Source organism: Hyperolius riggenbachi, chromosome 8 (genome assembly GCF_040937935.1).
Source record: "Hyperolius riggenbachi isolate aHypRig1 chromosome 8, aHypRig1.pri, whole genome shotgun sequence".
NCBI lineage: Eukaryota > Metazoa > Chordata > Amphibia > Anura > Hyperoliidae > Hyperolius > Hyperolius riggenbachi.
In genome coordinates this window covers 47,370,235-47,514,413 of record NC_090653.1, presented here as the reverse complement: position 1 = coordinate 47,514,413, position 144,179 = coordinate 47,370,235, and the positions used below count along the sequence as shown (strand labels likewise).

Below are 144,179 nucleotides of genomic sequence, written 5' to 3'. Positions count from 1 at the left end.
ATGTATAATAGGATTTGAGACGTTCCAAATCTGGTTTACAGAGCCATCAAATTTGGCCCACAAGTGGTATCCCCACTTTGCATTATGTTCCACTCTAAACCATCAGCGAAGCTATTTTGAAGGTAAAACTTAGATCATCAGAGTAGCCATATGGGGGAAGGAAGGAGAAAGCACTAGACACCAGGGAAATGTATAAGGGAGCGAGGGGACACGAGACACCAAATAAATATAAGGGAGGGAGGGGGCCTCTAGACACCATGGAACTGTAAAGGAAGGGGGACTACTAAACACAAGTGAACTGTATCACTAGACACCAGGGAACAGTATAGGGGAAGGAGGGGAGCCACTAGACAACAGCGAACTGTATAGGGGAGGGAGGTGGCCATTAGACATTGAGGTTGGCCTGTGACTTTATCCCAGTGTTCAATTTCAGCCCACATTGTATTTGAGTTTGAGAACGCTGTGCTATGTAAATAAACTCTGCGCTGTTCTGAGAGCTTTGTGATTGATTAGCGTTTTTTAGAAATCGCTCCCATTCACTTTCATTAAAATTGCAGTAAAAATTGCAACAATTTTGTGATCACGTACGCGAAAGTGAATCGGAGCGAGTTTTAAAAAGCGCTAATCAATCACAAAGCCCTCAGAAAAGCGCTTCTAGTGTGAATGGGCCCTTAGTGTCTACTCTATGTTGAGGTGTATCACTTTTAAAGAACTTGATCAGGAGCCGGGCACTGACAACTTCCTGAACCACAGAGTGATAGTGTGTCTGCAGCCTTCACAGAGAGATTCAGTCTGTGCCTTCTCACTTTGCAGTCTGAACAACAGGATGATACAATTTGAGCAGAAGCAGCAGCTCCACCCACACAGACTGAAAGTCATAATCTTTAGTTGCAGAAGCTATATTGCACATAAAGCGGTAACACTGATTACTAATGCATTTTCATTCTGCCTTTTTTCAGTTCAAATACCCAATCAGGTTCAAGAGGAAAAACAGAGGGTTACAAACTTATACCACATAATAGAATACAGTTCCTGTGCAGCAGCGTGAGATTAGCAACGCAGATGGCGTGTGATCGTACGTGTTCCTTTCCGATCGCACAGCCATCTCATCATGTGGACGAGCAATGGTACCTGATCCGGGGGCTGATCGGATCAGGTAGCCACAATCCCTGCTGCTCCCGTGGCCCGCTAGGGCTCACTTTCGTGGTCACGACACTGGAAGAGCTGCTCTGTGTGTCACACACAGAGCAGCATGCGGGGGAGCAGCTGTGGAGAGGCAGAGCTGCCCAATGGCAGCTGGGGAAGGCCTGCAGGAATGGCCTCAGTGGGCGTTTAAGCCGGCAATACTTCTCCCTTCCCCTTGAGTTTGACGGTAATCGCGTGTGGCCAATTATGGGGGGTGATAGTGCGGTGCAGGGGGGGGGGGGGGGGGGCACAGGCACGTCCTGCAGCAGGGAACATGCCTCTCTGTCCCATCTGCCCCCTCGCCGCACTGCCTCGGGTACACTTAAAGCGGACCCAAACCAAACATTTTTTTAATTCAAAATATTTAGTTGCACCACTCTGACACATACAAATATAAATAAACACTCCTTCAAGCCTATGAGCATTTCAGTGAGTGCCTTTCACCCTTCTCTTTTCATAACTAGGGTTATACAGGTGGCAGCCATTAGCAATTCCTCCTTTGCTGGACACCATCTACTCCACCAGTTTCCCGGATTCTGTCCCGGCAATATGAAAGGAAGGGAGGGGTTCCTCCAATAAATGTCAAATATTTTATATTTGTCATCATGCAGCTGAAAAAAGACTGCCATTTATTATTATAATTTAGAAAATAGATTTTATTTCTAAAATCTTGTATTTTTAATTTGGGTCCACTTTAAACCGGGAGTATCCATACCCCTTGAGGAGCAGGATAATGCATTGCTAAATAATAAGTGTTCCATTATGGTCCTTTTACACTTCTTGTGTTGAGTCTTGTGTTGCATAACAACGGACAATATCACTTATATACCTATGGGGCATTCCACACTGAGTGCAGTACCGCAGGTTCCAACACAGTAACGCATGGCATGCCGTGTGTTAACTGATAAACGCGTGTATTTACTTGGCAGTGAGGCATACTTTCACTGTACTGTATGCTTCACTGTATCGTTGCATCCAGGGCTGTGGAGTCGAGGGTACCTGGATTTGGTGGTTTCATAAACTGAGGAGTTGGATTTGGATGATTTTTGTGCCAACGCCACATCCCTGGTAAGTATTAGACTAACGTGTCAAGGAGTCGAAGTCTGAGTCATTTTGGGTACCTAGAGTCGGAGGTTTCATATACTGAGGAGTTGGATGATTTTTGTACCGATTCCACAGCCCTGGTTGCATCGCAGCGATAACATGCGGTGCGTCTTTTCAGCTACGTTGCATTGCGATAAGATCACAATGCAAGAGACTAGAAGTGGAAGGGGCCTTAGGGCCCATTCACACTTAAAAGCGCAAAACTTGCGTGAGTGATTTTTTTTTTTTTTTTTTTTTTTTTTTTTTTTTTCAGCGGAAAAATCACTGAACACTCTTTCCGCAATCGCATTTAGTGCTTCTATAGCACTGAAACGTGATTGCCGGGAAATCGCCTGAAAATGGTGCAGGCTACGTGTTTGCGTTTCGCGATTTGCGGCGATTAGCGCAAATCGCCCAAGTAAGGACAGGCCCATAGGGTTTTATTACACTAACGCTTTCAAAAGCGCTAGTGTTTGGGCGTTTTGCTGAAATCGCCGGCAAACCGCTCAAGTGTGAATGGGCCCTAAGGGTCCTTTCACACTGCATGAGTTGCAATTAAAATCTATACATACAATTCTATGGGTCTGTTTACATCTCTGCTTTGTAACAAATCGCGTTATTCTAACTCGCTGCATGCAGGCTCTGCATTAATGTCCAGTCTCCACTGCAGTTCACACACACTAGAACATGTGCTGTGCAAAGCACACAGTGTGAATCCTGTTTCAGAATCTGTCTTTGTGCTTTGATCTGATTTCTGCTGCTTGGTGGCCATACCACCTCCAAATCTATTGAGAATGGATATAGTTAATACGATTATTTAAGTGACACTGTAGAGTATCCATCTATATCAATAGACTGTTATACCCTGAAAAATAAGTGTTTAAAGTACAACTGAAGCAAGCGGTATATGGAGGCTGCCATGTTTATTTCCTTTTAAGCAATACCAGTTGCCTGGCAGCCCTGCTCACCCTCTGCCTCTAATACTTTCAGCCATAGACCCTGAACAAGCATGCAGCAGATCAGGAGTTTTGGACATTGTCAGATCTGACAGATTAGCTGCATGCTTGTTTCTGGTGTTATTCAGACGCTTCTGCAGCCAAACAGACCAGCAGGGCTGCCAGGCATGGCTTAAAAGGAAAGAAATATGGCAGCCTCCATATTCCTCTCACTACAGTTGTCCTTTAATAGAGGCACTGATACAGTTCCTTGCCCTAAAAAAAGTTTTTTTTCTGTGTTATTTAGCCACATGAAAAGATTCTGCAGATCACTCATGCCTGCTATATTCCTTCAGATGACTCATCCTGTTGTCTCTCCCAAATTTGGACTCCTGCCTGCATATACTGACTTCCATGTGATCACTCCCTTCAGATGACTCATCTTGTCCTCTCCCAAGATCGGACTCCTGCCTGCGGATACTGACTTCCATGTGATCACTCCCTTCAGACTCATCCTGTCTTCTCTCCTAAGTTCAGAAACCTGCCTGCATATACTGACTTCCAAGTGATCACTCCCTTCAGATGACTCATCCTGTCTTCTATCCCAAGTTCGGAAACCTGGCAGGAGTGATTAGAAGGTAGGTGTGAGGAAAGATGGATCACACAGGAGTCAGCAAGCTGAGCTACAGATTTGACTACTAAAAGTGATTCACATGCATGGATCCACTATAGACTCCTTTTAAAGAAAGTCTGAAGCGGAAATAAAAATTAAGAGCAGATACTTACCTAAGGAGAGGGAAGGCTCTGGGTCCTATAGAGCCTTCCTGTTCTCCTCACTGTGTCCTCGTTTCCAAGTGCAGCAAGAAGCGCTGTGATCCAGAGCATGATCAGCATCAGGTAGTATGTTTTTTTATTTGTTTGGGGTTTTTCGAAAGATCACTTCGGATTTGCTTTAATGCCTGGACCACGCCATGCAATTTTCCTGTTAGTCAGAACATTTTGGTGTGTACGATCTGTTTCCGATCAAGAAAAGGATCAATTTTGGGATCAGTACTGCACAAAATCGATCTGTTTCTTGATCGGATGCAGATCAGACATACCAGATCTTATCGAATGACTTTAAACTTCCCTCGATCTGACAGGAGAATGGCATGGTTATGTACTGTACCAGGCCAAAAGAACACCTTAAAGAGGGACTGTGTTGCTGTCACTTACAGTAAGTAGTAGAAATCTGACATTACCGACAGGTTTTCGGTTAGTCCAATACTTCATGGGGGATTCTCAGCATGGCCTTTATTCTTTATAAAGACATTCCCAGAAAATGATTTATACAGAGAAGCTGGCCAGCGTCGCTGCTCACTGCTACACGGACGGAGCAACTGCCATTCACTAAGTGCTTTCAAAAATAAAGAAAATTCTAAACCCCCCCATATGAGAAGATGGACTAGTCCAAAACCTGTCGGTAATGTCAGATTTCTACTAACTGTAAGTGACAGCAACATAGGAGAAAAGTAATTTATGGCTCATTTTACTCTGGAAGAAATGTACTTCTTATTTGTATGGGTTTTAAATTTTAAGATTTTCGCGACAATTCCTCTTTAAGTGATAGTGATATAAAGGCTGCCAAATTATTTTCCTTTTTTAACAATGCCGTTTGCCTGGCATACTGCTAATCTCTCATGCATCGGTACTGTCTAAATCGCACTCCTGTAACAAGCATGAGGCAAATCCAGTCAAACTTCAAACATTTGATCTGCAATTTTGTGTGTGTTTTTTGTTTGTTTGTTTGTTTGTTTTTTCTTTCTTTCTTTAGCGCCACCGGTGCTTACCTGCGGGTTGCATTCTTTTTTATAAAGCGCTTTTGCACAGCAATTCTGTTTTTTCACTTCCTGATGTCAGTCGGGAAGTGAACTCTTTTACCTGGAAATGAATAAATACAATCCATTACCTACCATTAAGGCAAATTGCCCCGAATATGGTACAGGCAGCGCTTTAGTGTGCGAATCGTAATGGAAACGCTTATATGTGAACGCTCTCATAGGAAATCATTGCACAAGCGATTTTCAAAATTGATTAACACATTTGCAATTGTTTTCACAGCACTTCAATGGCTGAGTGTGGGCACTTCAATTACTAAATGAATGAATCAGTGTGGGTGTTTATTGTCATTTATTTATATTATATAAGGAGGGGCACTAGTCTGCTTTATGGGACCCAGCAGGAGATCTCATAGGGAACTATGAGATCTAACTGCAAGGTTTCCAGTATGTTGTAGTAAACTACGCCGGCACTATTTGGCCAGTCACAACGCTTTGTGCTGTAAGGTGATTGGAGAACTGTCCCCTATGATATTTCCTGCTGGAACCCCTAAAGAAAACTAGCACCAAATGGGGGACTGATCTAGGGCTGTTATGGGAACATTATTAACCACTTCCCTACCCTAGGGGTTTCCCCCTTAACCTCCTGAGCGTTACACTGCTCAGGTGGTTTTGCAGATTGAGTCCCCCACAAAGATTCTAAAAGATTTATTGTCCCCACAAGCTTTAGCTAGCACTAGGCTAGCTAGCATAAGTAGCCGGCACCCTCCGATCGCTGCCGATCCCCCACAATTATACTTTACCCAGCCTGGATCCAGCGATCAGTGCAGCCTCCCCGCACAGCTCCGGTCTCTCCATGGGGAGGATCGTACATGACGTCACCGACGTCATGATATCATGCGTAGACCCGATCCTCCCCATAGAGAGACCGGAGCTGTGCAGGGAGGCTGCACCGATCGCTGGATCCAGGTGGGGTAATGTATCAAGTGACTGGATCGGGGTATTGGTGGCAATCGGAGGGTGCCAGCTACTTATACTAGCTAGCCTAGTGCTAGCTAAAGCTTGTGGGGACATTAAATCTTTTAGAATCTTTGTGAGGGACTTGTAATTCTAGGGAGCGGTATGCCCGACACAGTGTCGGGCGTACCGCTCAGGAGGTTAAAAACCAGAGCAGTTTTCAACATTTCACACTCCTCTCATTCATTAGCCAATAACTTTATCGCTACTTATCACATATAAATGATCTATACCTTGGTTTTTTTTCGCCACCAATCAGGCTTTATTTGGGTGGTACTTTTTGCTAAGAATTCTTTTATTTTGTCTAGATTTTAAAGGTAATAAGGGGAAGAAATGGAAAAAAAGGAATTATTTCTCAGCTTTCAGCCATTATAGTTTGAAAATAAGTGCTACTGTAGAATATACCCACACATTTGATTTGCCCGTTTGTCCTGGCTATTACAGTGTTTAAAGTATGATCTTAGTACAATGTATGGAGACAATATATTATTTGGAAATAAAGGTGCATTTTTTCCATTATGTCTTTAGTTTTTCCCTTAGTTAATGTGGCACTTTTTAATCCTCCCCCGCCCCCTTGTTAGCCAGATGTGCCCCTTTATATTCCATAGTTGGCCAGATTTGACTCTGTACCCCTCCCCAGACCCTGATGTGCCTCTGTACCCCCCCCCCCCCCCCGAGTTAGCCAGACCTGCCTGATTCTCTCCCCCCCCCCCCCCCCGAGTTAGCCAGACCTGCCTGATTCTCTCCCCCCCCCCCCCCCCCGAGTTAGCCAGACCTGCCTGATTCTCTCCCCCCCCCCCCCCCATAGTTAGCCAGATGTTTGTTTGTTTTATTACCCCCCCTTCCCCCATGAATAGCAGAGTGTGTGCCCCTTTATCCCTCCTCCATTGATAGCCATTTGTGTGCCCCTTAATTCAAATGCCCCCCCCCCCCCCCATGGATAGCCAGTTGTTGGTCCCTTTAAGACACCCTTCTCACCCAAAAATCCCAGGTGTGTCACTAACCACTGGCGATCGCGATCTCCTCCCTGCACTACCGCTGTCATCCTCACTATGCTGAACGGATCGGGTCCCGGCTTGATGAGCCACTTGCAATGACGTGAATAATACTGTATGCAGAATGTGAAGTGGTTAAAAGCTACATTGATTGCACATTCCTTTTTTTGGTACTTTTTAAACTGCAGTATATAGAATCTGTGTGTTTCCATGTGTTCTCCACAGATACATTCAGATGGGCAACTGACAGGCAATGATTTCACCACCTGTCAGCTGCTCTCATGCATCTGCCGGGAGCTGGTTAGTGTTCGATACCTGCGCATATTCGAGTGCGGCAGGGATCAGACTCCACATGATGTATTCCCACGCCATCCTGTGACATCGTTGTGTGTCAGGGCTTGACACGCGTGGTGTTACCACCGCTACAATTCAGCTGCATTTAAATTACAACTGAAATTGCACCTCCTGCCTGAAAGAGGCCTAAATCGCTAAATACTGAGCATCTGCCACATTTTTAAATCCATACATACCTGGAGCTTCCTTCAGCCCTCTTCGGCCTGATCACTCCTTTGGTGCCGTCCTCTGCCTCCTGGATTCTTCGCTATAGCTCCTGGTAACTTTGGGAGTCGGGGCTTACTGCGCATGCGTGGCCGCCAGTTGCCAGGAGCGTTCTGCGTTTGTGCAGTACTACTGCGCAGGCGCAGAACACTCCCGGTTGTGGGAACTCAATAAGGGAGCGCGTTCGGCAAACCTGCGCTGATTGGCCAAAGTTACTGGGAGGATTGTGGAGATTCCGGTAGGTGGAGGATGGCGCAAATAGAGCGATCAGGCCGAAGGGGGCTGGAGGAAGCCCTAAATTTTTACTTTCAATTCATTTCAGGTGCATTTTTAACAGGTGATACAAAGTGAACTAAGGACACCAGAACTCTTAGATACACTGATATGTAAATGTAATTTTACAGCATCAGCACCATTGACCAGTGAGTGGCGAGAACTAGGGATGGTCAATAATCCGATTCCTAACATTTGTATTGTGCTTTTCCCCTGTTGGTCTTAAGAGCTGCAGCCACTGGGACGCGCTCAAGAGGCCACCCTTCAGTGTTAGGGAGTATTGCCTTCAACTCTTTACTGAATAGGTACTGACCCTAGCCAGGATTTGAACCCTGGTCTCCCATGTCAAAGGTGGTGCCCTTAACCAGTACACTGTCCAGCCACTGCAATGCAAATAATTCTGACTTGATGCAGGATTATGCAAATTATGTATGCAAATATATATGTGGCTTGAAAATGGGCCAATCAAGTTAAGTCTTGATGGTCCATTTTCAAGCTGCATAAATGTGCATGTAAAATTTACATAATTCTGGATCAAGTTGGAATTATTTGCACCTTATTGACCATCCCTACTGAGTACATTAAATAGCGCCTAATTTAAAGAGACTCTGAACTCACCAAAAAATGAGGTTTTTACTTTAAAAACTTCTTTAACATAATTGTCCCACCTGAAACGCTGCATACCCAAGGCTGAAAACTCGATTAATCATCCCAAACTCTCTGGGGCTGATTTCAGGGCTCCTTCCACGTAGAGGCAGAGCTTTGGGCTGTAGCTCTGCCTCTAATTTTGTCCATCTGCGTGAATCTCCACCTCTCCCCGCCCCCTCAGTCTTCTTTCACTGAGAGGGGCGCGCAGAGGCGGAGATCAGCGTGGATTGACGCGCATGGAGCCAGAGCTAACAGCCCAAAACTCTGCCTCCCCTGGGCAGCAAAATCCACGACCAGGAAAGTCGTGGATTTTTGCCCCTGGAGTTAGGGGTGATTAATTTTTTCATCCGCGAGGATGTGCGTTTTAGGTGGGGCAATTACGTTAAAGAGGTTTTTAAAGTAAAAACCTCATTTTTTGGAGGCTTCAGAGTCTCTTTAAACATCATGTATATCCATATCTCCAAACCCAGACAAGCAGCCTGTTGCTCCTACCTAGGAAATGGCCCAGGAGTAGGTCTGACCAAGTGCAAATGTACAGCAGTGAGCCTGCCTCTGTCATTACACAGTGAAGAAAGGATGGAATTAAGCAGGCATGAACCCTGCAGCAAGATTTAGATCACAACCACTTTTGTTACTGCATGTTTTATACTCATTCGTATTCCCTTTGTGTCGCTGTACTCTCCTTCGACGCTCCCACTCTGAAGCTATTCGAAGTGGACATTAAGGTGGCCACACACGATACAATAAAATGATCCGATTTTACAGCAATTCAATGAAAACGATCGTATCTCTCGAAAAAATCGAAAGCTTTTTTTTCATTTGACTGAAAAGTCCGATCGGAATTCCCGCTTTTTTTTCGATTTAAATCGATCTGGAATGCCAGATATTTCTGTTCAATTTCTCTAAAGATTGTATGGTGTGTGTTGGATTGTAAGTTTATTAATATACACACCCTAGCAATTTTCTCAGAGTTTCCAATCATTTTTATCATAATTGGGGAAAAATTGAACATAGGTGTGTGGTATATTGGTCATATTTTTTAATTTGTTACAATCAGTCAGAAAAATTGATTGCAATTCTTAAATTGAACAGATATTTAAAAAATTGCATGGTGTGTGGCCACCTTTAGTCTCTAGACTGGCCACACTACCCACAGTATGACTATACTGATTGTTGTGGTGCACATGCGCCAATCATTCAAAAATCAGTGACAAACTTCCTGTCCAGCAGGGAGCGCGTCACTGAGTGGGGACCAAAGCTATGCAAATCGCTTTGTCGGTGGACTCTGCTGCAGGGTGATTTACAGTAAATACTAAATGGTGCAGTGCGATTGTCCTGCGGCGGGCTCCTCTGCCACTGAACAGTCGCACCGCATCATGTGTGAAACCAGCCTAAAGCTCACCACCAGACAGAGATCTGAAAATACAATAATGTCTTAGTAATCAGTGTTACATGTTTATGTGCAATAAAGCTTCTGCAACTAGGACGCTGGTACACAGAAACAAGCTGCAACCGAGAGCCTACAGAAGACAAGGAGAACACTGGTGCCTGAAGAAGGTCTTGAAAGCACAGCTAAACCAATGAATCTACTAAATCAAGTCTAACCTGTTAAGTAATTCTCTATATTGTTGAATAAAATACTTTTATTACAGTATCTGGTAGCGAAATCTTATTTGAAGCAGAGATCTGCTGCAGTGACAACTCCCTCTGCCTGACTAGGTCACATTCTGGCTCCTATTCTCTTTATGTTAAAGCATGCCCAAAGGGAGTGGAATATAGAGGCTGACCTATTTATTTCCTTTTAAACAATGCAAATTGCCTGGCTGTCCTGCTGATCCTCTGCTACCAATGCTTTTAGCCACAGACCGTGAACAAGCATGCAGATCAGATGTTTCTGACTGAAGTCCGACTCAATTTGCCACATGCTTGTTTCAGGTATGTGATTGAGACTGATGCCTGAAAGATCTGCAGGATGTCAGGCTAGTGGTATTGTTTAAAAGGAAATAAATATGGCAGCTACAATGTGCTTTCACTTCAGGTGTACTTTAAAGGATACACTGGGTGATGATGATGTTATCCGACTCTTGACGATTCTATGGGTTAGCTCTCTCCATGCAGTCCAATCTTGTACCATTTCTGCCAGTTGCCTTAAAGGAATACTGTAGGGGGTCGGGGGAAAATGAGTTGAACTTACCCGGGGCTTCTAGTGGTCCCCAGCAGATGTCCTGTGCCTGCGCAGCCACTCGCCTATGCTCCGGCCCACTTCTGGAATTTCAGACTTTAAAGTCTGAAAACCACTGCACCTGCACGCCCGTGTCCTCGCTCCCACTGAAGTCACCAGGAGCGTACTGCGCAGGCACAGACCATACTGGGCCTGCGCAGTACGCTCCTGGTGACTACAGCGAGAGTGAGGACACGGCAACGCAGGCGCAGTGGTTTTCAGACTTTAAAGTCTGAAATTCCAGAAGTTAACCGGAGGCGGGGCCGGAGCATCGGTGAATGGCTGCGCGGGCACAGGACATCTGCGGGGTACCATTAGAAGCCCTGGGTAAGTTCAACTCATTTAGCCTGACCCCCCCCCCCCCCCCCCCCCCCTACAGTATTCCTTTAAGCTCAATCCTGTGTCAGCTTTGATGTCGTCTATCCAACGCGTGACCAACACTGGGTTAAAGGGGAAAAAAAAGTAAATAACTGTAAGGCTGTAGCCACACTGAGTGCTTTCTGGGTGCTTTTTTGACTATCAGAGCTTTCGGACAGCTTTTAAAAATATGCTCCCATTCACTTGCAGTAACATTTTTACGAAAACCGCTCGAAAAGCTCTCACAGTGTGGCTACAGCCTAAAGCTGCATAATGCTTCTAGTATTGCGGTCTGCGTCCTCCTTTTTCTCCACATTGCATCCAGATGCTTTGCAAAGTTCCTGGACCAGGCCCCGATCCTCCCATGGGTTGGCATCCTCAACCTAGAAAGAGAATTCTGCCATAGCCACCCGCACAGTTTGCATTGCTGCTCAGGCATTCAGGATGTCATGGAGGCCGCCCGGAGCAAGGACTCAGCAGCAGAGAGCTTCCGACCTGCGCAAGCAACAATGTGAACTGCGCAGGTGGCTATGGCAGAATTCTCTTTCATGGGAGGGTCAGGGCCCAGTCCGGGCACTTTGCAAAGCATTTGGATGCGATGAGGGGGGAAGGGGATGCAGGCCTCATCCTAGAAGGATTATGCAGCCTTACAGGTATTTACTGTTTTTTTTATTTTAACCCTGGTCACCTCGTATATACTAAGATGTATGCGCATTTTCATTCTGCCTTTTTTCACTTAAAGGGAATGTCCAAGGAAAATTAAAAAAGAGTTTCACTTACCTGGGGCTTCTACCAGCCCCATGCAGCCATCCTGTGCTCTCGTAGTCACTCACTGCTGCTCCAGTCCCCTGCTGGCAGCTTGCCGACCTCGGAGGTCGGCGGGACACATTGCGTACATTTGTACGCATTCCCGCTAGTGCAGGAACATTACCGCATACATTTTTACGCATTGCTGGTTCAATGCGTAAAAATTTACGCATTGAACCTGTAACGCGTAAAAATGTTTGTGTTAGTGTTCCAGCACTAGCGGGAATGGGTAAAAATGTACGCAATGCGTCCCGCCGACCTCCGAGGTCGGTAAGCTGCCAGCAGGGGACTGGAGCAGCAGTGAGTGACTACGACAGCACAGGATGGCTGCATGGGGCTGGTAGAAGCCCCAGGTAAGTGAAACTCATTTTTTTATTTTGCTTGAACCTTCCCTTTAAACCCAATCAGGTTCAAGAGAAAAAACAAGAGTTATAAACCTTTACCACAAAAGAATATACGCTTCCTAATAAAGCTAGGACCGATGTGCTCTTGGTCTCAGTGAACTGGGCCCCTGTGTGCCATGGCGACCGCAGTTCTTGTCACCAATTGCTGTGAACAGAGAGGCATGTGTTGGTTACTACTGCCATAAATTGAATTCTACCTGTGCAGCTTACTGTTAACATTTTAATGAAGCAAGCACATCATTATACAGTACTTGCAGATAATAATTTGTATACACAGGACATGCAAAGTGTGGATCAGATGTTTTATTGCAAGAGAGAAACTCTTTAACCTCCCTGGCAGTATGATTCTTTCTGGAATTTTAGGGTCTAAAAGTGGTACAACTTTATTAGCTTTTAGAGCCTAAAATTCATATTGAAGAGAGATCTGCAGCAGCCCCTGCATCTTCCCAGGATCTAGTGCTGCAATTCTTCCTCCTGTCCACCAGGTGGCACTCTACTTCTATGGTGAGTTTGTAGTCTGTTGTCATGTGACAAACGGTGACCTCATCTAAGAGATCAAGAGCCTCAGGACCGGAAGAGTTATAACCTCGCAGCATATGCATGCATATACCTCCCATGGTTACCCCGAGCTAGGCTCTGGATTACCGCTTACTGCAACCTTTTTTCACCCCGAGGGATATAGAGGCTGCCATATTGATTTCCTTTTTAAAGAATACCAGAGGTCTGGTATCCTACTGACCTTTAATGCATCATAAGTGTCTGAGTCACCCACCTGAAACAAGCAGGCAGCAAATTCAGGCTGACCTCGGTCAAACATCCAATCTTCATGCTTGTTCAGGGTATATGGCTAAGGCCATGTTTCCACAAGGATTATACATTTTGCATGCGTTTTTCTCTAGGACAATTTTTGAGTCCTTTTATGCAAATTGTTGCATGCATCAAGCGTAATTGACAAGCATTACACAGGAGACTGCAGAGTGGTGTGAAAATCTGCAGCAAGCCATTTTTGTTTTCAGATTGGAACAGACAAGACAAATAACATTTATATTGCTCTTTTCTCCTGGCAAGCTCAAAGCGCCAGAGCTGCAGCCACGAGGGCGCGCTCAGTAGGCAGTAGCAGTGTTAGGGAGTCTTGCCCAAGGTCTACTAAATAGGCTTACTGAACAGGAAGAGCCGAGATTAAAAATTGGTCTCCTGCGTCAGAGGCAGAGCCCTGAACCAGTACACTATCCAGCGAGAAAAACCGCATTCAGTGGAAACTATTCCATTAAAATTGCATTCCTTTTGGTACTCATTTTTGTATTTTCGCTATGCAAAATTCGCACTCTGGGCCCTTGGTGTACTAAAGGCAGCCATGCAATTTCCATTGTTTTAAGCTTCTTTCACATTATCTAAATTGCATTGTAATGCCATGCAATCGGGAACGTGGCTGAAAAATCACATCACGCGATACTATTGCAGTCGGACCACACAGTGGGGCATACAGTACAGTGAAAATGCACTGAATGCTCTGCGTTATTCCAACAGTACCCTACACACAGCAATCAATGCGAGAGCCCCATAGGAATATGATTGTTGTCCATTGCGACACAACAGAGACGGGGCCTAATCCAATTTACTTTTTCTCCCGTGTGCGGAGTGACCACATGGAAGTAAGCAAGTTCAGTGACTCGACTACTCAACAGTGTTTGAATTGCATGATTTTCACAGGCCTGGATAAGACCGAGGAAGAAAGTGTACCGGAAGTGAAAAGTCAAATACCGTACTTACCTAAAAAGAGGGAATCGTATGGAGGAGGCTTCCCACACTGTCCTCTGGTCCACCATTGTTGGATTCCAAGCTTGTAGCTGCTTCCCCCTTCTAGCATGAGCATGGCCGTAGTGCGCCTGCACAAGCGGCTCTATGCCAGGCACAGCCGGAGGGCAGCATAGGAAGCCTCTGGAGGATCTAGGAGCTTTCTTCTCCTTAGGTATTTGTTGACTGGAGTTTCTCCTCGGGTTCACTTTATAAACACTTCATTTCTGAATGTATGGAATAGGGTAAGCAGAACCTGGACTTCAGTTCTTGTGTAAAGATGGTCAATAACCATGATGCAAATACTTCTGGCAAATTTGAATGCCACTCTATGCAGAATGGAACTGGGCCAATTAAATTCACTTCATTTTGGTTTTGTCTGACCCGATTTCAAGCTGCATACAGTCTGCATGCAAGCCAGCGTTATTTGCATGTCCTTGACCATATCTATTTAGCCGCCATCTTAAAGGACAACTGAAGGGAGAGTTATATGGAGGCTCACATATTTATTTCCTTATAAGCAATACCAGTTGCCTGGCATTCCTGCTGATCCTCTGCTTCTAATACTTTCAGCCATAGACCCTGAACAAGCATGCAGCAGCTCAGGTGTTTCTGACAGTGTCAGATCTGACTGCATTAGCTCCATGCTCGTTTCTGGTGTGATTCAAACACTACTGCAGCCAAATACAGCAGCAGGGCTGGCAGGCAACTGGTATTGCTTAAAAGGATATAAATATGGCAGCCTCCATGCTCTTCTCACTTCAGTTGTGCTTTAACATTAGATCCAGTGCAGTTTGAAGTCAGTTTGTCACAGGTGTTCACAAACCTGAACTGAAATGAAATTTATGAGATAATCATTTGAAGTATTGATTTCGGCCTGGTGCACACCAAAAAATGCTAGCAGATTTTGAAACTCTTTTTCTTCTATTTCTGTATCGTTTCAGCTAGCATTTTGCGGTTTTGTGAAGCGTTTTTGGTGTAGTAGATTTCATGTATTGTTACAGTAAGCTGTTAGTGAACAGCTACTGTAACAAAAAACGCCTGGCAAACCGATCTGAAGTGCCGTTTTTCAGAGCGGTTTGCCTTTTTCCTATACTTAACATTGAGGCAGAAACGCATCCGCAATCCAAAATCTGCAGCAGCCCGGGAGTATGCGTTTCTGCAAAACGCCTCCCGCTCTGGTGTGCACCGGCCCATTGAAATACATTACCCTAGCGGATCCGCACCCGCAAGTGGATCGCAAACTGCAGCAGAACCGCTCTGGTGTGCACTAGGCCTTAAAGTGGAACTAAATTCATAACTTCCTCTCTGCTCTAAAAGATCAGCTATAGCATGATAACCATTAGGGAAAAATGTCTTCATTACAATTTGTGGAAATCCTACAAAAAAAACCCTGATGTGTTCACTTCTTGCACATTCCTGTGAGCACAGAAAGGGTTAAAGGGGCATACACACATCAGACTATAGTCTTTGGAAAATGAAAGATCACAGACCAATCTTACCACCCTTCATGTAGTATGGGAGCCATACCTTCAGGCTAGTGACACACCAGGGCGTTGCGTTTAGGGGACGTTATAGGGCACATAACGTGCCCCTTACGCAACGCCTGGTGCTCTCTGGTGTGGACGTCGGAGTGAGCCGCGTTGTGCAGCTCACTCTGGCGTCCGTGATGCGTACTCTTGGACGCATGCGGCATCACGTGGTCCTGCTCGGCCAATCGCCGCACAGAGTGGCCGCTCCAGTTAGTAAACACTGCACGTCACGGAGTGCAGTGAATATTAATTAGCCATGTGCCCGTTCGCTCTCCCCTCCTCCCCAACATGACTGAGCATGTGCAAACAGTCTAACTCGGCTTAGCCGCCTAGAACGCACAGCATGCAGCACTTTGCTGCGTTACAATGTAATGCAACGTGGGCGGTGTGAACAGCCCACTTGTGTTACATTGCTGTGCATTGTGGGAGCGTTACAGGCTGCACAAACGTGTGCCTGTAACGTCCCTGTGTGCAAGAAGCCTTACAGTCTTTTCTATGGAGCTGAACTCCCCATCAGAAAAAATATTTGCAAGATGCTGCACACAAACATGCTGTACAGATACAAAAGATCAGTATCTGCAAAAGATCCGTTCCTGCAAATTGCATTCATAGTCTATGAGATCTGCAGATCATCATACACACCTCGTTTAACTGACATTCATCTGCAGATCAGATCCACCAGGATGGATTGTCAGATCTTCAGATGATTGTCTGATCTGCAGATGAATGTCAGTTAAACAAGGTGTGTATGATGATCTGCAGATCTCAGACTATGAATGCATTTTGCAGGAACAGATCTTTTGCAGATACTGATCTTTTGTGTCTGTACAGCATCTTTGTGTCCAGCATCTTGCAAAAAAAAAAATTTCTGATGGGGAGTTCAGCTCCATAGAATAGACTGTGTAGAAATGCTCTCATACTACATTAAGGGTGGTAAGATTGGTCTGTGATCTTTCATTTTCCAAAGACTATAGTCTGATGTGTGTATGCATCTTAAGCTTCAGTGTTTCGTTATTGTCACAGAGCTATGGCACAGCTCACAGCCCTGATTCACATTTGCCGATAATTGCCCCCACACACACATTTCTTGGCAATTATATGTGTTTTCATTGTGTGCTGTACATGAGTTCAGGTCTGCTTTAAGATTAAAAAATAAATTCTAAACAGCAGCCATGACGGGCTGATCTAAAATCTGCTTCAATTTTTTGCAAAACAAACAGAAGAACCATTTGAACGTTCAATACTAAAACTTTACTGGCCAGATAAAGTGCTTTGCCTTCTATTTACTTTTCAGGGCATCAAGCTAAAATTGGCTCTCTGACTGCCTCATTTGCATAGATAACAGCTCTTGGAACAGGAAAAAAGGGTGCTGCCATAAGCACCCATTATAAAAGCCACGATTTGTGGCAAAGAAGGGAAATTGTGTGCACACAGGTGCCTGATTTTAAAAAACGTGTACGCTGAGGCTTTCTGATATGCAAATTGCGGCATTACACATTACGTGCTCACATTTCCTTTCTGTGCTGCAAATTGAGTCTTTGTAGTGGAGGGGGGGGGGTTAATTGTTAAGCACCACCTGGGAGGGTTAAGGGTAAGGGCTCGTTTCCACTGCAATGCAGAGCCACGCGGCTCTGAGTTGTGCATCACTTCCGGGGGCGGAGCTTGCAATCCCATTCATTATACTGAATGGGATAGCAGGTGCAATTGCCCGGAAATGCAGACAACTATGCCCTCCGATTCAAAAGTAAAGCGTGAGTGCAGTCTATGCGATCGCATTTTCATAAGCACGCATGAAAGCGTGCTATATAGAAACGAGCACTTAGGCACAGGTAGAGGAAGGGTTAAAGTGGCCACACACCATACAATTTTTGAAGCATCTTTTCAATTCAAGAATTGCAATCAATTTTTCTGACTGATTGGAACAATAAAAAAATCTGAATTATGTACCACATGTTAGGTTATGTTTTTCCCTAATTATGATAAAAATGATTGAAAACTTTAAAAAATTTGTATTCTGTACATCAAGAAATCGTCAATCTTCCACGCACCGTACAATTTTCATATCAATTGATCAGAAAAATCCAACACTACTGATCTTTTTTTATTGAATAAAAATGGAAAATTGGTTCAGATTTTGCAATTAAATGAAAAAACATTTCGATTTTTTTAGTACAACTAATTGTATTTATCAAATTGGTGTAAAATTGGATCTTTTAATTGTATGGTGTGTGTGGCCACCTTTAGGCATATAGGAAGGTCAAGAGAACCCGAGGTGGATCTTTTGGGGGCAGATGGGACACAGAGGCATGTCCTCTGCCTAATGACATGGCTCTGTGTCCCCCACCGGCTCAGCTATAGCCCCCCGAGTTTAGTGATAAGATTTGTTGCTAAATCGGAGGTAAACACAGGGAGAGGAATTCCCTGTTCAAAATACCTGCAAGGGCCATTGGGCAGCTCTCTCTCCCTGGCCGCGCCTCCTGCCGGTCACCCGTCTCCCTGCACATTATGAGACACACAATCTCTCAGTGCAGCATCATGACCCAGAGGTCACGAAAGTGAAAGTGGGCCATGGCAGCCCACGGGAGCAGGAGGCATCAGTAAAGTTGTGTGAGAGTAGGGTTAGGTTAAAGGGAACCTGAACTGAGTAAAATGATTTAAAATAAACACATGATGTAGCTGCAAATTAATATTACATACTTACCTCACCGTCAGTTCCTCTCTGAAGCTCACCAGTGATCCCTTCCAGTTCTGACAATATTTTGTCAAAAACGGAAATATACCAGCTGCTGTCAGTTACAAGATAATATCCATGTTTCCTATAGCTCAAGTGGGCCATATTACAGTTTAACAGTGTGCTGACCAGGAAGCTGTTATGGGATAATGGCCATTTTCAAGATGGAGGACAAAATTCCATTGACCACAGTGGGCAAACAGGACTCAGGAGAGGAGAAAACCACTGATGATTAGACTACACAGGAGGCAAATATGACGTGTGCATGTTTATTTTGACTTTTAATTTTCAGTTCAGGTTCTCTTTAAGGCATAGAAAAATACTGGTAAAGGTTACTGATATTTTATTAGAACTGAGTATTTGAATATCTGTAATTTGACCTATATTCTACTAGCAGCAATCCCACGCACCCTTTTTCCAGGTGCCTTTTTTACATGAATGCAACAGCTCTCAGAACTACTGCGCATGCGCAGTAGAGCACGGAGGACGTCCGATGACGTCAGAGCGCCGGCGTGGGACGCAGAAGTTCCGGGCCTTGGAGCGCAGAAGAGCCCGACCTGGCAGCCGGCCTGGCCAGGTCGGGCGCGCCACCGGAGACCACCGGGAGCCTGCGGAGCGGCGGCGAGGGCACCTCCTGCCTGCCACGGGCTGGAGGAAGCCCCAGGTAAGTGGAATTTGATTTTTATTTTTTACCCACCCTCCCTGAACCTTCCCTTTAAGAAACCAGTTATCTATGCAGGGGCGTAACTAGGCCCCACCAGGCCCCCCTGCAGAATTTCTGAGCGCCCCCCCCCCCCCCATTTTGTGGGGGTTGGAGGGGATGCAGCATGAGGGGAAAGCCATGCAGCAATTCGGCAGGGACCTCCCTCACCTCGGGGCTCTCCTCTCTGCACTCCCCACCACTTTAAATCTAAAGTCTGTGCAGCGGCGGGCAAGCATGGGCATAAATTCATCTTCGGGTGATCCGGATAGTAGTTATCCGGATGACACCCAGTACTGCTGTGAGACGGGCTGGGCAGGGGATCAAGCTTACCCTTCTGACGTCTTCTCCAGCCGTCCCTCGGCGCCTCCCACGATGCGTTCCACTCTGCGCTCACGTGACTTCAAACACTTCCTCCTTCCGGGTTGAAGTAAGAAGTGTTTGAAGTCACGTGAGCGCCGAGTGGAACGCATCATTTTTTTTTTTTTTTTTTTTTTTTTTTTTGCCTTGGTGTCACTTTAACATTTGCTGTACAGGAAAACGGATAAACACTTCTAACAATTTCTTAGTAGGACTAGTACTATATGTACTTCTGTCATCTTATTATGTCATATGTCACTTCAGGTGTCCTTTAAGTTTGAGTAAAGGTTGAAGACAGTGACATATGACTCCATGCACAATAGCCCTAACCCTGGATCCAATACAGGGTTGCTTCAATAATATACCATATGGGGAAGTGGTAATGGTAATATTTACGTACATCATTATAGTCAAAATATATAGTATCAACTAACAGGTTTTTTTTGGGCTACTTACAATATAGTGGAATTCAAAAATGTACAAAAGTAAAAAAAAAGATAGGCACTTAACAACAGAAGAATTATCCCAGCATATACAGTTTGTAAGAATTCATTACTCATTAGAGGTAAAATGTAAAAGAGTACAATTTCATTGAGAAGAAACAAGAAAGAGGATCAGTGAAAAAAGACAGGAGATTCTGTAACAACGGATTTAAGTCTTGTCAGACAATTATTGCTTGGAAAAAGAATCCGATATGTTCATTAGAGTTGGGCCGAACGGTTCGCCTGCGAACGCTTCCATGCGAACTTCAGTGGTTCGCGTTCGCGTCCCGCAGGCGAACCTTTGCGGAAGTTCGGTTCGCCCCATAATGCACATGGAGGGTCAACTTTGACCCTCTACATCACAGTCAGCAGGCCCAGTGTAGCCAATTAGGCTACACTAGCTCCTGGAGCCCCACCCCACCTTATATAAGGCAGGCAGCGGCAGCCATTACGGTCACTCGTGTGCTGCCTGCGTTAGTGAGAGTAGGGCGAGCTGCTGCAGACTGTCTCTCAGGGAAAGATTAGTTAGGCTTAACTTGTTCCTGTCTGGCTGCATACCTGTTCTGTGAACCCACCACTGCATACCTGTGCTGTGAACCCACCACTGCATACCTGTGCTGTGAACCCACCACTGCATACCTGTGCTGTGAACCCACCACTGCATACCTGTGCTGTGAACCCACCACTGCATACCTGTTCAGTGAACCCACCACTGCATACCTGTGCTGTGAACCCACCACTGCATACCTGTTCAGTGAACCTGCCACTGCATACCTGTTCTGTTCAGTGGACCCGCCACTGTATACCTGTTCATTGAACCCACCACTGCATACCTGTGCTGTGAACCCACCACTGCATACCTGTGCTGTGAACCCACCACTGCATACCTGTTCTGTGAACCCACCACTGCATACCTGTTCAGTGAACCTGCCACTGCATACCTGTTCTGTTCAGTGGACCCGCCACTGTATACCTGTTCATTGAACCCACCACTGCATACCTGTGCTGTGAACCCACCACTGCATACCTGTTCTGTGAACCCACCACTGCATACCTGTTGTGTTCAGTGAACCTGCCACTGCATACCTGTTCTGTGAACCCGCCACTGTATACCTGTTCTGTTTAGTGAACCCGCCACTGTATACCTGTTCTGTTTAGTGAACCCGCCACTGCATACCTGTTCTGTTCAGTGGACCCGCCACTGTATACCTGTTCAGTGAACCCGCCACTGCATACCTGTTCTGTTCAGTGGACCCGCCACTGTATACCTGTTCAGTGAACCCGCCACTGCATACCTGTTGTGTTCAGTGAACCTGCCACTGCATACCTGTTCTGTGAACCCGCCACTGTATACCTGTTCTGTTTAGTGAACCCGCCACTGTATACCTGTTCTGTTTAGTGAACCCGCCACTGCATACCTGTTCTGTTCAGTGGACCCGCCACTGTATACCTGTTCAGTGAACCCGCCACTGCATACCTGTTCTGTTCAGTGGACCCGCCACTGTATACCTGTTCAGTGAACCCGCCACTGCATACCTGTTGTGTTCAGTGAACCTGCCACTGCATACCTGTTCTGTGAACCCACCACTGTATACCTGTTCTGTTTAGTGAACCCGCCACTGTATACCTGTTCTGTTTAGTGAACCCGCCACTGCATACCTGTTCTGTTCAGTGGATCCGCCACTGTATACCTGTTCAGTGAACCCGCCACTGCATACCTGTTGTGTTCAGTGATCCTGCCACTGCATACCTGTTCTGTGAACCCGCCACTGTATACCTGTTCTGTTTAGTGAACCCGCCACTGTATACCTGTTCTGTTTAGTGAACCCGCCACTGTATACCTGTTCTGTTTAGTGAACCCGCCACTGCATACCTGTTCTGTTCAGTGGACCCGCCACTGTATACCTGTTCAGTGAACCCGCCACTGCATACCTGTTCTGTTCAGTGGACCCGCCACTGTATACCTGTTCAGTGAACCCGCCACTGCATACCTGTTGTGTTCAGTGAACCTGCCACTGCATACCTGTTCTGTGAACCCGCCACTGTATACCTGTTCTGTTTAGTGAACCCGCCACTGTATACCTGTTCTGTTTAGTGAACCCGCCACTGTATACCTGTTCAGTGAACCCGCCACTGCATACCTGTTGTGTTCAGTGAACCTGCCACTGCATACCTGTTGTGTTCAGTGAACCTGCCACTGCATACCTGTTCTGTGAACCCGCCACTGTATACCTGTTCTGTTTAGTGAACCCACCACTGCATACCTGTTCTGTTCAGTGAACCCGCCACTGTATACCTGTTCAGTGAACCCGCCACTGCATACCTGTTCTGTTCAGTGGACCCGCCACTGTATACCTGTTCAGTGAACCCGCCACTGCATACCTGTTGTGTTCAGTGAACCTGCCACTGCATACCTGTTCTGTGAACCCGCCACTGTATACCTGTTCTGTTTGGTGAACCCGCCACTGTATACCTGTTCTGTTTAGTGAACCCGCCACTGTATACCTGTTCAGTGAACCCGCCACTGCATACCTGTTGTGTTCAGTGAACCTGCCACTGCATACCTGTTGTGTTCAGTGAACCTGCCACTGCATACCTGTTGTGTTCAGTGAACCTGCCACTGCATACCTGTTCTGTGAACCTGCCACTGTATACCTGTTCTGTTTAGTGAACCCGCCACTGTATACCTGTTCTGTTTAGTGAACCCGCCACTGCATACCTGTTCTGTTCAGTGAACCCGCCACTGTATACCTGTTCAGTGAACCCGCCACTGCATACCTGTTGTGTTCAGTGAACCTGCCACTGCATACCTGTTGTGTTCAGTGAACCTGCCACTGCATACCTGTTCTGTGAACCCGCCACTGTATACCTGTTCTGTTCAGTGAACCCACCGCATCAGTGCGCATACCTGTGCAGTTAAGTGAACCCACCTACCTACGTGAGTGCACGCAGTGTGATATACCACTCCGTGCATACCCGATATGGACAAAACAGGTAGAGGAAGAGGTAGTGCCAGAGCCAGAGGAAGGCCACCCGGCAGGTCTGCGCGAGGTCGTGTAAATGTAATTTCGTGTGGACCTGGCCCACAGTACAGTGCTCGGAAGAAGGCACGTCCCATCACCTCCCAAGATTGTCAGGACGTGGTTGAGTATTTAGCGACACAGAACACCTCATCTTGCTCAGCCACCAGCGCTACTACTAGCACCACTTCCGCTGCATTTGATACTTCGCAAGAATTATTTAGTGTTGAAATCACTGATGCACAGCCATTGTTGTTACAGCCAGATGAATTTTCACCAGCTCATATATTTGAGTTACCCGGCAACACTATGGATGTAACATGTAAGGAGGATGAAGGACCTACTGATGGTGCATGTTTGGATTTGTCTGAGGCAAGCGAAGCTGGGCAGGATGATTACGATGATGACGATAATAGGGATCCTCTGTATGTTCCCAATAGAGGAGATGAAGAGGGGGACAGTTCAGAGGGGGAGTCAGAGAGTAGTAGGAGGAGAGAAGTTGCTGAAAGAAGCTGGGGCAGCTCTTCGTCAGAAACAGCTGGTGGCAGAGTCCGGCACCATGTATCGCCACCTATGTACAGCCAGCCAACTTGCCCTTCAGCATCAGCTGCTGAGGTCCCCATAGTGCCCACATCCCAGGGTGGCTCAGCGGTGTGGAAATTTTTTAATGTGTGTGCCTCAGATCGGACCAAAGCCATCTGTTCGCTCTGCCAACAAAAATTGAGCCGTGGTAAGGCCAACACTCACGTAGGGACAAGTGCCTTACGAAGGCACCTGGAGAAAAGGCACAAACAGCAATGGGATGGCCACCTGAGCAAAAGCAGCAGCAGCACACAAAAGCAAAGCCACCCTCCTTCTCCTCTTCCTCCTCCATCAGGTGCATTATCTGCTTCTGCCGCTTTCTCCCTTCCACCTTCACAGGCACCCTCCTCCACTCCGCCTCTGCCCTTGAGCGGTTCCTGCTCCTCTGCCCACAGCAGCAGTCAGGTGTCCGTGAAGGAAATGTTTGAGCGGAAGAAGCCAATTTCGGCCAGTCACCCCCTTGCCCGGCGTCTGACAGCTGGCGTGGCGGAACTGTTAGCTCGGCAGCTGTTACCATACCGGCTGGTGGACTCTGAGGCCTTCCGTAAATTTGTGGCCATCGGAACACCGCAGTGGAAGATGCCAGGCCGCACTTATTTTTCGAGAAAGGCCATACCCCAACTGCACCGTGAAGTTGAGAGGCAAGTGGTGTCATCTCTTGCGAAGAGCATTGGGTCAAGGGTACACCTGACCACGGATGCCTGGTCTGCCAAGCACGGGCAGGGCCACTACATTACCTACACAGCCCATTGGGTGAACCTGGTGGTGAACGATGGCAAGCAGGGCGCAGCGGACCAAATTGTGACACCTCCACGGCTTGCAGGCAGGCCTCCTGCCACCTCCTCTCCTCCTGCTACATGCTCTTCGCTGTCCTCCTCCTCCTTGGCTGAGTGGCAGTTCTCCTCTCCAGCTACACAGCCCCAGCTCCGCAGGGCCTATGCTGCATGCCAGGTAAGACGGTGTCACGCCATCTTAGACATGTCTTGTCTCAAAGCGGAGAGTCACACTGGAGCAGCTCTCCTGGCTGCTCTTAAGAAACAGGTGGATGAGTGGCTGACCCCGCACCACCTGGAGATAGGCAACGTGGTGTGCGACAACGGCAGCAATCTGCTTGCCGCTTTGCATATGGGGAAGCTGACACACATACCCTGCATGGCACATGTCATGAATCTAGTGGTTCAAAGATTTGTGGCAAAGTACCCTGGCTTAGCGAATGTCCTGAAGCAGGACAGGAAGTTCTGTGGGCATTTGAGGCGGTCTTACACAGCCATGGCACGCTTTGCGGAAATTCAGCGCAAAAACAACATGCCGGTGAGACGCCTCATTTGCGATAGCCCGACTCGCTGGAACTCGACCCTGCTCATGTTCTCCCGCCTGCTAGAACAGAAGAAAGCCGTGACCCACTACCTCTACAACTACAGTAGAATGAAACAGTCTGGGAAGATGGGGATGTTCTGGCCCGACAACTGGACACTGATGGAAAATGCATGCAGGCTCATGCGGCCGTTTGAGGAGGTGACCAACCTGGTGAGCCGCAGTGAGGGCACCATCAGCGACTTAATTCCCTACGCTTACTTCTTGGAGCGTGCTGTGCGTAGAGTGGCGGATGAAGCTGTGAATGAGCGTGACCAGGAACCGTTACGGCAGGAACAAGCATGGGACCAATTTTCATCAGACCCAGCTGTTTCCTCAACACCTGCGGCAGCACAGAGGGGGGAGGAGGAGGAAGAAGAGAAGTCGTGTGCAGAAGACGAGTCAGACTCAGAGGATGATGAGCAAGGTGTTTCTTTGGGGGAGGAGGAGGAGGAGGAGGGGACAGCGGCAGGAGAACAACCTCAGCAGGCATCGCAAGGGGCTTGTGCTGCTCAACCTTCCCGTGGTATTGTTCGCGGCTGGGGGGAGGAGGTTGACTTACCTGACGTCACTGAGGAAGAGCAAGAGGAGATGGAGGGTACTGGATCCGACTTTGTGCAGATGTCGTCTTTTATGCTGTCCTGCCTGTTGAGGGACCCCCGTATAAAAAACCTCAAGGGGAATGACCTGTACTGGGTGGCCACACTACTAGACCCTCGGTACAGGCACAAAGTGGCGGACCTGTTACCAACTCACCGGAAGGTGGAAAGGATGCAGCACATGCAGAACCAGCTGTCAACTATGCTTTACAATGCCTTTAAGGGTGATGTGACGGCACAACGCCAGCAAGGTACCACTGCCACTAATCCTCCTCCCGTGTCCACGCAGTCAAAGACAGGACGCTCCAGCGATCTCATGGTGATGTCGGACATGCGGACGTTCTTTAGTCCAACGCCTCGCCGTAGCCCTTCCGGATCCACCTTCCACCAACGCCTGGAACGGCAGGTAGCCGACTACCTGGCCTTAAGTGTGGATGTAGACACTGCTGTGAACAGCGATGAGGAACCCTTGAACTACTGGGTGCTCAGGCTTGACCTGTGGCCAGAGCTGTCCCAATTTGCCATCCAACTTCTCTCCTGCCCTGCCGCAAGCGTCCTGTCAGAAAGGACCTTCAGCGCAGCTGGAGGCATTGTCACAGAGAAGAGAAGTCGCCTAAGTCACAAAAGTGTTAAGTACCTCACCTTTATCAAAATGAATGAGGCATGGATCCCGGAGGGCTGCTGCCCGCCCCAAGACTAAGTCAGTCCCCGCACACACAGCATATTTGCCTGCACGCCGTGTGACTGGCTGCCTGGCCTGCCCCAAGAAGACTAAGTCGCTCCCAGTCCCTCCACACAGCATGTCTGCCTGCAGGCCGCTTGACTACCTTCTCCGCCACCACCAACAGGGTCCGGAACTCCAGGCGGATTGCTGAACTTTTTAGGCCGCTGCTAGCAGCGGCCGCTGTAATAATTTTTCTGGTGCGTGTACATGACTGCCTAATATTTCTGGCTGCACTGCGGGCAGCTGCAACAACAAAAGAAAAGGCATGTACATGCGCCCATTCCCCTTCGTGATCATTACCTTGCCGTGGTGAAGGGGCTTGCGTATCACAATGAAGCAATGACCGGCGCCTAGATGAGTGTCTCGGGGGGCACACCCACGATAATAAGGTCGTTGCCTCATTGTGGTCAGACCAAATTTGATCAGCTGGACAGTCACTGTTCTGTCATTCAGCTACATCAGCCAGGCGACCATATGGGCTGTAAAGCCACCAAAACCTGCACTCTCGCCATGGTGCGCACCAGTCCAGCACGGCCGTCACTACACAAACAGCTGTTTGCGGTGCGTTACACGGTGAGTTTGGTGTGTCAGTGTGAAGCAGTACCTTAATTACACTACCTGATTGATGTATACACATGCAAGATGTTTGAAAGCACTTTAGGCCTGTCATTTAGCATTCAATGTGATTTCTGCCCTTAAAACGCTGCATTGTGTCAAATCCAGATTTTTCCTCGGGACTTTTGGCATGTATCCCACTCCGCCATGCCCCCCTCCAGGTGTTAGACCCCTTGAAACATCTTTTCCATCACTTTTGTGGCCAGCATAATTATTTTTTTTTTTTTCAAAGTTCGCATCCCCATTGAAGTCTATTGCGGTTCGCGAACTTTAACGCGAACCGAACCTTCCGCGGAAGTTCGCGAACCAGGTTCGCGAACCTAAAATCGGAGGTTCGGCCCAACTCTAGATAGAATGAATTGGTTGTGTAGTACGGATAATTACTAGAACATTGGTAGCAAAAAAAATTCTCATAGTTTTATTTTCAGTTTTACAGCTTTTTTTTTTTATAACATTGCATCATTCTTTAATACTTGCAATTTACACACTACTCAGCATTCTAAATGTTTTTACAGAACAGGCAGTGAACTTTTGACCTGTCCTGAACTGTTCTCAGCAAAAGAAAAAACAATACAGTTGAGATAAAAACCATCAGAAGTCAGAGCTCTCTGCGACTTTGAAAGTCCTAGAGCTCAATGGCTATTTGCATAGATGACAACTGGAGTTTCTTAACTCTTCCTGTACTGGAAACAAATATTAGACTTATGTCTCTGCTCCTAATGATTTATTTCTTAGCTGTACTACACAACCAATTCGTTATATCAATTTTTTTTTCGTTTCAGTGTCTCTTTAAAGCAACTCTGAAGCGAACAAAAATTGCTGTTTTTACTTTCTAGTTCGCTTCAGTAGTCTCATTAGATGTAAACCGCCGCATCCCCGGCACAAAACGAGGGCTTTAGACCCCCCAAATCCCTGGGGAAACATCCACAACCATCTTGGTCGTGGATTGTGCTGCCCTGAGAGGCAGAGCTTTCAGCTGCAGCTCTGCCTCTCCTGATGTCAATCGCCGTGCGGATCTCCGCCTCTCCCCGCTCCTCCCTGTGAAGGAAAAGTGAGAGGGGCTGGGAGAGGCGGCGATCCGCAGCAATTGCCATCAGTAGAGGCAGAGCTGCAGCTGCAGCTGAAAGCTCTGCCTCTTTCAGGAAGCGCCGGCCGAATTCCCCCCTCCCCCCCCCCCCCCCCCCCCGGGATTTGGGGGGTCTAAAGCCCTCGTTTTGCAGCAGGGATGCAGCGGTTTACATCTAATGAGAGTAGTGAAGCGAACTAGAAGGTAAAAATAGTAATTTTTGTTCGCTTCAGTCTCTCTTTAAAGGACAACTGTAGTGAGAAGAATATGGTGGCTGCCATATTGTTTTACCTTTTAAACAATACCAGTTGCCTGGCAGCCCAGCTGATCTACAGTATTTGGGTGAAATAATGTCTGAACAACACCAGAAACAAGCATGCAGCTAATCTTGTCAGATGTAACAATAATGTTAGAAACATCTGACCTGCTGCATGCTTGTTCAGGGTCTATGGCTAAAAGTATTAGTGGCAGAGTTCAGCAAAGCTTGGTGTACAGAGGCGCCAGAGTAGAATAAAAACGTTTAAAAAATGTCTAAAAGAGGGGGATGTTCAGGTGGACTTACTTCCCTCAAAAATATAAAACTCAATTGAGTCACAATATATCAATACAAAAAAATGTTTTATTCAACTCCACTTAGTGCAACGCGTTTCGCGGGTGTGGTCTCGCTTCATCAGGCAAACAGGAGTATAACTCAATGGGTCTAAATGCAGAAGTGAGCGCCTCTCGACGTCTTGCCTCTCGATGTCTTGTCTCTTGATGTCTTGTCTCTCAATGTCTTGTCTTGCGATGTCTTGCCTCTCGATGTCTTGTCTCTCGATGTCTTGCCTCGCGATATCTTGTCTTACCTCGCGATGTCTTGCCTCTCAATGTCTTGCCTCTCGATGTCTTGCCTCACGATGTCTTGCCTCACGATGTCTTGCCTCTCGATGTCTTGCCTCACGATGTCTTGCCTCTCGATCTCTTGTCTTGCCTCTCGATGTCTTGCCTCTCGATGTCTTGTCTTGCCTCGCGATGTCTTGCCTCTCGATGTCTTGCCTCACGATGTCTTGCCTCTCGATCTCTTGTCTTGCCTCTCGATGTATTGCCTCTCGATGTCTTGTCTTGCCTCGCGATGTCTTGCCTCGTGATGTCTTGCCTCTCGATGTCTCGTCTTGCCTCTCGATGTCTAGCCTCTCGATGTCTTGTCTTGCCTCTCGATGTCTTGCCTCTCGATGTCTTCTCTTGCTTCTCGATGTCTTGTCTCGCGATGTCTTGCCTCTCGATGTCTTGTCTTGCCTCTCGATGTCTTGTCTCTCGATGTCTTGTCTCTCGATGTCTTGTCTCTCGATGTCTTGCCTTGCGATATCTTGTCTTACCTCGCGATGTCTTGCCTCTCGATGTCTTGCCTCGCGATGTCTTGCCTCTCGATGTCTTGAACGCGATGTCTTGCCTCGCAATGTCTTCCCTCGCGATGTCTTGCCTCTCGATGTCTTGTCTCACGATGTCTTGCCTCTCGATGTCTTGTCTTGCCTCTCAATGTCTTGCCTCTCGATGTATTGCCTCTCGATGTATTGCCTCTCGATGTCTTGTCTTGCCTCGCGATGTCTTGCCTCGCGATGTCTTGCCTCGCGATGTCTTGCCTTGCCTCTCGATGTCTTGCCTCTCGATGTCTTGTCTTGCCTCTCGATGTCTTGCCTCTCAATGTCTTGTCTTGCTTCTCGATGTCTTGTCTCACGATGTCTTGCCTCTCGATGTCTTGTCTTGCTTCTCGATGTCTTGCCTCTCGATGTCTTGCCTTGCGATGTCTTGCCTCTCTATGTCTTGCCTCTCGACGTCTTGACGTCTTGCCTCTCTATGTCTTGTCTCTCGATGTCTTGTCTTGCGATGTCTTGCCTCTCGAAGTCTTGTCTCTCGATGTCTTGTCTCTCGATGTCTTCTCTTGCGATGTCTTGCCTCTCGATGTCTTGCCTCTCGATGTCTTGTTTCTCGATGTCTTGCCTTTCGACGTCTTGCCTCTCGATGTCTTGCCTCGCGATGTTTTGCCTCTCGAAGTCTTGCCTCTCGATGTCTTGTCTTGCCTCTCGATGTCTTGCCTCTCGATGTCTTGTCTTGCCTCTCGATGTCTTGCCCCTCGATGTCTTGTCTTGCGATGTCTTGCCTTTTGATGTCTTAACTCTCGATGTCTTGTCTCTCGATGTCTTGTCTTGCGATGTCTTGCCTCTCTATGTCTTGTCTTGCGATGTCTTACCTCTCGATGTCTTGCTTCTCGATGTCTTGCCTCTCGATGTCTTGCCTCTCGCTGTCTTGCCTCTCGATGTCTTGTCTCTTGATGTCTTGTCTCTCGATGTCTTGTCTTGCGATGTCTTGCCTCTCGATGTCTTGCCTCTCGATGACTTGTCTTGCGATGTCTTGCCTCTCGATGTCTTGCCTCTCGATGTCTTGCCTCTCGATGTCTTGCCTCTCGATGTCTTGTCTTGCCTCTCGATGTCTTGTCTTGCGATGTGTTGCCTCTCGATGTCTTGCCTCTCGATGTCTTGCCTCGCGATATCTTGTCTTACCTCGCGATGTCTTGCCTCTCGATGTCTTGTTTCTCGATGTCTTGCCTCTCGATGTCTTGCCTCTCGATGTCTTGTCTTGCCTCTCGATGTCTTGTCTTGCGATGTGTTGCCTCTCGATGTCTTGCCTCTCGATGTCTTGCCTCGCGATATCTTGTCTTACCTCTCGAAGTCTTGCCTCGCGATGTCTTGCCTCGTGACGTCTTGCCTCTCGATGTCTCGTCTCTCGATGTCTTGTCTTGCGATGTCTTCCCTCTCGATGTCTTCCCTCTCGATGTCTTGCCTCGCGATGTCTTGCCTCGCGATGTCTTGCCTCGCGATGTCTTGCCTCTCGAAGTCTTGCCTCTCGATGTCTTGCCTCTCGATGTCTTGCCCCTCGATGTCTTGCCTCTCCATGTCTTGCGACGTCTTGCCTCGCGACGTCTTGTCTCGCGACGTCTTGCCGCACGACGTCTCTCCTCGCGACATCTTGCCTCGCGACGTCTTGTCTTGCGATGTCTTGCCTCTCGATGTCTTGCCTCTCGATGTCTTGTCTTGCGATGTTTTGCCTCTCGATGTCTTGCCTCTTGATGTTTTGTCTCTCTATGTCTTGTCTTGCGACGTCTTGCCTCGTGATGTCTTGCCTCGCGATGTCTTGCCTCTCGATGTCTTGCCTCTCGATGTCTTGTCTTGTGATGTCTTGCCTCTCGATGTCTTGTCTCTCGATGTCTTGTCTTGCGATGTCTTGCCTTTCGATGTCTTGCCTCGCGATGTCTTGCCTCACGAAGTCTTGCCTCTCGATGTATTGTCTTGCGATGTTTTGCCTCTCGATGTCTTGTCTTGCGATGTCTTGCCTCTCGATGTCTTGTCTCTCAATGACTTGTCTCTCGATGTCTTGTCTTGCGATGTCTTGACTCTCGATGTCTTGCCTCTCGATGTCTTGTCTCTCTATGTTTTGTCTTGCGATGTCTTGCCTCTCGATGTCTTGTTTCTCGATGTCTTACCTCTCGATGTCTTGCCTCTCGATGTCTGGCCTCTCGATGTCTTGTCTTGCGATGTCTTGCCTCTCGATGTCTTGCCTCTCGATGTCTTGCCTCGCGATATCTTGTCTTACCTCGCGATGTCTTGCCTCTCGATGTCTTGCCTCTCGATGTCTTGTCTCTTGATGTCTTCTCTCTCAATGTCTTGTCTTGCGATGTCTTGCCTTTTGATGTCTTAACTCTCAATGTCTTGTCTCTCGATGTCTTGTCTCTCGGTGTCTTGTCTTGCGATGTCTTGTCTTTCTAAGTCTTGTCTTGCGATGTCTTGCCTCTCGATGTCTTGCCTCTCGCTGTCTTACCTCTCGATGTCTTGTCTCTCAATGCCTTGTCTCTCGATGTCTTGTCTTGCGATGTCTTGCCTCTCGATGTCTTGTCTCTCGATGACTTGTCTTGCGATGTCTTGCCTCTCGATGTCTTGCCTCTCGATGACTTGCCTCTCGATGTCTTGTCTTGCCTCTCGATGTCTTGTCTTGCGATGTGTTGCCTCTCGATGTCTTGCCTCTCGATGTCTTGCCTCGCGATGTCTTGCCTCTCGACGTCTTGCCTCTCGACGTCTTGCCTCGCTATGTCTTGTCTTGCCTCGCGACGTCTTGTCTCGCGACGTCTTGCCTCTCTGCGTCTTGTCTTGCGATGTGTTGCCTCTCGATGTGTTGCCTCTCGATGTCTTGCCTCGCGATATCTTGTCTTACGTCGCGATGTCTTGCCTCTCGATGTCTTGCCTCGCGATGTCTTGCCTCACGATGTCTAGTCTCTCTATATCTTGTCTTGTGATGTCTTGCCTCTCGATGTTTTGCCTCGTGACGTCTTGCCTCGCGATGTCTTGCCTCGCGATGTCTTGCCTCTCGAAGTCTTGCCTCTCGATGTCTTGCGTCTTGTCTTGCCTCTCGATGTCTTGCCTCTCGATGTCTTGTCTTGCCTCTTGATGACTTGTCGCTGACTGTGGAGGCGGGGCTTAGTGCGCGTAGGGGAGGGGCTTTTCGCGGTAGCCTCTGAGCCCTTTTGGAGGGGAACATTATAGTGCCCTAAGAAGCAGTTCAGGGCTAAGATCCCCTTACAAAAGACGCGATTGGTTAATGAATAATTGCTACCAACTGGCATTCACGGCAGGTTTTTTTTTTTTTTTTTTACAGTCTACATCATTTATTAGCCCAGTATAAGCATCAGAACTCTACGACTTCCGAATCTCATAAATCTGTATACATCCCATCTATTTATTTACCGTACGGTGTCATTTCTACTACCGGCCGCTAGGGGGAGCTCTGGGTCTTCACTATCAAGACAGCCGCTCTCTAGCCTGCTTGTTCCTGGAGCTTCTGCCGGTGCATGTCGGGCTAGTATCGGGGATGCAGAGAGAGGTCACACGTCCGTCTCCGCCGCTGCCGCCGCTCGGTCTGCAGAAAGAATGTATGCCAGGATGACGTCATGGCAGCTATTGTGACGCACGCGGGCCTCGTGTACCGCTGAGGATGGTACCAGCAGTGACACGTGACCAATGCCCTCTGCTTTTGCTGAGTCATGCTAGTAGGTAAATTAAGCCCTAGTCCCAGCCTGTCACCACCACTAGACTGCACGGCCTTTATTATTGCTGAAGACACAGCTACCTGGACAATGGAGGTGACCTGTAATTGGTAAATGTTAGGGAGCGTGTGCTGCAATGATGTGATGTGTATGTTGTGTGTGTGCTCCAACATTTCACCATATATTGTAAAAAAAAAAAAAAAAAGAGAAAAGCATACATTGCTGATGTGTTGCTGATGCAGAACAAAAAGTTAAACTTACCTGGGGCTTCTACCAGCCCCCTGCAGTCGCCCTGTACCCTCGCTGGTATGCAAGGATTCTCTGGTTCCCCTCCACGGCTCAGTTTCGACTCTGCCAACAGAGCCATTTGATGGCCACTGCACCTGCGCAGCCCTAGCCACACGCATCCTCGCCGCTCCCGTCACCGGAAGCATTCTATATAGGCGCAGTACGAGAAAATCTCTATTGCGCCTGCGCAGGACGCTCCCGGCAATGAGAGCACGTACAAGGATGAGTGGCTATCCAGCAGGAGGATCGAAACTCAGCCGCGGCAGGGGACCGTTAAATACCGGGGCGGGCACATGGCGACTTCAGGGTGGCGCGGTAGAAGCCCCAGGTAAGTCAATCTCATTTTTTTCTTCATCAGTTTAGGTTTCTGTTAAAGTGAAATCAATAGAATGATTGTCCCCTTGCCAGCTCACTGGGCTGCAGGCTCTGGCATTGCTCAGATTGGATTCAGTTGGGGGGCACTTGTCTAACGCCGGTTCTGAGCACTAACTAGCACCCGGCCGTTGCAGGAGAGCAGCCGACAGGTGGTGAATTCACCGCCTGTCAGCTGCCGGTCTGAAAGAGGCTTGTTGCGCACAGACTGGCTCAGTCTCCACCGCTCCACACTCGATTGGCACCTTCACGATTCTGGTTTGCGGGGATACCAACACTGCCTCGAGTGTGTCACACAGCTCTCAATTCCGCATCCACACTCCACTCTAGTGTGGAAATGAGAGCTGTGTGGCACACTCGAGGCAGTGTTGGTATCCCCGCACACGTCAATTGTAAGTGCGCCAATCAAGGGTGGAGATGGAACCAGCACACGGGGGAGAGCCCGTATAAAAAAGCTTGAAGTGCGGATTCTGCGGGAAACTTGTGAGTGCAATATTATGTTATTGATTTAAATTTAAATAGTTTTACACTGTGCTGCTCTTTCTCAAGGTTTCTTTTCATTCTTTCTCGAGGTTTCATAATGATTGATGGAGTAGAAGTGCTCTGCTATATTGAAGAGGCTATCGCATATGATCTGATCGCCATCTCGGCCAGTGTGGTGGGGGATGGCCATAAGCATCCTCCCAGTGTGCGATTACACCTGCTTTATAGGTCTTCCCATCCGGTGAGTCTGATCACATCGGGTGTGGTGGTGGGTTTATGGAGGAATATTGTGGCCTGAGGATCATTTAAACATGTTTGGAACAGTATTGATACACGATCCACGTGGACTTCATTATGTCTGTTGACAACGTTGGTTTCTTTCTGTATGTTTTGTAGCGCTATCTTTCTAGTGGTACATGTGTGATTTGAAGGAAGCAATAGAACTGAAACCACTACATTGTAAAGGACGTAACTGAGCAGCGCTAGTCTTCTAGCATTTTGTTAACTACACCTTCTATGTTACGCCACCCGTCACACGTACGGAGACGTGACGCTTGAAGCTGGCGGATACACCACCGATTGGGTCACACAAGGTTCTGCTGAGCCCTCCTGTGTAGCTCCACCTTCATATTACAATAATGCCATAGCACATATACAGTGCTAGCGGTGACATAAAGAACACACAGACTCTGGGAAGCGGTCACACTAATTGCAGCGCAAGTTAAATTAGGCGTGGCTATTCCGATAATGCAATTATCCACTATGCCTTCTTTTCATGGCGCAGACTGCATAATATGGGCGCAGGTCACAGATATGCCTGTAATCGGCATGTCATCTGCGGCTATTTGTTATATTTTTCATAGCGTGACTAACAAAGAAAGTATGGTGAGCGACACATCGAGGACATTGATAACGTAGTGTGCGCCCACAGAAGGGATCAGGCATAGCACCTGTGATTAGGCATGGTGTTCTGTATGAGAGGATTTTTAAATATAAAGAAATCTGTATTAAAGACCGATATTGTACGGTCAGGAATAATGGGCGTATTTTTTTTTTTAACAAACGCTTTTTTGAATATACCTACCAATTACAATTCAACATGCTCCCGATGGTATCTTATTTATCGCTTTATGATGCCTCATAGCTGATAGACTGCGCTCACAGTAATTGCACTTATTTTTCAACGATTAACACCTGTGTGTTATGATTTAATGTTGTATTTATATATACAACGTTAAGGCTGGTTTCACAGTGGGACGTCAAAGTCCCACGTTACAGCAGCCAGTAACGCAGTCTAACTCACAGCACTGTAAAATCAATTGTGCTGTTCACAGTACACACGTTGCGTTACATAGTAACGCAGCACGTTTAAACAAAGTGATGCATGCTGTACGTTATACTTGGCTAAGCAGCGTTAGACTGCTTGCACATGCTCAGTAATGTTGGAGGAGGAGGTCTCCCCTCCTCCTCCATTGCCAGCCACATGGCTAATTAATATTCACTGCACTGCAGAGACTCATGGTAGGACTGTAGTGTTGTCCGGATCATGAATGAATCGTTCATTTGATCCGGATCTTTTTTGTGAGTCGAATCATCTGGATCATCACAATGAAAGATTCAGTTCACAGTGGATGTCTGTCTGGAAAAAACAGGAACATACAGAATGTACAATGCAGGGAAAGTGCTGTCCTGCTAGTCATTTCACCCAGTCTGCTTCCTTAGTAAAATGATTCAAATGATTTGGTTCAAAGATCCAGATCTTTTCAATGATCCGATTCAAATGATCCAATTCTTAAAGAGAACCCGAGGTGGGATTTACTTCTCCCCCGCCTCCTCCGTATCGGCGCTACCCGCCTGCGTCCCTTCCCTCCCGCTGATTGCAGGGAAGTGACGCGGGCGGGTAGCGCCGATACGGAGGAGGCGGGGGAGCGGCGCTAACAGACAGGCAAGAGGTAAACATTGTGCTGGCGACACGCTGCGTGTCACCAGCACTGCGGGGGGTATAGCGGCGCACAGGTGGGTCTTGGAGGCACACCATGGGGCAACAGAGGCTGGTGTTAGTGTGCACAACCAGCCTCTGTGCCCCACTAGCATAAGTAAATCCCACCTCGGGTTCTCTTTAAAAAGATCCGGACTTCCTATCACTAACCTGGAGCGGCTGCTTTGAGAGCTGCATAACGCAGCTCAATCTGACGTCCAACTTCAACACCACCATACGTTGCGTTAGGGGCACGTTATGCGACCATAACGTCCCCTAAAACGCAACGTCTTAGTGTGTAAGTAGCCTCAATAATGATAGATTGGTAATATCTGTTGAAAAGTAAGGGCTGTTAATGCGAGCACAGTCTGAGCTAGGAGACAACTTAAACCGGTAAATAACTAGATAACATGGAGCGCATGCAGAATTGTAGTGTTACAATATACAGTAAGCTAATACGTGCGAGTGTATAATGAAGCCGCATGCAATACTGCTCACATTCAAAGCACTTATTTTTCAACGACTAATATCCGTGTGCATCACTAACGTTGTATTTAGATGATAGACTGGTAATATCCGTTGAAAAATAAGGGATATTAATGTGAGCCCAGTCTATAAAACGGTAAAGAAAGCGAGATTACATTGGGCAAATGCCGATTTGTAGAGTTTTACAATTTACCGTAATATCTTTTGAAAAATAAGGGCTTTTACTGTGAGCGCAGTCTATAAAACGGTAAATAACTAGATTACATCAGGCACATGCTGATTTGTAGTGTTACAATTTACCGCAAGTGAATACGGGACAGAGTATCGGTTTAATGAAGCCGCGTGCAATACTGATTTGCTTAGTTTGCTGAAAGCTGCGCCTATTTTAACTTGCGGCTTTATTAAACGTATGCCCGGGAGCCAAGACAAAGTACCATCCCCACTTGGACTTCAGGAAGGATATACCAACCGTTGCTTCAAAAAAGAGGTTCATGCCACAGCCAGGTTGTGGGCTGAGTCCCCTACCGAAGTAGGGTAACTGAGGGAAACAGGATAGACTAGCAGGAGGTGCCCAAAACATGGAAAGTACTGCAAAGCTCAGTGTGGAACTGTGAAGTAATAAATCATAAAAGTGCATAAAAAGGACTAATCCTACCTTAACCACTTCAGGACTCAGCCTTTAACCCCCCTTAAGGACCAGCGCTGATTTCTAAGACCTGTGCTGGGTGGGCTCTACAGCCCCCAGCACAGATCAAATAACAGGCAGAGCGACCAGATCGCCCCCCTTTTTTCCCCACTAGGGGGATGATGTGCTGGGGGGGTCTGATCACTCCTGCATGCGTGTGGGTGGCGGGGGGGGGGGGGGGGGCACCTCAAAGCCCCCTCCACCGCAGGATTCCCCCTCTCCCTCTCTGCCCCGGAGATCGGAGGCTGCACAGGAACGGATCTGTCCTGTGCAGCCTCTAACAGGCTCCTGCCTGTCATGTGACAGCGATCCCCGGCCGCTGATTGGCCTGGGATCGCTGATCTAGTACAACGCTGCTACTGTTAGCAGCGTTGTAAAAATGTAAACAAAGCGGATTATTTCCGCTTGTGTTTACATTTAGCCTGCGAGCCGCGATTGGCAGCCCGCAGGCTATTCACGGAGCCCCCCGCCGTGAACTGACAGGAAGTAGCCGCTCGCGCGAGCGGCTGTTTCCTGATTAATTAGCATGCAGCCGGCGACGCAGATGTGCGTCGCTGGTCCTGCAGCTAACACTTTGCCGACGCGCGTTATGAGTGGGAGGTCGGCAAGTGGTTAAAGGAGTCATCAGGGCGATTATAACGAAAATAAGTGCTACTTACCGGGGGCTTCGTCCAGCCCCAAGCTCCCAGCATGTCCCTCGCTGCAGCTCAGCCATTCACCGCCGCTGCCTCCCGGTCCCCGGCGATGTCAGGCCGACCTAGAGGTCGGTCTGTACTGCGCCTGCGCGAGCGGCGCTGTCCATCACCACCACGTGGTTTGGAGCATACTGTGCAGGCGCAGTAGTTCTGTGCCTGTGCAGTATGCTCCAGTCCATGTGGCGGTGATTGACAGCGCTGCTCGCACAGGCGCAGTACAGGCCGACCTCCAGGTCGCCTGACGTCATTGCCAGGGACCGGGAAGCTTCACAGGCGAACGGCTCACCGCGGAGCTGCAGCGAGGGACATGCTTGGGGCTGGAAGAAGCCCCGGGTAAGTAGCACTTATTGTCATCATATTCCCTGATGACTCCTTTAATAAGGAGGCTCGCAAAACTTTATGACAAAAAGGTACAGACTTTTATTCAGCACATAGGACAACGCATTTCACAGCGTAAGCCTCTTCCTCAGGTCAATTAGCATGCCTCGCAGTACAGCGCCGAGCAGGGGGACACCAAATTCTTTTTTGGGCACCTGCTAGTCTATCTAGTATAGCACATATACAACACCTGCCCGCTGCTTGTTCATGTGCTGTGGGAACCCCAAAGGAGGCTTGAGTCAAACTATACATAAATCCAAGGAAATGAAGAGGCGGCACACCACATGCAACAGAACAAAACACATTTCAAATACCTGAATTCCCCATTAGACGGTTTATTACCTGTTATCATACCCACACTGTATATCTTATGTAGTAAGAAAGTGATCTGCAATATGGGCAGGACCACGAGAGCAGGAAAAAAATGTATTTCCAGTATTGAAATAGGGTGCATGCAACATAGTGTATCAGCCCACTTTATACTTGCGCATGGATCGGATCCTAGGTGCATGAGATTTTGTGGGCTTAAAAAAAAATTAGGTCATGGAGAGGGTCAAATAAACTTAAAAGAACAATTGAAGTGATTGGAATATGGAAGCTGTTATATTTCCTTTTTCAATACCAGTTGCCTGGCAGCTTTGCTTATCTATTTGGCTGCAGTAGTGTCTGAATAACACCAGAAACAAGCGTTATTTATTTAGTGCTGACATATTATGCAGCGTTGTACAGAGTATATAGTCTTGTCACTTACTGTCCCTCAGAGGAGCTCACAGTCTAGTCTCTACCATAGGCATATGACTATGTATGTATTGTGTAGTGCATGTATCATAGTCTAGGGTCAATTTAGGGGGAAGTCAATGAACTTATCGGTATGTTTTTGGGATGTGAGAGGAAATCAGAGTGCATGGAGGAAACCCATGCGGAGGGCTGGCGCACACCAAGAGCAGTTCTGGAGCGTTTTTTAAAACTCTTGCAGGGGGAAAACCGCTTGGCTAATGAAAGTGAATGGGATGGTGCACATCAGAGCGGCTCGTTTTTTCCACAAACGCAAACTCAGGGGCTGCAGCATTTTGTAGATTTCTGAGGCGTTTCTGCCTCAATGTCAAAGTATAGGAAAGTGGAAAACAGCTCTGAAAGACATTAGATCAGAGCGGTTTTCCAGGCGTTTTTGTTACAGAAAAGCTGTTCAGTAACAGCTTTACTGTAACAATATATGAAATCTGCTTTACAAAAAAAGGCTCCAAAAAACACGTTTAGAAAACGTCTCTCTAAACATGCCTAGAATCACTCTGAACATCTGCTTCATAAACCTCTAGCGTTAGCAGATCTGCTAGAGGTTGTTGGTGTGCACTGGCCCAGACACAGGGAGAAAATACAAACTCCTTGCAGAACTGGCAGGGATTAGAAGCGAGGACCCAGCGCTGCAAGGCGAGAGCGCTAACCACTACCCCACCGTGTTGCAGCTAATCTTGTCTAGTATTGGAGGCAGAGGATTAGCAGGACAGCCAGGCAACTGGTATTGCTTAACCACCCTGGCGTTCTATTGATTGCGCCACGGTGGCGGCGCAGCTGTATTTTTTGCATTTATTTTTTTTAACCACTTGCCGACCACGCACTCATAACGCGCGTCGGCAAAGTGGCAGCTGCAGGACCAGCGACGCAGATCTGCGTCGCCGGCTGCAGGCTAATTAATCAGGAAGCAGCCGCTCGCGTGAGTGGCTACTTCCTGTCAATTCACGGCGGGGGGCTCCATGAATAGCCTGCGGGCCGCCGATCGCGGCTCGCAGGCTAAATGTAAACACAAGCGGAAATAATCCACTTTGTTTACATTCGTACAACGCTGCTAACAGTAGCAGCGTTGTACCAGATCAGCGATCCCTGGCCAATCAGCGGCCGGGGATCGCTGTCACATGACAGGCAGGAGCCTGTTAGAGGCTGCACAGGACAGATCCATTCCTGTGCAGCCTCCGATCTCCGGGGAAGGGAGGGAGGAGAGGGAGAGGGGGAATCCTGCGGTGGAGGGGGCTTTGAGGTTCCCCCCCACCAGCCACACGCAGGTAGGAGCGATCAGACCCCCCCAGCACATCATCCCCCTAGTGGGGAAAAAAGGGGGGCGATCTGGTCGCTCTGCCTGGTGTTTGATCTGTGCTGGGGGCTGTAGAGCCCACCCAGCACAGATCTGCGATATCAGCGCTGGTCCTTAAGGGGGGGGGGGGGGTAAAGGCTGGGTCATCAAGTGGTTAAATCATGTAGCTAGCCTAGCGCTAGCTACATGATTCCCCCCTCCCTGCAGCATCCCTTCCACCCCTCCGATCGCCGCCGGTGATCAAGCCCATCCGGAAATCCCGTTCTGAACGGGATTTCCTTCAGGGCTTCCCCCGTCGCCAAGGGCGATGAATGGAATGACGTCATCGTCGTTGTGACGTCACAGGGAGTCCCGATCCACCCCTCAGCGCTGCCTGGCACTGATTGGCCAGGCTGCGCACGGGGTCTCGAGGGGCGCCCTGTTACACGGCGGGTAGCGGTGCATCGGCGGCGATCGTCCCGAACATGCAGCTATCAAAATGCTAGCTGCTTGGTTTAAAAAAAAAAAAATTACAAAAATCGGCCCACCAGGGCCTGAGCGGTGCCCTCCGGCGGTTATGGACGAGCTGAGCTCGTCCATACCACCAAGGAGGTTAAGAGAAAATAAATATGGCAGCCACCATATCCCTCTCACTTCAGTTGTCCTTTAAAGGGTACCTGAGACGATGGAAATTAAGTTTTATACATACCTGGGGCTTCCTCCAGCCCCCTCCGTGCAGATCGCTCCCTCCCCGGCATCCAAAGCCTCCTGAATTCTCCCGTAGTGGCCTCGTTCTCCGTGGCCTGTTGGGTGTATTGTGCATGCCTCCGCGCTCCCGTTGCCATAAGCGGTCTGCGCCTGCGCAGTACTACTGTGCAGGAGCAGAACGCTCCCAACCGCGGGAGCAAGAAGGGAGGGCGTGCTTGGTTGCACTGACTGGCCGAAGATAACGGAGCTGCTACAGGAGAATCCAGGAGGATTTGGATGCCAGGAAGGGGGTGATCTGCACGGAGGGGGCTGGAGGAAGCCCCAGGTATGTATAAAACTTTTACCATCCGTCGTCTCAGGTACACTTTAAAGTGGACCCAAATTAAAAATCTATTTTCTAAATTATAATAATAAATAGCAGCCTTTTTTCAGCTGCATGATGACAAATCTAAAATATTTTACATTTATTGGAGGAACCCCTCCCTTCCTTTCATATTGCCGGGACAGAATACGGCAGAGTGGTGGAGTAGGTGGTATCCAGCAAAGGAGGAATTGCTAATGGCTGCCACCTGTATAACCCTAGTTGTGAAAAGCAGGCACTGAAATGCTCATAGGCTTGAAGGAGTGTTTATTTATCTTTGTATGTGTCAGAGTAGTGCAATTAAATATTTTGAATTACAAAAAATGTTTGGTTTGGGTCATCTAGACATTGACATCAACTGCTTTCTCACCAATTAATTGAGTGTATAAATGGGCAGTTACATGCAGGGTTTATCATATATTGGAAGTCAAAATGTATGTGCAACTTGGCATATCCATAACCTGGATGTAGACATGCCACATGTATGGGATGCACATTCAGGTGAGAGTATGCATAACCTATGACTCACGTAGGAAACAATTAGTATGCACTTTATAGCACACTAAGGGCTGGAACCCACTAGAGCCATTTTTTTTTTTTTTTGAGCGTTTAGGGAGCGTGATAAATCGCTAGCGATTTCCCTAAACGCTCTGCCAATGCAAATGGATGGTGCAAATTCCACAGAAGCGATTGCGATTAGCAAAATCGCAAACGCATGACATGCATCATTTTGTTAGCGTTTGCGCTTCAATGTAATGTATATAATCGCTGGCGTAATCGTTCATCAAAACCAGCACGGAGCGATTTTGCTAGCGTTTTGAAGTTACTGCACACTGTAACTTAATGAATTGAAAGGTCCAATCAGACTTTAAAACGCTAATCGCTACACAACCGCTGGCAAATTGATACACTTTTTAAAATTGCTCCCTACAACGCTCAGGAAATCGCTTACAAACTGCTGATACAAAGTGATTGTGATTAGCGATAGCGTTTTGTAGTGGGTTCCAGGCCTCACACGATTTGTGTAAGCATGTTCCCATGGGGGAGGGGGCATATATGGGCTTTATGGTAAAAATGGCTTTAAGAATCTATATCGTTACTGGTTTGTGACGTATGTCACACTTAGTACATTTTTGGGATTGATTCATGCGTGTAAACCACAGGTGTGGTAATGCCAAGTACCTATAACTTCACAGAACATTTACCAATTTAATGAGGAACTTAAACCAAAGATTGAACTTCATCCCAATCAGTAGCTGATACCATCTTTCCCAAGAGACATCTTTACCTTTTCTCAAATAGATCATCAGGAGGCTTTGTGTAGCTGATATTCTGGTAAAACCCCTCCCACAGCGTGATGTCATGACTACATTCCTGACAATTTGCTGTCTTTGAACCTCGTTGCATTGTGGGAAATTACAGCTTTTTCCAACTGCCAAGCAGGCAATATCTCCCTCTGTGCATAGGACTCTCAGTAATGAACATTCCGCACAGATCACCTGGCAGAACTAAAGATGTCGCCACCTGTGATAAATTTTAGAATGTAAATCGGGGAGAGGAAAGATTTTACAATGGGCAAACACTGAATATAATCATTTATAAATGATTATTGTAAAAATAAGCAATTTTATTCATTATGTTATTTTTGCTACAGTTCGTCTTTAACTTTTGGTTCTCTCTGGTGGTTTTCAACCCTGGAGGAACCCTTAAAATAATTTGTGGATCTCAAGGCTCCTCAACATTAGTGGGGAATAGGGATTTATTTTGTAGGAGGGATAGTCTTTAAAGAGACTCTGTAACAAAAAAAAGTTTCCCTGGGTGGTACTCACCTCGGGAGGGGGAACCCTCAGGTTCCCAATGAGGCTTCCCCCTCCGCCGTAGCTGCAGGCAGTCCAGCGATGGCTCCCCCGAAGTGTCCCGGAATCCTCACTCGACAAGGCTGAGAAGCGCTGATAAGCACTGATTTATTTACCTTTCCTGGCTCCAGCGGGGGCGCTGTTGCAGCAAACCGTACGGAGATAGGCGGAACTATCCGATCTCTGTCGGGTCCGCTCTACTGCGCAGGCGCAGGAGACTTGTTCCTGCGCAGTAGAGTGGCCGACAGCGATCGGGTATTTCCGCTTATCTCCGAGCGGAGAATAGATACTGCGCCTACGCTGGAGCCGGGGAGGTAAATATTTACATGCCCGCTGTTCGGAGGGGCACAGCAAGACCGCCGTGGGACACAGGATGACGGGGGAAGTCTCGGTCAGATCTGGAGGCTTCCCCCTACCGAGGTGAGTATCCCCCAGGGGAGGTTTTTGTAGTTACAGGTTTTCTTTTGAAGAGACTTTGTAACAAAATTTTCAGCCTTATTCTATCCTATAAGTTCCTATACCTGTTCTAATGTGGTCTGTTTTTACTGCAGCCTTTCCTAGTTGCACAGTGGCTGTATTATCTCTGTTATATAATCTAATCTTCTCCTTTGTCAGCTTGGTCGGCTCAGGCAAGAATGTGCTGCTCTGCTGTGATAGGATAGAAGCTATACACACCCTCTTCACGCCCCCTCCAGACTCTGTATGAGTCACAAACTGAGATTCTCTCAGCCTATCACATGCTGGTTAGCAGCCATGTTTTTTGTTTGTAAACACTGCCTAAAACTGGCAATTACAAGCCGGGATTGCAGCAGAGAGTGGCAGAAACAGCACAGAGGGGCTCAGGAGAACATAATGAATAGAATGGTATGCTTTTTATTGTAAGAATTTTAGAGTACAGATTCTCTTTAGGAATGGCCCCCATTCCAGGTTTCTTTCTTACAGTGCTCCTTATCATAGTAGTGCACGTTAGTGTTTCTTATAGCTCGCAAAATTATAGTGCTCCCCTATAGCTGTACTATTATACTATCAACTATTATAGTGTCCCTCATTATACTGTTTTCCTATTCTAGTGTATCAATGTGCTCATTATTCTGACCCAAAATACTCCCTAATATAGTGTGATCTATTATACTCCTACCCCACCCTCTCCACCACCAGATGTGGATGATAACTGGAGTAATCATGCTATTTTATGTATAATAGGATTTGAGACGTTCCAAATCTGGTTTACAGAGCCATCAAATTTGGCCATCAAGTGGTATCCCCACTTTGCATTATGTTCCACTCTAAACCATCAGCGAAGCTATTTTGAAGGTAAAACTTAGATCATCAGAGTAGCCATATGGGGGAAGGAAGGAGAAAGCACTAGACACCAGGGAAATGTATAAGGGAGCGAGGGGACACTAGACACCAAATAAATATAAGGGAGGGAGGGGGCCTCTAGACACCATGGAACTGTAAAGGAAGGGGGACTACTAAACACAAGTGAACTGTATCACTAGACACCAGGGAACAGTATAGGGGAAGGAGGGGAGCCACTAGACAACAGCGAACTGTATAGGGGAGGGAGGTGGCCATTAGACATTGAGGTTGGCCTGTGACTTTATCCCAGTGTTCAATTTCAGCCCACATTGTATTTGAGTTTGAGAACGCTGTGCTATGTAAATAAACTCTGCGCTGTTCTGAGAGCTTTGTGATTGATTAGCGTTTTTTAGAAATCGCTCCCATTCACTTTCATTAAAATTGCAGTAAAAATTGCAACAATTTTGTGATCACGTACGCGAAAGTGAATCGGAGCGAGTTTTAAAAAGCGCTAATCAATCACAAAGCCCTCAGAAAAGCGCTTCTAGTGTGAATGGGCCCTTAGTGTCTACTCTATGTTGAGGTGTATCACTTTTAAAGAACTTGATCAGGAGCCGGGCACTGACAACTTCCTGAACCACAGAGTGATAGTGTGTCTGCAGCCTTCACAGAGAGATTCAGTCTGTGCCTTCTCACTTTGCAGTCTGAACAACAGGATGATACAATTTGAGCAGAAGCAGCAGCTCCACCCACACAGACTGAAAGTCATAATCTTTAGTTGCAGAAGCTATATTGCACATAAAGCGGTAACACTGATTACTAATGCATTTTCATTCTGCCTTTTTTCAGTTCAAATACCCAATCAGGTTCAAGAGGAAAAACAGAGGGTTACAAACTTATACCACATAATAGAATACAGTTCCTGTGCAGCAGCGTGAGATTAGCAACGCAGATGGCGTGTGATCGTACGTGTTCCTTTCCGATCGCACGGCCATCTCATCATGTGGACGAGCAATGGTACCTGATCCGGGGGCTGATCGGATCAGGTAGCCACAATCCCTGCTGCTCCCGTGGCCCGCTAGGGCTCACTTTCGTGGTTACGACACTGGAAGAGCTGCTCTGTGTGTCACACACAGAGCAGCATGCGGGGGAGCAGCTGTGGAGAGGCAGAGCTGCCCAATGGCAGCTGGGGAAGGCCTGCAGGAATGGCCTCAGTGGGCGTTTAAGCCGGCAATACTTCTCCCTTCCCCTTGAGTTTGACGGTAATCGCGTGTGGCCAATTATGGGGGGTGATAGTGCGGTGCAGGGGGGGGGGGGGGGGCACAGGCACGTCCTGCAGCAGGGAACATGCCTCTCTGTCCCATCTGCCCCCTCGCCGCACTGCCTCGGGTACACTTAAAGCGGACCCAAACCAAACATTTTTTTAATTCAAAATATTTAGTTGCACCACTCTGACACATACAAATATAAATAAACACTCCTTCAAGCCTATGAGCATTTCAGTGAGTGCCTTTCACCCTTCTCTTTTCATAACTAGGGTTATACAGGTGGCAGCCATTAGCAATTCCTCCTTTGCTGGACACCATCTACTCCACCAGTTTCCCGGATTCTGTCCCGGCAATATGAAAGGAAGGGAGGAGTTCCTCCAATAAATGTCAAATATTTTATATTTGTCATCATGCAGCTGAAAAAAGGCTGCCATTTATTATTATAATTTAGAAAATAGATTTTATTTCTGAAATCTTGTATTTTTAATTTGGGTCCACTTTAAACCGGGAGTATCCATACCCCTTGAGGAGCAGGATAATGCATTGCTAAATAATAAGTGTTCCATTATGGTCCTTTTACACTTCTTGTGTTGAGTCTTGTGTTGCATAACAACGGACAATATCACTTATATACCTATGGGGCATTCCACACTGAGTGCAGTACCGCAGGTTCCAACACAGTAACGCATGGCATGCCGTGTGTTAACTGATAAACGCGTGTATTTACTTGGCAGTGAGGCATACTTTCACTGTACTGTATGCTTCACTGTATCGTTGCATCCAGGGCTGTGGAGTCGAGGGTACCTGGATTTGGATTTGGTGGTTTCATAAACTGAGGAGTTGGATTTGGATGATTTTTGTACCAACGCCACATCCCTGGTAAGTATTAGACTAACGTGTCAAGGAGTCGAAGTCTGAGTCATTTTGGGTACCTAGAGTCGGAGGTTTCATATACTGAGGAGTTGGATGATTTTTGTACCGATTCCACAGCCCTGGTTGCATCGCAGCGATAACATGCGGTGCGTCTTTTCAGCTACGTTGCATTGCGATAAGATCACAATGCAAGAGACTAGAAGTGGAAGGGGCCTTAGGGCCCATTCACACTTAAAAGCGCAAAACTTGCGTGAGTGATTTTCTTTTTTTTTTTTTCAGCGGAAAAATCACTGAACACTCTTTCCGCAATCGCATTTAGTGCTTCTATAGCACTGAAACGTGATTGCCGGGAAATCGCCTGAAAATGGTGCAGGCTACGTGTTTGCGTTTCGCGATTTGCGGCGATTAGCGCAAATCGCCCAAGTAAGGACGGGCCCATAGGGTTTTATTACACTAACGCTTTCAAAAGCGCTAGTGTTTGGGCGTTTTGCTGAAATCGCCGGCAAACCGCTCAAGTGTGAATGGGCCCTAAGGGTCCTTTCACACTGCATGAGTTGCAATTAAAATCTATACATACAATTCTATGGGTCTGTTTACCTCTTTGCTTTGTAACAAATCGCGTTATTCTAACTCGCTGCATGCAGGCTCTGCATTAATGTCCAGTCTCCACTGCAGTTCACACACACTAGAACATGTGCTGTGCAAAGCACACAGTGTGAATCCTGTTTCAGAATCTGTCTTTGTGCTTTGATCTGATTTCTGCTGCTTGGTGGCCATACCACCTCCAAATCTATTGAGAATGGATATAGTTAATACGATTATTTAAGTGACACTGTAGAGTATCCATCTATATCAATAGACTGTTATACCCTGAAAAATAAGTGTTTAAAGTACAACTGAAGCAAGCGGTATATGGAGGCTGCCATGTTTATTTCCTTTTAAGCAATACCAGTTGCCTGGCAGCCCTGCTCACCCTCTGCCTCTAATACTTTCAGCCATAGACCCTGAACAAGCATGCAGCAGATCAGGAGTTTTGGACATTGTCAGATCTGACAGATTAGCTGCATGCTTGTTTCTGGTGTTATTCAGACGCTTCTGCAGCCAAACAGACCAGCAGGGCTGCCAGGCATGGCTTAAAAGGAAAGAAATATGGCAGCCTCCATATTCCTCTCACTACAGTTGTCCTTTAATAGAAGCACTGATACAGTTCCTTGCCCTAAAAAAAGTTTTTTTTCTGTGTTATTTAGCCACATGAAAAGATTCTGCAGATCACTCATGCCTGCTATATTCCTTCAGATGACTCATCCTGTTGTCTCTCCCAAATTTGGACTCCTGCCTGCATATACTGACTTCCATGTGATCACTCCCTTCAGATGACTCATCTTGTCCTCTCCCAAGATCGGACTCCTGCCTGCGGATACTGACTTCCATGTGATCACTCCCTTCAGACTCATCCTGTCTTCTCTCCTAAGTTCAGAAACCTGCCTGCATATACTGACTTCCAAGTGATCACTCCCTTCAGATGACTCATCCTGTCTTCTATCCCAAGTTCGGAAACCTGGCAGGAGTGATTAGAAGGTAGGTGTGAGGAAAGATGGATCACACAGGAGTCAGCAAGCTGAGCTACAGATTTGACTACTAAAAGCGATTCACATGCATGGATCCACTATAGACTCCTTTTAAAGAAAGTCTGAAGCGGAAATAAAAATTAAGAGCAGATACTTACCTAAGGAGAGGGAAGGCTCTGGGTCCTATAGAGCCTTCCTGTTCTCCTCACTGTGTCCTCGTTTCCAAGTGCAGCAAGAAGCGCTGTGATCCAGAGCATGATCAGCATCAGGTAGTATGTTTTTTATTTGTTTGGGGTTTTTCGAAAGATCACTTCGGATTTGCTTTAATGCCTGGACCACGCCATGCAATTTTCCTGTTAGTCAGAACATTTTGGTGTGTCCGATCTGTTTCCGATCAAGAAAAGGATCAATTTTGGGATCAGTACTGCACAAAATCGATCTGTTTCTTGATCGGATGCAGATCAGACATACCAGATATTATCGAATGACTTTAAACTTCCCTCGATCTGACAGGAGAATGGCATGGTTATGTACTGTACCAGGCCAAAAGAACACCTTAAAGATTGACTGTGTTGCTGTCACTTACAGTAAGTAGTAGAAATCTGACATTACCGACAGGTTTTCGGTTAGTCCAATACTTCATGGGGGATTCTCAGCATGGCCTTTATTCTTTATAAAGACATTCCCAGAAAATGATTTATACAGAGAAGCTGGCCAGCGTCGCTGCTCACTGCTACACGGACGGAGCAACTGCCATTCACTAAGTGCTTTCAAAAATAAAGAAAATTCTAAACCCCCCCATATGAGAAGATGGACTAGTCCAAAACCTGTCGGTAATGTCAGATTTCTACTAACTGTAAGTGACAGCAACATAGGAGAAAAGTAATTTATGGCTCATTTTACTCTGGAAGAAATGTACTTCTTATTTGTATGGGTTTTAAATTTTAAGATTTTCGCGACAATTCCTCTTTAAGTGATAGTGATATAAAGGCTGCCAAATTATTTTCCTTTTTTAACAATGCCGTTTGCCTGGCATACTGCTAATCTCTCATGCATCGGTACTGTCTAAATCGCACTCCTGTAACAAGCATGAGGCAAATCCAGTCAAACTTCAAACATTTGATCTGCAATTTTGTGTGTGTTTTTTGTTTGTTTGTTTGTTTGTTTTTTCTTTCTTTCTTTAGCGCCACCGGTGCTTACCTGCGGGTTGCATTCTTTTTTATAAAGCGCTTTTGCACAGCAATTCTGTTTTTTCACTTCCTGATGTCAGTCGGGAAGTGAACTCTTTTACCTGGAAATGAATAAATACAATCCATTACCTACCATTAAGGCAAATTGCCCGAATATGGTACAGGCAGCGCTTTAGTGTGCGAATCGTAATCGAAACGCTTATATGTGAACGCTCTCATAGGAAATCATTGCACAAGCGATTTTCAAAATTAACACATTTGCAATTGTTTTCAAAGCACTTCAATGGCTGAGTGTGGGCACTTCAATTACTAAATGAATGAATCAGTGTGGGTGTTTATTGTCATTTATTTATATTATATAAGGAGGGGCACTAGTCTGCTTTATGGGACCCAGCAGGAGATCTCATAGGGAACTATGAGATCTAACTGCAAGGTTTCCAGTATGTTGTAGTAAACTACGCCGGCACTATTTGGCCAGTCACAACGCTTTGTGCTGTAAGGTGATTGGAGAACTGTCCCCTATGATATTTCCTGCTGGAACCCCTAAAGAAAACTAGCACCAAATGGGGGACTGATCTAGGGCTGTTATGGGAACATTATTAACCACTTCCCTACCCTAGGGGTTTCCCCCTTAACCTCCTGAGCGTTACACTGCTCAGGTGGTTTTGCAGATTGAGTCCCCCACAAAGATTCTAAAAGATTTATTGTCCCCACAAGCTTTAGCTAGCACTAGGCTAGCTAGCATAAGTAGCCGGCACCCTCCGATCGCTGCCGATCCCCCACAATTATACTTTACCCAGCCTGGATCCAGCGATCAGTGCAGCCTCCCCGCACAGCTCCGGTCTCTCCATGGGGAGGATCGTACATGACGTCACCGACGTCATGATATCATGCGTAGACCCGATCCTCCCCATAGAGAGACCGGAGCTGTGCAGGGAGGCTGCACCGATCGCTGGATCCAGGTGGGGTAATGTATCAAGTGACTGGATCGGGGTATTGGTGGCAATCGGAGGGTGCCAGCTACTTATACTAGCTAGCCTAGTGCTAGCTAAAGCTTGTGGGGACATTAAATCTTTTAGAATCTTTGTGAGGGACTTGTAATTCTAGGGAGCGGTATGCCCGACACAGTGTCGGGCGTACCGCTCAGGAGGTTAAAAACCAGAGCAGTTTTCAACATTTCACACTCCTCTCATTCATTAGCCAATAACTTTATCGCTACTTATCACATATAAATGATCTATACCTTGGTTTTTTTTCGCCACCAATCAGGCTTTATTTGGGTGGTACTTTTTGCTAAGAATTCTTTTATTTTGTCTAGATTTTAAAGGTAATAAGGGGAAGAAATGGAAAAAAAGGAATTGTTTCTCAGCTTTCAGCCATTATAGTTTGAAAATAAGTGCTACTGTAGAATATACCCACACATTTGATTTGCCCGTTTGTCCTGGCTATTACAGTGTTTAAAGTATGATCTTAGTACAATGTATGGAGACAATATATTATTTGGAAATAAAGGTGCATTTTTTCCATTATGTCTTTAGTTTTTCCCTTAGTTAATGTGGCACTTTTTAATCCTCCCCCGACCCCTTGTTAGCCAGATGTGCCCCTTTATATTCCATAGTTGGCCAGATTTGACTCTGTACCCCTCCCCAGACCCTGATGTGCCTCTGTAACCCCCCCGAGTTAGCCAGACCTGCCTGATTCTCCCCCCCCCCCCCATAGTTAGCCAGATGTTTGTTTGTTTTATTACCCCCCCTTCCCCCATGAATAGCAGAGTGTGTGCCCCTTTATCCCTCCTCCATTGATAGCCATTTGTGTGCCCCTTAATTCAAATGCCCCCCCCCCCCCCCCATGGATAGCCAGTTGTTGGTCCCTTTAAGACACCCTTCTCACCCCCAAATCCCAGGTGTGTCACTAACCACTGGCGATCGCGATCTCCTCCCTGCACTACCGCTGTCATCCTCACTATGCTGAACGGATCGGGTCCCGGCTTGATGAGCCACTTGCAATGACGTGAATAATACTGTATGCAGAATGTGAAGTGGTTAAAAGCTACATTGATTGCACATTCCTTTTTTTGGTACTTTTAAACTGCAGTATATAGAATCTGTGTGTTTCCATGTGTTCTCCACAGATACATTCAGATGGGCAACTGACAGGCAATGATTTCACCACCTGTCAGCTGCTCTCATGCATCTGCCGGGAGCTGGTTAGTGTTCGATACCTGCGCATATTCGAGTGCGGCAGGGATCAGACTCCACATGATGTATTCCCACGCCATCCTGTGACATCGTTGTGTGTCAGGGCTTGACACGCGTGGTGTTACCACCGCTACAATTCAGCTGCATTTAAATTACAACTGAAATTGCACCTCCTGCCTGAAAGAGGCCTAAATCGCTAAATACTGAGCATCTGCCACATTTTTAAATCCATACATACCTGGAGCTTCCTCCAGCCCTCTTCGGCCTGATCACTCCTTTGGTGCCGTCCTCTGCCTCCTGGATTCTTCGCTATAGGGAGTCGGGGCTTACTGCGCATGCGTGGCCGCCAGTTGCCAGGAGCGTTCTGCGTTTGTGCAGTACTACTGCGCAGGCGCAGAACACTCCCGGTTGTGGGAACTCAATAAGGGAGCGCGTTCGGCAACCCTGCGCTGATTGGCCAAAGTTACTGGGAGGATTGTGGAGATTCCGGTAGGTGGAGGATGGCGCAAATGGAGCGATCAGGCCGAAGGGGGCTGGAGGAAGCCCTAAATTTTTACTTTCAATTCATTTCAGGTGCATTTTTAACAGGTGATACAAAGTGAACTAAGGACACCAGAACTCTTAGATACACTGATATGTAAATGTAATTTTACAGCATCAGCACCATTGACCAGTGAGTGGCGAGAACTAGGGAAGGTCAATAATCCGATTCCTAACATTTGTATTGTGCTTTTCCCCTGTTGGTCTTAAGAGCTGCAGCCACTGGGACGCGCTCAAGAGGCCACCCTTCAGTGTTAGGGAGTATTGCCTTCAACTCTTTACTGAATAGGTACTGACCCTAGCCAGGATTTGAACCCTGGTCTCCCATGTCAAAGGCGGTGCCCTTAACCAGTACACTGTCCAGCCACTGCAATGCAAATAATTCTGACTTGATGCAGGATTATGCAAATTATGTATGCAAATATATATGTGGCTTGAAAATGGGCCAATCAAGTTAAGTCTTGATGGTCCATTTTCAAGCTGCATAAATGTGCATGTAAAATTTACATAATTCTGGATCAAGTTGGAATTATTTGCACCTTATTGACCATCCCTACTGAGTACATTAAATAGCGCCTAATTTAAAGAGACTCTGAACTCACCAAAAAATGAGGTTTTTACTTTAAAAACTTCTTTAACATAATTGTCCCACCTGAAACGCTGCATACCCAAGGCTGAAAACTCGATTAATCATCCCAAACTCTCTGGGGCTGATTTCAGGGCTCCTTCCACGTAGAGGCAGAGCTTTGGGCTGTAGCTCTGCCTCTAATTTTGTCCATCTGCGTGAATCTCCACCTCTCCCCGCCCCCTCAGTCTTCTTTCACTGAGAGGGGCGCGGAGAGGCGGAGATCAGCGTGGATTGACGCGCATGGAGCCAGAGCTAACAGCCCAAAACTCTGCCTCCCCTGGGCAGCAAAATCCACGACCAGGAAAGTCGTGGATTTTTGCCCCTGGAGTTAGGGGTGATTAATTTTTTCATCTGCGAGGATGTGCGTTTTAGGTGGGGCAATTATGTTAAAGAGGTTTTTAAAGTAAAAACCTCATTTTTTGGAGGCTTCAGAGTCTCTTTAAACATCATGTATATCCATATCTCCAAACCCAGACAAGCAGCCTGTTGCTCCTACCTAGGAAATGGCCCAGGAGTAGGTCTGACCAAGTGCAAATGTACAGCAGTGAGCCTGCCTCTGTCATTACACAGTGAAGAAAGGATGGAATTAAGCAGGCATGAACCCTGCAGCAAGATTTAGATCACAACCACTTTTGTTACTGCATGTTTTATACTCATTCGTATTCCCTTTGTGTCGCTGTACTCTCCTTCGACGCTCCCACTCTGAAGCTATTCGAAGTGGACATTAGTCTCTAGACTGGCCACACTACCCACAGTATGACTATACTGATTGTTGTGGTGCACATGCGCCAATCATTCAAAAATCAGTGACAAACTTCCTTTCCAGCAGGGAGCGCGTCACTGAGTGGGGACCAAAGCTATGCAAATCGCTTTGTCGGTGGACTCTGCTGCAGGGTGATTTACAGTAAATACTAAATGGTGCAGTGCGATTGTCCTGCGGCGGGCTCCTCTGCCACTGAACAGTCGCACCGCATCATGTGTGAAACCAGCCTAAAGCTCACCACCAGACAGAGATCTGAAAATACAATAATGTCTTAGTAATCAGTGTTACATGTTTATGTGCAATAAAGCTTCTGCAACTAGGACGCTGGTACACAGAAACAAGCTGCAACCGAGAGCCTACAGAAGACAAGGAGAACACTGGTGCCTGAAGAAGGTCTTGAAAGCACAGCTAAACCAATGAATCTACTAAATCAAGTCTAACCTGTTAAGTAATTCTCTATATTGTTGAATAAAATACTTTTATTACAGTATCTGGTAGCGAAATCTTATTTGAAGCAGAGATCTGCAGCAGTGACAACTGCCTCCGCCTGACTAGGTCACATTCTGGCTCCTATTCTCTTTATGTTAAAGCATGCCCAAAGGGAGTGGAATATAGAGGCTGACCTATTTATTTCCTTTTAAACAATGCAAATTGCCTGGCTGTCCTGCTGATCCTCTGCTACCAATGCTTTTAGCCACAGACCGTGAACAAGCATGCAGATCAGATGTTTCTGACTGAAGTCCGACTCAATTTGCCACATGCTTGTTTCAGGTATGTGATTGAGACTGATGCCTGAAAGATCCGCAGGATGTCAGGCTAGTGGTATTGTTTAAAAGGAAATAAATATGGCAGCTACAATGTGCTTTCACTTCAGGTGTACTTTAAAGGATACACTGGGTGATGATGATGTTATCCGACTCTTGACGATTCTATGGGTTAGCTCTCTCCATGCAGTCCAATCTTGTACCATTTCTGCCAGTTGCCTTAAAGGAATACTGTAGGGGGTCGGGGGAAAATGAGTTGAACTTACCCGGGGCTTCTAGTGGTCCCCAGCAGATGTCCTGTGCCTGCGCAGCCACTCGCCTATGCTCCGGCCCACTTCTGGAATTTCAGACTTTAAAGTCTGAAAACCACTGCACCTGCACGCCCGTGTCCTCGCTCCCACTGAAGTCACCAGGAGCGTACTGCGCAGGCACAGACCATACTGGGCCTGCGCAGTACGCTCCTGGTGACTACAGCGAGAGTGAGGACACGGCAACGCAGGCGCAGTGGTTTTCAGACTTTAAAGTCTGAAATTCCAGAAGTTAACCGGAGGCGGGGCCGGAGCATCGGTGAATGGCTGCGCAGGCAGAGGACATCTACGGGGTACCATTAGAAACCCTGGGTAAGTTCAACTCATTTACCCTGACACCCCCCCCCCCCCCCCCCCCCCCCCACAGTATTCCTTTAAGCTCAATCCTGTGTCAGCTTTGATGTCGTCTATCCAACGCGTGACCAACACTGGGTTAAAGGGGGAAAAAAAGTAAATAACTGTAAGGCTGTAGCCACACTGAGTGCTTTCTGGGTGCTTTTTTTGACTATCAGAGCTTTCGGACAGCTTTTAAAAATATGCTCCCATTCACTTGCAGGAACATTTTTACGAAAACCGCTCGAAAAGCTCTCACAGTGTGGCTACAGCCTAAAGCTGCATAATGCTTCTAGTATTGCGGTCTGCGTCCTCCTTTTTCTCCACATTGCATCCAGATGCTTTGCAAAGTTCCTGGACCAGGCCCCGATCCTCCCATGGGTTGGCATCCTCAACCTAGAAAGAGAATTCTGCCATAGCCCCCTGCACAGTTTGCATTGCTGCTCAGGCATTCAGGATGTCATGGAGGCCGCCCGGAGCAAGGACTCAGTGGCAGAGAGCTTCCGACCTGCGCAAGCAACAATGTGAACTGCGCAGGTGGCTATGGCAGAATTCTCTTTCATGGGAGGGTCAGGGCCCAGTCCGGGCACTTTGCAAAGCATTTGGATGCGATGAGGGGGGAAGGGGATGCAGGCCTCATCCTAGAAGGATTATGCAGCCTTACAGGTATTTACTGTTTTTTTTATTTTAACCCTGGTCACCTCGTATATACTAAGATGTATGCGCATTTTCATTCTGCCTTTTTTCACTTAAAGGGAATGTCCAAGGAAAATTAAAAAAATGAGTTTCACTTACCTGGGGCTTCTACCAGCCCCATGCAGCCATCCTGTGCTCTCGTAGTCACTCACTGCTGCTCCAGTCCCCTGCTGGCAGCTTGCCGACCTCGGAGGTCGGCGGGACACATTGCGTACATTTGTACGCATTCCCGCTAGTGCAGGAACATTACCGCATACATTTTTACGCATTGCTGGTTCAATGCGTAAAAATTTACGCATTGAACCTGTAACGCGTAAAAATGTTTGTGTTAGTGTTCCAGCACTAGCGGGAATGCGTAAAAATGTACGCAATGCGTCCCGCCGACCTCCGAGTGAGTGACTACGAGAGCACAGGATGGCTGCATGGGGCTGGTAGAAGCCCCAGGTAAGTGAAACTCATTTTTTTATTTTGCTTGAACCTTCCCTTTAAACCCAATCAGGTTCAAGAGAAAAAACAAGAGTTATAAACCTTTACCACAAAAGAATATACGCTTCCTAATAAAGCTAGGACCGATGTGCTCTTGGTCTCAGTGAACTGGGCCCCTGTGTGCCATGGCGACCGCAGTTCTTGTCACCAATTGCTGTGAACAGAGAGGCATGTGTTGGTTACTACTGCCATAAATTGAATTCTAGCTGTGCAGCTTACTGTTAACATTTTAATGATGCAAGCACATCATTATACAGTACTTGCAGATAATAATTTGTATACACAGGACATGCAAAGTGTGGATCAGATGTTTTATTGCAAGAGAGAAACTCTTTAACCTCCCTGGCAGTATGATTCTTTCTGGAATTTTAGGGTCTAAAAGTGGTACAACTTTATTAGCTTTTAGAGCCTAAAATTCATTGTGAAGAGAGATCTGCAGCAGCCCCTGCATCTTCCCAGGATCTAGTGCTGCAATTCTTCCTCCTGTCCACCAGGTGGCACTCTACTTCTATGGTGAGTTTGTAGTCTGTTGTCATGTGACAAACGGTGACCTCATCTAAGAGATCAAGAGCCTCAGGACCGGAAGAGTTATAACCTCGCAGCATATGCATGCATATACCTCCCATGGTTACCCCGAGCTAGGCTCTGGATTACCGCTTACTGCAACCTTTTTTCACCCCGAGGGATATAGAGGCTGCCATATTGATTTCCTTTTTAAAGAATACCAGAGGTCTGGTATCCTACTGACCTTTAATGCATCATAAGTGTCTGAGTCACCCACCTGAAACAAGCAGGCAGCAAATCCAGGCTGACCTCGGTCAAACATCCAATCTTCATGCTTGTTCAGGGTATATGGCTAAGGCCATGTTTCCACAAGGATTATACATTTTGCATGCGTTTTTCTCTAGGACAATTTTTGAGTCCTTTTATGCAAATTGTTGCATGCATCAAGCGTAATTGACAAGCATTACACAGGAGACTGCAGAGTGGTGTGAAAATCTGCAGCAAGCCATTTTTGTTTTCAGATTGGAACAGACAAGACAAATAACATTTATATTGCTCTTTTCTCCTGGCAAGCTCAAAGCGCCAGAGCTGCAGCCACGAGGGCGCGCTCAGTAGGCAGTAGCAGTGTTAGGGAGTCTTGCCCAAGGTCTACTAAATAGGCTTACTGAACAGGAAGAGCCGAGATTAAAAATTGGTCTCCTGCGTCAGAGGCAGAGCCCTGAACCAGTACACTATCCAGCGAGAAAAAACGCATTCAGTGGAAACTATTCCATTAAAATTGCATTCCTTTTGGTACTCATTTTTGTATTTTCGCTATGCAAAATTCGCACTCTGGGCCCTTGGTGTACTAAAGGCAGCCATGCAATTTCCATTGTTTTAAGCTTCTTTCACATTATCTAAATTGCATTGTAATGCCATGCAATCGGGAACGTGGCTGAAAAATCACATCACGCGATACTATTGCAGTCGGACCACACAGTGGGGCATACAGTACAGTGAAAATGCACTGAATGCTCTGCGTTATTCCAACAGTACCCTACACACAGCAATCAATGCGAGAGCCCCATAGGAATATGATTGTTGTCCATTGCGACACAACAGAGACGGGGCCTAATCCAATTTACTTTTTCTCCCGTGTGCGGAGTGACCACATGGAAGTAAGCAAGTTCAGTGACTCGACTACTCAACAGTGTTTGAATTGCATGATTTTCACAGGCCTGGATAAGACCGAGGAAGAAAAAGTGTACCGGAAGTGAAAAGTCAAATACCGTACTTACCTAAAAAGAGGGAATCGTATGGAGGAGGCTTCCCACACTGTCCTCTGGTCCACCATTGTTGGATTCCAAGCTTGTAGCTGCTTCCCCCTTCTAGCATGAGCATGGCCGTAGTGCGCCTGCACAAGCGGCTCTATGCCAGGCACAGCCGGAGGGCAGCATAGGAAGCCTCTGGAGGATCTAGGAGCTTTCTTCTCCTTAGGTATTTGTTGACTGGAGTTTCTCCTCGGATTCACTTTATAAACACCCCTTATTTCTGAATGTATGGAATAGGGTAAGCAGAACCTGGACTTCAGTTCTTGTGTAAAGATGGTCAATAACCATGATGCAAATACTTCTGGCAAATTTGAATGCCACTCTATGCAGAATGGAACTGGGCCAATTAAATTCACTTCATTTTGGTTTTGTCTGACCCGATTTCAAGCTGCATACAGTCTGCATGCAAGCCAGCATTATTTGCATGTCCTTGACCATATCTATTTAGCCGCCATCTTAAAGGACAACTGAAGGGAGAGTTATATGGAGGCTCACATATTTATTTCCTTATAAGCAATACCAGTTGCCTGGCATTCCTGCTGATCCTCTGCTTCTAATACTTTCAGCCATAGACCCTGAACAAGCATGCAGCAGATCAGGTGTTTCTGACAGTGTCAGATCTGACTGCATTAGCTCCATGCTCGTTTCTGGTGTGATTCAAACACTACTGCAGCCAAATACAGCAGCAGGGCTGGCAGGCAACTGGTATTGCTTAAAAGGATATAAATATGGCAGCCTCCATGCTCTTCTCACTTCAGTTGTGCTTTAACATTAGATCCAGTGCAGTTTGAAGTCAGTTTGTCACAGGTGTTCACAAACCTGAACTGAAATGAAATTTATGAGATAATCATTTGAAGTATTGATTTCGGCCTGGTGCACACCAAAAAATGCTAGCAGATTTTGAAACTCTTTTTCTTCTATTTCTGTATCGTTTCAGCTAGCATTTTGCGGTTTTGTGAAGCGTTTTTGGTGTAGTAGATTTCATGTATTGTTACAGTAAGCTGTTAGTGAACAGCTACTGTAACAAAAAACGCCTGGCAAACCGATCTGAAGTGCCGTTTTTCAGAGCGGTTTGCCTTTTTCCTATACTTAACATTGAGGCAGAAACGCATCCGCAATCCAAAATCTGCAGCAGCCCGGGAGTATGCGTTTCTGCAAAACGCCTCCCGCTCTGGTGTGCACCGGCCCATTGAAATACATTACCCTAGCGGATCCGCACCCGCAAGTGGATCACAAACTGCAGCAGAACCGCTCTGGTGTGCACTAGGCCTTAAAGTGGAACTAAATTCATAACTTCCTCGCTGCTCTAAAAGATCAGCTATAGCATGATAACCATTAGGGAAAAATGTCTTCATTACAATTTGTGGAAATCCTACAAAAAAAAACCCTGATGTGTTCACTTCTTGCACATTCCTGTGAGCACAGAAAGGGTTAAAGGTGCATACACACATCAGACTATAGTCTTTGGAAAATGAAAGATCACAGACCAATCTTACCACCCTTCATGTAGTATGAGAGCCATACCTTCAGGCTAGTGACACACCAGGGCGTTGCGTTTAGGGGACGTTATAGGGCACATAACGTGCCCCTAACGCAACGCCTGGTGCTCTCTGGTGTGGACGTCGGAGTGAGCCGCGTTGTGCAGCTCACTCTGGCGTCCGTGATGCGTACTCTTGGACGCATGCGGCATCACGTGGTCCCGCTCGGCCAATCGCCGCACAGAGCGGCCGCTCCAGTTAGTAAACACTGCACGTCACGGAGTGCAGTGAATATTAATTAGCCATGTGCCTGTTCGCTCTCCCCTCCTCCCCAACATGACTGAGCATGTGCAAACAGTCTAACGCGGCTTAGCCGCCTAGAACGCACAGCATGCAGCACTTTGCTGCGTTACAATGTAATGCAACGTGGGCGGTGTGAACAGCCCACTTGTGTTACATTGCTGTGCATTGTGGGAGCGTTACAGGCTGCACAAACGTGCGCCTGTAACGTCCCTGTGTGCAAGAAGCCTTACAGTCTTTTCTATGGAGCTTATGGAGCTAAACTCCCCATCAGAAAAAATATTTGCAAGATGCTGCACACAAACATGCTGTACAGATACAAAAGATCAGTATCTGCAAAAGATCCGTTCCTGCAAATTGCATTCATAGTCTATGAGATCTGCAGATCATCATACACACCTCGTTTAACTGACATTCATCTGCAGATCAGATCCACCAGGATGGATTGTCAGATCTTCAGATGATTGTCTGATCTGCAGATGAATGTCAGTTAAACAAGGTGTGTATGATGATCTGCAGATCTCAGACTATGAATGCATTTTGCAGGAACAGATCTTTTGCAGATACTGATCTTTTGTGTCTGTACAGCATCTTTGTGTCCAGCATCTTGCAAAAAAAAAAATTTCTGATGGGGAGTTCAGCTCCATAGAATAGACTGTGTAGAAATGCTCTCATACTACATGAAGGGTGGTAAGATTGGTCTGTGATCTTTCATTTTCCAAAGACTATAGTCTGATGTGTGTATGCACCTTAAGCTTCAGTGTTTCGTTATTGTCACAGAGCTATGGCACAGCTCACAGCCCTGATTCACATTTGCCGATAATTGCCCCCACACACACATTTCGTGGCAATTATATGTGTTTTCATTGTGTGCTGTACATGAGTTCAGGTCTGCTTTAAGATTAAAAAATAAATTCTAAACAGCAGCCATGACGGGCTGATCTAAAATCTGCTTCAATTTTTTGCAAAACAAACAGAAGAACCATTTGAACGTTCAATACTAAAACTTTACTGGCCAGATAAAGTGCTTTGCCTTCTATTTACTTTTCAGGGCATCAAGCTAAAATTGGCTCTCTGACTGCCTCATTTGCATAGATAACAGCTCTTGGAACAGGAAAAAAGGGTGCTGCCATAAGCACCCATTATAAAAGCCACGATTTGTGGCAAAGAAGGGAAATTGTGTGCACACAGGTGCCTGATTTTAAAAAACGTGTACGCTGAGGCTTTCTGATATGCAAATTGCGGCATTACACATTACGTGCTCACATTTCCTTTCTTTGCTGCAAATTGAGTCTTTGTGGTGGTGGGGGGGGGGGGTTTAATTGTTAAGCACCACCTGGGAGGGTTAAGGGTAAGGGCTCGTTTCCACTGCAATGCAGAGCCACGCGGCTCTGAGTTGTGCATCACTTCCGGGGGCGGAGCTTGCAATCCCATTCATTATACTGAATGGGATAGCAGGTGCAATTGCCCGGAAATGCAGACAACTATGCCCTCCGATTCAAAAGTAAAGCGTGAGTGCAGTCTATGCGATCGCATTTTCATAAGCACGCATGAAAGCGTGCTATATAGAAACGAGCACTTAGGCACAGGTAGAGGAAGGGTTAAAGTGGCCACACACCATACAATTTTTGAAGCATCTTTTCAATTCAAGAATTGCAATCAATTTTTCTGACTGATTGGAACAATAAAAAAATCTGAATTATGTACCACATGTTAGGTTATGTTTTTCCCTAATTATGATAAAAATGATTGAAAACTTTAAAAAATTTGTATTCTGTACATCAAGAAATCGTCAATCTTCCACGCACCATACAATTTTCATATCAATTGATCAGAAAAATCCAACACTACTGATCTTTTTTTATTGAATAAAAATGGAAAATTGGTTCAGATTTTGCAATTAAATGAAAAAACATTTCGATTTTTTTAGTACAACTAATTGTATTTATCAAATTGGTGTAAAATTGGATCTTTTAATTGTATGGTGTGTGTGGCCACCTTTAGGCATATAGGAAGGTCAAGAGAACCCGAGGTGGATCTTTTGGGGGCAGATGGGACACAGAGGCATGTCCTCTGCCTAATGACATGGCTCTGTGTCCCCCACCGGCTCAGCTATAGCCCCCCGAGTTTAGTGATAAGATTTGTTGCTAAATCGGAGGTAAACACAGGGAGAGGAATTCCCTGTTCAAAATACCTGCAAGGGCCATTGGGCAGCTCTCTCTCCCTGGCCGCGCCTCCTGCCGGTCACCCGTCTCCCTGCACATTATGAGACACACAATCTCTCAGTTCAGCATCATGACCCAGAGGTCACGAAAGTGAAAGTGGGCCATAGCAGCCCACGGGAGCAGCGGTTTTGGCGGCTAGCTGATCTGCTCAGCCCCACGGATCAAGTAACCTACTTTTTTTTTTTTTTCATTTTTTGATCCCATCTCGGGCTCTCTTTAAGGATTAGGCATCAGTAAAGTTGTGTGAGAGTAGGGTTAGGTTAAAGGGAACCTGAACTGAGTAACATGATTTAAAATAAACACATGATGTAGCTGCAAATTAATATTACATACTTACCTCACCGTCAGTTCCTCTCTGAAGCTCACCAGTGATCCCTTCCAGTTCTGACAATATTTTGTCAAAAACGGAAATATACCAGCTGCTGTCAGTTACAAGATAATATCCATGTTTCCTATGGCTCAAGTGGGCCATATTACAGTTTAACAGTGTGCTGACCAGGAAGCTGTTATGGGATAATGGCCATTTTCAAGATGGAGGACAAAATTCCATTGACCACAGTGGGCAAACAGGACTCAGGAGAGGAGAAAACCACTGATGATTAGACTACACAGGAGGCAAATATGACGTGTGCATGTTTATTTTGACTTTTAATTTTCAGTTCAGGTTCTCTTTAAGGCATAGAAAAATACTGGTAAAGGTTACTGATATTTTATTAGAACTGAGTATTTGAATATCTGTAATTTGACCTATATTCTACTAGCAGCAATCCCACGCACCCTTTTTCCAGGTGCCTTTTTTACATGAATGCAACAGCTCTCAGAACTACTGCGCATGCGCAGTAGAGCACGGAGGACGTCCGATGACGTCAGAGCGCCGGCGTGGGACGCAGAAGTTTCGGGCCTTGGAGCGCAGAAGAGCCCGACCTGGCAGCCGGCCTGGCCAGGTCGGGCGCGCCACCGGAGACCACCGGGAGCCTGCGGAGCGGCGGCGAGGGCACCTCCTGCCTGCCACGGGCTGGAGGAAGCCCCAGGTAAGTGGAATTTGATTTTTATTTTTTACCCACCCTCCCTGAACCTTCCCTTTAAGAAACCAGTTATCTATGCAGGGGCGTAACTAGGCCCCACCAGGCCCCCCTGCAGAATTTCTGAGCGCCCCCCCCCCCCCATTTTGTGGGGGTTGGAGGGGATGCAACATGAGGGGAAAGCCATGCAGCAATTCGGCAGGGACCTCCCTCACCTCGGGGCTCTCCTCTCTGCACTCCCCTCCACTTTAAATCTAAAGTCTGTGCAGCGGCGGGCAAGCATGGGCATAAATTCATCTTCGGGTGATCCGGATAGTAGTTATCCGGATGACACCCAGTACTGCTGTGAGACGGGCTGGGCAGGGGATCAAGCTTACCCTTCTGACGTCTTCTCCAGCCGTCCCTCGGCGCCTCCACTGATGCGTTCCACTCTGCGCTCACGTGACTTCAAACACTTCCTCCTTCCGGGTTGAAGTAAGAAGTGTTTGAAGTCACGTGAGCGCCGAGTGGAACGCATCATTTTTTTTTTGTTTGGTTTTTTTTTTGCCTTAGTGTCACTTTAACATTTGCTGTACAGGAAAACGGATAAACACTTCTAACAATTTCTTAGTAGGACTAGTACTATATGTACTTCTGTCATCTTATTATGTCATATGTCACTTCAGGTGTCCTTTAAGTTTGAGTAAAGGTTGAAGACAGTGACATATGACTCCATGCACAATAGCCCTAACCCTGGATCCAATACAGGGTTGCTTCAATAATATACCATATGGGGAAGTGGTAATGGTAATATTTACGTACATCATTATAGTCAAAATATATAGTATCAACTAACAGGTTTTTTTTGGGCTACTTACAATATAGTGGAATTCAAAAATGTACAAAAGTAAAAAAAAAGATAGGCACTTAACAACAGAAGAATTATCCCAGCATATACAGTTTGTAAGAATTCATTACTCATTAGAGGTAAAATGTAAAAGAGTACAATTTCATTGAGAAGAAACAAGAAAGAGGATCAGTGAAAAAAGACAGGAGATTCTGTAACAACGGATTTAAGTCTTGTCAGACAATTATTGCTTGGAAAAAGAATCCGATATGTTCATTAGAGTTGGGCCGAACGGTTCGCCTGCGAACGGTTCCATGCGAACTTCAGTGGTTCGCGTTCGCGTCCCGCAGGCGAACCTTTGCGGAAGTTCGGTTCGCCCCATAATGCACATGGAGGGTCAACTTTGACCCTCTACATCACAGTCAGCAGGCCCAGTGTAGCCAATTAGGCTACACTAGCCCCTGGAGCCCCACCCCCCCCTTATATAAGGCAGGCAGCGGCGGCCATTACGGTCACTCGTGTGCTGCCTGCATTAGTGAGAGTAGGGCGAGCTGCTGCAGACTGTCTCTCAGGGAAAGATTAGTTAGGCTTAACTTGTTCCTGTCTGGCTGCATACCTGTGCTGTGAACCCACCACTGCATACCTGTGCTGTGAACCCACCACTGCATACCTGTGCTGTGAACCCACCACTGCATACCTGTGCTGTGAACCCACCACTGCATACCTGTGCTGTGAACCCACCACTGCATACCTGTTCAGTGAACCCACCACTGCATACCTGTGCTGTGAACCCACCACTGCATACCTGTTCAGTGAACCTGCCACTGCATACCTGTTCTGTTCAGTGGACCCGCCACTGTATACCTGTTCACTGAACCCACCACTGCATACCTGTGCTGTGAACCCACCACTGCATACCTGTTCTGTGAACCCACCACTGCATACCTGTTCAGTGAACCTGCCACTGCATACCTGTTCTGTTCAGTGGACCCGCCACTGTATACCTGTTCATTGAACCCACCACTGCATACCTGTGCTGTGAACCCACCACTGCATACCTGTTCTGTGAACCCACCACTGCATACCTGTTGTGTTCAGTGAACCTGCCACTGCATACCTGTTCTGTGAACCCGCCACTGTATACCTGTTCTGTTTAGTGAACCCGCCACTGTATACCTGTTCTGTTTAGTGAACCCGCCACTGCATACCTGTTCTGTTCAGTGGACCCGCCACTGTATACCTGTTCAGTGAACCCGCCACTGCATACCTGTTCTGTTCAGTGGACCCGCCACTGTATACCTGTTCAGTGAACCCGCCACTGCATACTTGTTGTGTTCAGTGAACCTGCCACTGCATACCTGTTCTGTGAACCCGCCACTGTATACCTGTTCTGTTTAGTGAACCCGCCACTGTATACCTGTTCTGTTTAGTGAACACGCCACTGCATACCTGTTCTGTTCAGTGGACCCGCCACTGTATACCTGTTCAGTGAACCCGCCACTGCATACCTGTTCTGTTCAGTGGACCCGCCACTGTATACCTGTTCAGTGAACCCGCCACTGCATACCTGTTGTGTTCAGTGAACCTGCCACTGCATACCTGTTCTGTGAACCCACCACTGTATACCTGTTCTGTTTAGTGAACCCGCCACTGTATACCTGTTCTGTTTAGTGAACCCGCCACTGCATACCTGTTCTGTTCAGTGGATCCGCCACTGTATACCTGTTCAGTGAACCCGCCACTGCATACCTGTTGTGTTCGGTGATCCTGCCACTGCATACCTGTTCTGTGAACCCGCCACTGTATACCTGTTCTGTTTAGTGAACCCGCCACTGTATACCTGTTCTGTTTAGTGAACCCGCCACTGCATACCTGTTCTGTTCAGTGGACCCGCCACTGTATACCTGTTCAGTGAACCCGCCACTGCATACCTGTTCTGTTCAGTGGACCCGCCACTGTATACCTGTTCAGTGAACCCGCCACTGCATACCTGTTGTGTTCAGTGAACCTGCCACTGCATACCTGTTCTGTGAACCCGCCACTGTATACCTGTTCTGTTTAGTGAACCCGCCACTGTATACCTGTTCTGTTTAGTGAACCCGCCACTGTATACCTGTTCAGTGAACCCGCCACTGCATACCTGTTGTGTTCAGTGAACCTGCCACTGCATACCTGTTGTGTTCAGTGAACCTGCCACTGCATACCTGTTCTGTGAACCCGCCACTGTATACCTGTTCTGTTTAGTGAACCCGCCACTGCATACCTGTTCTGTTCAGTGAACCCGCCACTGCATACCTGTTCTGTTCAGTGCACCCGCCACTGTATACCTGTTCAGTGAACCCGCCACTGCATACCTGTTGTGTTCAGTGAACCTGCCACTGCATACCTGTTGTGTTCAGTGAACCTGCCACTGCATACCTGTTCTGTGAACCCGCCACTGTATACCTGTTCTGTTTAGTGAACCCGCCACTGTATACCTGTTCTGTTTAGTGAACCCGCCACTGCATACCTGTTCTGTTCAGTGAACCCGCCACTGTATACCTGTTCAGTGAACCCGCCACTGCATACCTGTTGTGTTCAGTGAACCTGCCACTGCATACCTGTTGTGTTCAGTGAACCTGCCACTGCATACCTGTTCTGTGAACCCGCCACTGTATACCTGTTCTGTTCAGTGAACCCACCGCATCAGTGCGCATACCTGTGCAGTTAAGTGAACCCACCTACCTACGTGAGTGCACGCAGTGTGATATACCACTCCGTGCATACCCGATATGGACAAAACAGGTAGAGGAAGAGGTAGTGCCAGAGCCAGAGGAAGGCCACCCGGCAGGTCTGCGCGAGGTCGTGTAAATGTAATTTCGTGTGGACCTGGCCCACAGTACAGTGCTCGGAAGAAGGCACGTCCCATCACCTCCCAAGATTGTCAGGACGTGGTTGAGTATTTAGCGACACAGAACACCTCATCTTGCTCAGCCACCAGCGCTACTACTAGCACCACTTCCGCTGCATTTGATACTTCGCAAGAATTATTTAGTGTTGAAATCACTGATGCACAGCCATTGTTGTTACAGCCAGATGAATTTTCACCAGCTCATATATTTGAGTTACCCGGCAACACTATGGATGTAACGTGTAAGGAGGATGAAGGACCTACTGATGGTGCATGTTTGGATTTGTCTGAGGCAAGCGAAGCTGGGCAGGATGATTACGATGATGACGATAATAGGGATCCTCTGTATGTTCCCAATAGAGGAGATGAAGAGGGGGACAGTTCAGAGGGGGAGTCAGAGAGTAGTAGGAGGAAAGAAGTTGCTGAAAGAAGCTGGGGCAGCTCTTCGTCAGAAACAGCTGGTGGCAGAGTCCGGCACCATGTATCGCCACCTATGTACAGCCAGCCAACTTGCCCTTCAGCATCAGCTGCTGAGGTCCCCATAGTGCCCACATCCCAGGGTGGCTCAGCGGTGTGGAAATTTTTTAATGTGTGTGCCTCAGATCGGACCAAAGCCATCTGTTCGCTCTGCCAACAAAAATTGAGTCGTGGTAAGGCCAACACTCACGTAGGGACAAGTGCCTTACGAAGGCACCTGGAGAAAAGGCACAAACAGCAATGGGATGGCCACCTGAGCAAAAGCAGCAGCAGCACACAAAAGCAAAGCCACCCTCCTTCTCCTCTTCCTCCTCCATCAGGTGCATTATCTGCTTCTGCCGCTTTCTCCCTTCCACCTTCACAGGCACCCTCCTCCACTCCGCCTCTGCCCTTGAGCGGTTCCTGCTCCTCTGCCCACAGCAGCAGTCAGGTGTCCGTGAAGGAAATGTTTGAGCGGAAGAAGCCAATTTCGGCCAGTCACCCCCTTGCCCGGCGGCTGACAGCTGGCGTGGCGGAACTTTTAGCTCGGCAGCTGTTACCATACCGGCTGGTGGACTCTGAGGCCTTCCGTAAATTTGTGGCCATCGGAACACCGCAGTGGAAGATGCCAGGCCGCACTTATTTTTCGAGAAAGGCCATACCCCAACTGCACCGTGAAGTTGAGAGGCAAGTGGTGTCATCTCTTGCGAAGAGCATTGGGTCAAGGGTACACCTGACCACGGATGCCTGGTCTGCCAAGCACGGGCAGGGCCGCTACATTACCTACACAGCCCATTGGGTGAACCTGGTGGTGAACGATGGCAAGCAGGGCGCAGCGGACCAAATTGTGACACCTCCACGGCTTGCAGGCAGGCCTCCTGCCACCTCCTCTCCTCCTGCTACATGCTCTTCGCTGTCCTCCTCCTCCTTGACTGAGTGGCAGTTCTCCTCTCCAGCTACACAGCCCCAGCTCCGCAGGGCCTATGCTGCATGCCAGGTAAGACGGTGTCACGCCATCTTAGACATGTCTTGTCTCAAAGCGGAGAGTCACACTGGAGCAGCTCTCCTGGCTGCTCTTAAGAAACAGGTGGATGAGTGGCTGACCCCGCACCACCTGGAGATAGGCAACGTGGTGTGCGACAACGGCAGCAATCTGCTTGCCGCTTTGCATATGGGGAAGCTGACACACATACCCTGCATGGCACATGTCATGAATCTAGTGGTTCAAAGATTTGTGGCAAAGTACCCTGGCTTAGCGAATGTCCTGAAGCAGGCCAGGAAGTTCAGTGGGCATTTGAGGCGGTCTTACACAGCCATGGCACGCTTTGCGGAAATTCAGCGCAAAAACAACATGCCGGTGAGACGCCTCATTTGCGATAGCCCGACTCGCTGGAACTCGACCCTGCTCATGTTCTCCCGCCTGCTAGAACAGAAGAAAGCCGTGACCCACTACCTCTTCAACTACAGTAGAATGAAACAGTCTGGGAAGATGGGGATGTTCTGGCCCGACAACTGGACACTGATGGAAAATGCATGCAGGCTCATGCGGCCGTTTGAGGAGGTGACCAACCTGGTGAGCCGCAGTGAGGGCACCATCAGCGACTTAATTCCCTACGCTTACTTCTTGGAGCGTGCTGTGCGTAGATTGGCGGATGAAGCTGTGAATGAGCGTGACCAGGAACCGTTACGGCAGGAACAAGCATGGGACCAATTTTCATCAGACCCAGCTGTTTCCTCAACACCTGCGGCAGCACAGAGGGGGGAGGAGGAGGAAGAAGAGAAGTCGTGTGCAGAAGACGAGTCAGACTCAGAGGATGATGAGCAAGGTGTTTCTTTGGGGGAGGAGGAGGAGGAGGAGGGGACAGCGGCAGGAGAACAACCTCAGCAGGCATCGCAAGGGGCTTGTGCTGCTCAACCTTCCCGTGGTATTGTTCGCGGCTGGGGGGAGGAGGTTGACTTACCTGACGTCACTGAGGAAGAGCAAGAGGAGATGGAGGGTACTGGATCCGACTTAGTGCAGATGTCGTCTTTTATGCTGTCCTGCCTGTTGAGGGACCCCCGTATAAAAAACCTCAAGGGGAATGACCTGTACTGGGTGGCCACACTACTAGACCCTCGGTACAGGCACAAAGTGGCGGACCTGTTACCAACTCACCGGAAGGTGGAAAGGATGCAGCACATGCAGAACCAGCTGTCAACTATGCTTTACAATGCCTTTAAGGGTGATGTGACGGCACAACGCCAGCAAGGTACCACTGCCACTAATCCTCCTCCCGTGTCCACGCAGTCAAAGACAGGACGCTCCAGCGATCTCATGGTGATGTCGGACATGCGGACGTTCTTTAGTCCAACGCCTCGCCGTAGCCCTTCCGGATCCACCCTCCACCAACGCCTGGAACGGCAGGTAGCCGACTACCTGGCCTTAAGTGTGGATGTAGACCCTGCTGTGAACAGCGATGAGGAACCCTTGAACTACTGGGTGCGCAGGCTTGACCTGTGGCCAGAGCTGTCCCAATTTGCCATCCAACTTCTCTCCTGCCCTGCCGCAAGCGTCCTGTCAGAAAGGACCTTCAGCGCAGCTGGAGGCATTGTCACAGAGAAGAGAAGTCGCCTAAGTCACAAAAGTGTTAAGTACCTCACCTTTATCAAAATGAATGAGGCATGGATCCCGGAGGGCTGCTGCCCGCCCCAAGACTAAGTCAGTCCCCGCACACACAGCATCTTTGCCTGCACGCCGTGTGACTGGCTGCCTGGCCTGCCCCAAGAAGACTAAGTCGCTCCCAGTCCCTCCACACAGCATGTCTGCCTGCAGGCCGCTTGACTACCTTCTCCGCCACCACCAACAGGGTCCGGGACTCCAGGCGGATTGCTGAACTTTTTAGGCCGCTGCTAGCAGCGGCCGCTGTAATAATTTTTCTGGTGCGTGTACATGACTGCCTAATTTTTCTGGCTGCACTGCGGGCAGCTGCAACAACAAAAGAAAAGGCATGTACATGCGCCCATTCCCCTTCGTGATCATTACTTTGCCGTGGTGAAGGGGCTTGCGTATCACAATGAAGCAATGACCGGCGCCTAGATGAGTGTCTCGGGGGGCACACCCACGATAATAAGGTCGTTGCCTCATTGTGGTCAGACCAAATTTGATCAGCTGGACAGTCACTGTTCTGTCATTCAGCTACATCAGCCAGGCGACCATATGGGCTGTAAAGCCACCAAAACCTGCACTCTCGCCATGGTGCGCACCAGTCCAGCACGGCCGTCACTACACAAACAGCTGTTTGCTGTGCGTTACACGGTGAGTTTGGTGTGTCAGTGTGAAGCAGTACCTTAATTACACTACCTGATTGATGTATACACATGCAAGATGTTTGAAAGCACTTTAGGCCTGTCATTTAGCATTCAATGTGGTTTCTGCCCTTAAAACGCTGCTTTGCGTCAAATCCAGATTTTTCCCCGGGACTTTTGGCATGTATCCCACTCCGCCATGCCCCCCTCCAGGTGTTAGACCCCTTGAAACATCTTTTCCATCACTTTTGTGGCCAGCATAATTATTTTTTTTTTTTCAAAGTTCGCATCCCCATTGAAGTCTATTGCGGTTCGCGAACTTTAACGCGAACCGAACCTTCCGCGGAAGTTCGCGAACCAGGTTCGCGAACCTAAAATCAGAGGTTCGGCCCAACTCTAGATAGAATGAATTGGTTGTGTAGTACGGATAATTACTAGAACATTGGTAGCAAAAAAAATTCTCATAGTTTTATTTTCAGTTTTACAGCTTTTTTTTTTTATAACATTGCATCATTCTTTAATACTTGCAATTTACACACTACTCAGCATTCTAAATGTTTTTACAGAACAGGCAGTGAACTTTTGACCTGTCCTGAACTGTTCTCTGCAAAAGAAAAAACAATACAGTTGAGATAAAAACCATCAGAAGTCAGAGCTCTCTGCGACTTTGAAAGTCCTAGAGCTCAATGGCTATTTGCATAGATGACAACTGGAGTTTCTTAACTCTTCCTGTACTGGAAACAAATATTAGACTTATGTCTCTGCTCCTAATGATTTATTTCTTAGCTGTACTACACAACCAATTCGTTATATCAATTTTTTTTTCGTTTCAGTGTCTCTTTAAAGCAACTCTGAAGCGAACAAAAATTGCTGTTTTTACTTTCTAGTTCGCTTCAGTAGTCTCATTAGATGTAAACCGCCGCATCCCCGGCACAAAACGAGGGCTTTAGACCCCCCAAATCCCTGGGCAAACATCCACAACCATCTTGGTCGTGGATTGTGCTGCCCTGAGAGGCAGAGCTTTCAGCTGCAGCTCTGCCTCTCCTGATGTCAATCGCCGTGCGGATCTCCGCCTCTCCCTGCTCCTCCCTGTGAAGGAAAAGTGAGAGGGGCGGGGAGAGGCGGCGATCCGCAGCAATTGCCATCAGTAGAGGCAGAGCTGCAGCTGCAGCTGAAAGCTCTGCCTCTTTCAGGAAGCGCCGGCCGAATTCCCCCCTCCCCCCCCCCCCCGGGATTTGGGGGGTCTAAAGCCCTCGTTTTGCAGCAGGGATGCAGCGGTTTACATCTAATGAGAGTAGTGAAGCGAACTAGAAGGTAAAAATAGTAATTTTTGTTCGCTTCAGTCTCTCTTTAAAGGACAACTGTAGTGAGAAGAATATGGTGGCTGCCATATTGTTTTACCTTTTAAACAATACCAGTTGCCTGGCAGCCCAGCTGATCTACAGTATTTGGGTGAAATAGTGTCTGAACAACACCAGAAACAAGCATGCAGCTAATCTTGTCAGATGTAACAATAATGTTAGAAACATCTGACCTGCTGCATGCTTGTTCAGGGTCTATGGCTAAAAGTATTAGTGGCAGAGTTCAGCAAAGCTTGGTGTACAGAGGCGCCAGAGTAGAATAAAAACGTTTAAAAAATGTCTAAAAGAGGGGGATGTTCAGGTGGACTTACTTCCCTCAAAAATATAAAACTCAATTGAGTCACAATATATCAATACAAAAAAAATGTTTTATTCAACTCCACTTAGTGCAACGCGTTTCGCGGGTGTGGTCTCGCTTCATCAGGCAAACAGGAGTATAACTCAATGGGTCTAAATGCAGAAGTGAGCGCCTCTCGACGTCTTGCCTCTCGATGTCTTGTCTCTTGATGTCTTGTCTCTCAATGTCTTGTCTTGCGATGTCTTGCCTCTCGATGTCTTGTCTCTCGATGTCTTGCCTCGCGATATCTTGTCTTACCTCGCGATGTCTTGCCTCTCAATGTCTTGCCTCTCGATGTCTTGCCTCACGATGTCTTGCCTCTCGATGTCTTGCCTCACGATGTCTTGCCTCTCGATCTCTTGTCTTGCCTCTCGATGTCTTGCCTCTCGATGTCTTGTCTTGCCTCGCGATGTCTTGCCTCTCGATGTCTTGCCTCACGATGTCTTGCCTCTCGATCTCTTGTCTTGCCTCTCGATGTATTGCCTCTCGATGTCTTGTCTTGCCTCGCGATGTCTTGCCTCGTGATGTCTTGCCTCTCGATGTCTTGTCTTGCTTCTCGATATCTAGCCTCTCGATGTCTTGTCTTGCCTCTCAATGTCTTGCCTCTCGATGTCTTCTCTTGCTTCTCGATGTCTTGTCTCGCGATGTCTTGCCTCTCGATGTCTTGTCTTGCCTCTCGATGTCTTGTCTCTCGATGTCTTGTCTCTCGATGTCTTGCCTTGCGATATCTTGTCTTACCTCGCGATGTCTTGCCTCTCGATGTCTTGCCTCGCGATGTCTTGCCTCTCGATGTCTTGAACGCGATGTCTTGCCTCGCAATGTCTTCCCTCGCGATGTCTTGCCTCTCGATGTCTTGTCTCACGATGTCTTGCCTCTCGATGTCTTGTCTTGCCTCTCAATGTCTTGCCTCTCTATGTATTGCCTTTCGATGTATTGCCTCTCGATGTCTTGTCTTGCCTCGCGATGTCTTGCCTCGCGATGTCTTGCCTTGCCTCTCGATGTCTTGCCTCTCGATGTCTTGTCTTGCCTCTCGATGTCTTGCCTCTCGATGTCTTGTCTTGCTTCTCGATGTCTTGTCTCACGATGTCTTGCCTCTCGATGTCTTGTCTTGCTTCTCGATGTCTTGCCTCTCGATGTCTTGCCTTGCGATGTCTTGCCTCTCTATGTCTTGCCTCTCGACGTCTTGCCTCTTGACGTCTTGCCTCTCTATGTCTTGTCTCTCGATGTCTTGTCTTGCGATGTCTTGCCTCTCGAAGTCTTGTCTCTCGATGTCTTGTCTCTCGATGTCTTCTCTTGCGATGTCTTGCCTCTCGATGTCTTGCCTCTCGATGTCTTGTTTCTCGATGTCTTGCCTTTCGACGTCTTGCCTCTCGATGTCTTGCCTCGCGATGTTTTGCCTCTCGAAGTCTTGCCTCTCGAAGTCTTGCCTCTCGAAGTCTTGCCTCTCGAAGTCTTGCCTCTCGATGTCTTGCCTCTCTATGTCTTGTCTTGCCTCTCGATGTCTTGCCTCTCGATGTCTTGTCTTGCCTCTCGATGTCTTGCCCCTCGATGTCTTGCCTCTCGATGTCTTGTCTTGCGATGTCTTGCCTTTTGATGTCTTAACTCTCGATGTCTTGTCTCTCGATGTCTTGTCTTGCGATGTCTTGCCTCTCTATGTCTTGTCTCTCTATGTCTTGTCTTGCGATGTCTTACCTCTCGATGTCTTGCCTCTCGATGTCTTGCCTCTCGCTGTCTTACCTCTCGATGTCTTGTCTCTTGATGTCTTGTCTCTCGATGTCTTGTCTTGCGATGTCTTGCCTCTTGATGTATTGCCTCTCGATGACTTGTCTTGCGATGTCTTGCCTCTCGATGTCTTGCCTCTCGATGTATTGCCTCTCGATGTCTTGTCTTGCCTCTCGATGTCTTGTCTTGCGATGTGTTGCCTCTCGATGTCTTGTCTCTCGATGTCTTGCCTCGCGATATCTTGTCTTACCTCGCGATGTCTTGCCTCTCGATGTCTTGTTTCTCGATGTCTTGCCTCTCGATGTCTTGCCTCTCGATGTCTTGTCTTGCCTCTCGATGTCTTGTCTTGCGATGTGTTGCCTCTCGATGTCTTGCCTCTCGATGTCTTGCCTCGCGATATCTTGTCTTACCTCGCGATGTCTTGCCTCTCGATGTCTTGTTTCTCGATGTCTTGCCTCTCGATGTCTTGCCTCTCGATGTCTTGTCTTGCCTCTCGATGTCTTGTCTTGCGATGTGTTGCCTCTCGATGTCTTGCCTCTCGATGTCTTGCCTCGCGATATCTTGTCTTACCTCTCGAAGTCTTGCCTCGCGATGTCTCGTCTCTCGATGTCTTGTCTTGCGATGTCTTCCCTCTCGATGTCTTGCCTCGCGATGTCTTGCCTCGCGATGTCTTGCCTCGCGATGTCTTGCCTCTCGAAGTCTTGCCTCTCGATGTCTTGCCTCTCGATGTCTTGCCCCTCGATGTCTTGCCTCTCCATGTCTTGCGATGTCTTGCCTCGCGACGTCTTGCCGCACGACGTCTCTCCTCGCGACATCTTGCCTCGCGACGTCTTGTCTTGCGATGTCTTGCCTCTCGATGTCTTGCCTCTCGATGTCTTGTCTTGCGATGTTTTGCCTCTCGATGTCTTGCCTCTTGATGTTTTGTCTCTCTATGTCTTGTCTTGCGACGTCTTGCCTCGTGATGTCTTGCCTCGCGATGTCTTGCCTCTCGATGTCTTGCCTCTCGATGTCTTGTCTTGTGATGTCTTGCCTCTCGATGTCTTGTCTCTCGATGTCTTGTCTCTCGATGTCTTGTCTTGCGATGTCTTGCCTTTCGATGTCTTGCCTCGCGATGTCTTGCCTCACGAAGTCTTGCCTCTCGATGTATTGTCTTGCGATGTCTTGCCTCTCGATGTCTTGTCTTGCGATGTCTTGCCTCTCAATGTCTTGTCTCTCGATGACTTGTCTCTCGATGTCTTGTCTTGCGATGTCTTGACTCTCGATGTCTTGCCTCTCGATGTCTTGTCTCTCTATGTTTTGTCTTGCGATGTCTTGCCTCTCGATGTCTTGTTTCTCGATGTCTTACCTCTCGATGTCTTGCCTCTCGATGTCTGGCCTCTCGATGTCTTGTCTTGCGATGTCTTGCCTCTCGATGTCTTGCCTCTCGATGTCTTGCCTCTCGATGTCTTGCCTCGCGATATCTTGTCTTACCTCGCGATGTCTTGCCTCTCGATGTCTTGCCTCTCGATGTCTTGTCTCTTGATGTCTTCTCTCTCAATGTCTTGTCTTGCGATGTCTTGCCTTTTGATGTCTTAACTCTCAATGTCTTGTCTCTCGATGTCTTGTCTCTCGGTGTCTTGTCTTGCGATGTCTTGTCTTTCTAAGTCTTGTCTTGCGATGTCTTGCCTCTCGATGTCTTGCTTCTCGATGTCTTGCCTCTCGCTGTCTTACCTCTCGATGTCTTGTCTCTCAATGCCTTGTCTCTCGATGTCTTGTCTTGCGATGTCTTGCCTCTCGATGTCTTGTCTCTCGATGACTTGTCTTGCGATGTCTTGCCTCTCGATGTCTTGCCTCTCGATGACTTGCCTCTCGATGTCTTGTCTTGCCTCTCGATGTCTTGTCTTGCGATGTTTTGCCTCTCGATGTCTTGCCTCTCGATGTCTTGCCTCGCGATGTCTTGCCTCTCGACGTCTTGCCTCTCGACGTCTTGCCTCGCTATGTCTTGTCTTGCCTCGCGACGTCTTGTCTCGCGACGTCTTGCCTCTCGACGTCTTGTCTTGCGATGTGTTGCCTCTCGATGTCTTGCCTCTCGATGTCTTGCCTCGCGATATCTTGTCTTACGTCGCGATGTCTTGCCTCTCAATGTCTTGCCTCGTGACGTCTTGCCTCGCGATGTCTTGCCTCGCGATGTCTTGCCTCTCGAAGTCTTGCCTCTCGATGTCTTGCGTCTTGTCTTGCCTCTCGATGTCTTGTCTTGCAATGTCTTGCCTCTCGATGTCTTGCCTCTCGATGTCTTGTCTTGCCTCTTGATGACTTGTCGCTGACTGTGGAGGCGGGGCTTAGTGCGCGTAGGGGAGGGGCTTTTCGCGGTAGCCTCTGAGCCCTTTTGGAGGGGAACATTATAGTGCCCTAAGAAGCAGTTCAGGGCTAAGATCCCCTTACAAAAGACGCGATTGGTTAATGAATAATTGCTACCAACTGGCATTCACGGCAGGTTTTTTCTTTTTTTTTTTTTTACAGTCTACATCATTTATTAGCCCAGTATAAGCATCAGAACTCTACGACTTCCGAATCTCATAAATCTGTATACATCCCATCTATTTATTTACCGTACGGTGTCATTTCTACTACCGGCCGCTAGGGGGAGCTCTGGGTCTTCACTATCAAGACAGCCGCTCTCTAGCCTGCTTGTTCCTGGAGCTTCTGCCGGTGCATGTCGGGCTATCGGGGATGCAGAGAGAGGTCACACGTCCGTCTCCGCCGCTGCCGCCGCCGCTCGGTCTGCAGAAAGAATGTATGCCAGGATGACGTCATGGCAGCTATTGTGACGCACGCGGGCCTCGTGTACCGCTGAGGATGGTACCAGCAGTGACACGTGACCAATGCCCTCTGCTTTTGCTGAGTCATGCTAGTAGGTAAATTAAGCCCTAGTCCCAGCCTGTCACCACCACTAGACTGCACGGCCTTTATTATTGCTGAAGACACATCTACCTGGACAATGGAGGTGACCTGTAATTGGTAAATGTTAGGGAGCGTGTGCTGCAATGATGTGATGTGTATGTTGTGTGTGTGCTCCAACATTTCACCATATATTGTAAAAAAAAAAGCATACATTGCTGATGTGTTGCTGATGCAGAACAAAAAGTTAAACTTACCTGGGGCTTCTACCAGCCCCCTGCAGTCGCCCTGTACCCTCGCCGGTATGCAAGGATTCTCTGGTTCCCCTCCACGGCTCAGTTTCGACTCTGCCAACAGAGCCATTTGATGGCCACTGCACCTGCGCAGCCCTAGCCATACGCATCGTCGCCGCTCCCGTCACCGGAAGCATTCTATATAGGCGCAGTACGAGAAAATCTCTATTGCGCCTGCGCAGGACGCTCCTGGCAATGAGAGCACGTACAAGGATGAGTGGCTATCCAGCAGGAGGATGGAAACTCAGCCGCGGCAGGGGACCGTTAAATACCGGGGCGGGCACATGGCGACTTCAGGGTGGCGCGGTAGAAGCCCCAGGTAAGTCAATCTCATTTTTTTCTTCATCAGTTTAGGTTTCTGTTAAAGTGAAATCAATAGAATGATTGTCCCCCTGCCAGCTCGCTGGGCTGCAGGCTCTGGCATTGCTCAGATTGGATTCAGTTGGGGGGCACTTGTCTAACGCCGGTTCTGAGCACTAACTAGCACCCGGCCGTTGCAGGAGAGCAGCCGACAGGTGGTGAATTCACCGCCTGTCAGCTGCCGGTCTGAAAGAGGCTTGTTGCGCACAGACTGGCTCAGTCTCCACCGCTCCACACTCGATTGGCACCTTCACGATTCTGGTTTGCGGGGATACCAACACTGCCTCGAGTGTGTCACACAGCTCTCAATTCCGCATCCACACTCCACTCTAGTGTGGAAATGAGAGCTGTGTGGCACACTCGAGGCAGTGTTGATATCCCCGCACACGTCAATTGTAAGTGCGCCAATCAAGGGTGGAGATGGAACCAGCACACGGGGGAGAGCCCGTATAAAAAAGCTTGAAGTGCGGATTCTGCGGGAAACTTGTGAGTGCAATATTATGTTATTGATTTAAATTTAAATAGTTTTACACTGTGGTGCTCTTTCTCAAGGTTTCTTTTCATTCTTTCTCGAGGTTTCATAATGATTGATGGAGTAGAAGTGCTCTGCTATATTGAAGAGGCTATCGCATATGATCTGATCGACATCTCGGCCAGTGTGGTGGGGGATGGCCATAAGCATCCTCCCAGTGTGCGATTAGACCTGCTTTATAGGTCTTCCCATCCGGTGAGTCTGATCACATCGGGTGTGGTGGTGGGTTTATGGAGGAATATTGTGGCCTGAGGATCATTTAAACATGTTTGGAACAGTATTGATACACGATCCACGTGGACTTCATTATGTCTGTTGACAACGTTGGTTTCTTTCTGTATGTTTTGTAGCGCTATCTTTCTAGTGGTACATGTGTGATTTGAAGGAAGCAATAGAACTGAAACCACTACATTGTAAAGGACGTAACTGAGCAGCGCTAGTCTTCTAGCATTTTGTTAACTACACCTTCTATGTTACGCCACCCGTCACACGTACGGAGACGTGAGGCTTGAAGCTGGCGGATACACCACCGATTGGGTCACACAAGGTTCTGCTGAGCCCTCCTGTGTAGCTCCACCTTCATATTACAATAATGCCATAGCACATATACAGTGCTAGCGGTGACATAAAGAACACACAGACTCTGGGAAGCGGTCACACTAATTGCAGCGCAAGTTAAATTAGGCGTGGCTATTCCGATAATGCAATTATCCACTATGCCTTCTTTTCATGGCGCAGACTGCATAATATGGGCGCAGGTCACAGATATGCCTGTAATCGGCATGTCGTCATCTGCGGCTATTTGTTATATTTTTCATAGCGTGGCTAACAAAGAAAGTATGGTGAGCGACACATCGAGGACATTGATAACGTAGTGTGCGCCCACAGAAGGGATTAGGCATAGCACCTGTGATTAGGCATGGTGTTCTGTATGAGAGGATTTTTAAATATAAAGAAATCTGTATTAAAGACCGATATTGTACGGTCAGGAATAATGGGCGTATTTTTTTTTTAACAAACGCTTTTTTGAATATACCTACCAATTACAATTCAACATGCTCCCGATGGTATCTTATTTATCGCTTTATGATGCCTCATAGCTGATAGACTGCGCTCACAGTAATTGCACTTATTTTTCAACGATTAACACCTGTGTGTTATGATTTAATGTTGTATTTATATATACAACGTTAAGGCTGGTTTCACAGTGGGACGTCAAAGTCCCACGTTACAGCAGCCAGTAACGCAGTCTAACTCACAGCACTGTAAAATCAATTGTGCTGTTCACAGTGCACACGTTGCGTTACATAGTAACGCAGCACGTTTAAACAAAGTGATGCATGCTGTACGTTATACTTGGCTAAGCAGCGTTAGACTGCTTGCACATGCTCAGTAATGTTGGAGGAGGAGGTCTCCCCTCCTCCTCCACCGCCAGCCACATGGCTAATTAATATTCACTGCACTGCAGAGACTCATGGTAGGACTGTAGTGTTGTCCGGATCATGAATGAATCGTTCATTTGATCCGGATCTTTTTTGTGAGTCGAATCATCTGGATCATCACAATGAAAGATTCAGTTCACAGTGGATGTCTGTCTGGAAAAAACAGGAACATACAGAATGTAAAATGCAGGGAAAGTGCTGTCCTGCTAGTCATTTCACCCAGTCTGCTTCCTTAGTAAAATGATTCAAATGATTCGGTTCAAAGATCCAGATCTTTTCAATGATCCGATTCAAATGATCCAATTCTTAAAGAGAACCCGAGGTGGGATTTACTTCTCCCCCCGCCTCCTCCGTATCGGCGCTACCCGCCTGCGTCCCTTCCCTCCCGCTGATTGCAGGGAAGTGACGCGGGCGGGTAGCGCCGATACGGAGGAGGCGGGGGAGCGGCGCTAACAGACAGGCAAGAGGTAAACATTGTGCTGGCGACACGCTGCGTGTCGCCAGCACTGCGGGGGGTATAGCGGCGCGCAGGGGGGTCTTGGAGGCACACCATGGGGCAACAGAGGCTGGTGTTAGTGTGCACAACCAGCCTCTGTGCCCCACTAGCATAAGTAAATCCCACCTCGGGTTCTCTTTAAAAAGATCCGGACTTCCTATCACTAACCTGGAGCGGCTGCTTTGAGAGCTGCATAACGCAGCTCAATCTGACGTCCAACTTCAACACCACCATACGTTGCGTTAGGGGCACGTTATGCGACCATAACGTCCCCTAAAACGCAACGTCTTAGTGTGTAAGTAGCCTCAATAATGATAGATTGGTAATATCTGTTGAAAAGTAAGGGCTGTTAATGCGAGCACAGTCTGAGCTAGGAGACAACTTAAACCGGTAAATAACTAGATAACATGGAGCGCATGCAGAATTGTAGTGTTACAATATACAGTAAGCTAATACGTGCGAGTGTATAATGAAGCCGCATGCAATACTGCTCACATTCAAAGCACTTCTTTTTCAACGACTAATATCCGTGTGCATCACTAACGTTGTATTTAGATGATAGACTGGTAATATCCGTTGAAAAATAAGGGATATTAATGTGAGCCCAGTCTATAAAACGGTAAAGAAAGCGAGATTACATTGGGCAAATGCCGATTTGTAGAGTTTTACAATTTACCGTAATATCTTTTGAAAAATAAGGGCTTTTACTGTGAGCGCAGTCTATAAAACGGTAAATAACTAGATTACATCAGGCACATGCTGATTTGTAGTGTTACAATTTACCGCAAGTGAATACGGGACAGAGTATCGGTTTAATGAAGCCGCGTGCAATACTGATTTGCTTAGTTTGCTGAAAGCTGCGCCTATTTTAACTTGCGGCTTTATTAAACGTATGCCCGGGAGCCAAGACAAAGTACCATCCCCACTTGGCCTTCAGGAAGGATATACCAACCGTTGCTTCAAAAAAGAGGTTCATGCCACAGCCAGGTTGTGGGCTGAGTCCCCTACCGAAGTAGGGTAACTGAGGGAAACAGGATAGACTAGCAGGAGGTGCCCAAAACATGGAAAGTACTGCAAAGCTCAGTGTGGAACTGTGAAGTAATAAATCATAAAAGTGCATAAAAAGGACTAATCCTACCTTAACCACTTCAGGACTCAGCCTTTAACCCCCCTTAAGGACCAGCGCTGATTTCTAAGACCTGTGCTGGGTGGGCTCTACAGCCCCCAGCACAGATCAAATAACAGGCAGAGCGACCAGATCGCCCTCCTTTTTTCCCCACTAGGGGGATGATGTGCTGGGGGGTCTGATCACTCCTGCATGCGTGTGGGTGGCGGGGGGGGGGCACCTCAAAGCCCCCTCCACCGCAGGATTCCCCCTCTCCCTCTCTGCCCCGGAGATCGGAGGCTGCACAGGAACGGATCTATCCTGTGCAGCCTCCAACAGGCTCCTGCCTGTCATGTGACAGCGATCCCCGGCCGCTGATTGGCCTGGGATCGCTGATCTAGTACAACGCTGCTACTGTTAGCAGCGTTGTAAAAATGTAAACAAAGCGGATTATTTCCGCTTGTGTTTACATTTAGCCTGCGAGCCGCGATCGGCAGCCCGCAGGCTATTCACGGAGCCCCCCGCCGTGAATTGACAGGAAGTAGCCGCTCGCGCGAGCGGCTGTTTCCTGATTAATTAGCATGCAGCCGGCGACGCAGATGTGCGTCGCTGGTCCTGCAGCTAACACTTTGCCGACGCGCGTTATGAGTGGGAGGTCGGCAAGTGGTTAAAGGAGTCATCAGGGCGATTATAACGAAAATAAGTGCTACTTACCGGGGGCTTCGTCCAGCCCCAAGCTCCCAGCATGTCCCTCGCTGCTTCTCAGCCATTCACCGCTGCTGCCTCCCGGTCTCCGGCGATGTCAGGCCGACCTAGAGGTCGGTCTGTACTGCGCCTGCGCGAGCGGCGCTGTCCATCACCACCACGTGGTTTGGAGCATACTGTGCAGGCGCAGTAGTTCTGTGCCTGTGCAGTATGCTCCAGTCCATGTGGCGGTGATTGACAGCGCTGCTCGCACAGGCGCAGTACAGGCCGACCTCCAGGTCGCCTGACGTCATTGCCAGGGACCGGGAAGCTTCACAGGCGAACGGCTCACCGCGGAGCTGCAGCGAGGGACATGCTTGGGACTGGAAGAAGCCCCGGGTAAGTAGCACTTATTGTCATCATATTCCCTGATGACTCCTTTAATAAGGAGGCTCGCAAAACTTTATGACAAAAAGGTACAGACTTTTATTCAGCACATAGGACAACGCATTTCACAGCGTAAGCCTCTTCCTCAGGTCAATTAGCATGCCTCGCAGTACAGCGCCGAGCAGGGGGACACCAAATTCTTTTTTGGGCACCTGCTAGTCTATCTAGTATAGCACATATACAACACCTGCCCGCTGCTTGTTCATGTGCTGTGGGAACCCCAAAGGAGGCTTGAGTCAAACTATACATAAATCCAAGGAAATGAAGAGGCGGCACACCACATGCAACAGAACAAAACACATTTCAAATACCTGAATTCCCCATTAGACGGTTTATTACCTGTTATCATACCCACACTGTATATCTTATGTAGTAAGAAAGTGATCTGCAATATGGGCAGGACCACGAGAGCAGGAAAAAAATGTATTTCCAGTATTGAAATAGGGTGCATGCAACATAGTGTATCAGCCCACTTTATACTTGCGCATGGATCGGATCCTAGGTGCATGAGATTTTGTGGGCTTAAAAAAAAATTAGGTCATGGAGAGGGTCAAATAAACTTAAAAGAACAATTGAAGTGATTGGAATATGGAAGCTGTTATATTTCCTTTTTCAATACCAGTTGCCTGGCAGCTTTGCTTATCTATTTGGCTGCAGTAGTGTCTGAATAACACCAGAAACAAGCGTTATTTATTTAGTGCTGACATATTATGCAGCGTTGTACAGAGTATATAGTCTTGTCACTTACTGTCCCTCAGAGGAGCTCACAGTCTAGTCTCTACCATAGGCATATGACTATGTATGTATTGTGTAGTGCATGTATCATAGTCTAGGGTCAATTTAGGGGGAAGTCAATGAACTTATCGGTATGTTTTTGGGATGTGAGAGGAAATCGGAGTGCATGGAGGAAACCCATGCGGAGGGCTGGTGCACACCAAGAGCAGTTCTGGAGCGTTTTTTAAAACTCTTGCAGGGGGAAAACCGCTTGGCTAATGAAAGTGAATGTGATGGTGCACATCAGAGCGGCTCGTTTTTTCCACAAACGCAAACTCAGGGGCTGCAGCATTTTGTAGATTTCTGAGGCGTTTCTGCCTCAATGTCAAAGTATAGGGAAGTGGAAAACAGCTCTGAAAGACATTAGATCAGAGCGGTTTTCCAGGCGTTTTTGTTACAGAAAAGCTGTTCAGTAACAGCTTTACTGTAACAATATATGAAATCTGCTTTACAAAAAAAGGCTCCAAAAAACACGTTTAGAAAACGTCTCTCTAAACATGCCTAGAATCACTCTGAACATCTGCTTCATAAACCTCTAGCGTTAGCAGATCTGCTGGAGGTTGTTGGTGTGCACTGGCCCAGACACAGGGAGAAAATACAAACTCCTTGCAGAACTGGCAGGGATTAGAAGCGAGGACCCAGCGCTGCAAGGCGAGAGCGCTAACCACTACCCCACTGTGTTGCAGCTAATCTTGTCTAGTATTGGAGGCAGAGGATTAGCAGGACAGCCAGGCAACTGGTATTGCTTAACCACCCTGGCGTTCTATTGATTGCGCCACGGTGGCGGCGCAGCTGTATTTTTTGCATTTATTTTTTTTAACCACTTGCCGACCACGCACTCATAACGCGCGTCGGCAAAGTGGCAGCTGCAGGACCAGCGACGCAGATCTGCGTCGCCGGCCGCAGGCTAATTAATCAGGAAGCAGCCGCTCGCGTGAGTGGCTGCTTCCTGTCAATTCACGGCGGGGGGCTCCATGAATAGCCTGCGGGCCGCCGATCGCGGCTCGCAGGCTAAATGTAAACACAAGCGGAAATAATCCACTTTGTTTACATTCGTACAACGCTGCTAACAGTAGCAGCGTTGTACCAGATCAGCGATCCCTGGCCAATCAGCGGCCGGGGATCGCTGTCACATGACAGGCAGGAGCCTGTTAGAGGCTGCACAGGACAGATCCGTTCCTGTGCAGCCTCCGATCTCCGGGGAAGGGAGGGAGGAGAGGGAGAGGGGGAATCCTGCGGTGGAGGGGGCTTTGAGGTTCCCCCCCACCAGCCACACGCAGGTAGGAGCGATCAGACCCCCCCAGCACATCATCCCCCTAGTGGGGAAAAAAGGGGGGCGATCTGGTCGCTCTGCCTGGTGTTTGATCTGTGCTGGGGGCTGTAGAGCCCACCCAGCACAGATCTGCGATATTAGCCAGTGTTCTCCCCAGAAATTTTTTCCAGCCGGGTGGCATGAAAAAGTAGCCGGGTGGGGTGTGACAGGGGAATTCAGGGCCGATGCAACTCTGCTTACCACAAAGGATGAGAAGGAAAAACGATGACAGCCGGTGCTTACCAAAATTAGCTGGGTGAAGCACCCCTGTAAAAGTGCCTGATGAGAACACTGAATATTGGTCACTGTTATAGTTGCATTTCATATTAGGGGTGATCATTGCATTTAATAAGTCACAAATCATACAAGGGTGTTTGTTGCATTTCAAAAGGAGGGGGGGGAATTTTTGCTTTTTATATGGATGTTATTTGCTGCTGGTGTCGAGGGGTATTGCAGATAGTGTACAGGGGTCAGTATTATACTAAATTATCTGCAATACTGCTGGACCACAGCAGTAAATAACATCCATATGAAATTACATGCATGTGAACTCTGCAAGAATCACTCCCCTTTCAAGCCGCCTGCATACACCTTCAACACAGGATCTGTGTTCCATATTTACTTTTTTGCATCAGTGGGCAACTTTTGGGTACCTAGAGTCGGAGGTTTCATATACTGAGGAGTTGGATGATTTTTGTACCGATTCCACAGCCCTGGTTGCATCGCAGCGATAACATGCGGTGCGTCTTTTCAGCTACGTTGCATTGCGATAAGATCACAATGCAAGAGACTAGAAGTGGAAAGGGCCTTAGGGCCCATTCACACTTAAAAGCGCAAAACTTGCGTGAGTGATTTTTTTATTTTTCAGCGGAAAAATCACTGAACACTCTTTCCGCAATCGCATTTAGTGCTTCTATAGCACTGAAACGTGATTGCCGGGAAATCGCCTGAAAATGGTGCAGGCTACGTGTTTGCGTTTCGCGATTTGCGGCGATTAGCGCAAATCGCCCAAGTAAGGACAGGCCCATAGGGTTTTATTACACTAACGCTTTCAAAAGCGCTAGTGTTTGGGCGTTTTGCTGAAATCGCCGGCAAACCGCTCAAGTGTGAATGGGCCCTAAGGGTCCTTTCACACTGCATGAGTTGCAATTAAAATCTATACATACAATTCTATGGGTCTGTTTACCTCTCTGCTTTGTAACAAATCGCGTTATTCTAACTCGCTGCATGCAGGCTCTGCATTAATGTCCAGTCTCCACTGCAGTTCACACACACTAGAACATGTGCTGTGCAAAGCACACAGTGTGAATCCTGTTTCAGAATCTGTCTTTGTGCTTTGATCTGATTTCTGCTGCTTGGTGGCCATACCACCTCCAAATCTATTGAGAATGGATATAGTTAATACGATTATTTAAGTGACACTGTAGAGTATCCATCTATATCAATAGACTGTTATACCCTGAAAAATAAGTGTTTAAAGTACAACTGAAGCAAGCGGTATATGGAGGCTGCCATGTTTATTTCCTTTTAAGCAATACCAGTTGCCTGGCAGCCCTGCTCACCCTCTGCCTCTAATACTTTCAGCCATAGACCCTGAACAAGCATGCAGCAGATCAGGAGTTTTGGACATTGTCAGATCTGACAGATTAGCTGCATGCTTGTTTCTGGTGTTATTCAGACGCTTCTGCAGCCAAACAGACCAGCAGGGCTGCCAGGCATGGCTTAAAAGGAAAGAAATATGGCAGCCTCCATATTCCTCTCACTACAGTTGTCCTTTAATAGAGGCACTGATACAGTTCCTTGCCCTAAAAAAAGTTTTTTTTCTGTGTTATTTAGCCACATGAAAAGATTCTGCAGATCACTCATGCCTGCTATATTCCTTCAGATGACTCATCCTGTTGTCTCTCCCAAATTTGGACTCCTGCCTGCATATACTGACTTCCATGTGATCACTCCCTTCAGATGACTCATCTTGTCCTCTCCCAAGATCGGACTCCTGCCTGCGGATACTGACTTCCATGTGATCACTCCCTTCAGACTCATCCTGTCTTCTCTCCTAAGTTCAGAAACCTGCCTGCATATACTGACTTCCAAGTGATCACTCCCTTCAGATGACTCATCCTGTCTTCTATCCCAAGTTCGGAAACCTGGCAGGAGTGATTAGAAGGTAGGTGTGAGGAAAGATGGATCACACAGGAGTCAGCAAGCTGAGCTACAGATTTGACTACTAAAAGTGATTCACATGCATGGATCCACTATAGACTCCTTTTAAAGAAAGTCTGAAGCGGAAATAAAAATTAAGAGCAGATACTTACCTAAGGAGAGGGAAGGCTCTGGGTCCTATAGAGCCTTCCTGTTCTCCTCACTGTGTCCTCGTTTCCAAGTGCAGCAAGAAGCGCTGTGATCCAGAGCATGATCAGCATCAGGTAGTATGTTTTTTTATTTGTTTGGGGTTTTTCGAAAGATCACTTCGGATTTGCTTTAATGCCTGGACCACGCCATGCAATTTTCCTGTTAGTCAGAACATTTTGGTGTGTCCGATCTGTTTCCGATCAAGAAAAGGATCAATTTTGGGATCAGTACTGCACAAAATCGATCTGTTTCTTGATCGGATGCAGATCAGACATACCAGATCTTATCGAATGACTTTAAACTTCCCTCGATCTGACAGGAGAATGGCATGGTTATGTACTGTACCAGGCCAAAAGAACACCTTAAAGAGGGACTGTGTTGCTGTCACTTACAGTAAGTAGTAGAAATCTGACATTACCGACAGGTTTTCGGTTAGTCCAATACTTCATGGGGGATTCTCAGCATGGCCTTTATTCTTTATAAAGACATTCCCAGAAAATGATTTATACAGAGAAGCTGGCCAGCGTCGCTGCTCACTGCTACACGGACGGAGCAACTGCCATTCACTAAGTGCTTTCAAAAATAAAGAAAATTCTAAACCCCCCCATATGAGAAGATGGACTAGTCCAAAACCTGTCGGTAATGTCAGATTTCTACTAACTGTAAGTGACAGCAACATAGGAGAAAAGTAATTTATGGCTCATTTTACTCTGGAAGAAATGTACTTCTTATTTGTATGGGTTTTAAATTTTAAGATTTTCGCGACAATTCCTCTTTAAGTGATAGTGATATAAAGGCTGCCAAATTATTTTCCTTTTTTAACAATGCCGTTTGCCTGGCATACTGCTAATCTCTCATGCATCGGTACTGTCTAAATCGCACTCCTGTAACAAGCATGAGGCAAATCCAGTCAAACTTCAAACATTTGATCTGCAATTTTGTGTGTGTTTTTTGTTTGTTTGTTTGTTTGTTTTTTCTTTCTTTCTTTAGCGCCACCGGTGCTTACCTGCGGGTTGCATTCTTTTTTATAAAGCGCTTTTGCACAGCAATTCTGTTTTTTCACTTCCTGATGTCAGTCGGGAAGTGAACTCTTTTACCTGGAAATGAATAAATACAATCCATTACCTACCATTAAGGCAAATTGCCCCGAATATGGTACAGGCAGCGCTTTAGTGTGCGAATCGTAATGGAAACGCTTATATGTGAACGCTCTCATAGGAAATCATTGCACAAGCGATTTTCAAAATTGATTAACACATTTGCAATTGTTTTCACAGCACTTCAATGGCTGAGTGTGGGCACTTCAATTACTAAATGAATGAATCAGTGTGGGTGTTTATTGTCATTTATTTATATTATATAAGGAGGGGCACTAGTCTGCTTTATGGGACCCAGCAGGAGATCTCATAGGGAACTATGAGATCTAACTGCAAGGTTTCCAGTATGTTGTAGTAAACTACGCCGGCACTATTTGGCCAGTCACAACGCTTTGTGCTGTAAGGTGATTGGAGAACTGTCCCCTATGATATTTCCTGCTGGAACCCCTAAAGAAAACTAGCACCAAATGGGGGACTGATCTAGGGCTGTTATGGGAACATTATTAACCACTTCCCTACCCTAGGGGTTTCCCCCTTAACCTCCTGAGCGTTACACTGCTCAGGTGGTTTTGCAGATTGAGTCCCCCACAAAGATTCTAAAAGATTTATTGTCCCCACAAGCTTTAGCTAGCACTAGGCTAGCTAGCATAAGTAGCCGGCACCCTCCGATCGCTGCCGATCCCCCACAATTATACTTTACCCAGCCTGGATCCAGCGATCAGTGCAGCCTCCCCGCACAGCTCCGGTCTCTCCATGGGGAGGATCGTACATGACGTCACCGACGTCATGATATCATGCGTAGACCCGATCCTCCCCATAGAGAGACCGGAGCTGTGCAGGGAGGCTGCACCGATCGCTGGATCCAGGTGGGGTAATGTATCAAGTGACTGGATCGGGGTATTGGTGGCAATCGGAGGGTGCCAGCTACTTATACTAGCTAGCCTAGTGCTAGCTAAAGCTTGTGGGGACATTAAATCTTTTAGAATCTTTGTGAGGGACTTGTAATTCTAGGGAGCGGTATGCCCGACACAGTGTCGGGCGTACCGCTCAGGAGATTAAAAACCAGAGCAGTTTTCAACATTTCACACTCCTCTCATTCATTAGCCAATAACTTTATCGCTACTTATCACATATAAATGATCTATACCTTGGTTTTTTTTCGCCACCAATCAGGCTTTATTTGGGTGGTACTTTTTGCTAAGAATTCTTTTATTTTGTCTAGATTTTAAAGGTAATAAGGGGAAGAAATGGAAAAAAAGGAATTATTTCTCAGCTTTCAGCCATTATAGTTTGAAAATAAGTGCTACTGTAGAATATACCCACACATTTGATTTGCCCGTTTGTCCTGGCTATTACAGTGTTTAAAGTATGATCTTAGTACAATGTATGGAGACAATATATTATTTGGAAATAAAGGTGCATTTTTTCCATTATGTCTTTAGTTTTTCCCTTAGTTAATGTGGCACTTTTTAATCCTCCCCCGCCCCCTTGTTAGCCAGATGTGCCCCTTTATATTCCATAGTTGGCCAGATTTGACTCTGTACCCCTCCCCAGACCCTGATGTGCCTCTGTAACCCCCCCCCCCCCCCCCCCGAGTTAGCCAGACCTGCCTGATTCTCTTCCCCCCCCCCCCCCCATAGTTAGCCAGATGTTTGTTTGTTTTATTACCCCCCCTTCCCCCATGAATAGCAGAGTGTGTGCCCCTTTATCCCTCCTCCATTGATAGCCATTTGTGTGCCCCTTAATTCAAATGCCCCCCCCCATGGATAGCCAGTTGTTGGTCCCTTTAAGACACCCTTCTCACCCCCAAATCCCAGGTGTGTCACTAACCACTGGCGATCGCGATCTCCTCCCTGCACTACCGCTGTCATCCTCACTATGCTGAACGGATCGGGTCCCGGCTTGATGAGCCACTTGCAATGACGTGAATAATACTGTATGCAGAATGTGAAGTGGTTAAAAGCTACATTGATTGCACATTCCTTTTTTTGGTACTTTTAAACTGCAGTATATAGAATCTGTGTGTTTCCATGTGTTCTCCACAGATACATTCAGATGGGCAACTGACAGGCAATGATTTCACCACCTGTCAGCTGCTCTCATGCATCTGCCGGGAGCTGGTTAGTGTTCGATACCTGCGCATATTCGAGTGCGGCAGGGATCAGACTCCACATGATGTATTCCCACGCCATCCTGTGACATCGTTGTGTGTCAGGGCTTGACACGCGTGGTGTTACCACCGCTACAATTCAGCTGCATTTAAATTACAACTGAAATTGCACCTCCTGCCTGAAAGAGGCCTAAATCGCTAAATACTGAGCATCTGCCACATTTTTAAATCCATACATACCTGAAGCTTCCTCCAGCCCTCTTCGGCCTGATCACTCCTTTGGTGCCGTCCTCTGCCTCCTGGATTCTTCGCTATAGCTCCTGGTAACTTTGGGAGTCGGGGCTTACTGCGCATGCGTGGCCGCCAGTTGCCAGGAGCGTTCTGCGTTTGTGCAGTACTACTGCGCAGGCGCAGAACACTCCCGGTTGTGGGAACTCAATAAGGGAGCGCGTTCGGCAACCCTGCGCTGATTGGCCAAAGTTACTGGGAGGATTGTGGAGATTCCGGTAGGTGGAGGATGGCGCAAATGGAGCGATCAGGCCGAAGGGGGCTGGAGGAAGCCCTTCATTTTTACTTTCAATTCATTTCAGGTGCATTTTTAACAGGTGATACAAAGTGAACTAAGGACACCAGAACTCTTAGATACACTGATATGTAAATGTAATTTTACAGCATCAGCACCATTGACCAGTGAGTGGCGAGAACTAGGGAAGGTCAATAATCCGATTCCTAACATTTGTATTGTGCTTTTCCCCTGTTGGTCTTAAGAGCTGCAGCCACTGGGACGCGCTCAAGAGGCCACCCTTCAGTGTTAGGGAGTATTGCCTTCAACTCTTTACTGAATAGGTACTGACCCTAGCCAGGATTTGAACCCTGGTCTCCCATGTCAAAGGCGGTGCCCTTAACCAGTACACTGTCCAGCCACTGCAATGCAAATAATTCTGACTTGATGCAGGATTATGCAAATTATGTATGCAAATATATATGTGGCTTGAAAATGGGCCAATCAAGTTAAGTCTTGATGGTCCATTTTCAAGCTGCATAAATGTGCATGTAAAATTTACATAATTCTGGATCAAGTTGGAATTATTTGCACCTTATTGACCATCCCTACTGAGTACATTAAATAGCGCCTAATTTAAAGAGACTCTGAACTCACCAAAAAATGAGGTTTTTACTTTAAAAACTTCTTTAACATAATTGTCCCACCTGAAACGCTGGATACCCAAGGCTGAAAACTCGATTAATCATCCCAAACTCTCTGGGGCTGATTTCAGGGCTCCTTCCACATAGAGGCAGAGCTTTGGGCTGTAGCTCTGCCTCTAATTTTGTCCATCTGCGTGAATCTCCACCTCTCCCCGCCCCCTCAGTCTTCTTTCACTGAGAGGGGCGCGGAGAGGCGGAGATCAGCGTGGATTGACGCGCATGGAGCCAGAGCTAACAGCCCAAAACTCTGCCTCCCCTGGGCAGCAAAATCCACGACCAGGAAAGTCGTGGATTTTTGCCCCTGGAGTTAGGGGTGATTAATTTTTTCATCCGCGAGGATGTGCGTTTTAGGTGGGGCAATTATGTTAAAGAGGTTTTTAAAGTAAAAACCTCATTTTTTGGAGGCTTCAGAGTCTCTATAAACATCATGTATATCCATATCTCCAAACCCAGACAAGCAGCCTGTTGCTCCTACCTAGGAAATGGCCCAGGAGTAGGTCTGACCAAGTGCAAATGTACAGCAGTGAGCCTGCCTCTGTCATTACACAGTGAAGAAAGGATGGAATTAAGCAGGCATGAACCCTGCAGCAAGATTTAGATCACAACCACTTTTGTTACTGCATGTTTTATACTCATTCGTATTCCCTTTGTGTCGCTGTACTCTCCTTCCACGCTCCCACTCTGAAGCTATTCGAAGTGGACATTAAGGTGGCCACACACGATACAATAAAATGATCCGATTTTACAGCAATTCGATGAAAACGATCGTATCTCTCGAAAAAATCGAAAGCTTTTTTTTCATTTGACTGAAAAATCCGATCGGAATTCCCGTTTTTTTCGATTTAAATCGATCCGGAATGCCAGATATTTCTGTTCAATTTCTCTAAAGATTGTATGGTGTGTGTTGGATTGTAAGTTTATTAATATACACATCCTAGCAATTTTCTGAGAGTTTCCAATCATTTTTATCATAATTGGGGAAAAATTGAACATAGGTGTGTGGTATATTGGTCATATTTTTTAATTTGTTACAATCAGTCAGAAAAATTGATTGCAATTCTTAAATTGAACAGATATTTAAAAAATTGCATGGTGTGTGGCCACCTTTAGTCTCTAGACTGGCCACACTACCCACAGTATGACTATACTGATTGTTGTGGTGCACATGCGCCAATCATTCAAAAATCAGTGACAAACTTCCTGTCCAGCAGGGAGCGCGTCACTGAGTGGGGACCAAAGCTATGCAAATCGCTTTGTCGGTGGACTCTGCTGCAGGGTGATTTACAGTAAATACTAAATGGTGCAGTGCGATTGTCCTGCGGCGGGCTCCTCTGCCACTGAACAGTCGCACCGCATCATGTGTGAAACCAGCCTAAAGCTCACCACCAGACAGAGATCTGAAAATACAATAATGTCTTAGTAATCAGTGTTACATGTTTATGTGCAATAAAGCTTCTGCAACTAGGACGCTGGTACACAGAAACAAGCTGCAACCGAGAGCCTACAGAAGACAAGGAGAACACTGGTGCCTGAAGAAGGTCTTGAAAGCACAGCTAAACCAATGAATCTACTAAATCAAGTCTAACCTGTTAAGTAATTCTCTATATTGTTGAATAAAATACTTTTATTACAGTATCTGGTAGCGAAATCTTATTTGAAGCAGAGATCTGCAGCAGTGACAACTGCCTCCGCCTGACTAGGTCACATTCTGGCTCCTATTCTCTTTATGTTAAAGCATGCCCAAAGGGAGTGGAATATAGAGGCTGACCTATTTATTTCCTTTTAAACAATGCAAATTGCCTGGCTGTCCTGCTGATCCTCTGCTACCAATGCTTTTAGCCACAGACCGTGAACAAGCATGCAGATCAGATGTTTCTGACTGAAGTCCGACTCAATTTGCCACATGCTTGTTTCAGGTATGTGATTGAGACTGATGCCTGAAAGATCCGCAGGATGTCAGGCTAGTGGTATTGTTTAAAAGGAAATAAATATGGCAGCTACAATGTGCTTTCACTTCAGGTGTACTTTAAAGGATACACTGGGTGATGATGATGTTATCCGACTCTTGACGATTCTATGGGTTAGCTCTCTCCATGCAGTCCAATCTTGTACCATTTCTGCCAGTTGCCTTAAAGGAATACTGTAGGGGGTCGGGGGAAAATGAGTTGAACTTACCCGGGGCTTCTAGTGGTCCCCAGCAGATGTCCTGTGCCTGCGCAGCCACTCGCCTATGCTCCGGCCCACTTCTGGAATTTCAGACTTTAAAGTCTGAAAACCACTGCACCTGCACGCCCGTGTCCTCGCTCCCACTGAAGTCACCAGGAGCGTACTGCGCAGGCACAGACCATACTGGGCCTGCGCAGTACGCTCCTGGTGACTACAGCGAGAGTGAGGACACGGCAACGCAGGCGCAGTGGTTTTCAGACTTTAAAGTCTGAAATTCCAGAAGTTAACCGGAGGCGGGGCCGGAGCATCGGTGAATGGCTGCGCGGGCACAGGACATCTGCGGGGTACCATTAGAAGCCCTGGGTAAATTCAACTCATTTACCCTGACCCCCCCCCCCCCTCCCCCTACAGTATTCCTTTACGCTCAATCCTGTGTCAGCTTTGATGTCGTCTATCCAACGCGTGACCAACACTGGGTTAAAGGGGGAAAAAAAGTAAATAACTGTAAGGCTGTAGCCACACTGAGTGCTTTCTGGGTGCTTTTTTGACTATCAGAGCTTTCGGACAGCTTTTAAAAATATGCTCCCATTCACTTGCAGTAACATTTTTACGAAAACCGCTCGAAAAGCTCTCACAGTGTGGCTACAGCCTAAAGCTGCATAATGCTTCTAGTATTGCGGTCTGCGTCCTCCTTTTTCTCCACATTGCATCCAGATGCTTTGCAAAGTTCCTGGACCAGGCCCAGATCCTCCCATGGGTTGGCATCCTCAACCTAGAAAGAGAATTCTGCCATAGCCACCCGCACAGTTTGCATTGCTGCTCAGGCATTCAGGATGTCATGGAGGCCGCCCGGAGCAAGGACTCAGCGGCAGAGAGCTTCCGACCTGCGCAAGCAACAATGTGAACTGCGCAGGTGGCTATGGCAGAATTCTCTTTCATGGGAGGGTCAGGGCCCAGTCCGGGCACTTTGCAAAGCATTTGGATGCGATGAGGGGGGAAGGGGATGCAGGCCTCATCCTAGAAGGATTATGCAGCCTTACAGGTATTTACTGTTTTTTTATTTTAACCCTGGTCACCTCGTATATACTAAGATGTATGCGCATTTTCATTCTGCCTTTTTTCACTTAAAGGGAATGTCCAAGGAAAATTAAAAAAATGAGTTTCACTTACCTGGGGCTTCTACCAGCCCCATGCAGCCATCCTGTGCTCTCGTAGTCACTCACTGCTGCTCCAGTCCCCTGCTGGCAGCTTGCCGACCTCGGAGGTCGGCGGGACACATTGCGTACATTTGTACGCATTCCCGCTAGTGCAGGAACATTACCGCATACATTTTTACGCATTGCTGGTTCAATGCGTAAAAATTTACGCATTGAACCTGTAACGCGTAAAAATGTTTGTGTTAGTGTTCCAGCACTAGCGGGAATGCGTAAAAATGTATGCAATGCGTCCCGCCGACCTCCGAGGTCGGTAAGCTGCCAGCAGGGGACTGGAGCAGCAGTGAGTGACTACGAGAGCACAGGATGGCTGCATGGGGCTGGTAGAAGCCCCAGGTAAGTGAAACTCATTTTTTTATTTTGCTTGAACCTTCCCTTTAAACCCAATCAGGTTCAAGAGAAAAAACAAGAGTTATAAACCTTTACCACAAAAGAATATACGCTTCCTAATAAAGCTAGGACCGATGTGCTCTTGGTCTCAGTGAACTGGGCCCCTGTGTGCCATGGCGACCGCAGTTCTTGTCACCAATTGCTGTGAACAGAGAGGCATGTGTTGGTTACTACTGCCATAAATTGAATTCTAGCTGTGCAGCTTACTGTTAACATTTTAATGATGCAAGCACATCATTATACAGTACTTGCAGATAATAATTTGTATACACAGGACATGCAAAGTGTGGATCAGATGTTTTATTGCAAGAGAGAAACTCTTTAACCTCCCTGGCAGTATGATTCTTTCTGGAATTTTAGGGTCTAAAAGTGGTACAACTTTATTAGCTTTTAGAGCCTAAAATTCATATTGAAGAGAGATCTGCAGCAGCCCCTGCATCTTCCCAGGATCTAGTGCTGCAATTCTTCCTCCTGTCCACCAGGTGGCACTCTACTTCTATGGTGAGTTTGTAGTCTGTTGTCATGTGACAAACGGTGACCTCATCTAAGAGATCAAGAGCCTCAGGACCGGAAGAGTTATAACCTCGCAGCATATGCATGCATATACCTCCCATGGTTACCCCGAGCTAGGCTCTGGATTACCGCTTACTGCAACCTTTTTTCACCCCGAGGGATATAGAGGCTGCCATATTGATTTCCTTTTTAAAGAATACCAGAGGTCTGGTATCCTACTGACCTTTAATGCATCATAAGTGTCTGAGTCACCCACCTGAAACAAGCAGGCAGCAAATCCAGGCTGACCTCGGTCAAACATCCAATCTTCATGCTTGTTCAGGGTATATGGCTAAGGCCATGTTTCCACAAGGATTATACATTTTGCATGCGTTTTTCTCTAGGACAATTTTTGAGTCCTTTTATGCAAATTGTTGCATGCATCAAGCGTAATTGACAAGCATTACACAGGAGACTGCAGAGTGGTGTGAAAATCTGCAGCAAGCCATTTTTGTTTTCAGATTGGAACAGACAAGACAAATAACATTTATATTGCTCTTTTCTCCTGGCAAGCTCAAAGCGCCAGAGCTGCAGCCACGAGGGCGCGCTCAGTAGGCAGTAGCAGTGTTAGGGAGTCTTGCCCAAGGTCTACTAAATAGGCTTACTGAACAGGAAGAGCCGAGATTAAAAATTGGTCTCCTGCGTCAGAGGCAGAGCCCTGAACCAGTACACTATCCAGCGAGAAAAAACGCATTCAGTGGAAACGATTCCATTAAAATTGCATTCCTTTTGGTACTCATTTTTGTATTTTCGCTATGCAAAATTTGCACTCTGGGCCCTTGGTGTACTAAAGGCAGCCATGCAATTTCCATTGTTTTAAGCTTCTTTCACATTATCTAAATTGCATTGTAATGCCATGCAATCGGGAACGTGGCTGAAAAATCACATCACGCGATACTATTGCAGTCGGACCACACAGTGGGGCATACAGTACAGTGAAAATGCACTGCATGCTCTGCGTTATTCCAACAGTACCCTACACACAGCAATCAATGCGAGAGCCCCATAGGAATATGATTGTTGTCCATTGCGACACAACAGAGACGGGGCCTAATCCAATTTACTTTTTCTCCCGTGTGCGGAGTGACCACATGGAAGTAAGCAAGTTCAGTGACTCGACTACTCAACAGTGTTTGAATTGCATGATTTTCACAGGCCTGGATAAGACCGAGGAAGAAAAAGTGTACCGGAAGTGAAAAGTCAAATACCGTACTTACCTAAAAAGAGGGAATCGTATGGAGGAGGCTTCCCACACTGTCCTCTGGTCCACCATTGTTGGATTCCAAGCTTGTAGCTGCTTCCCCCTTCTAGCATGAGCATGGCCGTAGTGCGCCTGCACAAGCGGCTCTATGCCAGGCACAGCCGGAGGGCAGCATAGGAAGCCTCTGGAGGATCTAGGAGCTTTCTTCTCCTTAGGTATTTGTTGACTGGAGTTTCTCCTCGGGTTCACTTTATAAACACTTCATTTCTGAATGTATGGAATAGGGGAAGCAGAACCTGGACTTCAGTTCTTGTGTAAAGATGGTCAATAACCATGATGCAAATACTTCTGGCAAATTTGAATGCCACTCTATGCAGAATGGAACTGGGCCAATTCAATTCACTTCATTTTGGTTTTGTCTGACCCGATTTCAAGCTGCATACAGTCTGCATGCAAGCCAGCATTATTTGCATGTCCTTGACCATATCTATTTAGCCGCCATCTTAAAGGACAACTGAAGGGAGAGTTATATGGAGGCTCACATATTTATTTCCTTGTAAGCAATACCAGTTGCCTGGCATTCCTGCTGATCTTCTGCTTCTAATACTTTCAGCCATAGACCCTGAACAAGCATGCAGCAGATCAGGTGTTTCTGACAGTGTCAGATCTGACTGCATTAGCTCCATGCTCGTTTCTGGTGTGATTCAAACACTACTGCAGCCAAATACAGCAGCAGGGCTGGCAGGCAACTGGTATTGCTTAAAAGGATATAAATATGGCAGCCTCCATGCTCTTCTCACTTCAGTTGTGCTTTAACATTAGATCCAGTGCAGTTTGAAGTCAGTTTGTCACAGGTGTTCACAAACCTGAACTGAAATGAAATTTATGAGATAATCATTTGAAGTATTGATTTCGGCCTGGTGCACACCAAAAAATGCTAGCAGATTTTGAAACTCTTTTTCTTCTATTTCTGTATCGTTTCAGCTAGCATTTTGCGGTTTTGTGAAGCGTTTTTGGTGTAGTAGATTTCATGTATTGTTACAGTAAGCTGTTAGTGAACAGCTACTGTAACAAAAAACGCCTGGCAAACCGATCTGAAGTGCCGTTTTTCAGAGCGGTTTGCCTTTTTCCTATACTTAACATTGAGGCAGAAACGCATCCGCAATCCAAAATCTGCAGCAGCCCGGGAGTATGCGTTTCTGCAAAACGCCTCCCGCTCTGGTGTGCACCGGCCCATTGAAATACATTACCCTAGCGGATCCGCACCCGCAAGTGGATCGCAAACTGCAGCAGAACCGCTCTGGTGTGCACTAGGCCTTAAAGTGGAACTAAATTCATAACTTCCTCTCTGCTCTAAAAGATCAGCTATAGCATGATAACCATTAGGGAAAAATGTCTTCATTACAATTTGTGGAAATCCTACAAAAAAAACCCTGATGTGTTCACTTCTTGCACATTCCTGTGAGCACAGAAAGGGTTAAAGGTGCATACACACATCAGACTATAGTCTTTGGAAAATGAAAGATCACAGACCAATCTTACCACTCTTCATGTAGTATGAGAGCCATACCTTCAGGCTAGTGACACACCAGGGCGTTGCGTTTAGGGGACGTTATAGGGCACATAACGTGCCCCTAACGCAACGCCTGCTGCTCTCTGGTGTGGACGTCGGAGTGAGCCGCGTTGTGCAGCTCACTCTGGCGTCCGTGATGCGTACTCTTGGACGCATGCGGCATCACGTGGTCCCGCTCGGCCAATCGCCGCACAGAGCGGCCGCTCCAGTTAGTAAACACTGCACGTCACGGAGTGCAGTGAATATTAATTAGCCATGTGCCCGTTCGCTCTCCCCTCCTCCCCAACATGACTGAGCATGTGCAAACAGTCTAACGCGGCTTAGCCGCCTAGAACGCACAGCATGCAGCACTTTGCTGCGTTACAATGTAATGCAACGTGGGCGGTGTGAACAGCCCACTTGTGTTACATTGCTGTGCATTGTGGGAGCGTTACAGGCTGCACAAACGTGCGCCTGTAACGTCCCTGTGTGCAAGAAGCCTTACAGTCTTTTCTATGGAGCTTATGGAGCTGAACTCCCCATCAGAAAAAATATTTGCAAGATGCTGCACACAAACATGCTGTACAGATACAAAAGATCAGTATCTGCAAAAGATCCGTTCCTGCAAATTGCATTCATAGTCTATGAGATCTGCAGATCATCATACACACCTCGTTTAACTGACATTCATCTGCAGATCAGATCCACCAGGATGGATTGTCAGATCTTCAGATGATTGTCTGATCTGCAGATGAATGTCAGTTAAACAAGGTGTGTATGATGATCTGCAGATCTCAGACTATGAATGCATTTTGCAGGAACAGATCTTTTGCAGATACTGATCTTTTGTGTCTGTACAGCATCTTTGTGTCCAGCATCTTGCAAAAAAAAAATTTCTGATGGGGAGTTCAGCTCCATAGAATAGACTGTGTAGAAATGCTCTCATACTACATGAAGGGTGGTAAGATTGGTCTGTGATCTTTCATTTTCCAAAGACTATAGTCTGATGTGTGTATGCACCTTAAGCTTCAGTGTTTCGTTATTGTCACAGAGCTATGGCACAGCTCACAGCCCTGATTCACATTTGCCGATAATTGCCCCCACACACACATTTCTTGGCAATTATATGTGTTTTCATTGTGTGCTGTACATGAGTTCAGGTCTGCTTTAAGATTAAAAAATAAATTCTAAACAGCAGCCATGACGGGCTGATCTAAAATCTGCTTCAATTTTTTGCAAAACAAACAGAAGAACCATTTGAACGTTCAATACTAAAACTTTACTGGCCAGATAAAGTGCTTTGCCTTCTATTTACTTTTCAGGGCATCAAGCTAAAATTGGCTCTCTGACTGCCTCATTTGCATAGATAACAGCTCTTGGAACAGGAAAAAAGGGTGCTGCCATAAGCACCCATTATAAAAGCCACGATTTGTGGCAAAGAAGGGAAATTGTGTGCACACAGGTGCCTGATTTTAAAAAACGTGTACGCTGAGGCTTTCTGATATGCAAATTGCGGCATTACACATTACGTTCTCACATTTCCTTTCTTTGCTGCAAATTGAGTCTTTGTGGTGGGGGGGGGTTAATTGTTAAGCACCACCTGGGAGGGTTAAGGGTAAGGGCTCGTTTCCACTGCAATGCAGAGCCACGCGGCTCTGAGTTGTGCATCACTTCCGGGGGCGGAGCTTGCAATCCCATTCATTATACTGAATGGGATAGCAGGTGCAATTGCCCGGAAATGCAGACAACTATGCCCTCCGATTCAAAAGTAAAGCGTGAGTGCAGTCTATGCGATCGCATTTTCATAAGCACGCATGAAAGCGTGCTATATAGAAACGAGCACTTAGGCACAGGTAGAGGAAGGGTTAAAGTGGCCACACACCATACAATTTTTGAAGCATCTTTTCAATTCAAGAATTGCAATCAATTTTTCTGACTGGAACAATAAAAAAATCTGAATTATGTACCACATGTTAGGTTATGTTTTTCCCTAAGGAAGCAAAAGACAGGAGGAGCGCTCCGTAGTGTGATACCGTTTAATAAAATGAAAACTGCGCAATAAAAGATACACTTACTAGATGTGTATGAACAGTAGGCATTTAAAATTGGCATATAGCCCAGAATAAAAAGGACATCCCCTCTTGGAAGCGAAACCTGAAGCTGCAGTGGCCAGCGGCAGCAAGGATCCAGATGGTAAATGGATGACAGGTGTCCCTTCGGGGTGACTGTGTGCAGGTTACGTCAAGACGCGTTTCGGCGTGTCCACGCCTTCGTCAGTTAACGTACCTGCATGCACACTATGCTCCTATTTATAACAGGAGTCAAGGGAATGGCTTCCCAGAGCAAATTGAGGTTAACGAGGGTGAGAGGGTAGGGGGCGGGGTTGCAAAGTACTGCAAACAAAAACCCTATATTTTCCAGCCTCCTGACGGAAGCTCAACTCTAAATCACCAGGGCATAAAGCCCTGACGGCAAATAACTGATTGATTCAACCGCAACAGTATGAAGTGTTGCAAAAAAAAAAAAAAAAAAAACGGTGGCCCCAGCATCCCTGTAGAGGCAACGGGGGCGGGTCAACAGCGCTGATGGCAGTGGGTTGCAAAGTGCAGCAAACAAAAACCCTATATTTTCCAGCCTCCTGACGGAAGCTCAACTCTAAATCACCAGGGCATGAAGCCCTGACGGCAAATAACTGATTGATCCAACTGCAACAGTATGAAGTGTTGCAAGAAAAAAAAAAAAAAAAAAAAACCCGGCCCCAGCATCCCTGTAGATGGGAAAAGCTGGAGCTGGAAACCTCGGCTTCCCTGGTGGCATGTTGACTCTCCAGGTGTGCTGGAGGGGAGGAAGGCGAGGGACATGACTGGTGGCCCCCAAGTGCAGGAATATTTACCTCACGGGCAGGGGCGTGGTCAGTAGCGCAAGTGGCAACAGAGGGCGTGGCCAGCGGTGCACACATATGGTAGCCTTGGCCTTCCAATAGAGACAAGGGAGGGGGGTGTGGCCGACAACCCAAATGACAGCGGGGGCGTGGCCAGCGGCGCCTGTATATACAAGTACATGCCTCGGCATCTCTGTTGGCATGGGTATATTCTGTATGGGCTGAAAGGGGAGAGATGCAGAGCCCTGCCCGGGGGGCTGTGGCGCTGGATGTCATAAATGCAATTTTGGGCAGCACTGAGAGTGCTGCACATGAAACCCAGCAGCAAGACTGTATAGAAAACGCTGGCCACCGCAACAACAATGAGTCTTATGTACAATGCAATAAACAGTACATGAAAAACATATATACAAGATATATATATATATATATATATATATATATATATAAGAGCGAAGGACCAATATAAATGAAAGTATAAACAAAAACAATAAACAAAAAAGTGTATGAGCATACAAGAAAGGCATTTGAGAACTAATAAACACAACATTACAATTAACGTTCTGTGGTTCGTTGATCTGAAGACACATGACAGCGTATACAGTGTTTTACATCGGACATGCAGGCATCTGTGTATGTATACACCAGTGTCTGCAATATCTGTGCCTGTGTCCATCTACATAAGGCCATATTTCCCACCAGCTGCAAAGTGCGGAGGGGGGGGGGGGGGAGAGGCAAGATTTGGGATGGCATGAGAATTGGGAACTAGATCAATGGGAACCCGGTTGGAGGTGGACCCAAGTGGTGGTGCATGGCAAGTCGTGCTGCACCTGGAGGGAATCATATAAAGTTGGCTGTTTCTACCTCCTCGTTCAACCCTGCTGGACACAAGGTGTTCAGTCTGAAGATCCAGTATGCTTCTTTTTCGCACAGTTTCCTGTATCTTAGGCCCATGGGTAGTCCAGATGAAATGGCCTCCAGACCCATGATTGTTAGGTGGTCAGTGGACTGGTCATGGTTCTCAAGGAAGTGCCGAGGGACACTATGAGTCTGCAGTCCATCCTCGATTCCTCGTCTGTGTTCCCCAAAACGTTCCCGTAGTGGGCGTGTGGTGCGGCCGATATAGTATTTTGGGCAATCACAAGATAGTAGATACACTACATACGGAGTGCCACAGTTTATAAATTGTTTCACCTGGATAGTGTGCTGGTCTGTCTGTACAAGCTTCTGGCGATGTTGTATGAAGGGGCAACATTTGCACCTGGCTTTTCCACAACGAAAATTTCCAGTTAGCCCAAATGCGTTTGGACGAGAGTCTCTTTGATCTTTGGAGCCGATATTACTTTTTGCTATCTTGTTCTTGAGGGATTTCGCCCTCCGGAAAATGGTGTTTGGTTTTGTGGGTAGATGACGGCTAAGAACAGGGTCACGCAAGAGGAGGGGCCAATTCGTGCGAATGATGTGATTGATATTGCCTGCTCTGTTGTTAAACGTGGTTACAAACTGCGGTCCTTTAGTAGGGGTTCTTTCACCTTCTATTCCTTTCCTTTTGGGGGTTTTCTTGTCTCTGTATTCTGATCTAGCCTTCTCTATATTAGTTGTGTCATAGCCTTTGTCCAGGAATTTTTTTGTTAGGTATGCCCCCTGTTTGTCATAGTCTTCCTTAATCAGCAGTTTCTGCGGAGACGGCAGAACTGGCTCCTTGGGATGTTGTTGATCCACCTTGGATGGTGGCAGCTCTCTTTGTGTAGAAAAGAATTCCCAGCAGTCGGCTTGAAATGTGTTCGCGACGTGATTTGACCATGGTCATTGTGACCCAGTTCCAAATCAAGGAACACAATGTTGCTTTCATCTGATACTGAGGTGAACTGTAGACCAAAGGTATTGTTATTGCAGTATTCAACAAACTTGTTGAATGTGTCCTCCGGTCCTTCCCAGATGATGAGGACGTCATCTATATACCTAAGGTATAGGGCGAGGTTTGCCCCGAACGGGGAGTTGGACCAGATGTAGTGGTCCTCCCAGTAAGCCATATATAGATTTGCGAAACTCGGAGCAAACCCCGCCCCCATCGCCGTCCCACAAGTCTGTAAGTAGAAATCTCCAGCGAATGTGAAATGGTTGTGAGTGAGAGAAAACTCCAAAAGATCCAGAATGAATTGGGCCTGGGTGTGATGTATGCAACCATCAGAGGTGAGGAAATGGCTTACAGCATCTAGACCTTTCTCATGTGGGATGCACGTGTAGAGTGAGCTGACATCCAATGAAGCCCATCTGTAATGTTTACTCCACTGTACATCCCGAAGAATGTCCAGAACATAGCTTGAGTCTCTTGTGTATGCTTTGGTGTTCACCACTATTGGTTGTAAAAAGTGGTCCACATATTCTGATAGGGGGGCTAGAATCCCATCCATACCAGCAACTATTGGTCGGCCCGGAGGGGAATTTTCGTCTTTGTGGATCTTGGGTATATGGTAGAAGTACGGAATTAATGGATGTTCATTGATAAGAAAACGGGATTCATCCTTACATATCGTCCCCATCTGCAGGGCTCGTTGGACTAGAGTTTTGAGTTCTGTCAGATATTCTACTGTAGGATCTTTGCTCAATTTTTGATAAGTTGAAGAGTCTCCCAGCAAACGGAGCCCCTCTTTGAGGTAATCTTCATGATCCACAACCACTATGCCTCCACCCTTGTCCGCCTGACGGATCACGATGTTGTTATTTTGAATGAGTTGTTTTAGGGCCTCTCTCTCTTGTCTATTGAGATTGTTGTATTTGTTCTTATCTCTGTTGCCACACAATGTTTTGAGTTGACACCAAACAGCTTGGTAGAAATTGTTGATGTGGGGGCCTTTGGCAAAGGTGGGGTGGAAGATGGACCTGGGTTTGAACCCACTGTGTTGTATTTCTGGATTGGTCCATAGATTTAACCAGTCCTCTGCTTCACTTGTATCTTCTTGCTCAGCCAATAGGTCCTCTAGGTCCTGTAGTGCTCCAAACTCGTCCCCCATGGTACTGTCTCTGCATGGACCAGGCTCGGTGATGCCTGGTCTCGGGGGTGGTTCCTTGTTGTGTGTTTCCTTCAACCCATAATATCTTTTTAAAGTCAAATTCCTGATGAATTTGTTCAAATCTTTGAATAATTGAAATTCATCTGGCCCCACCGTTGGGGCAAAATTGAGCCCCCTATTCAGTAAGGTGATTTCACTGTCTGTTAGGGAGTGGGACGACAAGTTGAAGATCTTTATTGTGTCAAATTGTCTGTCCCTAAGTTTTCTCCGTTCTTTCCTTTTTTGGACTTGACGCCCACCTCGTGTTCCTTGTCGGACATGTGTCTTTTCTTTCCCCCTAAGGTCGGTGTGGGCGGGGGAATTGGCCCTAAAAAAGGGGCATTGACATTGATATTATCTTGGCGAGGATCTCGCAGGGCGTCAGATGTGGATAATTCTCCTAAAAGCGCCACGGAGCTGTTTAGTAAATACGACTTGTTTGGGGACCTGTTTAGGGACTCGTTTTCCTGAAGTTGAACGGCCAAGGACCAATTGAGTTGGTCCTCATTACCGTTTGTTATGTTTTTCTCGTGAAACTCCTTTCTCATGTCCCAGATTCGTCGAAAGGTGTCTCTCCCCCCTCTGTCGAATCTGTTTGACCCATGGTCTTGGCCATGGGCTCGAGATAGCTTATTGCTGGGAGGTGGTCTCCTAGGCCTTTTGACATAGGTAGACGTGTTTTTGTCAAACTTGTGTGAGAATGGCTCTGATTTGTGTGATCTATTGTTTGGTCTCATATAGATGTTGGAGTTGTTGATATTGGACCTGTTTTGTCCTCTGTACTCTTTTCTCCGATTTTTCCTTCGGACAGTTTGCCATTCCTCATTTTCAGTATTGGTCCCAGTCTGTGTATGGAGGGGAGGGTGATGACCCCCCTGACCCTCAAGTCCCTTGTGGGTAGGCATGGGGCGTGTGTTGTGTGTGTCAGCCCTGTGTGTGTGGATGATGGGTGTCTTGCTCTGGGGCAGTGAACCATTGTTCTTAGGCTTATCAGGTCCCCAATGAAATACATTACCCAGGGCATAGTCTACTTTGTCCCTCTGGAACTTTTTGACCTTTCTGTCTAATAATTCATTTTCAAAGGACTTTAGAAAGTTTTGACTTTTGGTTTCCCATTCATTATACTCTCTTAGGTCTAAAAACTTGGACAGTTCCTGCTCGATGTCAGGAATCACTGTCCTGACACGGGACAGGTTACGCTCTCTTTGCGCGTTGGCAATGGTCATCCATGTGGTGGTGCAGGTCTTAGACGCTACTTCCCACTTGTCAACCAAATCAGGGTCCAAAAAGTCACACTCTTTGGTGTTCCTCATCCCTCTGGGGGCTATGTGGTGTCGGATATATTCAGAGAGGAATGAGGCATCTATCCATTGGGTAAATTCATATTTTCTAGCCTCTTCCAACTCTCTGAACAAGCCGATCATAGAATTGAGTTTTAGTGTATGGTCATCGGTTTGTCTGTTGTTGATCATTGTGGATTGAATACCCTGATTGACCCTGTGTGGGTCAGACATGACATCATCACATATAGCCCCCAACTTAGCTTTGATGTCTTCTGTGAGATCGTCCCATCTGTTGGATGCAGTGACTCTTGTGGCTCGACTAGCCATATTTGTAATCCTCTGCGTCGTTGCTGCAAGATTCGGTCAGCCGTATAGATGCCAATGAGGAAAAACAAAAGATGTGCAATCTTGCGCTAACGCAGGTGAGAGGTCAAAGTGGACCGCAGACTGATCACACACTGGCAGCTCCTCAAACACTCGGCTGTGAGCGGACTACTGGAAAAGGAAGCAAAAGACAGGAGGAGCGCTCCGTAGTGTGATACCGTTTAATAAAATGAAAACTGCGCAATAAAAGATACACTTACTAGATGTGTATGAACAGTAGGCATTTAAAATTGGCATATAGCCCAGAATAAAAAGGACATCCCCTCTTGGAAGCGAAACCTGAAGCTGCAGTGGCCAGCGGCAGCAAGGATCCAGATGGTAAATGGATGACAGGTGTCCCTTCGGGGTGACTGTGTGCAGGTTACGTCAAGACGCGTTTCGGCGTGTCCACGCCTTCGTCAGTTAACGTACCTGCATGCACACTATGCTCCTATTTATAACAGGAGTCAAGGGAATGGCTTCCCAGAGCAAATTGAGGTTAACGAGGGTGAGAGGGTAGGGGGCGGGGTTGCAAAGTACTGCAAACAAAAACCCTATATTTTCCAGCCTCCTGACGGAAGCTCAACTCTAAATCACCAGGGCATAAAGCCCTGACGGCAAATAACTGATTGATTCAACCGCAACAGTATGAAGTGTTGCAAAAAAAAAAAAAAAAAAAACGGTGGCCCCAGCATCCCTGTAGAGGCAACGGGGGCGGGTCAACAGCGCTGATGGCAGTGGGTTGCAAAGTGCAGCAAACAAAAACCCTATATTTTCCAGCCTCCTGACGGAAGCTCAACTCTAAATCACCAGGGCATGAAGCCCTGACGGCAAATAACTGATTGATCCAACTGCAACAGTATGAAGTGTTGCAAGAAAAAAAAAAAAAAAAAAAAACCCGGCCCCAGCATCCCTGTAGATGGGAAAAGCTGGAGCTGGAAACCTCGGCTTCCCTGGTGGCATGTTGACTCTCCAGGTGTGCTGGAGGGGAGGAAGGCGAGGGACATGACTGGTGGCCCCCAAGTGCAGGAATATTTACCTCACGGGCAGGGGCGTGGTCAGTAGCGCAAGTGGCAACAGAGGGCGTGGCCAGCGGTGCACACATATGGTAGCCTTGGCCTTCCAATAGAGACAAGGGAGGGGGGTGTGGCCGACAACCCAAATGACAGCGGGGGCGTGGCCAGCGGCGCCTGTATATACAAGTACATGCCTCGGCATCTCTGTTGGCATGGGTATATTCTGTATGGGCTGAAAGGGGAGAGATGCAGAGCCCTGCCCGGGGGGCTGTGGCGCTGGATGTCATAAATGCAATTTTGGGCAGCACTGAGAGTGCTGCACATGAAACCCAGCAGCAAGACTGTATAGAAAACGCTGGCCACCGCAACAACAATGAGTCTTATGTACAATGCAATAAACAGTACATGAAAAACATATATACAAGATATATATATATATATATATATATATATATATAAGAGCGAAGGACCAATATAAATGAAAGTATAAACAAAAACAATAAACAAAAAAGTGTATGAGCATACAAGAAAGGCATTTGAGAACTAATAAACACAACATTACAATTAACGTTCTGTGGTTCGTTGATCTGAAGACACATGACAGCGTATACAGTGTTTTACATCGGACATGCAGGCATCTGTGTATGTATACACCAGTGTCTGCAATATCTGTGCCTGTGTCCATCTACATAAGGCCATATTTCCCACCAGCTGCAAAGTGCGGAGGGGGGGGGGGGGGGAGAGGCAAGATTTGGGATGGCATGAGAATTGGGAACTAGATCAATGGGAACCCGGTTGGAGGTGGACCCAAGTGGTGGTGCATGGCAAGTCGTGCTGCACCTGGAGGGAATCATATAAAGTTGGCTGTTTCTACCTCCTCGTTCAACCCTGCTGGACACAAGGTGTTCAGTCTGAAGATCCAGTATGCTTCTTTTTCGCACAGTTTCCTGTATCTTAGGCCCATGGGTAGTCCAGATGAAATGGCCTCCAGACCCATGATTGTTAGGTGGTCAGTGGACTGGTCATGGTTCTCAAGGAAGTGCCGAGGGACACTATGAGTCTGCAGTCCATCCTCGATTCCTCGTCTGTGTTCCCCAAAACGTTCCCGTAGTGGGCGTGTGGTGCGGCCGATATAGTATTTTGGGCAATCACAAGATAGTAGATACACTACATACGGAGTGCCACAGTTTATAAATTGTTTCACCTGGATAGTGTGCTGGTCTGTCTGTACAAGCTTCTGGCGATGTTGTATGAAGGGGCAACATTTGCACCTGGCTTTTCCACAACGAAAATTTCCAGTTAGCCCAAATGCGTTTGGACGAGAGTCTCTTTGATCTTTGGAGCCGATATTACTTTTTGCTATCTTGTTCTTGAGGGATTTCGCCCTCCGGAAAATGGTGTTTGGTTTTGTGGGTAGATGACGGCTAAGAACAGGGTCACGCAAGAGGAGGGGCCAATTCGTGCGAATGATGTGATTGATATTGCCTGCTCTGTTGTTAAACGTGGTTACAAACTGCGGTCCTTTAGTAGGGGTTCTTTCACCTTCTATTCCTTTCCTTTTGGGGGTTTTCTTGTCTCTGTATTCTGATCTAGCCTTCTCTATATTAGTTGTGTCATAGCCTTTGTCCAGGAATTTTTTTGTTAGGTATGCCCCCTGTTTGTCATAGTCTTCCTTAATCAGCAGTTTCTGCGGAGACGGCAGAACTGGCTCCTTGGGATGTTGTTGATCCACCTTGGATGGTGGCAGCTCTCTTTGTGTAGAAAAGAATTCCCAGCAGTCGGCTTGAAATGTGTTCGCGACGTGATTTGACCATGGTCATTGTGACCCAGTTCCAAATCAAGGAACACAATGTTGCTTTCATCTGATACTGAGGTGAACTGTAGACCAAAGGTATTGTTATTGCAGTATTCAACAAACTTGTTGAATGTGTCCTCCGGTCCTTCCCAGATGATGAGGACGTCATCTATATACCTAAGGTATAGGGCGAGGTTTGCCCCGAACGGGGAGTTGGACCAGATGTAGTGGTCCTCCCAGTAAGCCATATATAGATTTGCGAAACTCGGAGCAAACCCCGCCCCCATCGCCGTCCCACAAGTCTGTAAGTAGAAATCTCCAGCGAATGTGAAATGGTTGTGAGTGAGAGAAAACTCCAAAAGATCCAGAATGAATTGGGCCTGGGTGTGATGTATGCAACCATCAGAGGTGAGGAAATGGCTTACAGCATCTAGACCTTTCTCATGTGGGATGCACGTGTAGAGTGAGCTGACATCCAATGAAGCCCATCTGTAATGTTTACTCCACTGTACATCCCGAAGAATGTCCAGAACATAGCTTGAGTCTCTTGTGTATGCTTTGGTGTTCACCACTATTGGTTGTAAAAAGTGGTCCACATATTCTGATAGGGGGGCTAGAATCCCATCCATACCAGCAACTATTGGTCGGCCCGGAGGGGAATTTTCGTCTTTGTGGATCTTGGGTATATGGTAGAAGTACGGAATTAATGGATGTTCATTGATAAGAAAACGGGATTCATCCTTACATATCGTCCCCATCTGCAGGGCTCGTTGGACTAGAGTTTTGAGTTCTGTCAGATATTCTACTGTAGGATCTTTGCTCAATTTTTGATAAGTTGAAGAGTCTCCCAGCAAACGGAGCCCCTCTTTGAGGTAATCTTCATGATCCACAACCACTATGCCTCCACCCTTGTCCGCCTGACGGATCACGATGTTGTTATTTTGAATGAGTTGTTTTAGGGCCTCTCTCTCTTGTCTATTGAGATTGTTGTATTTGTTCTTATCTCTGTTGCCACACAATGTTTTGAGTTGACACCAAACAGCTTGGTAGAAATTGTTGATGTGGGGGCCTTTGGCAAAGGTGGGGTGGAAGATGGACCTGGGTTTGAACCCACTGTGTTGTATTTCTGGATTGGTCCATAGATTTAACCAGTCCTCTGCTTCACTTGTATCTTCTTGCTCAGCCAATAGGTCCTCTAGGTCCTGTAGTGCTCCAAACTCGTCCCCCATGGTACTGTCTCTGCATGGACCAGGCTCGGTGATGCCTGGTCTCGGGGGTGGTTCCTTGTTGTGTGTTTCCTTCAACCCATAATATCTTTTTAAAGTCAAATTCCTGATGAATTTGTTCAAATCTTTGAATAATTGAAATTCATCTGGCCCCACCGTTGGGGCAAAATTGAGCCCCCTATTCAGTAAGGTGATTTCACTGTCTGTTAGGGAGTGGGACGACAAGTTGAAGATCTTTATTGTGTCAAATTGTCTGTCCCTAAGTTTTCTCCGTTCTTTCCTTTTTTGGACTTGACGCCCACCTCGTGTTCCTTGTCGGACATGTGTCTTTTCTTTCCCCCTAAGGTCGGTGTGGGCGGGGGAATTGGCCCTAAAAAAGGGGCATTGACATTGATATTATCTTGGCGAGGATCTCGCAGGGCGTCAGATGTGGATAATTCTCCTAAAAGCGCCACGGAGCTGTTTAGTAAATACGACTTGTTTGGGGACCTGTTTAGGGACTCGTTTTCCTGAAGTTGAACGGCCAAGGACCAATTGAGTTGGTCCTCATTACCGTTTGTTATGTTTTTCTCGTGAAACTCCTTTCTCATGTCCCAGATTCGTCGAAAGGTGTCTCTCCCCCCTCTGTCGAATCTGTTTGACCCATGGTCTTGGCCATGGGCTCGAGATAGCTTATTGCTGGGAGGTGGTCTCCTAGGCCTTTTGACATAGGTAGACGTGTTTTTGTCAAACTTGTGTGAGAATGGCTCTGATTTGTGTGATCTATTGTTTGGTCTCATATAGATGTTGGAGTTGTTGATATTGGACCTGTTTTGTCCTCTGTACTCTTTTCTCCGATTGTTCCTTCGGACAGTTTGCCATTCCTCGTTTTCAGTATTGGTCCCAGTCTGTGTATGGAGGGGAGGGTGATGACCCCCCTGACCCTCAAGTCCCTTGTGGGTAGGCATGGGGCGTGTGTTGTGTGTGTCAGCCCTGTGTGTGTGGATGATGGGTGTCTTGCTCTGGGGCAGTGAACCATTGTTCTTAGGCTTATCAGGTCCCCAATGAAATACATTACCCAGGGCATAGTCTACTTTGTCCCTCTGGAACTTTTTGACCTTTCTGTCTAATAATTCATTTTCAAAGGACTTTAGAAAGTTTTGACTTTTGGTTTCGCATTCATTATACTCTCTTAGGTCTAAAAACTTGGACAGTTCCTGCTCGATGTCAGGAATCACTGTCCTGACACGGGACAGGTTACGCTCTCTTTGCGCGTTGGCAATGGTCATCCATGTGGTGGTGCAGGTCTTAGACGCTACTTCCCACTTGTCAACCAAATCAGGGTCCAAAAAGTCACACTCTTTGGTGTTCCTCATCCCTCTGGGGGCTATGTGGTGTCGGATATATTCAGAGAGGAATGAGGCATCTATCCATTGGGTAAATTCATATTTTCTAGCCTCTTCCAACTCTCTGAACAAGCCGATCATAGAATTGAGTTTTAGTGTATGGTCATCGGTTTGTCTGTTGTTGATCATTGTGGATTGAATACCCTGATTGACCCTGTGTGGGTCAGACATGACATCATCACATATAGCCCCCAACTTAGCTTTGATGTCTTCTGTGAGATCGTCCCATCTGTTGGATGCAGTGACTCTTGTGGCTCGACTAGCCATATTTGTAATCCTCTGCGTCGTTGCTGCAAGATTCGGTCAGCCGTATAGATGCCAATGAGGAAAAACAAAAGATGTGCAATCTTGCGCTAACGCAGGTGAGAGGTCAAAGTGGACCGCAGACTGATCACACACTGGCAGCTCCTCAAACACTCGGCTGTGAGCGGACTACTGGAAAAGGAAGCAAAAGACAGGAGGAGCGCTCCGTAGTGTGATACCGTTTAATAAAATGAAAACTGCGCAATAAAAGATACACTTACTAGATGTGTATGAACAGTAGGCATTTAAAATTGGCATATAGCCCAGAATAAAAAGGACATCCCCTCTTGGAAGCGAAACCTGAAGCTGCAGTGGCCAGCGGCAGCAAGGATCCAGATGGTAAATGGATGACAGGTGTCCCTTCGGGGTGACTGTGTGCAGGTTACGTCAAGACGCGTTTCGGCGTGTCCACGCCTTCGTCAGTTAACGTACCTGCATGCACACTATGCTCCTATTTATAACAGGAGTCAAGGGAATGGCTTCCCAGAGCAAATTGAGGTTAACGAGGGTGAGAGGGTAGGGGGCGGGGTTGCAAAGTACTGCAAACAAAAACCCTATATTTTCCAGCCTCCTGACGGAAGCTCAACTCTAAATCACCAGGGCATAAAGCCCTGACGGCAAATAACTGATTGATTCAACCGCAACAGTATGAAGTGTTGCAAAAAAAAAAAAAAAAAAAAAAACGGTGGCCCCAGCATCCCTGTAGAGGCAACGGGGGCGGGTCAACAGCGCTGATGGCAGTGGGTTGCAAAGTGCAGCAAACAAAAACCCTATATTTTCCAGCCTCCTGACGGAAGCTCAACTCTAAATCACCAGGGCATGAAGCCCTGACGGCAAATAACTGATTGATCCAACTGCAACAGTATGAAGTGTTGCAAGAAAAAAAAAAAAAAAAAAAAAAAAAACCCGGCCCCAGCATCCCTGTAGATGGGAAAAGCTGGAGCTGGAAACCTCGGCTTCCCTGGTGGCATGTTGACTCTCCAGGTGTGCTGGAGGGGAGGAAGGCGAGGGACATAACTGGTGGCCCCCAAGTGCAGGAATATTTACCTCACGGGCAGGGGCGTGGTCAGTAGCGCAAGTGGCAACAGAGGGCGTGGCCAGCGGTGCACACATATGGTAGCCTTGGCCTTCCAATAGAGACAAGGGAGGGGGGTGTGGCCGACAACCCAAATGACAGCGGGGGCGTGGCCAGCGGCGCCTGTATATACAAGTACATGCCTCGGCATCTCTGTTGGCATGGGTATATTCTGTATGGGCTGAAAGGGGAGAGATGCAGAGCCCTGCCCGGGGGGCTGTGGCGCTGGATGTCATAAATGCAATTTTGGGCTGCACTGAGAGTGCTGCACATGAAACCCAGCAGCAAGACTGTATAGAAAACGCTGGCCACCGCAACAACAATGAGTCTTATGTACAATGCAATAAACAGTACATGAAAAACATATATACAAGATATATATATATATATATATATATAAGAGCGAAGGACCAATATAAATGAAAGTATAAACAAAACTAATTATGATAAAAATGATTGAAAACTTTAAAAAATTTGTATTCTGTACATCAAGAAATCGTCAATCTTCCACGCACCATACAATTTTCATATCAATTGATCAGAAAAATCCAACACTACTGATCTTTTTTTATTGAATAAAAATGGAAAATTGGTTCAGATTTTGCAATTAAATGAAAAAACATTTCGATTTTTTTAGTACAACTAATTGTATTTATCAAATTGGTGTAAAATTGGATCTTTTAATTGTATGGTGTGTGTGGCCACCTTTAGGCATATAGGAAGGTCAAGAGAACCCGAGGTGGATCTTTTGGGGGCAGATGGGACACAGAGGCATGTCCTCTGCCTAATGACATGGCTCTGTGTCCCCCACCGGCTCAGCTATAGCCCCCCGAGTTTAGTGATAAGATTTGTTGCTAAATCGGAGGTAAACACAGGGAGAGGAATTCCCTGTTCAAAATACCTGCAAGGGCCATTGGGCAGCTCTCTCTCCCTGGCCGCGCCTCCTGCCGGTCACCCGTCTCCCTGCACATTATGAGACACACAATCTCTCAGTGCAGCATCATGACCCAGAGGTCACGAAAGTGAAAGTGGGCCATAGCAGCCCACGGGAGCAGCGGTTTTGGCGGCTAGCTGATCTGCTCAGCCCCACAGATCAAGTAACCTACTTTTTTTTTTTTTTCATTTTTTGATCCCATCTCGGGCTCTCTTTAAGGATTAGGCATCAGTAAAGTTGTGTGAGAGTAGGGTTAGGTTAAAGGGAACCTGAACTGAGTAAAATGATTTAAAATAAACACATGATGTAGCTGCAAATTAATATTACATACTTACCTCACCGTCAGTTCCTCTCTGAAGCTCACCAGTGATCCCTTCCAGTTCTGACAATATTTTGTCAAAAACGGAAATATACCAGCTGCTGTCAGTTACAAGATAATATCCATGTTTCCTATGGCTCAAGTGGGCCATATTACAGTTTAACAGTGTGCTGACCAGGAAGCTGTTATGGGATAATGGCCATTTTCAAGATGGAGGACAAAATTCCATTGACCACAGTGGGCAAACAGGACTCAGGAGAGGAGAAAACCACTGATGATTAGACTACACAGGAGGCAAATATGACGTGTGCATGTTTATTTTGACTTTTAATTTTCAGTTCAGGTTCTCTTTAAGGCATAGAAAAATACTGGTAAAGGTTACTGATATTTTATTAGAACTGAGTATTTGAATATCTGTAATTTGACCTATATTCTACTAGCGGCAATCCCACGCACCCTTTTTCCAGGTGCCTTTTTTTACATGAATGCAACAGCTCTCAGAACTACTGCGCATGCGCAGTAGAGCACGGAGGACGTCCGATGACGTCAGAGCGCCGGCGTGGGACGCAGAAGTTCCGGGCCTTGGAGCGCAGAAGAGCCCGACCTGGCAGCCGGCCTGGCCAGGTCGGGCGCGCCACCGGAGACCACCGGGAGTCTGCGGAGCGGCGGCGAGGGCACCTCCTGCCTGCCACGGGCTGGAGGAAGCCCCAGGTAAGTGGAATTTGATTTTTATTTTTTACCCACCCTCCCTGAACCTTCCCTTTAAGAAACCAGTTATCTATGCAGGGGCGTAACTAGGCCCCACCAGGCCCCCCTGCAGAATTTCTGAGCGCCCCCCCCCCCATTTTGTGGGGGTTGGAGGGGATGCAGCATGAGGGGAAAGCCATGCAGCAATTCGGCAGGGACCTCCCTCACCTCGGGGCTCTCCTCTCTGCACTCCCCTCCACTTTAAATCTAAAGTCTGTGCAGCGGCGGGCAAGCATGGGCATAAATTCATCTTCGGGTGATCCGGATAGTAGTTATCCGGATGACACCCAGTACTGCTGTGAGACGGGCTGGGCAGGGGATCAAGCTTACCCTTCTGACGTCTTCTCCAGCCGTCCCTCGGCGCCTCCCACGATGCGTTCCACTCTGCGCTCACGTGACTTCAAACACTTCCTCCTTCCGGGTTGAAGTAAGAAGTGTTTGAAGTCACGTAAGCGCCGAGTGGAACGCATCATTTTTTTTTTGTTTGGTTTTTTTTTTGCCTTAGTGTCACTTTAACATTTGCTGTACAGGAAAACGGATAAACACTTCTAACAATTTCTTAGTAGGACTAGTACTATATGTACTTCTGTCATCTTATTATGTCATATGTCACTTCAGGTGTCCTTTAAGTTTGAGTAAAGGTTGAAGACAGTGACATATGACTCCATGCACAATAGCCCTAACCCTGGATCCAATACAGGGTTGCTTCAATAATATACCATATGGGGAAGTGATAATGGTAATATTTACGTACATCATTATAGTCAAAATATATAGTATCAACTAACAGGTTTTTTTTTGGGCTACTTACAATATAGTGGAATTCAAAAATGTACAAAAGTAAAAAAAAAGATAGGCACTTAACAACAGAAGAATTATCCCAGCATATACAGTTTGTAAGAATTCATTACTCATTAGAGGTAAAATGTAAAAGAGTACAATTTCATTGAGAAGAAACAAGAAAGAGGATCAGTGAAAAAAGACAGGAGATTCTGTAACAACGGATTTAAGTCTTGTCAGACAATTATTGCTTGGAAAAAGAATCCGATATGTTCATTAGAGTTGGGCCGAACGGTTCGCCTGCGAACGGTTCCATGCGAACTTCAGTGGTTCGCGTTCGCTTCCCGCAGGCGAACCTTTGCGGAAGTTCGGTTCGCCCCATAATGCACATGGAGGGTCAACTTTGACCCTCTACATCACAGTCAGCAGGCCCAGTGTAGCCAATTAGGCTACACTAGCCCCTGGAGCCCCACCCCCCCTTATATAAGGCAGGCAGCGGCGGCCATTACGGTCACTCGTGTGCTGCCTGCGTTAGTGAGAGTAGGGCGAGCTGCTGCAGACTGTCTCTCAGGGAAAGAGTTAGGCTTAACTTGTTCCTGTCTGGCTGCATACCTGTTCTGTGAACCCACCACTGCATACCTGTGCTGTGAACCCACCACTGCATACCTGTGCTGTGAACCCACCACTGCATACCTGTGCTGTGAACCCACCACTGCATACCTGTGCTGTGAACCCACCACTGCATACCTGTTCAGTGAACCTGCCACTGCATACCTGTTCTGTTCAGTGGACCCGCCACTGTATACCTGTTCATTGAACCCACCACTGCATACCTGTGCTGTGAACCCACCACTGCATACCTGTTCTGTGAACCCACCACTGCATACCTGTTCTGTGAACCCACCACTGCATACCTGTTCAGTGAACCTGCCACTGCATACCTGTTCTGTTCAGTGGACCCGCCACTGTATACCTGTTCATTGAACCCACCACTGCATACCTGTGCTGTGAACCCACCACTGCATACCTGTTCTGTGAACCCACCACTGCATACCTGTTGTGTTCAGTGAACCTGCCACTGCATACCTGTTCTGTGAACCCGCCACTGTATACCTGTTCTGTTTAGTGAACCCGCCACTGTATACCTGTTCTGTTTAGTGAACCCGCCACTGCATACCTGTTCTGTTCAGTGGACCCGCCACTGTATACCTGTTCAGTGAACCCGCCACTGCATACCTGTTCTGTTCAGTGGACCCGCCACTGTATACCTGTTCAGTGAACCCGCCACTGCATACCTGTTGTGTTCAGTGAACCTGCCACTGCATACCTGTTCTGTGAACCCACCACTGTATACCTGTTCTGTTTAGTGAACCCGCCACTGTATACCTGTTCTGTTTAGTGAACCCGCCACTGCATACCTGTTCTGTTCAGTGGATCCGCCACTGTATACCTGTTCAGTGAACCCGCCACTGCATACCAGTTGTGTTCAGTGATCCTGCCACTGCATACCTGTTCTGTGAACCCGCCACTGTATACCTGTTCTGTTTAGTGAACCCGCCACTGTATACCTGTTCTGTTTAGTGAACCCGCCACTGCATACCTGTTCTGTTCAGTGGACCCGCCACTGTATACCTGTTCAGTGAACCCGCCACTGCATACCTGTTCTGTTCAGTGGACCCGCCACTGTATACCTGTTCAGTGAACCCGCCACTGCATACCTGTTGTGTTCAGTGAACCTGCCACTGCATACCTGTTCTGTGAACCCGCCACTGTATACCTGTTCTGTTTAGTGAACCCGCCACTGTATACCTGTTCAGTGAACCCGCCACTGTATACCTGTTCTGTTTAGTGAACCCGCCACTGTATACCTGTTCAGTGAACCCGCCACTGCATACCTGTTGTGTTCAGTGAACCTGCCACTGCATACCTGTTGTGTTCAGTGAACCTGCCACTGCATACCTGTTCTGTGAACCCGCCACTGTATACCTGTTCTGTTTAGTGAACCCGCCACTGCATACCTGTTCTGTTCAGTGAACCCGCCACTGTATACCTGTTCAGTGAACCCGCCACTGCATACCTGTTCTGTTCAGTGGACCCGCCACTGTATACCTGTTCAGTGAACCCGCCACTGCATACCTGTTGTGTTCAGTGAACCTGCCACTGCATACCTGTTGTGTTCAGTGAACCTGCCACTGCATACCTGTTCTGTGAACCCGCCACTGTATACCTGTTCTGTTTAGTGAACCCGCCACTGCATACTTGTTCTGTTCAGTGAACCCGCCACTGTATACCTGTTCAGTGAACACGCCACTGCATACCTGTTCTGTTCAGTGGACCCGCCACTGCATACCTGTTGTGTTCAGTGAACCTGCCACTGCATACCTGTTCTGTGAACCCGCCACTGTATACCTGTTCTGTTTAGTGAACCCGCCACTGTATACCTGTTCTGTTTAGTGAACCCGCCACTGTATACCTGTTCAGTGAACCCGCCACTGCATACCTGTTGTGTTCAGTGAACCCACCACTGCATACCTGTTGTGTTCAGTGAACCTGCCACTGCATACCTGTTCTGTGAACCCGCCACTGTATACCTGTTCTGTTTAGTGAACCCGCCACTGTATACCTGTTCTGTTTAGTGAACCCGCCACTGCATACCTGTTCTGTTCAGTGAACCCGCCACTGTATACCTGTTCAGTGAACCCGCCACTGCATACCTGTTGTGTTCAGTGAACCTGCCACTGCATACCTGTTGTGTTCAGTGAACCTGCCACTGCATACCTGTTCAGTGAACCCACCGCATCAGTGCGCATACCTGTGCAGTTAAGTGAACCCACCTACCTACGTGAGTGCACGCAGTGTGATATACCACTCCGTGCATACCCGATATGGACAAAACAGGTAGAGGAAGAGGTAGTGCCAGAGCCAGAGGAAGGCCACCCGGCAGGTCTGTGCAAGGTCGTGTAAATGTAATTTCGTGTGGACCTGGCCCACAGTACAGTGCTCGGAAGAAGGCACGTCCCATCACCTCCCAAGATTGTCAGGACGTGGTTGAGTATTTAGCGACACAGAACACCTCATCTTGCTCAGCCACCAGCGCTACTACTAGCACCACTTCCGCTGCATTTGATACTTCGCAAGAATTATTTAGTGTTGAAATCACTGATGCACAGCCATTGTTGTTACAGCCAGATGAATTTTCGCCAGCTTATATATTTGAGTTACCCGGCAACACTATGGATGTAACGTGTAAGGAGGATGAAGGACCTACTGATGGTGCATGTTTGGATTTGTCTGAGGCAAGCGAAGCTGGGCAGGATGATTACGATGATGACGATGATAGGGATCCTCTGTATGTTCCCAATAGAGGAGATGAAGAGGGGGACAGTTCAGAGGGGGAGTCAGAGAGTAGTAGGAGGAGAGAAGTTGCTGAAAGAAGCTGGGGCAGCTCTTCGTCAGAAACAGCTGGTGGCATACCTGTTCTGTTCAGTGGACCCGCCACTGTATACCTGTTCAGTGAACCCGCCACTGCATACCTGTTGTGTTCAGTGAACCTGCCACTGCATACCTGTTCTGTGAACCCGCCACTGTATACCTGTTCTGTTTAGTGAACCCGCCACTGTATACCTGTTCAGTGAACCCGCCACTGTATACCTGTTCTGTTTAGTGAACCCGCCACTGTATACCTGTTCAGTGAACCCGCCACTGCATACCTGTTGTGTTCAGTGAACCTGCCACTGCATACCTGTTGTGTTCAGTGAACCTGCCACTGCATACCTGTTCTGTGAACCCGCCACTGTATACCTGTTCTGTTTAGTGAACCCGCCACTGCATACCTGTTCTGTTCAGTGAACCCGCCACTGTATACCTGTTCAGTGAACCCGCCACTGCATACCTGTTCTGTTCAGTGGACCCGCCACTGTATACCTGTTCAGTGAACCCGCCACTGCATACCTGTTGTGTTCAGTGAACCTGCCACTGCATACCTGTTGTGTTCAGTGAACCTGCCACTGCATACCTGTTCTGTGAACCCGCCACTGTATACCTGTTCTGTTTAGTGAACCCGCCACTGCATACTTGTTCTGTTCAGTGAACCCGCCACTGTATACCTGTTCAGTGAACACGCCACTGCATACCTGTTCTGTTCAGTGGACCCGCCACTGTATACCTGTTCAGTGAACCCGCCACTGCATACCTGTTGTGTTCAGTGAACCTGCCACTGCATACCTGTTCTGTGAACCCGCCACTGTATACCTGTTCTGTTTAGTGAACCCGCCACTGTATACCTGTTCTGTTTAGTGAACCCGCCACTGTATACCTGTTCAGTGAACCCGCCACTGCATACCTGTTGTGTTCAGTGAACCTGCCACTGCATACCTGTTGTGTTCAGTGAACCTGCCACTGCATACCTGTTCTGTGAACCCGCCACTGTATACCTGTTCTGTTTAGTGAACCCGCCACTGTATACCTGTTCTGTTTAGTGAACCCGCCACTGCATACCTGTTCTGTTCAGTGAATCCGCCACTGTATACCTGTTCAGTGAACCCGCCACTGCATACCTGTTGTGTTCAGTGAACCTGCCACTGCATACCTGTTGTGTTCAGTGAACCTGCCACTGCATGCCTGTTCAGTGAACCCACCGCATCAGTGCGCATACCTGTGCAGTTAAGTGAACCCACCTACCTACGTGAGTGCACGCAGTGTGATATACCACTCCGTGCATACCCGATATGGACAAAACAGGTAGAGGAAGAGGTAGTGCCAGAGCCAGAGGAAGGCCACCCGGCAGGTCTGCGCAAGGTCGTGTAAATGTAATTTCGTGTGGACCTGGCCCACAGTACAGTGCTCGGAAGAAGGCACGTCCCATCACCTCCCAAGATTGTCAGGACGTGGTTGAGTACTTAGCGACACAGAACACCTCATCTTGCTCAGCCACCAGCGCTACTACTAGCACCACTTCCGCTGCATTTGATACTTCGCAAGAATTATTTAGTGTTGAAATCACTGATGCACAGCCATTGTTGTTACAGCCAGATGAATTTTCGCCAGCTTATATATTTGAGTTACCCGGCAACACTATGGATGTAACGTGTAAGGAGGATGAAGGACCTACTGATGGTGCATGTTTGGATTTGTCTGAGGCAAGCGAAGCTGGGCAGGATGATTACGATGATGACGATGATAGGGATCCTCTGTATGTTCCCAATAGAGGAGATGAAGAGGGGGACAGTTCAGAGGGGGAGTCAGAGAGTAGTAGGAGGAGAGAAGTTGCTGAAAGAAGCTGGGGCAGCTCTTCGTCAGAAACAGCTGGTGGCATACCTGTTCTGTTCAGTGGACCCGCCACTGTATACCTGTTCAGTGAACCCGCCACTGCATACCTGTTGTGTTCAGTGAACCTGCCACTGCATACCTGTTCTGTGAACCCGCCACTGTATACCTGTTCTGTTTAGTGAACCCGCCACTGTATACCTGTTCAGTGAACCCGCCACTGTATACCTGTTCTGTTTAGTGAACCCGCCACTGTATACCTGTTCAGTGAACCCGCCACTGCATACCTGTTGTGTTCAGTGAACCTGCCACTGCATACCTGTTGTGTTCAGTGAACCTGCCACTGCATACCTGTTCTGTGAACCCGCCACTGTATACCTGTTCTGTTTAGTGAACCCGCCACTGCATACCTGTTCTGTTCAGTGAACCCGCCACTGTATACCTGTTCAGTGAACCCGCCACTGCATACCTGTTCTGTTCAGTGGACCCGCCACTGTATACCTGTTCAGTGAACCCGCCACTGCATACCTGTTGTGTTCAGTGAACCTGCCACTGCATACCTGTTGTGTTCAGTGAACCTGCCACTGCATACCTGTTCTGTGAACCCGCCACTGTATACCTGTTCTGTTTAGTGAACCCGCCACTGCATACTTGTTCTGTTCAGTGAACCCGCCACTGTATACCTGTTCAGTGAACACGCCACTGCATACCTGTTCTGTTCAGTGGACCCGCCACTGTATACCTGTTCAGTGAACCCGCCACTGCATACCTGTTGTGTTCAGTGAACCTGCCACTGCATACCTGTTCTGTGAACCCGCCACTGTATACCTGTTCTGTTTAGTGAACCCGCCACTGTATACCTGTTCTGTTTAGTGAACCCGCCACTGTATACCTGTTCAGTGAACCCGCCACTGCATACCTGTTGTGTTCAGTGAACCTGCCACTGCATACCTGTTGTGTTCAGTGAACCTGCCACTGCATACCTGTTCTGTGAACCCGCCACTGTATACCTGTTCTGTTTAGTGAACCCGCCACTGTATACCTGTTCTGTTTAGTGAACCCGCCACTGCATACCTGTTCTGTTCAGTGAACCCGCCACTGTATACCTGTTCAGTGAACCCGCCACTGCATACCTGTTGTGTTCAGTGAACCTGCCACTGCATACCTGTTGTGTTCAGTGAACCTGCCACTGCATACCTGTTCAGTGAACCCACCGCATCAGTGCGCATACCTGTGCAGTTAAGTGAACCCACCTACCTACGTGAGTGCACGCAGTGTGATATACCACTCCGTGCATACCCGATATGGACAAAACAGGTAGAGGAAGAGGTAGTGCCAGAGCCAGAGGAAGGCCACCCGGCAGGTCTGCGCAAGGTCGTGTAAATGTAATTTCGTGTGGACCTGGCCCACAGTACAGTGCTCGGAAGAAGGCACGTCCCATCACCTCCCAAGATTGTCAGGACGTGGTTGAGTACTTAGCGACACAGAACACCTCATCTTGCTCAGCCACCAGCGCTACTACTAGCACCACTTCCGCTGCATTTGATACTTCGCAAGAATTATTTAGTGTTGAAATCACTGATGCACAGCCATTGTTGTTACAGCCAGATGAATTTTCACCAGCTTATATATTTGAGTTACCCGGCAACACTATGGATGTAACGTGTAAGGAGGATGAAGGACCTACTGATGGTGCATGTTTGGATTTGTCTGAGGCAAGCGAAGCTGGGCAGGATGATTACGATGATGACGATGATAGGGATCCTCTGTATGTTCCCAATAGAGGAGATGAAGAGGGGGACAGTTCAGAGGGGGAGTCAGAGAGTAGTAGGAGGAGAGAAGTTGCTGAAAGAAGCTGGGGCAGCTCTTCGTCAGAAACAGCTGGTGGCAGAGTCCGGCACCATGTATCGCCACCTATGTACAGCCAGCCAACTTGCCCTTCAGCATCAGCTGCTGAGGTCCCCATAGTGCCCACATCCCAGGGTGGCTCAGCGGTGTGGAAATTTTTTAATGTGTGTGCCTCAGATCGGACCAAAGCCATCTGTTCGCTCTGCCAACAAAAATTGAGCCGTGGTAAGGCCAACACTCACGTAGGGACAAGTGCCTTACGAAGGCACCTGGAGAAAAGGCACAAACAGCAATAGGATGGCCACCTGAGCAAAAGCAGCAGCAGCACACAAAAGCAAAGCCACCCTCCTTCTCCTCTTCCTCCTCCATCAGGTGCATTATCTGCTTCTGCCGCTTTCTCCCTTCCACCTTCACAGGCACCCTCCTCCACTCCGCCTCTGCCCTTGAGCGGTTCCTGCTCCTCTGCCCACAGCAGCAGTCAGGTGTCCGTGAAGGAAATGTTTGAGCGGAAGAAGCCAATTTCGGCCAGTCACCCCCTTGCCCGGCGTCTGACAGCTGGCGTGGCGGAACTGTTAGCTCGGCAGCTGTTACCATACCGGCTGGTGGACTCTGAGGCCTTCCGTAAATTTGTGGCCATCGGAACACCGCAGTGGAAGATGCCAGGCCGCACTTATTTTTCGAGAAAGGCCATACCCCAACTGCACCGTGAAGTTGAGAGGCAAGTGGTGTCATCTCTTGCGAAGAGCATTGGGTCAAGGGTACACCTGACCACGGATGCCTGGTCTGCCAAGCACGGGCAGGGCCGCTACATTACCTACACAGCCCATTGGGTGAACCTGGTGGTGAACGATGGCAAGCAGGGCGCAGCGGACCAAATTGTGACACCTCCACGGCTTGCAGGCAGGCCTCCTGCCACCTCCTCTCCTCCTGCTACATGCTCTTCGCTGTCCTCCTCCTCCTTGGCTGAGTGGCAGTTCTCCTCTCCAGCTACACAGCCCCAGCTCCGCAGGGCCTATGCTGCATGCCAGGTAAGACGGTGTCACGCCATCTTAGACATGTCTTGTCTCAAAGCGGAGAGTCACACTGGAGCAGCTCTCCTGGCTGCTCTTAAGAAACAGGTGGATGAGTGGCTGACCCCGCACCACCTGGAGATAGGCAACGTGGTGTGCGACAACGGCAGCAATCTGCTTGCCGCTTTGCATATGGGGAAGCTGACACACATACCCTGCATGGCACATGTCATGAATCTAGTGGTTCAAAGATTTGTGGCAAAGTACCCTGGCTTAGCGAATGTCCTGAAGCAGGCCAGGAAGTTCTGTGGGCATTTGAGGCGGTCTTACACAGCCATGGCACGCTTTGCGGAAATTCAGCGCAAAAACAACATGCCGGTGAGACGCCTCATTTGCGATAGCCCGACTCGCTGGAACTCGACCCTGCTCATGTTCTCCCGCCTGCTAGAACAGAAGAAAGCCGTGATCCACTACCTCTACAACTACAGTAGAATGAAACAGTCTGGGAAGATGGGGATGTTTTGGCCCGACAACTGGACACTGATGGAAAATGCATGCAGGCTCATGCGGCCGTTTGAGGAGGTGACCAACCTGGTGAGCCGCAGTGAGGGCACCATCAGCGACTTAATTCCCTACGCTTACTTCTTGGAGCGTGCTGTGCGTAGAGTGGCGGATGAAGCTGTGAATGAGCGTGACCAGGAACCGTTACGGCAGGAACAAGCATGGGACCAATTTTCATCAGACCCAGCTGTTTCCTCAATACCTGCGGCAGCACAGAGGGGGGAGGAGGAGGAAGAAGAGAAGTCGTGTGCAGAAGACGAGTCAGACTCAGAGGATGATGAGCAAGGTGTTTCTTTGGGGGAGGAGGAGGAGGAGGAGGAGGAGGGGACAGCGGCAGGAGAACAACCTCAGCAGGCATCGCAAGGGGCTTGTGCTGCTCAACCTTCCCGTGGTATTGTTCGCGGCTGGGGGGAGGAGGTTGACTTACCTGACGTCACTGAGGAAGAGCAAGAGGAGATGGAGGGTACTGGATCCGACTTTGTGCAGATGTCGTCTTTTATGCTGTCCTGCCTGTTGAGGGACCCCCGTATAAAAAACCTCAAGGGGAATGACCTGTACTGGGTGGCCACACTACTAGACCCTCGGTACAGGCACAAAGTGGCGGACCTGTTACCAACTCACCGGAAGGTGGAAAGGATGCAGCACATGCAGAACCAGCTGTCAACTATGCTTTACAATGCCTTTAAGGGTGATATGACGGCACAACGCCAGCAAGGTACCACTGCCACTAATCCTCCTCCCGTGTCCACGCAGTCAAAGACAGGACGCTCCAGCGATCTCATGGTGATGTCGGACATGCGGACGTTCTTTAGTCCAACGCCTCGCCGTAGCCCTTCCGGATCCACCCTCCACCAACGCCTGGAACGGCAGGTAGCCGACTACCTGGCCTTAAGTGTGGATGTAGACACTGCTGTGAACAGCGATGAGGAACCCTTGAACTACTGGGTGCGCAGGCTTGACCTGTGGCCAGAGCTGTCCCAATTTGCCATCCAACTTCTCTCCTGCCCTGCCGCAAGCGTCCTGTCAGAAAGGACCTTCAGCGCAGCTGGAGGCATTGTCACAGAGAAGAGAAGTCGCCTAAGTCACAAAAGTGTTAAGTACCTCACCTTTATCAAAATGAATGAGGCATGGATCCCGGAGGGCTGCTGCCCGCCCCAAGACTAAGTCAGTCCCTGCACACACAGCATCTTTGCCTGCACGCCGTGTGACTGGCTGCCTGGCCTGCCCCAAGAAGACTAAGTCGCTCCCAGTCCCTCCACACAGCATGTCTGCCTGCAGGCCGCTTGACTACCTTCTCCGCCACCACCAACAGGGTCCGGGACTCCAGGCGGATTGCTGAACTTTTTAGGCCGCTGCTAGCAGCGGCCGCTGTAATAATTTTTCTGGTGCGTGTACATGACTGCCTAATTTTTCTGGCTGCACTGCGGGCAGCTGCAACAACAAAAGAAAAGGCATGTACATGCGCCCATTCCCCTTCGTGATCATTACCTTGCCGTGGTGAAGGGGCTTGCGTATCACAATGAAGCAATGACCGGCGCCTAGATGAGTGTCTCGGGGGGCACACCCACGATAATAAGGTCGTTGCCTCATTGTGGTCAGACCAAATTTGATCAGCTGGACAGTCACTGTTCTGTCATTCAGCTACATCAGCCAGGCGACCATATGGGCTGTAAAGCCACCAAAACCTGCACTCTCGCCATGGTGCGCACCAGTCCAGCACGGCCGTCACTACACAAACAGCTGTTTGCGGTGCGTTACACGGTGAGTTTGGTGTGTCAGTGTGAAGCAGTACCTTAATTACACTACCTGATTGATGTATACACATGCAAGATGTTTGAAAGCACTTTAGGCCTGTCATTTAGCATTCAATGTGATTTCTGCCCTTAAAACGCTGCTTTGCGTCAAATCCAGATTTTTCCCCGGGACTTTTGGCATGTATCTCACTCCGCCATGCCCCCCTCCAGGTGTTAGACCCCTTGAAACATCTTTTCCATCACTTTTGTGGCCAGCATAATTTTTTTTTTTTTTCAAAGTTCGCATCCCCATTGAAGTCTATTGCGGTTCGCGAACTTTAACGCGAACCGAACCTTCCGCGGAAGTTCGCGAACCAGGTTCGCGAACCTAAAATCGGAGGTTCGGCCCAACTCTAGATAGAATGAATTGGTTGTGTAGTATGGATAATTACTAGAACATTGGTAGCAAAAAAAATTCTCATAGTTTTATTTTCAGTTTTACAGCTTTTTTTTTTTATAACATTGCATCATTCTTTAATACTTGCAATTTACACACTACTCAGCATTCTAAATGTTTTTACAGAACAGGCAGTGAACTTTTGACCTGTCCTGAACTGTTCTCTGCAAAAGAAAAAACAATACAGTTGAGATAAAAACCATCAGAAGTCAGAGCTCTCTGCGACTTTGAAAGTCCTAGAGCTCAATGGCTATTTGCATAGATGACAACTGGAGTTTCTTAACTCTTCCTGTACTGGAAACAAATATTAGACTTATGTCTCTGCTCCTAATGATTTATTTCTTAGCTGTACTACACAACCAATTCGTTATATCAATTTTTTTTTCGTTTCAGTGTCTCTTTAAAGCAACTCTGAAGCGAACAAAAATTGCTGTTTTTACTTTCTAGTTCGCTTCAGTAGTCTCATTAGATGTAAACCGCCGCATCCCCGGCACAAAACGAGGGCTTTAGACCCCCCAAATCCCTGGGGAAACATCCACAACCATCTTGGTCGTGGATTGTGCTGCCCTGAGAGGCAGAGCTTTCAGCTGCAGCTCTGCCTCTCCTGATGTCAATCGCCGTGCGGATCTCCGCCTCTCCCCGCTCCTCCCTGTGAAGGAAAAGTGAGAGGGGCTGGGAGAGGCGGCGATCCGCAGCAATTGCCATCAGTAGAGGCAGAGCTGCAGCTGCAGCTGAAAGCTCTGCCTCTTTCAGGAAGCGCCGGCCGAATCCCCCCCCCCCCCCCCCCGGGATTTGGGGGGTCTAAAGCCCTCGTTTTGCAGCAGGGATGCAGCGGTTTACATCTAATGAGAGTAGTGAAGCGAACTAGAAGGTAAAAATAGTAATTTTTGTTCGCTTCAGTCTCTCTTTAAAGGACAACTGTAGTGAGAAGAATATGGTGGCTGCCATATTGTTTTACCTTTTAAACAATACCAGTTGCCTGGCAGCCCAGCTGATCTACAGTATTTGGGTGAAATAATGTCTGAACAACACCAGAAACAAGCATGCAGCTAATCTTGTCAGATGTAACAATAATGTTAGAAACATCTGACCTGCTGCATGCTTGTTCAGGGTCTATGGCTAAAAGTATTAGTGGCAGAGTTCAGCAAAGCTTGGTGTACAGAGGCGCCAGAGTAGAATAAAAACGTTTAAAAAATGTCTAAAAGAGGGGGATGTTCAGGTGGACTTACTTCCCTCAAAAATATAAAACTCAATTGAGTCACAATATATCAATACAAAAAATTTTTTTATTCAACTCCACTTAGTGCAACGCGTTTCGCGGGTGTGGTCTCGCTTCATCAGGCAAACAGGAGTATAACTCAATGGGTCTAAATGCAGAAGTGAGCGCCTCTCGACGTCTTGCCTCTCGATGTCTTGTCTCTCAATGGCCTCAATTCACTAAGCTTTATCAAAAACTTTACCGAACGTTTGATAATTTACCGCATGGGTAAAATCTAATTTTGAATTCACTAAGGTGTTATATATTTATCAAATGTTTTATCGATAAAACATTCAATACATCTGTAACACCTTAGTGAATTCAAAATTAGATTTTACCCATGAGGTAAATTATCAAATGTTCGGTAAAGTGTTTGATAAAGCTTAGTGAATTGAGGCCTATGTCTTGTCTTGCGATGTCTTGCCTCTCGATGTCTTGTCTCTCGATGTCTTGCCTCGCGATATCTTGTCTTACCTCGCGATGTCTTGCCTCTCGATGTCTTGCCTCTCGATGTCTTGCCTCACGATGTCTTGCCTCTCGATGTCTTGCCTCACGATGTCTTGCCTCTCGATCTCTTGTCTTGCCTCTCGATGTCTTGCCTCTCGATGTCTTGTCTTGCCTCGCGATGTCTTGCCTCTCGATGTCTTGCCTCACGATGTCTTGCCTCTCGATCTCTTGTCTTGCCTCTCGATGTATTGCCTCTCGATGTCTTGTCTTGCCTCGCGATGTCTTGCCTCTCGATGTCTTGCCTCACGATGTCTTGCCTCTCGATCTCTTGTCTTGCCTCTCGATGTATTGCCTCTCGATGTCTTGTCTTGCCTCGCGATGTCTTGCCTCGTGATGTCTTGCCTCTCGATGTCTTGTCTTGCCTCTCGATGTCTAGCCTCTCGATGTCTTCTCTTGCTTCTCGATGTCTTGTCTCGCGATGTCTTGCCTCTCGATGTCTTGTCTTGCCTCTCGATGTCTTGTCTCTCGATGTCTTGTCTCTCGATGTCTTGCCTTGCGATATCTTGTCTTACCTCGCGATGTCTTGCCTCTCGATGTCTTGCCTCGCGATGTCTTGCCTCTCGATGTCTTGCCTCGCAATGTCTTCCCTCGCGATGTCTTGCCTCTCGATGTCTTGTCTCACGATGTCTTGCCTCTCGATGTCTTGTCTTGCCTCTCAATGTCTTGCCTCTCGATGTATTGCCTCTCGATGTATTGCCTCTCGATGTCTTGTCTTGCCTCGCGATGTCTTGCCTCGCGATGTCTTGCCTCGCGATGTCTTGCCTTGCCTCTCGATGTCTTGCCTCTCGATGTCTTGTCTTGCCTCTCGATGTCTTGCCTCTCGATGTCTTGTCTTGCTTCTCGATGTCTTGTCTCACGATGTCTTGCCTCTCGATGTCTTGTCTTGCTTCTCGATGTCTTGCCTCTCGATGTCTTGCCTTGCGATGTCTTGCCTCTCTATGTCTTGCCTCTCGACGTCTTGCCTCTTGACGTCTTGCCTCTCTATGTCTTGTCTCTCGATGTCTTGTCTTGCGATGTCTTGCCTCTCGAAGTCTTGTCTCTCGATGTCTTGTCTCTCGATGTCTTCTCTTGCGATGTCTTGCCTCTCGATGTCTTTCCTCTCGATGTCTTGTTTCTCGATGTCTTGCCTTTCGACGTCTTGCCTCTCGATGTCTTGCCTCGCGATGTTTTGCCTCTCGAAGTCTTGCCTCTCGATGTCTTGCCTCTCGATGTCTTGTCTTGCCTCTCGATGTCTTGTCTTGCCTCTCGATGTCTTGCCCCTCGATGTCTTGCCTCTCGATGTCTTGTCTTGCGATGTCTTGCCTTTTGATGTCTTAACTCTCGATGTCTTGTCTCTCGATGTCTTGTCTTGCGATGTCTTGCCTCTCTATGTCTTGTCTCTCTATGTCTTGTCTTGCGATGTCTTACCTCTCGATGTCTTGCTTCTCGATGTCTTGCCTCTCGATGTCTTGCCTCTCGCTGTCTTACCTCTCGATGTCTTGTCTCTTGATGTCTTGTCTCTCGATGTCTTGTCTTGCGATGTCTTGCCTCTCGATGTCTTGCCTCTCGATGACTTGTCTTGCGATGTCTTGCCTCTCGATGTCTTGCCTCTCGATGTCTTGCCTCTCGATGTCTTGTCTTGCCTCTCGATGTCTTGTCTTGCGATGTGTTGCCTCTCGATGTCTTGCCTCTCGATGTCTTGCCTCGCGATATCTTGTCTTACCTCGCGATGTCTTGCCTCTCGATGTCTTGTTTCTCGATGTCTTGCCTCTCGATGTCTTGCCTCTCGATGTCTTGTCTTGCCTCTCGATGTCTTGTCTTGCGATGTGTTGCCTCTCGATGTCTTGCCTCTCGATGTCTTACCTCGCGATATCTTGTCTTACCTCGCGATGTCTTGCCTCTCGATGTCTTGTTTCTCGATGTCTTGCCTCTCGATGTCTTGCCTCTCGATGTCTTGTCTTGCCTCTCGATGTCTTGTCTTGCGATGTGTTGCCTCTCGATGTCTTGCCTCTCGATGTCTTGCCTCGCGATATCTTGTCTTACCTCTCGAAGTCTTGCCTCGCGATGTCTTGCCTCGTGACGTCTTGCCTCTCGATGTCTCGTCTCTCGATGTCTTGTCTTGCGATGTCTTCCCTCTCGATGTCTTGCCTCGCGATGTCTTGCCTCGCGATGTCTTGCCTCGCGATGTCTTGCCTCTCGAAGTCTTGCCTCTCGATGTCTTGCCCCTCGATGTCTTGCCTCTCCATGTCTTGCGACGTCTTGCCTCGCGACGTCTTGCCGCACGACGTCTCTCCTCGCGACATCTTGCCTCGCGACGTCTTGTCTTGCGATGTCTTGCCTCTCGATGTCTTGCCTCTCGATGTCTTGTCTTGCGATGTTTTGCCTCTCGATGTCTTGCCTCTTGATGTTTTGTCTCTCTATGTCTTGTCTTGCGACGTCTTGCCTCGCGATGTCTTGCCTCTCGATGTCTTGCCTCTCGATGTCTTGTCTTGTGATATCTTGCCTCTCGATGTCTTGTCTCTCGATGTCTTGTCTCTCGATGTCTTGTCTTGCGATGTCTTGCCTTTCGATGTCTTGCCTCGCGATGTCTTGCCTCACGAAGTCTTGCCTCTCGATGTATTGTCTTGCGATGTCTTGCCTCTCGATGTCTTGTCTTGCGATGTCTTGCCTCTCGATGTCTTGTCTCTCGATGACTTGTCTCTCGATGTCTTGTCTTGCGATGTCTTGACTCTCGATGTCTTGCCTCTCGATGTCTTGCCTCTCGATGTCTTGTCTCTCTATGTTTTGTCTTGCGATGTCTTGCCTCTCGATGTCTTGTTTCTCGATGTCTTACCTCTCGATGTCTTCCCTCTCGATGTCTGGCCTCTCGATGTCTTGTCTTGCGATGTCTTGCCTCTCGATGTCTTGCCTCGCGATATCTTGTCTTACCTCGCGATGTCTTGCCTCTCGATGTCTTGCCTCTCGATGTCTTGTCTCTTGATGTCTTCTCTCTCAATGTCTTGTCTTGCGATGTCTTGCCTTTTGATGTCTTAACTCTCAATGTCTTGTCTCTCGATGTCTTGTCTCTCGGTGTCTTGTCTTGCGATGTCTTGTCTTTCTAAGTCTTGTCTTGCGATGTCTTGCCTCTCGATGTCTTGCTTCTCGATGTCTTGCCTCTCGCTGTCTTACCTCTCGATGTCTTGTCTCTCGATGCCTTGTCTCTCGATGTCTTGTCTTGCGATGTCTTGCCTCTCGATGTCTTGTCTCTCGATGACTTGTCTTGCGATGTCTTGCCTCTCGATGTCTTGCCTCTCGATGACTTGCCTCTCGATGTCTTGTCTTGCGATGTGTTGCCTCTCGATGTCTTGCCTCTCGATGTCTTGCCTCTCGATGTCTTGCCTCGCGATGTCTTGCCTCTCGACGTCTTGCCTCTCGACGTCTTGCCTCTCGACGTCTTGCCTCGCTATGTCTTGTCTTGCCTCGCGACGTCTTGTCTCGCGACGTCTTGCCTCTCGACGTCTTGTCTTGCGATGTGTTGCCTCTCGATGTCTTGCCTCGCGATATCTTGTCTTACCTCGCGATGTCTTGCCTCTCGATGTCTTGTCTCTCGATGTCTTGCCTCGCGATATCTTGTCTTACCTCGCGATGTCTTGCCTCTCGATGTCTTGCCTCTCGATGTCTTGCCTCACGATGTCTTGCCTCTCGATGTCTTGCCTCACGATGTCTTGCCTCTCGATCTCTTGTCTTGCCTCTCGATGTCTTGCCTCTCGATGTCTTGTCTTGCCTCGCGATGTCTTGCCTCTCGATGTCTTGCCTCACGATGTCTTGCCTCTCGATCTCTTGTCTTGCCTCTCGATGTATTGCCTCTCGATGTCTTGTCTTGCCTCGCGATGTCTTGCCTCTCGATGTCTTGCCTCACGATGTCTTGCCTCTCGATCTCTTGTCTTGCCTCTCGATGTATTGCCTCTCGATGTCTTGTCTTGCCTCGCGATGTCTTGCCTCGTGATGTCTTGCCTCTCGATGTCTTGTCTTGCCTCTCGATGTCTAGCCTCTCGATGTCTTCTCTTGCTTCTCGATGTCTTGTCTCGCGATGTCTTGCCTCTCGATGTCTTGTCTTGCCTCTCGATGTCTTGTCTCTCGATGTCTTGTCTCTCGATGTCTTGCCTTGCGATATCTTGTCTTACCTCGCGATGTCTTGCCTCTCGATGTCTTGCCTCGCGATGTCTTGCCTCTCGATGTCTTGAACGCGATGTCTTGCCTCGCAATGTCTTCCCTCGCGATGTCTTGCCTCTCGATGTCTTGTCTCACGATGTCTTGCCTCTCGATGTCTTGTCTTGCCTCTCAATGTCTTGCCTCTAGATGTATTGCCTCTCGATGTATTGCCTCTCGATGTCTTGTCTTGCCTCGCGATGTCTTGCCTCGCGATGTCTTGCCTCGCGATGTCTTGCCTTGCCTCTCGATGTCTTGCCTCTCGATGTCTTGTCTTGCCTCTCGATGTCTTGCCTCTCGATGTCTTGTCTTGCTTCTCGATGTCTTGTCTCACGATGTCTTGCCTCTCGATGTCTTGTCTTGCTTCTCGATGTCTTGCCTCTCGATGTCTTGCCTTGCGATGTCTTGCCTCTCTATGTCTTGCCTCTCGACGTCTTGCCTCTTGACGTCTTGCCTCTCTATGTCTTGTCTCTCGATGTCTTGTCTTGCGATGTCTTGCCTCTCGAAGTCTTGTCTCTCGATGTCTTGTCTCTCGATGTCTTCTCTTGCGATGTCTTGCCTCTCGATGTCTTTCCTCTCGATGTCTTGTTTCTCGATGTCTTGCCTTTCGACGTCTTGCCTCTCGATGTCTTGCCTCGCGATGTTTTGCCTCTCGAAGTCTTGCCTCTCGATGTCTTGCCTCTCGATGTCTTGTCTTGCCTCTCGATGTCTTGTCTTGCCTCTCGATGTCTTGCCCCTCGATGTCTTGCCTCTCGATGTCTTGTCTTGCGATGTCTTGCCTTTTGATGTCTTAACTCTCGATGTCTTGTCTCTCGATGTCTTGTCTTGCGATGTCTTGCCTCTCTATGTCTTGTCTCTCTATGTCTTGTCTTGCGATGTCTTACCTCTCGATGTCTTGCTTCTCGATGTCTTGCCTCTCGATGTCTTGCCTCTCGCTGTCTTACCTCTCGATGTCTTGTCTCTTGATGTCTTGTCTCTCGATGTCTTGTCTTGCGATGTCTTGCCTCTCGATGTCTTGCCTCTCGATGACTTGTCTTGCGATGTCTTGCCTCTCGATGTCTTGCCTCTCGATGTCTTGCCTCTCGATGTCTTGTCTTGCCTCTCGATGTCTTGTCTTGCGATGTGTTGCCTCTCGATGTGTTGCCTCTCGATGTCTTGCCTCGCGATATCTTGTCTTACCTCGCGATGTCTTGCCTCTCGATGTCTTGTTTCTCGATGTCTTGCCTCTCGATGTCTTGCCTCTCGATGTCTTGTCTTGCCTCTCGATGTCTTGTCTTGCGATGTGTTGCCTCTCGATGTCTTGCCTCTCGATGTCTTACCTCGCGATATCTTGTCTTACCTCGCGATGTCTTGCCTCTCGATGTCTTGTTTCTCGATGTCTTGCCTCTCGATGTCTTGCCTCTCGATGTCTTGTCTTGCCTCTCGATGTCTTGTCTTGCGATGTGTTGCCTCTCGATGTCTTGCCTCTCGATGTCTTGCCTCGCGATATCTTGTCTTACCTCTCGAAGTCTTGCCTCGCGATGTCTTGCCTCGTGACGTCTTGCCTCTCGATGTCTCGTCTCTCGATGTCTTGTCTTGCGATGTCTTCCCTCTCGATGTCTTCCCTCTCGATGTCTTGCCTCGCGATGTCTTGCCTCGCGATGTCTTGCCTCGCGATGTCTTGCCTCGCGATGTCTTGCCTCGCGATGTCTTGCCTCTCGAAGTCTTGCCTCTCGATGTCTTGCCCCTCGATGTCTTGCCTCTCCATGTCTTGCGACGTCTTGCCTCGCGACGTCTTGCCGCACGACGTCTCTCCTCGCGACATCTTGCCTCGCGACGTCTTGTCTTGCGATGTCTTGCCTCTCGATGTCTTGCCTCTCGATGTCTTGTCTTGCGATGTTTTGCCTCTCGATGTCTTGCCTCTTGATGTTTTGTCTCTCTATGTCTTGTCTTGCGACGTCTTGCCTCGCGATGTCTTGCCTCTCGATGTCTTGCCTCTCGATGTCTTGTCTTGTGATATCTTGCCTCTCGATGTCTTGTCTCTCGATGTCTTGTCTTGCGATGTCTTGCCTTTCGATGTCTTGCCTCGCGATGTCTTGCCTCACGAAGTCTTGCCTCTCGATGTATTGTCTTGCGATGTCTTGCCTCTCGATGTCTTGTCTTGCGATGTCTTGCCTCTCGATGTCTTGTCTCTCGATGACTTGTCTCTCGATGTCTTGTCTTGCGATGTCTTGACTCTCGATGTCTTGCCTCTCGATGTCTTGCCTCTCGATGTCTTGTCTCTCTATGTTTTGTCTTGCGATGTCTTGCCTCTCGATGTCTTGTTTCTCGATGTCTTACCTCTCGATGTCTTCCCTCTCGATGTCTGGCCTCTCGATGTCTTGTCTTGCGATGTCTTGCCTCTCGATGTCTTGCCTCTCGATGTCTTGCCTCGCGATATCTTGTCTTACCTCGCGATGTCTTGCCTCTCGATGTCTTGCCTCTCGATGTCTTGTCTCTTGATGTCTTCTCTCTCAATGTCTTGTCTTGCGATGTCTTGCCTTTTGATGTCTTAACTCTCAATGTCTTGTCTCTCGATGTCTTGTCTCTCGGTGTCTTGTCTTGCGATGTCTTGTCTTTCTAAGTCTTGTCTTGCGATGTCTTGCCTCTCGATGTCTTGCTTCTCGATGTCTTGCCTCTCGCTGTCTTACCTCTCGATGTCTTGTCTCTCGATGCCTTGTCTCTCGATGTCTTGTCTTGCGATGTCTTGCCTCTCGATGTCTTGTCTCTCGATGACTTGTCTTGCGATGTCTTGCCTCTCGATGTCTTGCCTCTCGATGACTTGCCTCTCGATGTCTTGTCTTGCGATGTGTTGCCTCTCGATGTCTTGCCTCTCGATGTCTTGCCTCTCGATGTCTTGCCTCGCGATGTCTTGCCTCTCGACGTCTTGCCTCTCGACGTCTTGCCTCTCGACGTCTTGCCTCGCTATGTCTTGTCTTGCCTCGCGACGTCTTGTCTCGCGACGTCTTGCCTCTCGACGTCTTGTCTTGCGATGTGTTGCCTCTCGATGTGTTGCCTCTCGATGTCTTGCCTCGCGATATCTTGTCTTACGTTGCGATGTCTTGCCTCTCAAAGTCTTGCCTCGCGATGTCTTGCCTCACGATGTCTTGTCTCTCTATGTCTTGTCTTGTGATGTCTTGCCTCTCGATGTTTTGCCTCGTGACGTCTTGCCTCGCGATGTCTTGCCTCGCGATGTCTTGCCTCTCGAAGTCTTGCCTCTCGATGTCTTGCGTCTTGTCTTGCCTCTCGATGTCTTGTCTTGCAATGTCTTGCCTCTCGATGTCTTGCCCTTTCGATGTCTTGTCTCTCTATGTCTTGTCTTGCCTCTCGATGTCTTGCCTCTTGATGTCTTGTCTTGCCTCTTGATGACTTGTCGCTGACTGTGGAGGCGGGGCTTAGTGCGCGTAGGGGAGGGGCTTTTCGCGGTAGCCTCTGAGCCCTTTTGGAGGGGAACATTATAGTGCCCTAAGAAGCAGTTCAGGGCTAAGATCCCCTTACAAAAGACGCGATTGGTTAATGAATATTTGCTACCAACTGGCATTCACGGCAGGTTTTTTTTTTTTTTTTTTTTACAGTCTACATCATTTATCAGCCCAGTATAAGCATCAGAACTCTACGACTTCCGAATCTCATAAATCTGTATACATCCCATCTATTTATTTACCGTACGGTGTCATTTCTACTACCGGCCGCTAGGGGGAGCTCTGGGTCTTCACTATCAAGACAGCCGCTCTCTAGCCTGCTTGTTCCTGGAGCTTCTGCCGGTGCATGTCGGGCTATCGGGGATGCAGAGAGAGGTCACACGTCCGTCTCCGCCGCTGCCGCCGCTCGGTCTGCAGAAAGAATGTATGCCAGGATGACGTCATGGCAGCTATTGTGACGCACGCGGGCCTCGTGTACCGCTGAGGATGGTACCAGCAGTGACACGTGACCAATGCCCTCTGCTTTTGCTGAGTCATGCTAGTAGGTAAATTAAGCCCTAGTCCCAGCCTGTCACCACCACTAGACTGCACGGCCTTTATTATTGCTGAAGACACAGCTACCTGGACAATGGAGGTGACCTGTAATTGGTAAATGTTAGGGAGCGTGTGCTGCAATGATGTGATGTGTATGTTGTGTGTGTGCTCCAACATTTCACCATATATTGTAAAAAGAAAAGCATACATTGCTGATGTGTTGCTGATGCAGAACAAAAAGTTAAACTTACCTGGGGCTTCTACCAGCCCCCTGCAGTCGCCCTGTACCCTCGCCGGTATGCAAGGATTCTCTGGTTCCCCTCCAAGGCTCAGTTTCGACTCTGCCAACAGAGCCATTTGATGGCCACTGCACCTGCGCAGCCCTAGCCACACGCATCCTCGCCGCTCCCGTCACAGGAAGCATTCTATATAGACGCAGTACGAGAAAATCTCTATTGCGCCTGCGCAGGACGCTCCCGGCAATGAGAGCACGTACAAGGATGAGTGGCTATCCAGCAGGAGGATCGAAACTCAGCCGCGGCAGGGGACCGTTAAATACCGGGGCGGGCACATGGCGACTTCAGGGTGGCGCGGTAGAAGCCCCAGGTAAGTCAATCTCATTTTTCCCTTCATCAGTTTAGGTTTCTGTTAAAGTGAAATCAATAGAATGATTGTCCCCTTGCCAGCTCGCTGGGCTGCAGGCTCTGGCATTGCTCAGATTGGATTCAGTTGGGGGGCACTTGTCTAACGCCGGTTCTGAGCACTAACTAGCACCCGGCCGTTGCAGGAGAGCAGCCGACAGGTGGTGAATTCACCGCCTGTCAGCTGCCGGTCTGAAAGAGGCTTGTTGCGCACAGACTGGCTCAGTCTCCACCGCTCCACACTCGATTGGCACCTTCACGATTCTGGTTTGCGGGGATACCAACACTGCCTCGAGTGTGTCACACAGCTCTCAATTCCGCATCCACACTCCACTCTAGTGTGGAAATGAGAGCTGTGTGACACACTCGAGGCAGTGTTGATATCCCCGCACACGTCAATTGTAAGTGCGCCAATCAAGGGTGGAGATGGAACCAGCACACGGGGGAGAGCCCGTATAAAAAAGCTTGAAGTGCGGATTCTGCGGGAAACTTGTGAGTGCAATATTATGTTATTGATTTAAATTTAAATAGTTTTACACTGTGGTGCTCTTTCTCAAGGTTTCTTTTCATTCTTTCTCGAGGTTTCATAATGATTGATGGAGTAGAAGTGCTCTGCTATATTGAAGAGGCTATCGCATATGATCTGATCGACATCTCGGCCAGTGTGGTGGGGGATGGCCATAAGCATCCTCCCAGTGTGCGATTAGACCTGCTTTATAGGTCTTCCCATCCGGTGAGTCTGATCACATCGGGTGTGGTGGTGGGTTTATGGAGGAATATTGTGGCCTGAGGATCATTTAAACATGTTTGGAACAGTATTGATACACGATCCACGTGGACTTCATTATGTCTGTTGACAACGTTGGTTTCTTTCTGTATGTTTTGTAGCGCTATCTTTCTAGTGGTACATGTGTGATTTGAAGGAAGCAATAGAACTGAAACCACTACATTGTAAAGGACGTAACTGAGCAGCGCTAGTCTTCTAGCATTTTGTTAACTACACCTTCTATGTTACGCCACCCGTCACACGTACAGAGACGTGAGGCTTGAAGCTGGCGGATACACCACCGATTGGGTCACACAAGGTTCTGCTGAGCCCTCCTGTGTAGCTCCACCTTCATATTACAATAATGCCATAGCACATATACAGTGCTAGCGGTGACATAAAGAACACACAGACTCTGGGAAGCGGTCACACTAATTGCAGCGCAAGTTAAATTAGGCGTGGCTATTCCGATAATGCAATTATCCACTATGCCTTCTTTTCATGGCGCAGACTGCATAATATGGGCGCAGGTCACAGATATGCCTGTAATCGGCATGTCATCTGCGGCTATTTGTTATATTTTTCATAGCGTGGCTAACAAAGAAAGTATGGTGAGCGACACATCGAGGACATTGATAACGTAGTGTGCGCCCACAGAAGGGATCAGGCATAGCACCTGTGATTAGGCATGGTGTTCTGTATGAGAGGATTTTTAAATATAAAGAAATCTGTATTAAAGACCGATATTGTACGGTCAGGAATAATGGGCGTATTTTTTTTTTTAACAAACGCTTTTTTGAATATACCTACCAATTACAATTCAACATGCTCCCGATGGTATCTTATTTATCGCTTTATGATGCCTCATAGCTGATAGACTGCGCTCACAGTAATTGCACTTATTTTTCAACGATTAACACCTGTGTGTTATGATTTAATGTTGTATTTATATATACAACGTTAAGGCTGGTTTCACAGTGGGACGTCAAAGTCCCACGTTACAGCAGCCAGTAACGCAGTCTAACTCACAGCACTGTAAAATCAATTGTGCTGTTCACAGTACACACGTTGCGTTACATAGTAACGCAGCACGTTTAAACAAAGTGATGCATGCTGTACGTTATACTTGGCTAAGCAGCGTTAGACTGCTTGCACATGCTCAGTAATGTTGGAGGAGGAGGTCTCCCCTCCTTCTCCACCGCCAGCCACATGGCTAATTAATATTCACTGCACTGCAGAGACTCATGGTAGGACTGTAGTGTTGTCCGGATCATGAATGAATCGTTCGTTTGATCCGGATCTTTTTTGTGAGTCGAATCATCTGGATCATCACAATGAAAGATTCAGTTCACAGTGGATGTCTGTCTGGAAAAAACAGGAACATACAGAATGTACAATGCAGGGAAAGTGCTGTCCTGCTAGTCATTTCACCCAGTCTGCTTCCTTAGTAAAATGATTCAAATGATTCGGTTCAAAGATCCAGATCTTTTCAATGATCCGATTCAAATGATCCAATTCTTAAAGAGAACCCGAGGTGGGATTTACTTCTCCCCCGCCTCCTCCGTATCGGCGCTACCCGCCTGCGTCCCTTCCCTTCGCTGATTGCAGGGAAGTGACGCGGGCGGGTAGCGCCGATACGGAGGAGGCGGGGGAGCGGCGCTAACAGACAGGCAAGAGGTAAACATTGTGCTGGCGACACGCTGCGTGTCGCCAGCACTGCGGGGGGTATAGCGGCGCGCAGGGGGGTCTTGGAGGCACACCATGGGGCAACAGAGGCTGGTGTTAGTGTGCACAACCAGCCTCTGTGCCCCACTAGCATAAGTAAATCCCACCTCGGGTTCTCTTTAAAAAGATCCGGACTTCCTATCACTAACCTGGAGCGGCTGCTTTGAGCGCTGCATAACGCAGCTCAATCTGACGTCCAACTTCAACACCACCATACGTTGCGTTAGGGGCACGTTATGCGACCATAACGTCCCCTAAAACGCAACGTCTTAGTGTGTAAGTAGCCTCAATAATGATAGATTGGTAATATCTGTTGAAAAGTAAGGGCTGTTAATGCGAGCACAGTCTGAGCTAGGAGACAACTTAAACCGGTAAATAACTAGATAACATGGAGCGCATGCAGAATTGTAGTGTTACAATATACAGTAAGCTAATACGTGCGAGTGTATAATGAAGCCGCATGCAATACTGCTCACATTCAAAGCACTTATTTTTCAACGACTTATATCCGTGTGCATCACTAACGTTGTATTTAGATGATAGACTGGTAATATCCGTTGAAAAATAAGGGATATTAATGTGAGCCCAGTCTATAAAACGGTAAAGAAAGCGAGATTACATTGGGCAAATACCGATTTGTAGAGTTTTACAATTTACCGTAATATCTTTTGAAAAATAAGGGCTTTTACTGTGAGCGCAGTCTATAAAACGGTAAATAACTAGATTACATCAGGCACATGCTGATTTGTAGTGTTACCATTTACCGCAAGTGAATACGGGACAGAGTATCGGTTTAATGAAGCCGCGTGCAATACTGATTTGCTTAGTTTGCTGAAAGCTGCGCCTATTTTAACTTGCGGCTTTATTAAACGTATGCCCGGGAGCCAAGACAAAGTACCATCCCCACTTGACCTTCAGGAAGGATATACCAACCGTTGCTTCAAAAAAGAGGTTCATGCCACAGCCAGGTTGTGGGCTGAGTCCCCTACCGAAGTAGGGTAACTGAGGGAAACAGGATAGACTAGCAGGAGGTGCCCAAAACATGGAAAGTACTGCAAAGCTCAGTGTGGAACTGTGAAGTAATAAATCATAAAAGTGCATAAAAAGGACTAATCCTACCTTAACCACTTCAGGACTCAGCCTTTAACCCCCCTTAAGGACCAGTGCTGATTTCTAAGACCTGTGCTGGGTGGGCTCTACAGCCCCCAGCACAGATCAAATAACAGGCAGAGCGACCAGATCGCCCCCCTTTTTTCCCCACTAGGGGGATGATGTGCTGGGGGGGGGGTCTGATCACTCCTGCATGCGTGTGGGTGGCGGGGGGCACCTCAAAGCCCCCTCCACCGCAGGATTCCCCCTCTCCCTCTCTGCCCCGGAGATCGGAGGCTGCACAGGAACGGATCTGTCCTGTGCAGCCTCTAACAGGCTCCTGCCTGTCATGTGACAGCGATCCCCGGCCTCTGATTGGCCTGGGATCGCTGATCTAGTACAACGCTGCTACTGTTAGCAGCGTTGTAAAAATGTAAACAAAGCGGATTATTTCCGCTTGTGTTTACATTTAGCCTGCGAGCCGCGATCGGCAGACCGCAGGCTATTCACGGAGCCCCCCGCCGTGAATTGACAGGAAGTAGCCGCTCGCGCGAGCGGCTGTTTCCTGATTAATTAGCATGCAGCCGGCGATGCAGATGTGCGTCGCTGGTCCTGCAGCTAACACTTTGCCGACGCGCGTTATGAGTGGGAGGTCGGCAAGTGGTTAAAGGAGTCATCAGGGCGATTATAACGAAAATAAGTGCTACTTACCGGGGGCTTCGTCCAGCCCCAAGCTCCCAGCATGTCCCTCGCTGCAGCTCAGCCATTCACCGCCGCTGCCTCCCGGTCCCCGGCGATGTCAGGCCGACCTAGAGGTCGGTCTGTACTGCGCCTGCGCGAGCGGCGCTGTCCATCACCACCACGTGGTTTGGAGCATACTGTGCAGGCGCAGTAGTTCTGTGCCTGTGCAGTATGCTCCAGTCCATGTGGCGGTGATTGACAGCGCTGCTCGCACAGGCGCAGTACAGGCCGACCTCCAGGTCGCCTGACGTCATTGCCAGGGACCGGGAAGCTTCACAGGCGAACGGCTCACCGCGGAGCTGCAGCGAGGGACATGCTGGGAGCTTGGGGCTGGAAGAAGCCCCGGGTAAGTAGCACTTATTCTCATCATATTCCCTGATGACTCCTTTAATAAGGAGGCTCGCAAAACTTTATGACAAAAAGGTACAGACTTTTATTCAGCACATAGGACAACGCATTTCACAGCGTAAGCCTCTTCCTCAGGTCAATTAGCATGCCTCGCAGTACAGCGCCGAGCAGGGGGACACCAAATTCTTTTTTGGGCACCTGCTAGTCTATCTAGTATAGCACATATACAACACCTGCCCGCTGCTTGTTCATGTGCTGTGGGAACCCCAAAGGAGGCTTGAGTCAAACTATACATAAATCCAAGGAAATGAAGAGGCGGCACACCACATGCAACAGAACAAAACCCATTTCAAATACCTGAATTCCCCATTAGACGGTTTATTACCTGTTATCATACCCACACTGTATATCTTATGTAGTAAGAAAGTGATCTGCAATATGGGCAGGACCACGAGAGCAGGAAAAAAAATGTATTTCCAGTATTGAAATAGGGTGCATGCAACATAGTGTATCAGCCCACTTTATACTTGCGCATGGATCGGATCCTAGGTGCATGAGATTTTGTGGGCTTAAAAAAAAATTAGGTCATGGAGAGGGTCAAATAAACTTAAAAGAACAATTGAAGTGATTGGAATATGGAAGCTGTTATATTTCCTTTTTCAATACCAGTTGCCTGGCAGCTTTGCTTATCTATTTGGCTGCAGTAGTGTCTGAATAACACCAGAAACAAGCGTTATTTATTTAGTGCTGACATATTATGCAGCGTTGTACAGAGTATATAGTCTTGTCACTTACTGTCCCTCAGAGGAGCTCACAGTCTAGTCTCTACCATAGGCATATGACTATGTATGTATTGTGTTGTGCATGTATCATAGTCTAGGGTCAATTTAGGGGGAAGTCAATGAACTTATCGGTATGTTTTTGGGATGTGAGAGGAAATCAGAGTGCATGGAGGAAACCCATGCGGAGGGCTGGCGCACACCAAGAGCAGTTCTGGAGTGTTTTTTAAAACTCTTGCAGGGGGAAAACCGCTTGGCTAATGAAAGTGAATGTGATGGTGCACATCAGAGCGGCTCGTTTTTTCCACAAACGCAAACTCAGGGGCTGCAGCATTTTGTAGATTTCTGAGGCGTTTCTGCCTCAATGTCAAAGTATAGGAAAGTGGAAAACAGCTCTGAAAGACATTAGATCAGAGCGGTTTTCCAGGCGTTTTTGTTACAGAAAAGCTGTTCAGTAACAGCTTTACTGTAACAATATATGAAATCTGCTTTACAAAAAAAGGCTCCAAAAAACACGTTTAGAAAACGTCTCTCTAAACATGCCTAGAATCACTCTGAACATCTGCTTCATAAACCTCTAGCGTTAGCAGATCTGCTAGAGGTTGTTGGTGTACACTGGCCCAGACACAGGGAGAAAATACAAACTCCTTGCAGAACTGGCAGGGATTAGAAGCGAGGACCCAGCGCTGCAAGGCGAGAGCGCTAACCACTACCCCACCGTGTTGCAGCTAATCTTGTCTAGTATTGGAGGCAGAGGATTAGCAGGACAGCCAGGCAACTGGTATTGCTTAACCACCCTGGCGTTCTATTGATTGCGCCACGGTGGCGGCGCAGCTGTATTTTTTGCATTTATTTTTTTTAACCACTTGCCGACCACGCACTCATACCGCGCGTCGGCAAAGTGGCAGCTGCAGGACCAGCGACGCAGATGTGCGTCGCCGGCTGCAGGCTAATTAATCAGGAAGCAGCCGCTCGCGTGAGTGGCTGCTTCCTGTCAATTCACGGCGGGGGGCTCCATGAATAGCCTGCGGGCTGCCGATCGCGGCTCGCAGGCTAAATGTAAACACAAGCGGAAATAATCCACTTTGTTTACATTCGTACAACGCTGCTAACAGTAGCAGCGTTGTACCAGATCAGCGATCCCTGGCCAATCAGCGGCCGGGGATCGCTGTCACATGACAGGCAGGAGCCTGTTAGAGGCTGCACAGGACAGATCCGTTCCTGTGCAGCCTCCGATCTCCGGGGAAGGGAGGGAGGAGAGGGAGAGGGGGAATCCTGCGGTGGAGGGGGCTTTGAGGTTCCCCCCCACCAGCCACACGCAGGTAGGAGCGATCAGACCCCCCCAGCACATCATCCCCCTAGTGGGGAAAAAAGGGGGGCGATCTGGTCGCTCTGCCTGGTGTTTGATCTGTGCTGGGGGCTGTAGAGCCCACCCAGCACAGATCTGCGATATCAGCGCTGGTCCTTAAGGGGGGGGGGGGGGTGGGTAAAGGCTGGGTCATCAAGTGGTTAAATCATGTAGCTAGCCTAGCGCTAGCTACATGATTCTCCCCTCCCTGCAGCATCCCTTCCACCCCTCCGATCGCCGCCGGTGATCAAGCCCATCCGGAAATCCCGTTCTGAACGGGATTTCCTTCAGGGCTTCCCCCGTCGCCAAGGGCGATGAATGGAATGACGTCATCGACGTTGTGACGTCACAGGGAGTCCCGATCCACCCCTCAGCGCTGCCTGGCACTGATTGGCCAGGCTGCGCACGGGGTCTCGAAGGGTGCCCTGTTACACGGCGGGTAGCGGTGCATCGGCGGCGATCGTCCCCGAACATGCAGCTATCAAAATGCTAGCTGCTTGGTTTAAAAAAAAAAAATTACAAAAATCGGCCCACCAGGGCCTGAGCGGTGCCCTCCGGCGGTTATGGACGAGCTGAGCTCGTCCATACCACCAAGGAGGTTAAGAGAAACTAAATATGGCAGCCACCATATCCCTCTCACTTCAGTTGTCCTTTAAAGGGTACCTGAGACGATGGAAATTAAGTTTTATACATACCTGGGGCTTCCTCCAGCCCCCTCCGTGC

At 47.7% G+C, this 144,179-nt stretch overlaps 1 protein-coding gene across 1 annotated transcript; it reads right to left on the bottom strand.

Annotated features, from left to right (window-relative positions):
- Positions 1-28,457: 28,457 nt before the first annotated feature.
- LOC137527292 (trichohyalin-like) lies at positions 28,458-130,160 on the bottom strand. Its single transcript, XM_068247800.1, has 3 exons — positions 130,051-130,160; positions 127,846-129,180; positions 28,458-30,265 (listed from the first exon to the last, which is right to left on the bottom strand). The coding sequence occupies exons 1-2, from the start codon at positions 130,158-130,160 to the stop codon at positions 128,022-128,024; spliced, it is 1,269 nt and encodes a 422-aa protein (XP_068103901.1). The 3' UTR covers positions 28,458-30,265; positions 127,846-128,021.
- Between the last annotated feature and the right edge of the window lie 14,019 nt (positions 130,161-144,179).

What these genes read in the sequence shown, in the direction of transcription:
- LOC137527292 (XM_068247800.1), bottom strand. Translation starts at nt 130,160, where the DNA reads ATGTCGCGAGGAGAGACGTCGTGCGGCAAGACGTCGCGAGGCAAGACG. An exon ending in GAGAGGCAAGACTTCGAGAG is followed by an intron (nt 129,181 to 130,050) that starts GCAAGACATCGC and finishes AGACATCAAAAG; the next exon opens with GCAAGACATCGCAAGACAAG.